Consider the following 106,196-nt stretch of genomic DNA (forward strand, 5'->3'; position numbering starts at 1 on the left):
CACTGACTATGAACATGACTGGTTCACATGCAGATTTCTACATCGCAGAGATCTAATTCTGACGTGAAATAACCCCAGCCATTTCACAATGCTGTCAGGTGCCTTTTCTACCTTGGAGCAGAGACCACTGAAGCTCTCCCATTCCACCCCACCCCATCCCACCCCATCCCACCCCATCCCACCCCATCCCACGGTTTATTCAGAGTCTGTGCCAGCAGACAGCAGCTGCAGCAGCCGCAGCCATCCCTGTTTTGCACGTTTCCTTGTCCCCGATCACACTGAGCCCCTCTAGCCGGGCAGACTGTTATTAGACAGCAGATTAATCAGGCTGATACCACTGCTATTTGATAATAACCCCAGCTTTTCTTCCTTGATGTCTTTTCCACCATCATTTCCATGGATGCCAAATGCACAGGCAATGGGGGAATTTGCAGCAGGTTTCCCAAATGCTCCTTGCTACCACCGGCGGGCTCTGCCTTGCCTGTCCCAGAGCTGCGTTACAGAATCACAGAATCACAGAACGCTTTGGGTTGGAAGGGACCTTTAAAGCCCATCCAGTCCAGACCCTGCAATGAGCAGGGACATCTTCAACCCGATCAGGTTGCTCAGAGCCCCGTCCAACCTGACCTTGAATGTTTCCAGGGATGGGGCGCCTACCACCTCTCTGGGCAACCTGTGCCGGTGTTTCACCTTATCATAAAAAAATGTCTTCCTTATATCTAGTCTGAATCAACCCACTTCTAGTTTAAAACCATTACCTCTTGTCCCATCCCGTGAAGCCTTTGCCACAGCCCAGCTGCCCCTTGCAGGGCCTGACACACACCAGCCAGAGCGATTTCCCAGGCTTCAGCAGCTGCTCTTAGTGTAGGAATATAAATAAATTTAGATCATCAAATTATTCCTTTTACAAGCAACAAAATGCAAATTCTGGTTGCATTTTCCCTTTTCCTTGTCCTACCAGCAGGATGAGAGCAGTTATTATAAAAATATGAAGAGTTTCAGACTTTCTTAGGGAGCTTACCTATAAATAAGTTTAATATTAGATGGGTCTGGCTGTTTTTTCTGCCTGCTTTGCCCTGTTACCCAGAGGACTGTAACCATATCTACCTGCTCCATTTTTCCCCAGCAGCAAAAAACAGTCTACAAATTGCACATGACCCATCTGAGCCCAGTCAGGGCAAATGAAAGCCCAGACCAAGGCCAGCAATACAAAAACCTCCATAATTGTGGCACAAGCATTGCCTTCCCTGTCGTGTTCAGTCTTGTCCCTGGGAGCGGTGACAAATCCCGTGTGAATCTGGGTCACACCGGGACAGTGAAAAATGAGCGGCACAGCCTGTGTTTGCTTCAGCTTTCAACCACAGCCAGCCCCTCTTCAGGTTGTGAAAAGTGGTTTTATTCTTCAGGAATGTACGTTATAAAAATTGCAAAGGAGATTAATGCAATTCATTGAGTTTTATGCTCACTTCCTACATAACAGTTGTTGAATTTTGTTTCTGTTTCTTTGAGGGCAGAAAAAAGTTACTTCCAAGAAGCATTTGCAAATAATTGTATTTACAGGATTATTTTTGCATTCATGGGCTCTCAGGGGAAACAGTGGGAAAGGCACCAGGACTGGGTACGTTGTGATCTGACTCACAGATAAAGGGCTCGATGGATCCGCTTTCCAGACTGCTGCTATTTTAGTTTGGCATTTGTTTATTTTTTTTCCTTTCATTTTGCACATTTCCTCTTCAACGCCTTCCTTCCTGGCATCGCCCATGCTTTTCATTTCAGCAGGAGAGATAAACCAAAGGCTCAACAGGTTAAAGAAAGATCCCGTTGCAAACACTGCCCAGTGCCGGGAGGTAGCTGCCTGTTATTAAAGTTTATTCTTTCTTTTTTCTGGCTCATCATTCCCACAGTGATGGAGCTCACTGCAGTGAAACCCAGAGCTGGGAAAACGTTTTTCCTACCTGGATAAGGAGCATAGTTAGTGCATTAGGAGATGGGGACAGATGGGTCTCAAGCAGTAGCTTTGGGAGGTGCTTTATTAACCCTCCTTGTCCAAGCAGCTGCCCTGGGGGTCTCTGCCATCCCCATCCCCTCCTGCCACCTCTCCATAACCACAAGGCTCAGCCTGCGATGGAGCAATTGCCAATGCTGTATTAAAACAGACAAATTCCATTTATGTCTCTTCAACTCAGGAGAAAGCACAACATCCCAGACCTGAAGGCTCAGTTCTTTTAAAACACGTCTTTTTGGGTGTTTTCAGCCTAAAACAGAGCTTCTGAGGATTTAGGCGTTCCTGCCTGCATCTATGCTAACTTTGCTTTTTCAAAGAAACACCATCTTAGCTTATCCTGCCCAGGATCACAGCAAATCCTATACCTCTTGAGAGCTTTAGTTACCAGCTTTCATGGAATTCTTATACAAATCCTGTCAGTAGATTAAAACCAGGTCTGAGCTGCTTATACCCCCCAGGCTGCGGGGCCAGAGCCCCTGGTCCCGCAGTGACAGAGCATCCTCATGCAGCCCGAGGTGGGGGATGGCGCTCCCCAAGCATCTGCCCCTCTCACAGCGCAAAGGAGGCCACTAGCTCTTGCCTTCACCTTCCCGAAATCATCGAAAGAAATGAGAGATGGGAGGTTTTCATCATCTCCTGGATTTGCTCAATGGCAGGAATAATTGCCATGACAACGTGATTTTCTGTGTGCTCTATTAAGCCAACCTTGGGGGTCACGGTCCCCATGAGGGCTTGGGTGTCCCCAAGGTCTTCTGTAACGTCTTCCAGCCCTTCTGGGGTCATCTCAGATACCATGGGGTGGGGGGTCCAAAGCAGCACACGATGTATATTCAGGCACCTGAATCCTTCCTCAAATGTCAGCCTCTTTCAGAAATTTCGCACTGCAAAAATCTGCCTTGCTTTCCCTCTGGCATTAGGCTTTTGCTTTATATTGTGTGTTGCAAGAACCGTGAGCAGGAATATACATACACATGTATAGAGGAAGAAAGAAACACTTTAAATGAAAGATCACGTTATTGATTAAAGATAATGGAAATGTAATTACCGTAGAATCCAACTGAGAGCATGCAAATGCAGAAATGGATTAAGCAGGAAGGGCTCAACAAGCAGCGCCACGTTTGCTTCCGTAATATCCTGTTTATAGAGATAAATGTAAACACAATACCCAGTTTTAAAAGAGCAACATTTAACCTCCCCCATGCCAAATTTGATTTAGGCTTCTCTTAATGTGCCAAATGTAATTAAAACTGCTAAACAGCTGTTAGAAGTGGCGAAAATATATCCTTTCCTACCTGCAGCCAGTCGAAGGGTATAATTGAAAGCAGGCAATTAATAAGACACCAGAGAGAAATCATTCATATTAACCTTTTCTCTGTGCACTGCTCTGACAACGGTAACGCTACAGGCTTTCCTTACCTTTCTCTGCTCTCAAGCCTTCTCCTTCTCACTGCCTCACTGCCTTTTTCCTTTACAAACATGAAGTTCAGACAGTGCAGTCGCAAGCATCTCTGTGGGTAAATGCATCTCCTGCAGCCCCATCTTAGTAGAGCCATCTACATCTAATAGGAAGAGCCTGAAATTGCATCCTCTTGCTATCCCACTGGCTAATCAGGTGTTAAAAGCCTGGATGATGACATTAAAGGGACCCAGACTGGAAGTTACTTTGGAAAAGATCAAAGTGAGATCAAAGATAAATTTTTACTCAATATAACATGAAAACAAAGAAGACTAATTTAAAACTGTATCAGACCCAAATGCTGCCAAACCTTGACAGGTTCAGTTTTGAATTCAGATCAGATAATGCAAACATTTGTGCTTTTGCTTAATTTTCGGAGCATTAGGCCTGAATTAAAACACAAGGAGGGGTAGATCTTAGATCTCATTGCTCGCCACCTGAGCAATCCGGCTGAGTTCAATCCCGCCTGCGTGGATGGGCTCTGCGGGGTCTGGGTCTCAGTGTTCAGGTCCATTTCTGACCCCCCCCCAAATTGCAGTCTCTGCACAAATCTCCTGGGAACTGAAAAGTGTTATTTGTCTTTTAAAAAGTTAACATTAGAGAGACAGAGTTAACACAAGTCATTCCTCTGGGCCAATAACACATATTTGGAAAATGGCCTTCATTTTACTAACTTGGGGTTTTTTAAGCACTATTCCTGCTGAAGATGCCAGATACCAGAAAACACATAGTGAAACCAGTAGCTGAGAGAGAAATGCTCTTGTCTTATTCTTACTCATTCACACCCTTAAATTCCTATTGATCCAATGTTCATCAGCTGCTTTTCTCCTAATTAATCCCCTTTGGTGGGTAATCCTTCCTCCCACTGTGCCTTCCCTATGCACGGGCTCTTCAGAGGTGCTCTGAATTCCAAGCTGCAGTTAGATTATGGTCTACAAAGAATAAAGAAACAAAGAATAACATATTTAGGGAATCCTGTAGCTGCAGGGAACAGAGGAGATTCCCCAAATCCCACGTGTTTTGTCCTCCTGGCTGTGCCAGCACCCTACCAGTTCTTGGTGGCACTTGCCGCGCTGCCATCGCACCTGATCCTGCAAAGGTTTCCCGTGTGTTTGCCTGTGGTGTTGTGAGCTGTGTTCTCAGCTGCTAATTTGGGTAATATCATCACTGTAATTAGAAGGGAAAAAAAGACACAGAAAGAAAAGAAATCCTCGGGTGTGCAGGGAAAATGATGAGGCTTGTTAGTGATTTCTCATTGCTTTCTTGATCTGATCAGTGGTTGCAGTAAATAAACACACACGTACATAAATTCGCATAGTCTAGCTTTTTCCAAAGCATAGTCTCCATGGACAGGATATAAAACCCATCATCATTTGATATTATAAGTGGCATAAAACTACTTGACATTTTTCATTGTGAATATCAAGATTGTTTTCTTGCCACTGCAAATCCCCGAGGATACATTATGCCTGGTTATCTCCGTTCAACACATTTCACAGGGGGGCTTGTTATAAGAGAGGCAAGATTGACAAAAATAAAAATTCACTTGAATGTAGAAGGCAAATCTATTTCTTGTTTGGCAGGCTCTGGCAACTGATACTGAAACAGCTCTTCATGCATATCAGATACACACACGGCACTTCAGCTGAGAAAATAGCTGCCTTCCAGTCTGGAGGAGAAACGGGCACTTTGCGTTACCCGTCTGATCATGGATCAGCAGAGCTAAAGTTGCACAAAAGTTGCTTAAGTGCATTTCAGTTTGGGGAACTCAGAGCTGCTTTTGTGAACTGGCTACGCAGTTTGTATCGAAGTAAATTGTTTTAAACATCATCCCTACGCGGGGTGTAAGGGGAGCAAGGTGGTGGCGTTCCTGCTGACTCAACCAGGCAAAGCCAATGTACATTTTTGCACCATTTCTGGACAGAGTTGCTGTCTTCCTCCATCAGGTGTGGGAACTGGGAGAGCTAAAACTCACCTTAGGACTTGAAATATTTGAAATTATCTTGCCCAGTTCTTCCTTCTGGTGGAGTCATGCCTTAAGCAGAAAAGGAAAATCTAATAAAAGCTGGGTAAGAGGAAATAGCTGGTGGGACAGGCTGAATGCTTCCAGGGCGGCTGGTGGGCTTTCATTTTTGTATTCTCCCTGGGGATTTCATCGGTCACCTCATCTCCTGAGCTGCTGGCCACGATGCCCAGTGCTGCGGGAGTGGGGGTGATGGTTGGGGTCCCCTCTCCCACAGCCCTGGGTAGCTCAAAGCCAGCTGAATGGCACAGGGGTGGCACTACAGACACTCGCCAGCGAGCCTCCGAATTTATGGAAAATGGGCAGCAGACCTGGCTGACTCCCCTGGGTCTGGTGGGCAGTAATCCCAACGCTTTGCACCGAGTGAATCACAGGAACAGAGCGTGCTTCATTAGAAGACCTCCTCATAAGTTATTAATTATTGTTTAGACTCAATACCAGACAGCAAAATTTAATCAGCCGGCATTGTGAAATAGCAGTGAGGGAAAACTCTAGCTAGCAGCAACAAATTACCAGAGACATCATGAAATTGTCCCTGTGGCATTAACTACTCATTTTGCCATATTCGTTAGCAGTCCTGCCCTGCCTGTTTTATTTCTGCTAAGGAGAGGCTGTAAGGATCGCTCTTCTCCATCATCCCCCCGTTGCAGCAGGACAGGCTCCTTGCTGACTCGCTGTGCCTCGGAGCAGGGCTTCATGGATGAGACCTTGTGGTTGGTGGCAGATGGGGGGAGAAGAGTAACCGAGACGCTTTGCTGAAGGATGTATGATCTGCATTGTGTTCACCTACAAAGCCAGCTCACCTGGTCCGTGAACGTTTAAAAAGAGAGTGACTTTCAAAGTGACCTGCCCCAAACCACCGTTACATGGACTGTAATGCAAGAAGAATATTCCCAGTCCTTCCTCCTTTTGATCATGCCAGTTCAAACTGGCAGCAGAACCTGACTGCCATGAAGATGTAGCTTTCCTCGCTTTCAGGTTTTTTTCTGTTTGTGTTTCAAGTCTGTTAACTTGTTCTCAAGGCTTCATTGACTTGAGAATAGCATTGTTGTATGAAGATCGTCATTCACAGTTCCTCAGTTTTTTTCCTTTTCCTCGCTGCTGCTGTCATGGGTGAATGAGAGAGTCCTTTAGAGTGAAATGGCCATTAATTATCATTGTTGCTGAGAGATGCTGAATTTCCCAGTCGTAACTTCATGTCTAATTTATTTTGTGAGAACAGCAGAAAGGACCACTGGGCTCCATCTCACTTGTGTTTCGAAGGTGACTTTTTAATTAAAGGCACCAAAAGAGGATTACCCCATCTGAGATGCCAGCTCTGAAGGGTGAGCACAGCAGATGTACAGGCAGGGGGATAAACAGAAGATCACCACTAAGCTGGCAGCAGAGAGCACCAAAGGGTCTGCAGGGAGGGAGCCACCCAACCTGCCTGGCAAGGGAAAGCTTTGCAGCCAGACATTGCCTGCTGCAACCCTTACCCGATCAAAACTAGAACAAATCATGGGATAACCTCAGCTTCTGGATCTCCCGTGGAGGTCATGGGGGTTGCAATTGCTTGGGAAAAGCTTATCCTTTCTGATGCGTTCAGCAAAACCGAAGCCCTGAGAACTGTGTTCGAACTTCCCGTGCTATTAATGCCAATGGCAGTCACCACTGGTGCTGCCGGGACTCACCTGAATCCCCACCAAGAAGGACAGGGAAAATGTTCTAGTAATTGCTGTTACTGGCTTGTGGCTATTCACAGCAGTCTCTGAGGCAACACGCGGTCTGAGAGCTTTGTGATCCTTTCTCTGAGTCCTCTTCTCGGTTAAAATTGGAGATATTCCTTTCTCATTTAGCTGATCTCCTGGGCAGACAGCAAAGCCATATACTTTTTAATACCTGTTGGCAGTCTTGATAACCGAAGTTCCAAGCCCCCCAGAAGTCTGTTATTTTCCGTTGTCTTTTTAAAATGGAGGGACACATTAATTACTCCCAGGACTCAGGAGAAGCTTCTTGCACAGAGGCTCAGGGCTGGCTCTCAATATCCATGTCAAACCACGTTGCATCTCTGTGATATAAGGAAAAGGAGGGTAGTAAATCCCTGACAGGCTAATGCATTAGCTTATTGCCTCTCCTACCCTCACTAACGCCATAATCTGATGGAATTAGGAGAGATGGTTCAAAAACCAGCAGAGTGGAATTTTTTCCTCCAAAGCCATAGGTACCCGTGAACGATACTGCAAATCTCCATCTTTGCTGAGGATCCTGTGTGAGAACTGATGCTGCCGTATCCCAGCAGATGTATAGGAGCAGAGCCATATGTTTTAACGGGTTATGGTTCCCGGGGGGGGTTACTGCAATCACTGTCCTATGGACAGCAGCCCTTGTTAGGAAAGAAAATACAGAGGCTGAGGGAAAGCATGTGTCTTGACAGGAGATGGTTTCACAGTTGTAAGAAGGGAGTGTTTAAGGTCCCTGTGACTGCCAGGAAGAGGTGCCAGGTTTTCTCAGCGGCTTGGCCCCTCTTCCTTTCTCCTATCAGCACTTGGAGGGGCTCCATCCCGCAGCTTCATCTGCTTGGCTTCCTTCAGCGAGAGCTCCGCTGCGTTAGCGCTCCTTCACAGGCAGCCTTCTGCTCTGCTCTCTGCTAATTAAGTAATACAGCTCCTCTGCCAGCCACCTGGTGCCTTTGTTAAAAGAGGAGTAAACCTCACACTGTTCTCATTTCATTTCTAAGGATAAAAATTGACAACTTTTCTCATGTGTAGAGTCATGAATATGTAGGAAATTCAGAGACTCCATCAGATGCCTGATCCTAACTTAAACCTTGAAGAAGTCACTTGTCCTGGGCCTTAACTGTTGTGCAGTCCATGCCCTCTCCCATGATCTTTACCATGTCCTTAAGTTCTCACTTGAGTTCTCACTAAATGAATTGAAATCACACCTGTTAATGCAAGCTGTGTAGGGCACCCTGTCCCAAATGGGGGAGAGATTTTGTGAATATTTCATCACACCCTGGATGAGGCCAAATGGAGGAATAATGAAAAGTCACAAAGTATATACTGTTTCAAGCATGAGGTGATGGAAAGCAGGCGTGAGAGGCTCTGCTGGTGGCTGGACTTGTGTTGCGGCAAGGGAGGGCTGCAGCTCTGGGTACCACGGGCCATCTGCGATGCAACGGTCCTGGGGGGAAAGAAGTGGTGGAGAACAGAGCTGAATCACCCCATCCATCAGGAGGCAGAGGCAGTTTATATGTACCACGAGTCTCGTGCATGCTCATGTTTGTATCCCACACATCTGGTGTTATCCATGGCTTGAAGCTATAGCTAGTTGGTTGAGAAAAAGACTGTGGATGGATCCTGATTTAGTTCACACCCTACAGACAGTGGTGTTGCTCCCTTGTCTTCATCTGAGTAAGAGAGATCTGAATGTGGCCAATGTGTTTTGCGTGCTGGAACGACAACATGCATATGCTTATGGAGACTGTCAAAGGACACATAGTGATGGAACTGGGAAATTATAAAGGAGAAACAATAGGTGATATCATGCCTACAGGGCCATGGGGCTCTTAAAGCACTACCCCAAGCCATGACAGTACCGATTGTGCTTTGTGATTCATTGGCTTTGGGGGAAAATGTTATGCTTAAAAACCTGCAGGATCTCTTGAACCACAAGGACTTTCATTAAAACATGAAGGAGTTCCAGTATTATCATAGCCTTCCTTCTTCTCCATTTCAGGAGCTTTTTCAGAGTCTAAGATGATATTTATAGGTTTAGTTGGAATTTGGAAACTAATGAATAAAGATGAAGAAACCAAAAGGAAATCAGTTATTAACTGCATTACATACACACACACACCCAGGCTAGCCCTTTCTGCAAGCCATGTGGAGAAAGAGAGTGCGTACAGATTAATTAGACTTGATCTTCTGGTTGCCAAAGAAATATAAATTTACCATGCCATAAATTCGCCACTCTTTCTTTTTTCTCTTCGTTTTTATTCTCATTTGCCTTTAACAGAGTTTTAAATACTGATTCCAATGTAATATGCTTCCTAAGTAGCATTAGTGCTGAGTCTAAACCAAACATTATCTGATTAAATCTTGACCCAAATGAGTTTGTCTACTTTCTGCTGTGGTAAATACATATTTACCATATGTTGCCTCATATGCTGCTTTTCTTTTTTACTGATACTTCGGTCCAAATGTTGTAGTAATCATATGTTGCTTTTAGTCATGAGTCAAACAAAGTTTCAAGTTTGTAACCACTTTTACAAGTCTGAAAATTAAACAGCATCAACATCCTGGTCAATCCTGATGTTGTCACATCTGCCCATCTCCAGAAATGGTGGACAAAGCCTCAGTGGACATACGTCTTTCCCTGTGCCGAGTCTGCCCGAGCACGCAGCACTGCACAGCTGCCCCAGGACCCCTTCTACGGTGCAATGTCATGCATGGGTTAAACTCACCTAATTCTCAAATAAAAAGCAGTCTATGGCTCCAAACAGCCCTTGCTGTCCTGCACCGGGTCTAGCTGATCCATTAGTTCTTTGCACAGGACGAGTGTTCAGGTGGACACCAGGTCCCTGAGCTGGGTGACGGCACTGCCACCACAGCCCAGGGGCAGCCAGCAGCGGGGAGCCAGAGTCACTTAAATCAGAGCACAAATGCACGTTTGCTTTCTTGGAGTTATCGTACACATCTGCCCCAGGCTGGGGACGGTGCCAGCTCCTGCCCTGGCTATCTCCCCCTGTGGTTTTATCTCCTTTCAGCCATGGGAAGGGCAGGAGAAAGCCGAGCAGCTCCTGGGGGTTGCAGCCCACAGGTCAGGAGACACCCATGGGCTCTCAATACCCTCCAGCTCGACAGCCGCAACATCACAAGCTGCCGTGCCTCCAGCCCCGCATCACGCTTGAATTCTCAAATGAATCAACACAGAAACATGTCAGATTGGAGCAAAGGCTTTGGTTAAACAGAAACAACCCGGCTGGTCCCGGGGTCCTCCAGCCTCCTGCAAGGAAAATGTGTCTCGTCTGCTGGGGAAGGCTGTGTTCTCCCACCGCTGCTTCATCACAGGTTATACCCCTGCACATCCCCATGAAGCTTCTCATCATCATGCAGCAAAATCAGCCTCTGCTTCAGAAACTGGCTGTTGTCCTCCTGCCCCTCTCTACGTGCAGGAGGCGATGCCCAGTAGCAAGGGGCAGCTGAGATGGCAGTGGAGAGCTGGGAAGGCCCAGCCAGATCCTGGAACAGAGCTGGAGAAGTCCCAGATGTGAAACTGCAGTAGCTTCATTTCCACCAGTGCCCAACCCCACAGTTCCCAGCCCTCTGGGCTGCTGTGCAGATGGGCTAAAGCATCCCAGAGGCTCCATCAGCCATGGGGAGCTGCAGAAGCAAGAAGATAACCCAGTGCCATTTTCCTGGGTGTTGGGTCTGGCTCTGGCTGTGCGTCGGGGCTGGACCAGGGCAGGAACAAGCACAGGGAGGTGTTTTGCAGGTATTCATCAAGCCAACCCCTTTGCTCGCTCAGCCATTCTCTCTGTTCTCCTCTTCAAGGCTGATGATAAAATCTTCATGTTAGCTTCAAATAAGTGTCAGTCGGCAGACACAGCAGCAAAGCAAGAGATTTTGTGAGCCTAGGGGTATTTTTATTCATTTACGAATGGCAAGCAGAGGGACACCATCTGTTATGCAGATACAGTTTTTTTCCCCTTCCTACCAATTGTTTCTGTGTTTGCAGCATGGACAGTCCCATGTGTCTGTCTTGCTGCTGTTCATCAATCCTATAAAAAAGCCCTAATAACATTAGAAGCATCTGAGCAGGGGCCCCCGCTGCATTATCTGCATCTTCCTGAGGTGTTAGCAGTAAGTTTCAGTGATCTGTGGGTCTGGACATGGCACGTTTCTTCCCAGCTTTGTGGTTACATGTCCGAGAGGAACAAAAGGTGAGTTTATTTCAATGGTGCAGAGATTATTGGGGAGCAACGAGAGTAAATCAACAGGCACAAACACACAGAGAAGTGGTGATGGTCATGTTTCCAGGTTAAAGAAAAATACTTTGGGTTTCCACTTCTGTTTTAATTTACACCAGATCTGTGCATCTGTGGCTGAGGCTGTATCTCCTCTTTTTAAATCTTGTTTGCTCCTCTCTGAAGATTTTCAGGCTTTTTTTTTTCCCCCAAAGCAAAGCCCCTGTCCCACAAGAAAATTCCTCACACAGACATGCCATTGCTCCAGCCATCAGCTCCTTCCTTGGTCAGATGCATCAGCCAGGTCAAATCCTTCCTGAGGTTCCCGGGGAACCTCTTTTTTCTTCAAATTTCCAGAGCAAATGTGAGAAGATTGTATGGATCCCGTTTCTAGTCTGCTGCTTAAAAATGCTTGCTTTTTAGGCTGGGCACAAGGCTTACTAAGATGCATATGTATACATAATATTCAAACTTGTTCATTGACTTCAATCAAATTTGGCAATGCCTACAAAACCTTTGAGTATCTAGAAAATCTAAATCTTTTTTAATGTGCTTAACTATTTGCATTGTTGAAGTGAAAGTGAACATAAATGCAAGTTTAATATTTATCCCCGTTTGTTCACGGATTTTATTTTTATGGACTTTATTCTGTGAGGGTAACATAAATGTAAGTTACTGGTGATAAATATTCACACTTAATTCCTCTCTCCCAACCCTCTTTATGCTCACACTAGTTGCTATTGCTGGAGCTCTTCCTTTTTTTCCCTTTTTCCTAGCAAATTGTAGTTATAGGTGAAGTATTTTCTAGTTCAAGCGAATTTCTAGAATTATTCAAGCATCTAATTTAAAATGAAGCGCATAATTATAGCAAAGTACTTCAGAAAATTTTAATCCCTATACCATGAAGCTGCCTTGGAGTTTCTGGGAATGGATGCAGATCACCTCACCGCAGGCTGAACTGGGACCTCAGAACAAAACCTGTGAGCGAACGTGCTTCAGCTTCAGCTCCGGGGTCGTCTCGTAGCAGACTCAGCGTTGCTTTTGGCTGCTACAAAGATGGTCCCATTACACACACCTCCGAAAGCATCTCAAGGGAGGGGGTTCCTGTCCGAATAGCAGAAGTTACTGTGTGTAATTTAAATGTTTAACATTTAACATCCTCTCACAGCATGCTCAGAATCCATTCTAAAGGTGGGGATTTATATCTTCTTTCTGCAGAAGAAAATCTACAGCGGACAGAAACAGGGAGGGAAAGTAAAGGCTACTGTTCCTCTCATGGACCCAAATTCACATGTGTTGGCCAAACCATATTATATATAGTATTTATATATATTATGCATACCATCCATAATTATATGCCTTATTGCACTGTTGGTGCTGAGCCTGATGCTGGTAACGGCGGCTCTGAGCAGTAACAGCAGGTTACCTGCAGGTTTATTGCAAACCGAGCTGCTAGTTCTCTCCTTGCTTTATTCTAAAGCAAGAGCGTTTCTTTGCATATGATCACACAAAATTTACTTCACTCATCTCTGCCAGGGTAGAAATTGCACTCCAGAATGGGGGTTGCTGTTGGAGCCACAAGAAAGCCGTCATAAAATCACTTAACACCATTTAAGCCATCTAGGACCAAACATCACTGCCTAGATGTCAGCAAACCCAAGGGCTGCAGGAACCGGACCATTTCAAGGGAGGTTGTTTGAGGTGTTTGCTCAAAGCCAAAACCAAGCGTGAGGATTTGCTGCTATTTTCTAGGTTGGCAAAAACCACATAAACACAAGCTGTAATAATTAACTCAAGATAGTAAGATACGTGTACATTGAGTTAGAGGAAGGGAATGGATTTTGGCCCTGCTATTTCTCCATTCATTTTGATTTAGGTGGTGGCATGGGAAGGTTGAAACATATTGGTGGTGATATCCAAATCCAGCTTGTTAGTTAGCTCCCAGAGTCAGCTGGGAGGTGGCAAAAATCAGAAACTCCTGATTTCTGGAGCAGGTCTGGGCAGTCAGGCAGGCAGCATGGGGCTCACTTGTGGAGCCCAGCCACTGATCCTGGATACAACAGAGACAAGCCGCTCAACGAGGCTGTCTCCATCCCCTCTCCATGAACTCCATGGCAATATCTGAACCTAATTTGCCTTGTAATGAGTTTCATGTAATGTCTTTCAAGAAGAACAGCAAAACTTGTGATTTCGCGAAGAGAAAATCAAAGATGCTTACAGCGGGTTCCTGTTAGTATCGGCACATTTTGGGGCTCTGTCTGCGTGATCAAATAAGATAGCGAGAACGATGATGATGATTATTGTTGTCATTAGCAGTTCCTCTCCAGCACAATCTAATGGTGATCAATAACAGTGTTTCTGGACAACTGTGCTCCTGGGGAGCCCGGGCCAGCCCATCCACTGGGATGGAAGGACAAGACGTTGGAGCAGGTCTGGATCTGCTCCTCCCTTCTCCTCCTGATGAGACACAATACGTGTGAAACACTGCACGTTGCTGTGCATTGATTTTGGCAGAGAGTGGAGGACAGGAGTGCTGTATTCACCAGACGCTGGAGGGAAGTTCTCATTTTGGGGGAATGTCCTGATTCAGCTGGAGCTGGCTAAGGCAAGCAGGGACACTTCTGCTCATGGGAATCTTCATCCTTCACAACCCAGAACTGCCACTTCAGATCACCCTGCATGTCCTGGACAGTGGATCTTCAGGAATTTAGGGGCACGTTTCTTTGTTTCCAGCTTTATCAGCTCCTTGGAGCCAGCAGGAATGTTCCCCATGGCTCTCTGATGTGGGAACGGGGAAGGCCCATCTGTGAGGATACCCTGGGTGCACCAAGGTCTGGAAGGGATATCTCCATCAGCAGCTGCTCTTTGCCATGGAGCTGAGCAGAGCAGCTCCCTACCAAGTAGGAGAGGAAGAAAAAGACTGTTTCTGTGAAATAAGTGGTCCCCGGAGGAGTTATAATAGTAGGCTATCACATGGTGAGGCTGGTGGGAAGGTGGGCAGAGGCTTCTCAGTGAAGAGTGATTCACTGGATAACTGTTTTACAGGAGAACTCACAGCACTACTCACAACTTCTCAGTTGCTAATGGCTTAGAAGAGTTAAATGAAGAGTGAGAATAGCTTCTTGCCGTCTGTTTCCTCCATGAGCATCGCACTTGTGAGGAAGCTGGCAATTAGGCAAATTAAGAATCTATAGAGAAATCTTCCTCCAACCTCTCTAGCTGACTTTCAGCACGAGAAGAAGAAACTCAACCCATCAGTAACTGAACATGAGACTATCGCATCTCTCCTGGATTACGAGCATCACTGTCTCCCAGATCCTCTGTGATTAAATTCAGAAGCCACAGAACAGGATTACGATTCATCCCTCAAGCAAAAGTGGCCACTTGGACTCCCCATCTTCAGCTCTTCTCCCTCTACCATTCTTCGAGGTTGGACAAAGCCAAGATAAAGCTGTGAGCTGCCATTGCAGAGGCTAAAGCAGAGTTATGTGCTAAACGTCTTGGCTCAGTTCTCATCATGGGCAGCAGGAGGGAAGGCACCAGCTGTGACAGGACCCCCGCAGTTGGGTTTTGTGGAGGGATGACTGGTTGGTGAGGGTGGGATTTGCACGCCTGCTGTCTCTATCTGCTGTCCAAAATCTGTTCTAAACCAGTTTTGCTTAAATATGCAAAAATTGTCTCTTAACATAATCCCCTTTAAATCTTGAAGTAAGCATGCATTTGATCAAAATGTTTCTTTTTACACTACTTAGAGCTCAGCTTGAGACATGTCATGCAGCTAAATCAATACCTACAAATGCCCTTTTATTCCAATAAAAGATGAACGGATAAAGCGGTCTCCTCATACTGCAACAAGCTGTGTATTTCATTTCTCATAAGTCTGCCCTTTTTCAAGCGTATTCTCAAATCTCTTCATATGGCAAACTGTCGATTTCTTATTCTATCTGGTATATTAGGCTCATAATAAAATGCGTTTGCACTCTTATCAAGGAAAGCAGACAGCCTAGCAGAGGGCAGGGGCATATTTCTAAGCTCCTTGGAGGGGCTTCTGGAAAGCGAAGATCTCCATTAAGGTATAGATACAAGCAAGTAGGAAGTACATAGCTTCCTAATGCATCCAAATATAAGTCCTCACAAAGATGCATTGAGGACTTGCTGCTTGCTCGGCTCATTTGCCAGTTGTTTCAGAGGCTCACAAAATGCTGTTAGCTTAAGTTATTTTCTCAGTGGTGATCCACCATTGAAACATCTCAGGTGCCTCTGTTTCTCCAGCAAGACACCCAAACGAGACACCCCTGGAGACAAGCTGTTTGGAGACAAGAAATTAAAAACTCCTAAAAATCTTTATAAGTAGCTCCTGACATTTATGGTCCAAACCCCACATTTTGTCATATGCCACATATTCTTATATGCCCCAAACACGGGAGAAGCATTTCCAAGCATTGGCCTTGCTTCACAAATTAAACTGTAGAGGTGAAAGAAAGTGCTGTTTGTGTACTTCTGCCCTTTAGAATTATAACTTGTGCAAACAAAATGGGGACAGATTCTGCCACTCTGACTTTAGCATGGATTTCAGATTTTAATTCTTGAATTTCATGTGTTCTGTTTCTCCTTGTTCCTCACTGGCAGAGGAAGATTTATCCTTGCACTGCGGTCAAGCTGGTTGTCTTGTCGGCATAGCTCCAGGAAAGGCAGCGACTGTAAGTGCCTCTCTGCACCATCGCCTTACACAACATCCGTGCCAAGCCGACCGGTGGCTGCAAAATTTGCTGAAGGATTGGCTGAAGAATCAGAGAAAATTCTGGAGAATCAAATCATTTAAAGAAATCTTTTTGTTAATTGAACTCTGTTCAGCTGTCTGCCAGTTCATCTCGCAGCTACTTTTGTGGCAGTTATCGTCATTATTACTTCTGTGTTTATCACGTAGTGAAATATGACTTTCTTTGATGAAATGATCATTACTGAGCAAGAAGGACTCCATCTCATCTTTCTAACCTATTTCGCATCCCTGTCATCAGTATGGCTTTGCTGCTGTTTAGCAATTTCTTGTATGAATGCACCCTTCTTCCCAAATCATTTTCTAGACTTTTTCCTCCAGCATTCAGCCCTGGATTCAAGGCTGGGTGGGCAGCTTTTTCTATTTTGTTGTAAAGTCATGTACTGCACGAAAAGAGAACTGATTTTGGTTTCAACATCCGTACATGGGCTTTGTGAGCAGAAGAGAAACAATGCAGCCTGTGCTCTTGCACAGATATATGAGCTGGGAATATGCCTTGCGTATACATCTGTTGGGTGTCTCGCTGTAACACCCACTCAAGATTTCCTCGGTTATAACCATACCGCTCTGCTCTGCTCCCCTTTAAAATCTCTCCCGGTATGTACGAGATCTCCATATTTCTATGTGTTTGGAGAAATATAAACACAGTAATTAATTACTGTTAACAGAGTACATTTTGGGATGAAATATGCTCATGAATTTCCCTTTTCCTCCTCCCCCAGTAAGCCTGTGCACTGCATTAAGCCTAATCCATCCCCGTGGCTTTTCAGTGCTGTTAGACTATGTGAGACGGCGGGTTGGATACGGCTCCTCATGAAGACTCTTTAAATGCTGCAAAGTCCGAGCTAGAAACAAGCGGTTATTTTAAATGTCCTTTGCACCAGCGAAGGACTCTTTATTTCAAGACAAGAGGTGGTCTTTAGAAAGTATTCTAGAAGAACTGGAGAAAAAGCTTGTACCATGTTTTCTTTGCACCATCTGCTACAGTCTTCCACAAGAGAAGCCTTCCCACGTCTCACAGCTACAGCAGCGTGCCCTGAGGGGCAAACGATCGATTCTAGCAAAGACACCATAGGATCACCCCTTTGTTTTGGCATCAGGTTTTGAAAAGGTATTTGCAGTTTAGACAGGACAACAAGCAGAGCGAGGAACTCTCTAGAAGCAAAAAGGAGCACATGCTGCAAGAGCAGACATTGTTTTCTGTCAGATGCAAAAATAAGTTCTTTTTTAACAATGAAACAGTTGGAAATATTTGTCCTTGGAGTCAGAACAGTTTGTTTGTGATTTATGAGAAAGTTTAGAAAGATAGCTATTGTCCAGGGATTTCCCCTTCTCGGTAAACATCTTTCCACTAAATCAACCAAAGATTTATTTCACACAAGCTGGGCTTTTTTTTATTTCAAATTTCTTCAGTACCTGCAGTTCCCCAAACAGCTCTGATCAGATTTACAAAAAATCTCAGGTACTGAATGCAACTACAAGCAAGCCCCCGTAACATGCTGAAAAGCACGGAATGAGCTCCCTCTCTAATGCAGGCAGAACTGAATTCCCCCTGACTGTTTTTTGCAGGTTGTTTTTTTTTTTCATCTTTTTTCTCTTTTCATCTCCTGCCTCCTTTGGATCTTTTCTTACAATTTAATTTAGAGCAGTCCCAGGGCTGCTCTACATTGCAGCCTGGGGCAGGGGGTGTTCTCTAAGCACGGGAGCCCTTTCCCTTGGGGTGGTTGCAACAACCACTGAGCCATAACAGAAGAAGGAAAAGAAAATCCCTCTCTGCCCACTCCAACAGGGTTAAAACTACTTTTGTCGTCTCCGAGCCAAGACGCTCTAACTGAGAAATCATCTGGGTAAGTCTGGCCAAGAGGAGGACAAAAATCAGCAAAGCTTGAGCTGTGAGATTGTGGTTCGGGGACGTTAGGCTGGGCCAGCGTGCATGGGACTGTGAGCCGTGCTAGGGTCCGCGAGACAACTCAGCAAGTGCCGTAGGAAAGAAATGTCCCAGGTGAGCCCACGGAGAAGCATTCCCAACAGTTCTCTGTCCCACAGGGGTGCGAATAAACCCTTCCTCTTAGGCTGGCATTCGCCATCGGAGCAGCAGGTCCTGCAGCAACGTTACCGAGGGAGCAGCAGGACAGAAATGGGACTTTTCTGTGCTGAGGTCAGGCTGTGCCCCGGCGGCTGCGCAATGCCCTCGCCTGTGACGGCAGGGATGGAGCTCAGGGACTAAATGTCTTCTGCAGCCTCTCATCCCTCCTCCTAGTAATAATCTGGAGGAACCTTCTCATCACTCGCAGAGGCTGCAGGCCAGTGTTAGCATCCTCTCCTCGCACAGCGAGAGGGATGCCAGCGTGGGCTCGGGAGGAGCCCAGGCTCGGGCAAATCCAGGGTGCTGGGAAAAATGGGAGGATATGGGCTCTTAAAGGGAAGAATAGCAGGAACGAGCCACATTGCAGAGTACAAATAATATGTATTTAGAGCAGGTCACAGCGTGCTTTGGAAGACACAAAGTGCCAAGTTTTTGAGTCTGCTGAAGCAGCGCAGAGTGACTTGAAGCCAGTGTAGGGTGTCCTGGGAAAACTTCCACTGGGAACCTCTCTGGGGCTGACCCTGCTGCCTCCTGCAGCCCCGGTCTCCCCGGCGTAAGGGAAAGGCCTTCCTGGGGGTAAGGGAGCAAGGCAGAGAGGAGCATCTGAACAAATGTCAGGTTGTTCCGTGACATACGGCCAAGGAGAAAGCCCTACCAGCCTATGGTATTTCCAGCCTTTAATAAAAAGGCTCACACTAGGAAAGAGCACAAAGCATGCCTGGCGCTTTGTGTGTTTCCTGAAATCCAAGGCATTTAATAAGGATTTGGGAGCATTTCAAACGTATGGGAAGGTCACTGGGAAAAAGTGGTAAAGAGTGTTTGGCTGCCAGGGATTTTTACTGTGCTGCTTTTTCATTTGCATTTTAAAAATACCAGGCATGCTGAAATTTCCAAAACAACAGGAATTATTTGGGGGTATGAGAAAATGAGGTTAATCTGTGCCTCCTGAGATTTCCTGGAAAATGTTGGTGCGGTGTATGGGGGGAAGGGATGGTGCTGAGCTGGGAGCTGGAGCTGGAGCTGGAGCTGGAGCTGGAGCTGGAGCGTTCCCCGGCAGCGAGGCCTCTGCTCCGAGCCGGCACCGCTGAGCGGAGCTGTTGGAAGCGCCACTGGCAAAGCCGCTGAGCCTGCGGAGAGCCAGGGCTGCAAAAGCAGATTAAATCCTTTAGAAATAGAGTAACTGCCTGTCTGCATGTGCACCGCGGGTGCCAGCACCATGCTTGGAGGCTCCCAGTGGCAGCAAGTGCAAACTCTGCCTTTGGACTCCTCTGTCCCTACTCTTTGTATTTGTTCCTGGAATAAAACAGGATTTCTGAAGGGAAACCCCATGTGCAGTGTGAGCATGAATGCCTATGTTTTGAAAACTTATATTGCTTATATGAAGATAAAAGTGCCTTTATTGCCATGAGGAATCTGATTTGGGTTTGTTGCAGTAACAACTCGGGGGATCCAAAACCTACTTTTATCGCTAAACTAAAGCAGTTGATATCTCCTCTGTGTGTCCAGTTAATGTATCAGTCTCTGTTTGTTTGAGACAAATATTTCAGGGTCTATCAGCCAGTACATGCGTTAACTGTAAAGTAGTTTTGCCAAAGTAAAGGACTGAATTTGAACATGCAGCACACAGAAGACAGGACCTGTAAAAGGTGTCCGGACACCTCATTTCCCAGCAGTCCCTTCCCAGAGATTGATCCTTCTTCAGGGTAATTCTCTTACCAATATCATCCTACACATCCTGCTGTGTTCTGATGTTTGGGTTGCCTTTTCTTTTTTGAACCTGCCCAGGGACACAAACGCTGGGGTGTGTGATCCGTGCGCTGCTCTGGGTACGGTCTGTCCGCTTTGCCAACCCACACACCAACGTGCTCAGGCTGCGGAGTCCCAGCAGGTTCCTCTGCTATGAAAATCAGAGGCAATAAATATCCCATGTATCCACTGTTTTGATTTAAAATACTCTCCTGAAATCAGTTCAGCCGAAGGCAGTAAATAATATGCAGCCGTTGGGAATCTTTTATTGCTCACCCAAACTAGCAATACTCTATTTTGCAGTATGTTGAGTGTAGGAAGGGATGCACTTCCATGCCTGTAAGTAATGATACGGTCAATATTGTCATCAACAAAGCTGATCTATATTCCTTTTTCTATCACCCCTTTCTCCCTCACTTCCTTGTTTTTCAAGCGCAGCATCCTTAAAAAAGCCCTGTACACCCCAGGATTTTACCTTCCAAACCCACTTTAGACACTCCTGACTTCTAGGGAGAGCCTGGCTGTAGCGAGTCCACGGGGAACTGATTTTAAAGGCTTCAATCAGCCCAGCGTTACCTGACTCGGGAACCTGCTCTAGCAGGTATTTGGGGTGGGTGCTCGGACCTCAATGGGAAAAAGGTTGATGCTGTCTCGTAGCACCTGCCTCTTGCAGAGGTTTCTCTCTGCTGCTTTCCGTGCCCTTCAGAAAAATCCTACCAGGCAAAATCAGATGGGAATAGGATTAATATGAAAAATTCCTCGCGGTCCCCAATTGCAACTGGAAAAAGCAAAGATGAAAAACACTTGGGTCAACATAAAAGGGAGTGAGGCAACTTGCAGGCCTCGCATCTTGGGCACTGTGGGACCCTCAGCTCAAAGTCCAGGCAGTTTTAATAGATGAGGACTTTGGGTGACATTTTCCTGCAAGATTTTAAGTAAATGCCTTGCTGTAACATTTGAGATCAGGCATCTCCTGGTTTCCATGATTCTTTCCCTTTTTAAGCCACAGACACACACATACAAAATATATTAAAACGAGCCCAGCTTAGCTAAAAGGTCGGCTAGTTCAGAAACAAACAGCGGGGATTTAGGTTGGAGGCTGCGGCGCACAAGAAGAGAGCAGTGCATCTCCGGCTCTGCTTTTGCTTGAAGGGGAATATGGATTAAAAACTTTCAGGGAGCAGAAGTGAAGGCAAGAAGAGGTACTTTTGTCATTCATTTCATTATCCCACACCAGGAAAGGGACTTCACACCTCCCCCAGGCCACGCGCTAGCAATGGGGAGAGTAAAGGGGTGCTGGATAGATGTGCTACCCGGCGAGGCAGGAATGGGGTCCATGTCTTCCTTTGGCAGGGGGTCAGCTCTGGACCAGCAGTAGGTGTCCAGCCCTGTAAAAGCGATGTGAGGCCAAAAGGTAGAACCTGCCTGGACAAAAAGCTTTCTAAAAAGAGAGGGGAGAGGCTGACTCCTTTCCTTATGGAGACAGACAAGACTTTCTTTTAGTTTCTCCTTTACAAGCAGTGACCGGCACTTCTGCGTGGGGAATGGCAAGCCTGCATCCCAGAAGACAAGCTCTTTGCTCAAACCCAGATCTATGAGAAAAAGAACAGGGCAGAGCTATCTACCCGTGCTAGTGAGAATGCTTCACGTGTGGCTGAGACAAGCTTGCCAAGGAATTAATGGAATTTATTAAATTGACTAGCTTATAGAAATATGCTGATGAGACCTTTAATGATGGGAGCACCCAGCCGGTTCTTTGGGCAGTCGGTACCCTCCTGATGCACTTTTACAAAAGGAAAGATTTGGCTGGTACAAACTGCACCAGCCTGTTAAAAGTGTTGATTATAAATCAACAGCCACATTGATTCAAGGTAGCTGATATTTCAGTGTGTAATTAGGATTATTTTTTAACTCTATCTTTTGATATTCCCTGCCAGTACTTGGCGTGGAGAGAAAGTGGAGGAGGCAGCACACGGAGCGCTCGGGACCAGCTGCTGGGATGGAGCAGGAGATGCAATGCTCTCCTTGTGAGCAGCCGTGCTTGTGCAGAAACATGAGGCAACAGAATCCAAACCAGAGCATTTCTAGAGACAGCTATTGATATAAACATGCACATCCACGCTGTAAAATTAGACCAGCAGGTGGGTATCTTGCTTGTGGGGATAGCAATTGCTTTCCACAAGGCCAAAATGAAGTTACAGGCCCAGGAAGGGACAATAACTCTTCATTATAGACAAAGATCCCAAAGGAACTCACTTGCTGCCTCTGTGGGAGAAGCGCTTTAGTCCAGGAGCATGGGTTTGTCCTTGGGCCACGGGGCCGTAAGCTCCCCCCAACTTGGGGGCTGAGGAATAGGGACACCGGGCACCCAGGAGAAGGCTTGCACCCCAGCTGCGGCTCTCCTTCAGACATCAGCACCAACCCACCACTTATTCCATGTTCCACTTTCCTTCCTTGGGATAAATATTCTTGATCCATCCCAAGAACCCGTCCAAGGACCAGGAACAATGGGTGAGACCAGCTGGGAACACCAACCCCGACAAATTCTTCTTGGCTAACAGAAATTTTATAACATAACTGAGTGGACAAACAGCTCACTGGAGTTTTACAGGGCAGCTGGCTGGCTCAGCGCCCGGGGCCTGAAAGGGTAACCCCACCACAGACCGCTCATCCCTGGGGGGCCCTTGCCTGTGGGGGATCCCCTTGTCACCTTCAGCATCACCGTGGCAGCCCCACAGCCCCCGTCCCTGCAACAGGGCAGCTCAGAGAGGACCCCACATCCCCACATCTCAGGGTACGGGGATAAAGGAAAAGTCACTGATGGGGACCAAAGCAAAGCAGCTCGCTGCTGTCGCTGCTGTGCCACGGTGCGGAGGGTGCCCCGGGCAGATCAGGGCAGACGCAGGTATTTTTAGTTTTTTTTTCCCCTCCTTTAAATGCCTTTCTCCTAGCAGCAGCAGCAGGTGGGTGGGTATCTGGGGACTAGCAGGACATATTGATGTCCAAGGGTGATGGAGCAGCCCCGGTGCCTCTCCTCTCCTCGGGATAGAGGGGGGGTGGCTGCGCTCGGACCCCCTAGCAGCCCCCAGCTTGCAGCCGTGCCTCCGGGTCTGACTTTGCAAGGGGTGGAGAAGGGGTGGGGTCCCGCTGGGGAGGGGCTCTGCAGCCCAGCCCGGGACGGGCTCCCTCCCTCCCTCCCTCCCCTCCCTGGGCCCCAGTTTGGGGACCGAAACTGGGGTTGCAAAACCCACCTCGGCGGCGGGGAGCGGGGCGGGGGGCCGAGCCGGGGGGCCGCCCCCCGGGGCCGGGGGAAGGCAGGGCCAGCGCCGGCAGAGCCGGCGGGGGTGCGCGGTCTCCGGCGGAGCGGCGGCTCCCGGCGCGGCTGCGGGAGGCGGGCGGGTGTGTGTGCGGTGTGTGTGCGGTGTGTGTGCGGTGTGTGTGCGGGTGTGTGTGCGGGTGTGTGCGGGTGTGCAGGGAGGCTCCTGCCAGGGCACATCTGGGCGCCGGGGAGCTGCAGGGAGGAGAGAGCCGGAGCCGCGGGCTGCTCCCAGCCGAGGCGGCTCCGGGGGGGTGGGGGTGTCTGACACACGCACACGCACACGCACACGCACGGCAGCCCGGGAGCGGCAGGCGCCTCCTCCCCGCCGCATTAAAACGAGCCAAGTTTCCCCGGCGGGGGCAGCGGCCCGTCGGGGCGCGGCGGCGGGTCCGAGCGCGGCGGCGGGCGGTGCTGCGGCCCCGGCGGGGCCGGCCCGGCCCCGGGGATGCACCTGAACGCCACGGCCCCGGCCGTGCCGGGCGGCCCCCTCCACCCCTACGCCAACGCCTCCAACCGCTCCGACCTGCTCCCCAAAGGGCCCGACGAGGAGGACCTGGACGTCAACACCGACATCTACTCCAAAGTGATGGTGACCGTCATCTACTTGGCTCTTTTCTTGGTGGGCACCGTGGGCAACTCCATCACGGCGTACACGCTGGTGCGCAAGAAGTCGCTGCAGAACCTGCAGAGCACCGTGCACTACCACCTGGCCAGCCTCGCCTTCTCCGACCTCCTCATCTTCCTCCTCTGCATGCCCATCGAGCTCTACAACTTCATCTGGGTCCATCACCCCTGGGCTTTCGGGGGGGCCGTTTGCAAGGGCTACTACTTCCTCCGGGACGCCTGCACCTACGCCACGGCGCTCAACATCGCCAGCCTCAGCGTGGAGCGCTACATGGCCATCTGCCACCCCTTCAAAGCCAAGAGCATCATGTCCCGCAGCCGCACCAAGAAGTTCATCAGCTGCATCTGGATCGCCTCCTTCCTCCTCGCCATCCCCATGATCTTCACCATGGGGGAGATCTACGGCAAGGACCAGAATCCCGACACCCTCATCTGCACCACCATCGTGGATGCCTCCACGCTGAAGACGGTGATCCAGGTGAGGCTCCCGGCGGCCGGGGCGTCCCGAGCAGCCGGGGCCGCGCAGCCGCCCCCCTCCCCGGGCTCGGATGGCCGAACTTTGCGGTGACGGGCAGGGCGGGAGGGGGAGGCTGGGAGGGGGGGGACCGGCTCGGGAAAGGGGTGTCCTGGGCAGCGCTGACGGGGCGGACCGGCCCGGGGTGCGGGCAGGCGGGATTTAGGGGGGATGGGGGGTCTCGGCTCCGCTTGCTGTGCCCCACCCCGCACCCCCTCCTGGGGGCTGAGACCCTGCCTCGGGGTAGATCCTGCACCGCGGTTAATCCGGCCCCGGGCCGGTGCAAGCCCCCCCGGAGCTCCGGCCCCGGGCCGGTGCAAGCCCCCCCGGAGCTCCTCTCCCGGCGCGGCCGCTGCCCGGAGCTCCCGCTGTCCCGGAGCGGGACCCCCATGTGCCGCAGCCCCCGGGGCAGCCGGGCCCCGGGGAGGCTCGGGTCCTCCCCAGATGTGGCAGTTCATCGCCAGAAAACCCCCAAATCTCCACCCTTTCTCTGCATTTTCTGCATCTCCTTTCCTTCTGCTGGAAAACAGCCAGCAAGATCAAGGGAGATAAAACCCTCTCTCCCCCTCTCCCAGTTTCTTGGGTTGATCCAGAGCCCATTTCCTCTGTGTAGTGACAGATCCTAATTTCAGAAAGTTTTGGGAACAAGGTGCAGCATAGGCATCCGAAAAGGAACCGCATCTTTAAAGCCAGAGGCTCGGGTGTTTTTGCTGTTTTGGGGAAATCCGTAGCTGGTTTAACTAGCAGACCCCTCCTGACTTCAGGCAGGCTTTGCTGGTCTCCACATACTGCTTAATCTAATATGCCCATGCGTGGAAAGGATTTCAGCATCAACGCTTGCTGCGCGCCAGTGCTCTGAGGGGTTGAGGCATTTGTTTACTGGAGCATCAGGCTTGAAAAATGTAAGAGACGTGGAAGGAGAGACAGAAAGAGCAAGACACCAGTCTCCGTGGTCCCTTTGCTGCCAGGCTCACATGTGGTAGCTTCTCAGTCTTTTATTTTGAACATGAATTTCAGGTGGGTTTAATCAGCGACCGACTAGAATTTAAAACTGCATGTGTACTAAAGTGTTTGAGATGTTCCCACAGTTAAAGGGAGGGAACTTAAATGGAAACAACTCAGAATCATTTCTCCCAGTAGAAGCAGGCGAGGGTACATGCGGTTAGATTTAAGCCCAGAGCCTGTAGGTGTTCAGACATGTCCACCCAGGTTTCCCCCTGGACTGCTCCAGTGAACGAAAATCCACCCTGCACAGAAGCACTGGATCCCCTCTGCAGTTTGTTGTGATACCAAACTTTCATCCTGAGATGGTGGGGGCTGTATTTCTCCTGTAGGTGCTCTGTAGATTTTGGCAGTGGCAGCCCAGTGTACTTAACCTAAATTCTCGGCTCTCTAAGGAAACGTGAGCCATCCGATTTGAGAACAATGTGGTTGAAATGCATTATTTCCAGTCATCCTTCTCTTAGGATTAAACTGATGCTCATTGTTACCATGATAGGGGTAAAAAGAGAGGATTATTTCTCAGCCATGTCTTTGGAGATTAGTTTAAACAATTCTCAACATATTTTACAGTCTTGCTATTATTCAGGCTATACCTTATCCTGTTACCCAAGTAAGAAGTAAGCAGACATGAATGCACAGTATGTGAAGTTCACCTGGGGGCTTTTCCTCATGTATTTTCTTTTAATTTCACTCATGAATTAATTTAAAAGTAAAAAGGAGGCAGCTGTTGGGGAGGACAAGAAAAAAACAAACCCCACCAAAATGGTCCTTCTCAGGGGATCTGGCCTCAAAAGTAGATGTGCTAAGATAGGAAGGTTGTTTAATGGCTTCGCTCCAGTCCTCCGAGCCCAGGGAAGCAGCACACGAGGCGATGCGGGGCCCTGGGCCGGGGAAGTGAATAAGCAAAGCAGCTGCAAGTCAGGTTTGAAGTGCATTAATGGAAACCATTGCACAGCGTGTGAGCGGGCATTCTCACGTCGTAAGCTGTGCAGAGGTTTAAAAAAAGACAAATAATGGAAGACCTGTGAAAGAAAGGGCAGTGGTAATGTGGAGAGTGACGCGCAAAGGGCTTGCCAGCCGGAAATCTGGAGCCCTGGTCTTTCGCAGTGGATTCAAGCTGCTTTAGAGCAGTTCTTCGCATCTCTTTGCGTTCATTTTCTGTCGTTAAATTAAGCAGAGCAGTGATGCACTTGCTCGAGCTGGCAAATCACTTGTAATAAATCACTCAACATATTTCACTCCTCTTCCTGTTTGGCAAACTGTCTAAAGCAAATCGGGATTTTTTTTTTGGAAGCCATTAGTTCTCCAAGAGGTTTTATTTGTTGACTGATTGAAAGGCAGTCCCAGAACAGAGCAATTGTAACCATTTATAGGCTAAGAGCCCAGTGTGAGCTATGGTTCTGCTTGGATCATTGCAGGAGAACATTCCCCCCTGGACTGGAACAAGCTTCCCGGGATGAATATTTGAGCGTATTAATTTAACATCTCTCTTTTTGCAAAAGTCCCTCACTATTTGCTTTGAATATTTAAGTTTGAATGACATTTCCGAGTGAAACTAGACTGTGTGTGAGCAGTCAGGATTCCTTATAACAAGAAAAAAAAAAAAAAGTGTTCAAACAACACTCGGCGTATTTGGTTTTTGCTCATATTACTTAACGTGTACCACTTGAGCTCCACAACAGCTGTCAGAAGTAACTGCTGGTATTCTTCTAGTAATGACAGATTGCTCAGGGCAGCCTGTCAGGATAAGCAGGAAGAGCAATAAGTGCGATGTTCTTCAGGGTGTCACCATGGGTCACCACGATCACTACGGCCGGGCCCTGCACGTCTCACCTCGTGCCATCGAGACCTAAGCGCTGTGTGGCGCGGATACTTAAGTCTTGAGAACAGTACTATTTCCCAGCTTTGTTTATCACTATCCTTGCAGCTGCTTAAATCAGCCGGTGAATCTGGTTTATTATATATTCTTCACTGCCAAGCTTGCCTGTTACTTCTGTCTGTTAGGGATATCTGGTTTGAATATTGGCATCAGCATGGGATCTGGTAGCAGGAATAAGTCCATTATAGCCACATTATTTAGGTCTAGTTAACACTTTAACTGGCAGACATCCTCTAAAACACGCTGCAGCCAATTTTAGGTTTTTTTCCACAGAAATTAAACACCTCTTAAAGCCATCCCGATACAAGTAAATTCATGTTTTCGTGCCACTTCAGCTGGAGGAGGTTTTAAAAGCTCCTCATTGTGGCAGCAACAGAGAGGAGAGCTCCGAGGCAGAATGAAATGGTTCCTCTGTTCACTTGCGGGTTGGTACCTGTGGGTTTGGCTACTTCACGGCCGTGCTGCTGGCTCTGGGGCCAGCTCCCCCGAAACAGGACCCGGCTGAGTGTCCCATCCATCAGGCGCTGCCCTGCATGCCGTTAGCACCGTACACTCTCAGCCCTGTCTTTCAAATAGGTCTTAATTTTAATGGCCAGGTGGCTGTGCAAATAATTTTTCCATTGTTGCTTCTTACTTTCTTACCTTTTTGCCTCTTTTCTGGAGTGGTCCTTAGTGGACCTGGGGAAAGAGGGGAAGTTGAAAGAAATACCTACAATCCTGGTGCACCATCAGTCCCCGCACGCAGCGTCAGGCAACTCCTCGACCTAAAATCTCAGGGTTTTAATTGAGCCTGGATCGGGCACACGTGCGAGGGGAGCCTGGGTGTGGGCAGCTCTCTTCCACCCTGCAACACGGGAGAGGGAGCAGTGTGTTGTCCCGCTGGCATGGCACGGTCTGTGCTTGGATGGCTCTGCTGCAAAATGTCCCCGAAGTTATGGCAAGCGCCTGGGTAGATAGTGTCTGACACATGCTAATGTTTTATTTGCACGGACAGCTGGTGTGAACCCATTTATTAAAACACATGGCAGCAGGCCCTGAGCCTCCATAAACTGTCACAGCTCCGTCAGCGCCAAGTTGCTCATTTGATAGGGCAACTTCTTGGGAAGCACACTGGGAGCTTCCCTGGACCTCCTCACGGGTTTGGGTGGACGGCTGCTCCAGCGCTGCTCTGTGTCAGCCCACCCTTGCTTGGCTGCAGCTCGCCTGTCCCTCCACATCCCTTGCTTATTATGTTTTATGAAGTCTGCTCATAGTTCAGATGATTTGTAGAGTAAATAACTCTGCACATGAAACAACCGCTTGCCCAAGGAGGTCCTCTGCTTTATTTCTTCCTACATTTCTTCTTGCGATGCCTTCGAAGGAATGTGCCAAAGAGCCTCAGGTCTGAAGAGGTCGGGAAGGAAGGACCAGGTGATGGAGCTGAGAGAGATAAGGTGCAGCCTGGCCTCTCAGCATCCATTACCATGCTCTCTACACACTCTTCCGAGGACATCTATTCAACTCCCGTTTGTGTGAGAGACCCACAAAGTTATTAATTCCATGCACGATGTTGCAATCACTCCCTTACGCTTTCCTCTGGTGAGGAGCACAGTGGTGTGATGGGCTTTCTGCTGCGACAGCACACGGTCAGTGCCATGGACGGCAGGGCTCTGCCCACTGGCAGCTCTGTGGTGCCGTGTAAATAAACATGACAAGCATCTCTCTGTAATACACGAAAATAGCAACCCATAAAACCAAATGGCTGAATTTTCTCCGCGTTTGCTGGCAAATCATATCCAGGATTAGTCAATGGCTTCAGTTCAGGAATCTTGCATTTATACTAATGTTGACTAGAGGAATTGAAGTTGGTTTCTTTTCCTTAGGTCACAGCCAAATTCCTACTATAGCTTTTAATAACAGTACTGTTTTAAATCACTCACTACAGCTCCATGCAGTGATAATCCCACCCATTGGGCCTGGCTGATGAAACTGTTTTGGCTACACACACACACAAAGGATCTCTGCCCACCAGAGGAGCCCATGCCTGGGTGCCGCTGACCCCTCCGCCGGCACAGCAAACCGGCACCTTTGTGGCCGGACTGTGTCCCACGAAAGGTGTCCCGTCGGGTCACGGTGCTGCCAGCCCCTCGGGTAGACAAGAAAATGAAGATGTTGGTGTTTAAATGTGTCTGGATCTGTCCCCACAGTGATGGAGAGAGACACCCGCCCAGTGGGGTGCCCGTCAGGGGTGGCAGGAGCATCCCTAAAGAAGAGTTGCCTTTTCTCCATGGACTGTGCAGCGAACCCAGGGCTTTAATTCAGCATATGCATGGTGACAGCCCAGTTTGCCTAATCCCAGCCCGTTTACACTGTGGTCCGTCTTGCAGCTAGATCTAAATTAAATAAGCTCTTGTGTTCATTGCTTTATATAACCACTTGGCCTGCTGTGTTTTGCCAGTTCTTACATAATTTCTTCTTTTTTTTCCCCCAATTGATTTTAATTCACTTGATTTCTTTTTCCCTCCCCCTTCCCGTGATGTCAGCTGGAGGGATAATAAAAGAATGAGGAAATGTGGCCGATCAATTTAGCTCTTAGGTTTTCCTCTTAACAGCAGTTTGTAAAGGCAGAAGAGATGAAGGTAATCTAGTGGTTCCTCTTCCCACAGAAAAAAAAAAAAAAAAAAAAAAAAAAAAAAAAACGGCAGCTGCCTTTAATCTTCTTCCAGATCGTTTAAAACAGCTATTTAATTGTCTTCTCCCTACTTCCCCCCTCCTTTCCCTTAAAGGCTTTTACTATCGTCTCTGTGCAGCATCTGCTTGAGACTCACAGATGGCACTTTCGCTTCCTGACGTTTAGAAACGCTTCTGTGTCCTGCCCGAGGCAGGCGTGACGGGCAGCAGCCCACCACGGCACGCACGCGGGGCAGGACGGGCCTGGGGCTTCGACGCTGTCGCCGTCGCGTTTTCCCTACTGTGAAATTACCCCTTGCTGAGGGGCACGGGAGAGCGGGTGAGCAAAGGTATCTGGAGAGGCTGGGGAGCGTGGTGGGGTCCAGAGCTGACAAGGTGGGAAAGTTTGAGTGTTGTGGCCATCTAGCCCTAAAGTAGATGTCATGAGATGCCAAACCCAACAGCCCCAGTGCTGACATCCCTCCTTTCCCTTGCATTAAGCAGATGAAGCTGAGTTATTGTATCCCCAGTCTGTCTGGTTGCTCGCCAGTATAAGCCACTTGTGCCATATGAAGCTGGAGATGCTTCATCTTCCAACGCCTGTCCTCCCTGTATCTCCATACCCTGCGTCCCTCTCACGGGGGTGTCAGCACCCTCAGTCTGGCATGGTAGAGAAAATCAGATTATAAATTAATTCCAAGCTTTCCTGGCCTTTTCCCTGCTTCTATGCACACATGAGCACCCTGCGGTTGCTTGTCTGGTCTGACTGTCTGAGACCAGTCCAGTCTTAGCTCCTGGCCTTCATCACCCTCTGCAAGAACACGTCCAAGCAGGGGACCTGGGCAAGCCAGTCTCCTGGTTTCATGAAGAGCTGCCCTTCCCCAGGTGACAAATTTTGCTGCCTTTATTATGGAATTTGACTTGATATTTTTAAATTCCCTTACAAAATGTCATCCTCGCTAGTCCCAAACCTCTGTGCAATGCAAGCCAAAAGCGCTTTGCATCAGAATTAATGCTGGTCTGGCATCAGGATGGTTGATGGCCCAGCAGCTCCCCTCCTGATGGTGGAGGGAGCATGGAGCTCCTCCAGCACGGCTGGGCATCGCTTCCACCTCGCGTCCTGGGGTGCAGATGGCACCAAGCGCAAGGGCTGCTCCTTGGCAGTGAATGAGGAGTGAGTGCTGCAGGGCTGCAGCCTGGAGGGTGGCAGGACGTGTCTTGGAGGACAGGGGACAGAAAAATCACACTTGCATGAGCCCTGCCGTGGACAGGGACCTGAGCAAGACATGGGCACGGGGCCACGTGCGGCTCCTCTGCCTGGCTGCGGGCACCAAGCACCCATGCCATCCCCTGCCCAGGCTGGGCTGAATAGCTCCATTCTGTAACTGTGTGAGAGCGTGATCACTTGGAAAGGTTTGGGTTTTTTTCCCCTTAAATGAAGCTCTTGGGGGAGTGGGCCAGCTAACTCATCATGCTCCAATAACATCAGCCCCCACGTTTTGCCTCCTGTGGATGCCATTTCTTCTATTCAATTTCAAAGCATCTTAGGTGTGGGATTAAAAAAAGAAAAAAGCTGATGATAAATCATTTGAGCTGATGAGTTATTCAGGAAACAAGTGCTTGGGGCTGGTTTAGAAAAGGTGATGGTAATGGAGTACTAACCCTGTCTGGGTAGCAGAAATTTCTGAGCTGCTGGTTCGTTCCCAGTATTTTCCTGCATTCAAAGTATCTGTTGTTAAGTTTTCCATGGATGGGAGGGAAATAGCGGTGAGACAATTTGATATCCCTATACCCAAGTGCCCTCCTGGTGCATCTGTGCATGGAAGCCCACCCTCCTCCTCCCTCCCTGGGGCACCAGAAACCTGTGGCTCCCCCGGCTCCTGCTGGGACAGGGGATGCTGCGGGACAGGGCATGCTGCGGGACAGGGCTGGACCTCGCCGGGGAGTGCTGCTCTCATCCTTGGCCTTCGGAGAAGGTCCGTCTGGCGGGCTGGAGGAGCCGGTCACCCACAGGTGGTTTGAGCATGTGAGATTTGCTTCTCGTCTCCTGTGGCTTTTTCACTTCAATAATTCTCGAGCAGAGAGTGTACTGCCGGGCGCGACTTCATGGGGGCTTTTTTTCTCCTAGGGAGAAAAAATAATAGAATGAACAAGGTCTTTTTAACTGAACTTTTTTTTAGAGAGATAAAGTTTAGTGAGGTTTCTCTGAAGGTTTTAAGTTCTCGGGGACTAGAGACAATTGTCAGTTGAAGATGGAAATCAGAGATGAGATTTTCCTAGTGGAAATGGAAAAAAAAAAGGAAAAAACATAAACTTTCACTAAGTCTTCAGTATCTGAAAGGGGGAAAAAAGCATCTCTTTTATGCAAAGTGCTCATGAAAACTCTAGGAGTACCTCTAAACTATAAAACCACACACAGAGCGAAAAGCTTATGCAGTATCAGTAAACCAGAGAGGCATCGGAGTGACAGCTAAGCCGGAGGACGTGCCCTGGTTTGGTGGCGTTGCTCGTGGCCATGTTGCCGGCTCCGGTGGAGCAGCCCCTCGCCATCCTCGCGGGCGGCCTCCCTGCCCGCCGGCTCCCCTGGATTTACAGCCGCCCTGTGGATATACACCTCCCAAATGCTGAACTCTGTGCAGTAAATCTCCCTTTATAACACCTTCCAGGTGTCTGTTTGCCCGGCGAATTCCTAAATATATAAAAGAGAAACAAGCAGCCTAGTCAGGACTGGGTATATAGCCTGATTTCAGCATTTTCCCTTCCCTTTAAAAATACCTTCTGGTACTTTCCTGCCAATTATTACTCCCTCTAGATAATAAAAAATAAACTTTGGGCCACTGCCGTTACAGCCAACTTACACTCTTGAAGCGAATGGTTTACCTTGTTTCAAGAGATTTGTTCCTGCTCCAGAGGAAACGAAGGAGTTGATTAGCAAACAGTCCCTTAGCACGCGGTATGCCCATCAGGAGACTCCTGGGGTCCTGGAAGCTGTCTGAGGACCTTCATTTCAGGGACTCAGGGTGGATCTAGTTTAATCTTTCCATGCCTTCCCACTTGCTGAATGACCCCAGGAGAGATCACACTTCAGCACAACACTTCGCTTGTGCCAGCAAGCCCTGCCTCCTGCCAACAGCAGGTTTTTTGAACTATCATATGGTAAAATATCCTAAGTTGTCCAGGTGCTGTTTCTTTGGGGCCCATGAAAACCTGCTGTCCCTTTGCCTGGAGTGCTTGCCTGACTTTTGGAGCCTGCAGGATGGTTTCCATTGCAAGAGAAAGGGCTAACACAAGGCTGTCTTCTCTGACAGACACTGGCTTACAGAGCCGATGCACGGACCTCTATTTTCTGAGCAGGCAGTGGGACTCCAGGAGAAAGTTGCAGTCTGTTTGCCCTGGTTTCTGCCATGCAGTGGATGTGCTGGTTGCCTTCTCTTCCTGAGCAGCTCAGCCCTGCCGATGGGTCCTCTCCTGCCCTTGCAGGCTCAGCCTGACGGATGCTCACCCGCTGCCTTGGTTCTGCTGCTCAAGGCTTTGCATGGTGTTTAGCAGCAGGAGGAGCAATCTCATCCCTTAACCATCTCATTTTCTTCCTCCTTTAACGCTGAAGAAGGGGGTCTACCAACTTATCAGCTTCACCCAGACCTGTGGAGCAAAGACCTGCTGCATGTCAGCTATCAACACTTTGATGCAGGATGGCATTTAGCTCAGCAGACCACTATTTTTGATCAGGACTCCAAGGAGCTAATTAATACAGTCTTTGCAATGCCACATCCTATTAATTGTAACATAATCAAGAGCAATGCAGGTCTGCAGTGCTGAACGGAATAAATGTGGTCTCTGTACTTAGTAGGACTGTCATATCACCTTGTTTCCTTGGAGAACTTGTTTAATAAGTCGTAAGTCTCTGAGAGGAGACTTTATTGCTCTCTACAACGGCCTGAAAGAAGGCTGTAGCGAGGTGGGGGTCGGTCTCTTCTCCCTAGCAACAAGCGATAGGATGAGAAGAAACGGCCTCAAGCTGCGCCAGGGGAAGTTTAGGTTGGATATTAGGAAAAACTTCTTCACTGAAAGGGTAGTCAGGCATTGGAACAGGCTGCCCAGGGAAGTGGTTGAGTCTCCATCCCTGAGGGTATTTAAAAGACGGGGAGATGTGGTGCTTGAGGACGTGGTTTAGTGGTGGACTTGGCAGTGATAGGTTAACGGTTGGACTTGATGATCTTAAGGGTCTTTTCCAACCTTAACGATTCTATGATTCTATGATTCTATGTTCAATAACAAATTAACCTGCTTTTCCCTGCTATTCTATGATTTTTTCAAAACCATCTTATAAAAATGCAACTCACACAGCTACTGGGAAAGTTTAGCTCATTGCTCGCATCACTCTATTGATTCCTCCTGCAAAGACCTTACATTTTATCCTCACAGGGACAATTTATACATTTTAATATACTTGTTTCATTCAAAAGAGAAACTCACAGGAATGAGTTTCCCTCCCCAGAGCCCTCGTTTCATTTTTTTATCATCACTGTCAGTCATGGGCTTGTGACATTGTCATACGTACTTGTTCTTTAACTCCAAGGATGTGAAGTGTGATAAAGCACTGTAGGAGAAAGGGGAAATACAGGTTCAGACTAATAAATAGATATTTGCTCTGCAAATACAATGATGGGGTGATGTGTATGCCCCAAACAGTTAATAGACTGCAGCCACTAACCCAAGGGACAAACTCTACCCCGAGCTTGGTCTCCTTCACACTGCTTTGGCAGCTCACAGGTGCTTCCCAGCCAGGTCAGGAGAGCTGCAGGATGGAAAATCCCTCAAAAGACCAAAAAGATATGCAGGAATTTGGTCAGAAGGTGTATCACAGTGCAGCAGCCCAGCAGAGCAGGGCACACGGCCAGCCTGGCCGTCCTGGTCCAGCCCGGAGACCAAGCCATGCCAGGAAAGAAATCCTGTAATACCTGAGGCTCCGAGAGGCAGAGAGGAGCTGTGGCAGAGAAGGACGCTGGGGAAAAGCAGCAATAAAGTAACCGATAAGTTCACTGCCCCTTTGGGATATACTTTTTTTTTTTCCCCTGAAAGTCTAATTGAATTTTCTTTGCTCCCATCCTCAGCAGTACAAGAGGTACAGGTACAGCCTCGTGCCTGCATGGTCGCTGTGAAGGAAATCCATAAGCAGAGAGTGGGGAGGGGGAGAGGAAAGCAAAGGAATGGGGGTTTGTGGTTTTGTAGGAGGTGGGTTACAAATAAGCTAGCAGGGTCTGAAAGCTGCTCAGGGGGTTAGAGATGGATTAGTGGGCTGGGCAGCACCAGGCAGTCAGGAGGGCACAGAAGTGTGGTGTGATGTTGCATTGATCGTGTACCTCCCTCCAAATATTTGTGGTCTAATTTGTGTCCTGGGGTAGAGGGATGTTTCAGGTCCATGCTGCCACGCTGTTCTCTGCCACGGATACCACAGCTATTCCCAGTGGCTATTACCAGGTTTGAAGCAAACCAGAATAACCCCAAACCCTTCTCTCCTGCACTCAGGTCTAGATAGTCTTTCCCACCTTGCCGTCCTCCAGCCCAGGGTCCAAATCAGGCAACATCCTCCCACACCACGGAGCAAGGGAGCCAGCACAACTCCCATTTCTTAATAGTTTACAAACTGCCTGACTCTGTAAAAATCACAATGCTGGCAGCTGTGCTGCTGCGGCAAGGTTTGCAGGGAGCACGACATTTCTCAGGGTGATGGGTAAGTTGGGACCAGAGCCCCAATTCCCACTGCCCAGATCTCCTCCTCAATTCAGGCCACTGACTGCTGAGGGGTCAGGTGGAAAGCAGGCGCAGTTTGTGTTGCACGAGCCGAGCCCCTGTGCCCGTGCCACCGGCCGTGCTCGTGCCCTCGCTGCTCCTCTGAGCTCAGCTGCAGGCAAGACGGACCAGGGAGAAGGAGGAGAGCTGGGTCCCAAAGCTCTTCCCAAAAGGGTCTGTGCCGCAGGAGTCACGGTCCTGCCGCTGGAACACCCTGTGTTTACTCCAGGGATTTTAATTGTCATCATCAAAAGCTTCAGCTCTTTCACTTTTACGCAGTTAAACCCATCTATCAGTTCCTATACTCTGAGGCCAGGAGCAGTTTTCTTTAGTTATTTGCCTGAAATACGTGATGAATTCATCTCGCTTTAGGACAAACTTTTTTTACCTTACTGCCAGAAGAGCAAGGCTGACTATGTTGCTATAATTAAGATGCTTATATATCAAATTAAAAACACTTGAGGTATTTTGGTGAACCTCAGCTCCAGCAAACCTATACTCTATTCTGCCCAAGCCAAAGTGTCCACAATACAGCCAGCACTACTAGAGTTTGGGCTGACACTACGAACCCCACTAAGGTTTATTTGCCCCCCAAAATGAGTTTCTCAGAGCACCGATGATGGAACTTGCCACTACCATTTCCTCCAGCAAGTCAGGCAGCCGACCAAATCTGTCCGGTCCCCTGTGAACAGCTCTCACGCCTGAGTCTGCAGTCAACAGTGGGACAGTGTTTGACTTAAATACGGCCTTTAATTTATTTATAACTCCATATCCAGCACTCAGTATCATATTTAATGCAAATAACATTCAAGTGAAATCCCCACTGAGAGGCACATTATGAAGATTAACAGCCTGGCTTTTCTATTACTCCGGTTTATACGGTGCTGATTTGTGCTTGGTGCTTTATAGGCAAATGTTAAGAATATTTGAATCAAGAAATCTACATCTAAGACTGCCATTTTGCAAAAATCAGTGCCTGAAAGCCTGCTTGTGGTTCCACGGCCAAAGGAAAGGGCTGGAGGCATAAAAACCGCTGGGAAATGCTGACATCCAGGTAGGCGAGAACCTCGGAAGGTAACCTTCGCTGGTCACACAATAGGCCATCTGTGAGGGTTTTATTTCTTTTAATTATATAGCCTACTTTCCTTTTAAACAAGCTGTCAGGAAAATTAATCTCACCAAGTTTAAGATGACACTGAACATATTCGCATGCCCAGCAATTATCTGGAGCTGTTTTATTCTTTTGTATCTTCATGTGATGAATTTGTCAGGTGTAATGCCATGGGCTCAGCACCTCATTATGGACTTTATTAATGGGTTTGTGTCTGATCTTCTGTCTGGGTCCTTCTCTGTCCCTCCCCTCCTCTGAGGAACTGAATGCCCTGCCCAAGTTCACTTTTCAGGGAGGAGAAATGTCACCAACGTCACATTGTGAAATGTGGCCAAACCCATTAGTTGCCAGGACAGGAATCAGGTTTGGTTTGCTTTTCACCATGGATCAGGCTCACACTCCAGCTCTGCAGAGAAGCTGCTGCAGGCTCCACCACACTGAATAATGCAAAGGGCCTTTTGCAGGACATTGGCTCTGCAACTTGTGTTGAGACTTGTTTTGGCATCTGCTCTGCAGGTTGCCATTGAGATGCAGTTCTGAGATGCGTAAAGGAACGACACAAACCTCAGGGCCTAACCTGCTCCTTGGCTATTGCTGCTAAACAGCCGTAGCTGTGTGTATTGGGACCCCGAGCCCCCGGATCCTGTACACTCAGTCTTGCACAAACAACATTAAAGGATGATTCATGGAGGTATTTAAAAGACGTGTAGACGTGGCACTCAGGGACATGGTGGACTTGGTAGTGTTAGGCTAACGGTTGGACTCAATGATCTTAAGTGTCTTTTCCAAGCTAAACGATTCTATGATTCTATGTGCCAAAGAGCTCACAGTCTAAATAATCACCGGAGTGATGCCACTCGTTCGCTGTGGTTTTGTACAGATTCTGGCTCTGTCACTGGCATACTTGTTGCTCACTAAGAGATTGCCTCTTATTGCAAAGGGGAAGGGAAACCTCTCCCCCCTTTTCTCTAAGAGGGAGTCATGCAGTGGTGAGACCTCCTAAGGGCAACTATTGCTCAAGGGCAGCGTTAGGGTATTGGAAAGGAATAACCAGCCCAGCTTTAACTGGAGACAAGTCAATGCAATGGCAGCATGTCCAGAAACTGCCTGATCTGCTGGTTGTTTTCCAAGAGCATCCTGGAGCCAAGCAAATATCATTTATTCTTTAGTGTCTAGTGAGAAAGGGGGTTTGTTTGAAGATAGAGCACTAGCAGCTACAATAGCCATTTTTCTGAGAGTCAGAGAAAATGGCAGAAGCCTATTAGACCTTCTAGCTCACTGCTAAACACACTCTGCTTGGAGCAGCAAGAAGATCAAAGAATTTCCAGCGAGCTCCATTATGGTTTTATTTTCCCTCAGTTCATCACCAAGCCAGAGTATGAGGGTCTCACTGACAACGTGTCTCAGGGCAGTGCTTCCAGTGAAAACAAAACCACAGTTATCCAGAGAAATGGACTTTTAAAAGGGGCCAGGGCAGAGAGGTGGTAATAACAGCAAAACACAAACAGGCAGCAGCTCCCAGCACCCAGCTGCCCAAGTTCAGCTCCCAACCACAAACCCACCCCATCTGCCTGCCCCCTCCCTGCTCCTCCCAAATCCCACCGAGTCCTATCGGTGCTTCCCATGGTCTTGCCCCATTTCACTGAAGTTTCAGCTTGGTGCAATCCCTTAGCAACCTGCTCTTTAAATTCACCCTCTCTAGAGTGGCTTCCCACTGTGTTAGGGGAAGGCTGGGGGCTAAAGGAGGTGCTGGAAGCAAGAGGAGTATTTGAGGTTACAAGCATTGGTAGGGCTTTAGGATAGAGTAGCTGAGCTGTATCAGAGGGAGCTATTCTGCTCCTTTATAAGAAGGCACAGGCATCTGGCTCACCACTGTTATTAATGCTAGGGGTCCGCTAGAAAAAAGAAGGAAGATGAAGCATGGCAGGAGCTATTTATTTCAAGAATGAGATGCCAAGCATATTACTGCTTGCCAGCTCTGTCTCTTCCAGCAAATGAGGTCTCCCACCCCTGTCACTCCCTGTGTAGCCCGAGTTCCTCTAAAAAGGGTTAGAGAGATGTGATCTGCAGGGAACGGCTGTATCACAGGGAGACGATGCAGAAGGTCTTCCACTTTTGTTAATGCTTCTCTTTTCCTTCTTCCCCCCCTTTTATCAATGGAGATGTTTCAGGAAAGACTACCACATATCAAGCGACAGGACAAGAAGAAAGGGCCTCAAGCTGCGCCAGGGCAGGTTTGGGTTGGGTATTAGGAAAAACTTCTTCCCCCAAAGGGCTGCCAGGCCCTGGCCCAGGCTGCCCAGGGCAGGGGCTGAGTCCCCATCCCTGGGGGGATTTAAAAGCCGGGGAGATGTGGTGCTGAGGGACATGGTTTAGCGGTGGGCTTGGCAGTGCTGGGTTAACGGTTAGACTTGATGATCTTAAAGGTCTTTTGCAACCTTAACGATCCTATGGTTCTATGATATATAGTGATATTACAGCCAGAAATAAAGCTGGCTTTTGTCTTCATTCCTTTGAAACAAGTGTGTTTCGGAAAGGGAAAATTGCAGGGCATACTCTAGAGGTTTTCTCATATCGTGTAGTGCTGTGCTAAATTCCATCCCTTAAATTTGCCCGGGCAAAAGTTGCTTTTAAGGGCCCTCAGGGGCTGCCCCCCTCATTGAGAGGTTATGTCTCCTTGCTCTTGCACAAAACAAGTTCAAATAACATTTCTGTTTTCTGCTCTGAAGGTTGCTGGTTTCTTCCCTGTGAAATAATGGAAAACTTTGTTAAACTCATCAATTATTTAGGAAAAAATGTAATTTACTCAGTTTCAATTAAAACAAAAAAACCTAAAGCAATAAAAAACCCACTGGCAGCCTGTAAAAAGTTGAAGCAAAGAGACAAGGGCAGAAACAGGGCAAGAAATGACAGTTTTATATACCTCCTGCTGGGTACTGATAGAAGAGGCCTTTGTGCCAGCAAAACAAAACTGGTTTTCTGTTAAAGCAACTATTGACTCAAACTCTACAACTGCAGCTGTAGCTTTGCACAGAAGCCGTACGCCAGCGAACAGACCGACTTCCTCGCATCTGCTCGCCCCCGCGCAGCCGGTGCCCCTGCCTCCGAGCTGAATTCAGCTCTTTTCAGAGGAGACAGGGGCCGCTTTCCCTTGGGGCTGTAAATCAGAGCCATGCCTTCAAACTCAGCAAAAAAAATACCCATTTCAGGTGATTTTTCAGGAGAAGGAGCTGGTTTGGGGGATTTGCATGACTTTTCCTATTTCGCAGTTTTACGGGGCTGGACCAGCGTGGCTGTGACGGGTGGCTTTTGCTGGAGCTGTGTCTGACAGGGTGCAATCCCTGATTTTCCATGCGGATTTGCACTAACGCCTTTCCTGAGCCATCCTCATGACAACGAAGAGCAGCTTGTTTTTAAGGCCATGCGTATCGATCCAGCTCTAGAGATTATTGTGACTTGTGGCCTGTGGGTACTGTTGATACAAAATTGAAGCGCAGCTGAAAATCTTCTGGGCATTAATTCCTTTTCAGCAATGGGCTGCTTTCCTCTCTGGGAGGCTGGTCCACACCCCAGTGCTTTACACTAAAGGAAAACCTTAATAGTTAGCAGATTTCCCTCTATTTCTGTCCTACAAATCTCACACAAGCACGTTTGCAAAACCTGCTTGTGCCGCATGGAGTCATTGCATCAACCGACTGGCTACTCCTCTTCAGACCCAGCATCCCCTTAGGAACGGTGCTGCTCTTCTGCCAAGAGCTAGCCCATGTCTGGGGCCTTTCAGGTCAGCGTCTCGGCAGCCCTGAAACCACTCAGGTGGAGAATGGGTCTTTCTGCCTGGCTGCTTTCACTTATAAACAGACACCGGTCCCAAACACAAGGTTTGTGTCGCAGCGGGGCAAAGCTGGTTTCCTTCCTCGGAGCTGGGTGAGCCCAATGCTTCCAGCATCAACCCTGTATCAGCTTGCCAAGGCTGCTTTTATTGTGCATGTGCGTTGCAACATATCTATTGGCATAAATCATGGACGCGTGGTGAATCGACAGGGAGATTCCTGGGAATCCCCCGGGAACGGGGTTGGCAATCAAAGACCTCTTCACCGGTGGTGAAGGGCTGTGCTCCGCATCCCAGGAGGCTGCTGGGGAGAAAATCCCCCACCCTGTCTGGCAATGAACCTGATGAAAATTACTACCAGCAAACATCAAGGAAGAAGGCATGAAAAATGACTTTCCGGGCTGGGACAGTGGTTGTTTTGACAGAGTTTTCATACTTTCGTTCAATACTCCATTGAAGCTTTGCTGGAGATAAGTGATCTCATAGAAAACAGGGCTTTTGTGTCCAGTCACAAAGAATGAATTGCAAAGACTGCTGAGGAAAGTGGAGTTATTATCCAAGGAGACAAGAAATTCAGCTAAAAATAAGCATGGCTTTTTCATTTGTAATTCTAGCTGCGACTTGTCAGAAATCTGGCTCCAGCCAAGCTTATTGGGCTGGAAATGGGGCAAAACAAAACATGCATTGGTCACCCCTAAGAAACCAGCTTGTTCCAAGACTTAATCACAAAACGCTTCCAGCTTCTCCTTCTGCTCACAACATACTATTCAACAAAAATGGGATGTTTTTTAGGAGCACAGGTTTAAGGCAGTAACGTAGATATGAAGCGAGGCTGCTGCCCTGCCAGCCTCTCCCAGGTGTTGGGTAAAGTTTTGTGTTTAAATTGTTTTAAAGTGAATGAGACAAGCTTGCCTGGAGCACCAGCATCAATCCCATAGCAAAAACGGACCAATTAAATAAACAGAGATTTTCCTGGTATTAGTGCTGTTTAAATAACTTTGAAATGCTTATTATTCAAAGTAAATGAATTACATAACCTTTTCCCCTATTTTTGGCTCAAGAAGGAGTCAGTGAATTTCCTTTTTCAGAGCAGAACATTTGTGCTTTTTACCATGATTCAGGGAACAGTTTTGTACTTTGAAACCGGTGCGCGGATGATTCACTGTGACACATTTTGTGTTGGCAACGGGCCTCGTCTCGAAAGCCTCGCTACGCCGTGTGGTCCGGGCTGTGCCTCTCCAAAATTTGGGCTTGCAGCTGCAGTGACCCTGGGGGAAGGAGCTACAAAGGGATTGATCCCTGGACCACACCAGAGTGCAAGTTAGCATCAGAGCTGACTAGGGCAGTCTTTCATTACCTTTTTTAGTTAGAGTACATCCTTATATTTGTGAAAAGTTTCATGGGTCACTTCACTTCCAGTTTTTCCTTTCTTTTTTCTTTTTTTCTTTTTTTTTTTTTTTTTTGCCAGCTTCATACATGCAGTAACTTCATTGCTTAGCCCCAGGCAGTGATGAAGGTGACCATCTCTGAGCCATGGGTACCCACTGCTGCTCTCGCTCTTCCTCCCCATTCCCTGGCCAGGGACATGAGCCCCATTGGCAATGTGACCGTGCTCTTCTTTTCATCACCACGGCTCCATGTCAGGCCGTGTGCCTGCACACCCAGCTTTGCGTCACGCTTTATATCCTGTAACACTTTGTGGGCATCATCTGGTTTGGAGCTGTGGGGCTTATTTTTTCTTCTTTTTTAATGTAAGACAGGTAACGTGGCAGGAAGGGTCGGAGAGTGGGCTGGCTCTGCTCCCCAGAGGGCTGTCCTTGCTGCACTGGAAGGAAAGTCGTTTCCCAGCCTAGTTGTCCCTGGTTTCTAACACTGTAAGCGAGAAGAGACACGGAGCGATGCAAAAAGTGTTGTGAAAACTGTGCTGTTTAACTCTCGTTTTACTGTGTTATCTATCAAAGTAATTACATGTGGCTCAGGAACCTCAGACTGCTGCAGTGATATCATTCTCCTGTAGCTTTTCTACTTCCATCTAATTAAAATGTTATTGTTTCATTCACGTTAGTTTGCATTTTAAATAAGGAGATAGGGACAGAGTGGCTGATGATTGGTAACTTATTCTCTGCGTGGGTAAGATAAGCATTAATCACCCTGTCATACTCATGCTTTCTCTTTCCTTATGCATCTCAGACATCAAATTGCAAATAAAGGGGAGGAAAAGCCTGGGTCTCGATGACACTTGATTTGTTTCCTCTGTTGGGTCTCAGGGAGGGACGCTGAGATGCCCTTGCTGGCTGCTGGGGTAGTCACTGGCTGCACATCAGCTGCATTTTGAGGAATGAGGGAACTTTCATCCCAAAATGAAGCTCTGCTTTGGAATTTAATGTGCTTCCATCTCCTGTTCCCTTTAAGTTGCATTACATGTTTGACCACTGCCATGCGCCTACCTCTTTGGTGTGTCAAGGCAGGGGAGGGAGAAGAGCGAGACTGGGTGTGTATGCAAACAACCCTATTAGAAACATAATCTGAAATAATCTTCTCCCTAAATAATGCAGTGTGGCTCAGCAGCCCCTGTCTCCCCTCGTATGCCAGGATTTGCTCCCGAAATGGCTGGCATGCAGCAGGCGCACATCCACACCACCCTTGGGAGGCTCAGCAGCCCCAGGCTCCATTGCCCTTCCCTGCTCCCTGGCCACAAAGCACATCAGCCACGGTGGAGATGATCGATGGAGATCTGGGCACGTTAAATGGGAGCAGAGGTGCAATACTCAACACGGCTGGGTTTTGAGGTAGGGAGCAGGAATCTGATCATTCCAAATCTCCCCTGCTCCAGGTGTTTCTGTAGCCCTGAAGCACGTGTGCTTTTGTAGGGTATTTTTAGCAAATTTAAGTTTACTGAAGGTCATGGAGAAGTAGAGCATCAGCATCTGGAAGAGCTGTCATTGCACTTCCAGTCTAGCAGGAGTAACACATTGACTTATTTATGAGAGCAGTCAGCTCCCTTCTCTCTGTGTGTAACAATCTGCTTTACCTCTCCCAGCTCAGAGAAATAATTTTATTGTCAACAAATCTGTGTCCTTAATAAAACCTTAAATCAAGTTAAGCAAGATTTGAGGGAAATGGAAATGTTCCCAGATATTATTACTTTTTTCATTCTTTCCAAAATATTCCACTCTTTCACTGTCTAAACCAACCAACAGCAATCACTGCTCTGGCCAAAAGGAGGGGGAAGAAATTATTTTTCAAATCATGAAGACTGCTGGAGAAACCCTTGGCCCCAGCAATTCCCAGTGGCTGTGTGAGCCTTTGGGTGTTAATGCCATGCTCACATTTCCTAGTTTTCTCCTGTTTTGGATGTAGCTCCATCTTCCACTTCAGGAGAGGGACTGGCAGGAGGGCAGCATCTCACCAACACTGGCAATTCCCAGTTAGCTTTCCTTCCATCTCTTCTGAGCTGCACCAACAGCCCTTCCTTGCAGGAACACAGGAGCCTGAGTGCACAGCAAACTTCAAGCAATTCATTAAGTCTTGCAAGACAACATCTAAATATTTTGTGCCCAGTAGGAGAAGCTTGATCTGTTAGCTGGAAAATTCCCGTGTCAAGAATGACTAATCTCAGCCCAGATGATACCTGGAAAATGAAGATATTTGATGCTTCCTGGAGAGAAAGATCCATCAAAATGGCAAGAGTAGCTCAACAAGCATGAAGAGGGAGAATGCAAGCCATGACAGCACTATCTGGCTTATTTATGTTATTGTGTTATGTCATTGTGTGTTGATGCTATTGGGAGACATCTGGGAGAGGACATGGGGAGAAGTGTCCCTGGCCAGGCTGCCCTGGGCACATTGCAGGCTCCCACCTGCATCCTCCAACCCTGCAGGACCTTCCCTGGAGCTGTGATTGTAGCAGCTCCAAATATTTTATTCTAGGCCTAAAACAGAGCTTGTGTGGCCAAGGATGAAAACTCAGAAGCAATAGGGAGGGGAGGCTGAAAAAGAAGCTAAAGAGAGAAGAAATTAGGGCTGCCCATGCTGTGCCTACCTGTCCCTGGGTAGGCATGCACTGCTGTTGCAGACTGCGGCCGCTGAGACTGGGTGATTCCTGCCTGGTGCTGAGCTCTACCCTGAGCAGATCCTAAGTCTGCCCAGACCTCAGCACGGCCTTGCATAGCCAGGGAATGAGGATTCTCTCAGGACCTTTTGGGGTCCCACCCGTCCTCTTAATTTTTACCTTTTCTTCTGGCCATCCTCGATGAGTTTTGGCCATCAGAAGTTTTTTTCCAAGACAAGACCAATATCTTTCCAATATCCTTCAGACCAATATCCTCACGTCTTCAGCAGCCAGAAGGATTGGTTGTTGCGTGACACAAATCAGAGATTCTGTGCCATGGCTGTGTGAGCCTTGCCTTCCCCCAAAGGGAGGAGAGCCTAATCTGTGCAGGACAGTCAGGTCATAAAATGATGATGAGCATCAGAGATGCTAATGACTAAGCATTCATAAGTTTTTTCTAATAACCTTAATAATTTCCTAAGAAGTCTTCCCTGAGCTGGGTGGCAAGTGGCTGTGACTGGAGAGGTACCAAGAAAGGAGGATTACAGCAAAGGGTTGGGTTGGTTCCTCTTCCCATCTCTAAGCATCAGAAGTGTGTTGAAATTTTAGGCACTGTGGCCCGGTCCCAGTCTTTTGCATGTGGCTGGTACAGTGTTTAGCATACTCAAGACCCACTGCAAGATGGATTATCAGCTTGGAAAAACTGGAATTGCTCTGCTGAGGTCAGTTCACGTTCCTGTGGTGCCACAGTTTATACCTGTTGGGGATCTGTTCAAAATGCTCCTTGCCCGTGGCAAGAGCTGCATTCCTGCTTCCAGTGCTTATGGGCTGGAGACACTATTTCTCCTTCATCCCCTCTTTCCACTGGAGACGTTCCTCCTGCACTTGGGAGAACAATGGGGTTTGGGGTTTCATAGTGAAATAACTCATTTTCAAAGGGAAAAAAAACGTGTTTGTGTCAAACCGAGAAGAAAGACTTAAGAAATTTATCAGGGATGAGATAAACAAAGCCATTAATTTGGGGTTGACCTACAGCACTTTGTTTGCAAAGAAAAGATCTAGTTTGAGTTGAGGTGAATCACCCTGCTTCATTTTTGGCTTATAACCCATCTTTTTCTTCTTTCTTTTTTAGCTTAGGACAATTCTGAAACAAAACAGAAGTTCAGCATGTTTTTTTTATTTAATATTTTGAAATTAAATGTGTTAGTGTTTCCAGAGAGAAGAGAAATGTTTATTTGAAAACACTGAAACAGTTCAACATTTCCCCCACTTTCTTTTGTCAATACTGTTTATTGAATTATAACATGAATCCTCAAGTAGCTTTTGATTTCCTTCCAAAAATTCATTTTTCATCAGATTCCCCATTCTCAGAAGAAGATTAGCTGTCTATAACTGCTGTATACTTAAGTAAGGGCAGAATCACGTACCTCTGGGCTTGTAACTCCTCATCCTTTTGCATCAGCCTTCACCTGGGTGACTTGTGTGAGTTGCTGGAGCTTGAACCAGGGATCTCCAGAAGCAAGAGCACAACGTGTTACCACTTGCTTTAGAGGCTTCGTTCTGTAGGAGGCGGCCTTTTGTAGCCAGGGTGGGTATAGCAGCTACTCACAGGTGACAACACAGGTATAACAAGCTTCAAGGGGCACAGGATTTGCTCTTTCACTTAATCATGGCAATTAGGACTGCTTCAATTATTAGAAACTCCTTACAGGACAAAGACATTTTCAGTTGTTTTTATAACTTAAATTCCTGCATCTACTCAGTAGCTGTACTTTTCATTACCTTAAGACAGTGTGTACTATATCCTTAAATGCACAAAGCTTTTAAATTCTCCTAACAGATCTTTCTGATTATATTTTTCGTACAGCTTTCACTATCTCACTGCACTGAGTCAAAGCATGTCTGATTTGGCTTTATCAACACTGAGCCAGGTTCCACTTCTTTTAAGCATTTTAATTAATGCATAATAAATAAGTAAACATAGACATAAATTGTCCCCTAAAAGTGAGGCGCAATCGTCTTAGCATTCTCTCTTGATTAATTTTGTTTAAAGTATCTGTCTTCCAGTGTGTCTCTTTTTTAGTCTGCTCATGTTCCTTCACTGCGAAAGATCAAATGTTTTTCCTTGTCTGTGCCAGGTAGATGCCAGGGAGATCCTGGAGGAAGAGTATTTAATAAGGTCTTTAATAGGCTCTAAATATAATAATCCAAATAGCACTCAAATGGTTGGTGCCTCTCCCTCTTTATGTTTGGTTCAGGCTCTTTATTTTTGTTCTCAGGTTGTGAGACTGACTGTATCATTAAAGATCAGACAAATCCCTTTTTTTCATCTATATGATCCCCACTTTACCCACAGCTGTGCAGCAGAGCAGAGCTTCTGAATGCCTTTTCAACAAGCCCCAGACAGGTCCTCACCTGTGAAACATTTTGACGCACTCAAATTAGGTTTGAACTCTACCTTTAGAATTAAAGCTGGTCCTGGCATCACATGCACACATTTATACAAAAAGCCATTCCTTCATGCAAAAGGAGAAAAGATCAGAGAAGGTGGTTTCAAAATTACCCTGAAAGAGCTATTGCAGAGCCAACAGCCTTGGCCACTTGTAGCAACGGGAGCTACAGAGCCCACGGGTCTGGGGTGGGTGAGGAGTGACCTACACTTCTCAGCTCCCTCGTAGGAGCTGTGAACCTGATAAAGTGGTCAAAGTTGGCATAACCCTGTCATTGTAGCTATGCTTTTCCAAATTAAGCAGTGCAGGAAATAGAAGGTGAAGTGAATAAGAGCTGTAAGTAATGGAGAAGAGAGGTAGTTTCAAAACCAGGCTGGGAACCCTGAGGGGGATTGCAGCGTGATTGGGGCTGGGGATGGAAAGTTGCTATATGAACAAATAAAAAGGACAATATCAAATAGAGTTGGATCTGATGAGAAAGAAATGAAGGTAACCAGGAGCAAACCCTGTAAGATTCAGACGGTCAAGGAAGACAATGAGAGAAGGCAGGAGAAATGCGCCTGGGTGTGGAGATGTCTGGATCTGGGTGACCCAGCCGCGGCGCCGTGTCTGTGTAAGCAAGGAGAAGCAGCACGTCTAAAACATCCCCAGAGGAAAACATTTGCAGCAGTGATAAAGTGATGCACAGCAAATCCTCTGGGCTGGCTGAGATCTGGCTCTGCTTTGGCGATTGTCCTCTTCTCTGTCACTCACATGTTGATTGTAAACAACAGTCCAGCAGGGAGTTGAGTCTTGAGAACGTTTAATTTCTACCTTAAACAAAATCAAGTGATGCCTTCCTGAGCTGGTAATTCAATACAAGCTAAATGGAGGGAATGACTCACATTGGTGGTTCCCATTCCCACCAGCTTTACCTGCAGTGCTTTACCTTTACCAGCTCCGTTTAACTGCATCAGACATGAAGGAAGCATTTACAGCCTTGCTTACACCGTTTTTTGAAGACACTTAAAAGATGACAGACAATCAAAAGGAAAATGTGCTCCCACTCTTCTTGCTTTGCCCACAATGCCACCCTTGCTGAGCCCCACTTGCCCGAGACTTTATGACCCATTGCTTCATGAGAGAGATCAACGTTCGGTGTAAAACAAGCACTCTCCTTCGTTCTTGCCCAGCCTGCTTTAATATCCCTCCTCCTCCTTCAGCACGCTCAGTGCCAGTGGAATAATTGTGGACATGGATGTTTTAATTTCCATAACTTGGTTTCAGAGTTAGCAACGTAAGGCAATTAGAAGAGTCACTTCTCTAAGGTACCGCAAATTCCTTTAAACAACCATGAACATCGCTAGCGGGCCAAATTGTCTCTCGTTGGTGAGATGGCATGCTTTTTTCCTGAAATCTAAATTTTGCTTTATTAATTTATAATATCCATGTACTCAGTCTGCCAGCCTGGCATTTCAGCTCCCCTGTGGATGTTTTTATTGCCTTTAGTCAAAGCAATATTACAGGGGAGTTGGATTGAGGTATGGAAAGTCAGACTTCCCAGGGTCACTTGAAGGCTTCATTTAAAAATAAACCGTGCTAGAAAACAGAGAAAGTAATTGTGAAAATGCTTGTGAAGAAGAAGTTTAGATCAGATCTAGTTATTTTCTGCCTCCATTTATTTACCTGAAAAACAGGAATAATAAAAACTTTCTTGGACCCAGAAGGGAATGGACAGTTTTGCTTAATGAATCACTTAATGTCTTTGTCCATAAAATGCTGAATAAATCCAATGTAATTCCACCAGTTCAGTGCTACGTATGCTATTCTCTCTCCATGTAAATTCATTGCAGTACCTGAATACTGAGCACTAATGAGAATTCTCTGCACTTAAAGGGCTGAAATTAAAATATCGCAATTACTGAAGTATCTTCCATTAGATGGAATTATTTATAAGAACTTGTCACTTAAAAGACTCTGGGTTTTTACTGAATCAGAAATCAAGAAGTTTCAGGCTGTTGTCATATTTTTTTTCTACCAGACTGACACAGGAGCATCTCTTCCTACATTGCAATGAGTTATTTGGGAGAACAGAGTCCAAGATTTCTCACGTGTCTTCTCTAACCACTGTGGTTCAAGTGGAGTATCTCAAAACAATTCAGAGCTGAAGAGCTTCATCTTTACCAGTTTTGATGCTCATCCTTCTCATGACTGGTCCTTCATGGAAAGTGAATCTGGAAGGACTTCAATTTGTTGTCCTGGCATTCAGTTTAGTCCTAGGTGTTGACCACAGGGAACATCACCCCACCAAATAATTACATTTTTCAGTATTTTTGGCAGAGACAGGTCTGAACTTGGAATCCCAGGTCTTTAATGCTCCTCCTCACATCTTCAAAAACGTAAATAATATTAGAAGTAATTCTGTCATCCATTGTGAGGCATGATTTTGTAGGCAGAGAAAATATCTTTTATTAAAATGATGAACTGAACTGAAAAACAAGCAAGCAAACAAAAGATCTTGGTGAGTTCCTGGGCAAGCAGGTACTTCTTTGATCTCAGGTAGGAGCAGACACCTCAGGTATATATCAGAAAATCAATCCGAATGTAACTTACCTGTTAACAGGTTAGCAAGTGTGCGTCAGTTTGGTCCCTGTGGTGCAAAGATGCTGACACATAACACCCATGGGTGCCTGGCAGCAGGAGAGGTACATGCAGTCCTTGGGGTGGGGGTGAGCCGGGGGGTATCCTAGTGTGCCGTAAAAGCAATGTGTGTCGTATTCCGTCTTGTGTTAGTTAAAGCATTGACAGTGGCTTGTCTCAGAAGTAGCTGCTTATGTTTAAAATAGATTCCTTGCTTTAAGGATAGGAGGGGTCACTGTGAATCTTGGGTTTTTAGTAGCCTTTTGCAAATAGGAGTGTTTTTTGAGAAGTGAATAGTAATACTGCTGGTTCTCTGTCCCTGCCTTATTGTTGAAGGGACAAAAAAGGCTGGAGAAATTAATTGCACTTGAAAAAATATAAATATAAAAAAATTGAAGAAGCCATCAGTCACTGAAATGAGGAGAACGTTTCATTAGAAAGCCAATTTGCCCTTTATTGAGACAGATGTGTGCAGGTACTTACTTGCCTGGCAGGATCTGTTGGCTTTCGGCTGTGAGGCTCTGAGCAGAGCCAGCCCTCTCCTCAACATATGGGCTGATCCTGTCCCTCTTCCCATCCCACATCAACTCATGTTCTCACAAAATCCTGGAGAAAAATGGAGTATCTTCAAAACATTTTGAGACAGAAATCGGCCGCCAGAGAGACCCACACCAGCAAGGGCAGGGGCTGGAGCATCTCACCTCTCCTGTGTCTCACCTGGGTTTCTGCCAGCGGCTGAACCTCTGCACAAGGAAGACGAATGGAGTTTGGCACATCACTCCCAGGGAGGCTGCCAGTACCCACGTGAAGCAACACGGCTTTCTCCTTGGTCACTGAAATGGTGCCAAAGAGATGGAATGAATGGGGTGGCTGGAGAAGAGCAGCAAGAGCTCACCTCGCCGTTACTGCTGGAGGGCACGGGGCTCCTTCCTTAGCCCAGAGCCTGCTAGGTTTAACTGGGATATTTAACGGTTAACGGTTGGACTCGATGATCTTAAGGGTCTTTTCCAACCTTGACGATTCTATGATTCTGTGATTCTATGATTTGTGGGTAATGCGCTTAGGCTGACACACTGTCACCCTGGGGACAAGCTCGGGGCCAGGCAAGGGTCACTACATACACGTGAGATCACAGGGTAAAAGCCAAGAAGCACCAAAAAGGCACTTTTTCACAAATCCCCGGGCATCTCTCTTCAGCAGGCATCTCGCCCTTGCCAAGCTGGGGTTTGTGTGCACAGGGATGGCATCCAGGGCAAGTCAAGCATCTTCTGTTTGTATAACTGCGAAAGCCTAAATGCTCTGCCTGCCTGAGACGAGAGACCAGACCCAGCGATGCCAGCAACGGCACACGGCAGCTGTTCGTGCTGGAGATCTGCTTTCGTGGTTTGCACTGACCTTTCCTCGTTTCAGGCAGTAACGGACATGACACATGCTAAAACAACAGCAGTGCTGTCCAGTAACTTCTACATAAAAGTAGCTTTTTGCAAATAGACCTAAGGAAAACGATTGAAGGATGATTTTGCCATCAAATTTTTGGTGTATGGGATGTTCAACAGCAGCATCAAACAGAAACGTAATGATGTGTTGGTTCAGTGTTGGGGTAGCAAAGTCAGATGTTCCCACTGATCCAAATAAAAGGTGCTTCATTTCTCTGTGCTTGTTCTGAAACTAGTTTTTAGTAATGAATTAAAAATTAAAAAAATTAAAGACTAAATACTCAATTCTTGGCTATGAATATTTATGACAATATTGGACTTGCAAATCTAAGGTAATTTAAATGTCAAAACTGGTGTAAAGTCTTTCCTTTGGAGGATAAGTCAGAGAAAATTAATCTTGATTACAAGTCATAACAGTGGGAAATTAGCATCTTAGGGCATCAGTGATAAACACTTCTGTACTATCCCCTTTTTAAGCCATGTATTTTACAAAGACGAGAATTAATTTTAATAAAAAAATAGCCCCTTAATTAACCAGTTAGGTAATTAACAGGGAAATCCTGGTTGCATTCATGACACTGTGATTATTTCATCTTGCTAAATCACCTCCTCTTCTGCAAGGACTCTGCCTCCATTACTGTTTGGAGAGGAATGGTTTCTACCTGAGATTGAGTCTTGTGTCTGGGAAGCCTGCCTTAAGGATAAAAGCAGTGATTTTTGCAGTGAAATTCTTATGCTTAAGAAGGAAATTATTTTAGTTAAGGCATAGCAAAAGCCAGTGTATGCAAGTGCCAGCAACATCAGCTGCAACGTCTCTGTGAGCAGAGGACGATGTTACCAGCAGCCTCTGCAGCCACGCTCAGATCCTTGAACAGGACCATGAGTTACTGGGTATCTGCAGAGATTGAGCTCCTGATTCTTGCATTGCATTACTGTGAAAATACTGTATTACTGTAAAAATCCTTGAACAGGACCATGAGTTACTGGGTATCTGCAGAGATTTAGCTCCTGATTCTTGCATTGCAGAAGCCAGGATGTTGGAAGCTGATTGCTGCTCCAGCTTCTAGGTCAAGGTTTTCAGCCATTCCTCCCCAGACCCTTACGGTTTTGAGAAAGGTAAATCTGAAAAACAACCCTACTGTTAACAGGCTGCAAATTGCTATACAGGAGGTTGAACTGCCATGGGGAAATAGTTAAGAGATTTTTCTAACCCTGCAATCAGAATCTTAATTTAAAGAATAGCAATTTATATCTTTGCAGGCAGCCATCGCTCCATACAGAATCCAAAGAGTTAATTAATGACTTGCCTCATCCATCAGACTTTTAGCCAATCTCAGATGCTTTGGGGTAAGGTCCAAAGAAATTTATAACAGAAGAGAAGCCAACTCACAGACAAAACATCTTCCTCATGCCAGTCATCTGATAGCTGGATTATGCCTTAAAGCAAAGTAGGTTACGTAAGGACTGTATTCAGTAATGACTCCTCAGCAGCTAGACCAGAAACAACTCTGACATTTGGCCTATTAGTCTCATTTGCAGTCTTATCCAATAGCATTTGGTCCCACATGTTCATTTTGCACTTTAAAAAAAAGAAAATCAATTTTGAGAAAGGGAAATGCAATCAGGACTTCTCTTTGCTATGGTTTGCAGTAGAGAGCCATCACCTTCTTGATATGCTTTGCCTTAGGATCATCTTCTGAAAGACCATGCGGATTTGGGGTTATGGTGGCCTTCCAGCTGTCCAGTTAGCCTTTGGACCTGTAGCTCATTGGGACCTGACCTGTTCAATGCAGTGGGTTTTAATTAGCCAACAGAGACATTGTCACCAGGGAAGGATGGCTCTCATATCCACTTCCCTCTCTATCCACGTTGGATTTAGGATCTGTCTCTCTGCTGTCGCCTTTCCTTGCTCATCATTTGAGGCAGCGTGTACTTCCATACTGTCCCTACTATATGTGTATTCACCTGCTGATTTACCTTCATGGTGTTGTGAGGTGGCAGGTCAGCACGCCGAAACCTGTAGATCCTCTGAGCTCCTTGGAGATGCCAGGTCACTCTGCAGCCCCTCCATTTGTCTCATCTCTCTGGCAAAATGGCTTTTCTCCAAAAATGTGCCTCCCCCCACCTCCTCAGGTTGACACCTGTAATTCTACAGTAAGAGCAGCAGAGTGCATAGTATTACTGTAAAAATATTAAATAGGCCCTTTTAAGTAGTCTGGAAGTCTGTGCATGAATAATCACCCCAGTTTCTCTTAGGGAGCTCATGGTTTCCTGTAGAACAATCTTTCGAGACCCAAGGTGATGTCTCCACAGCAGCCCTGAGCACCCATTGCAGCACAGGTAGACCCATCTCAGCCAGCTTTAATACCCCTACTTGTGGAAGGTGGTATTGGCTGTGGATGGAGATGTCCAGGATGACTGTGTCCACCTGGGAACATCTTGCAGCAGCTGCTCTTTTCCCTGAAAGCCCCACTCTTGCAGCGCCGAGCTAGCTGAGCCAATGCTTACCGCTGGTCTCTCAGTCCCTGCTGCGGCTCCAGTTCCTGGCTGGTCCAACCCTTGCATCCATCTTGCATGGAGAGCGACCTGTCTTAAAGCTTCAGGCATGGAAATTGCTCACTGAAATGTAAATGCACAATTGCACCCAGTTCTCATGCCTCCTTTGAAAAAAAATAGCTCCGAGCATCTCCAGCTATCATGCTTTCACTTTTGTCCCTTGCTGTATTTATCTGAGCCATTTGTATTTCATCCTTACAACACAGAAAAGAAAAAGAAAAAAAAAAGTGATACACGCATCGACTGAGAGTGAATGGGCTTTTGTTTCCCACCCTCTGGGCAGATTTCTTCCCTTTCTTCCTCCAGGTCTTCCCATCCTCAACTCTCCATCTCTGCCTTGCTGTACATATCCTTAGCAATGGATGGACTCAGCAAATGTACTGAGGAATATGCAGTGCTGTGGAGAAACCAACAGCCACACTCAGATCGCACAGGCTGGGCTGAGAAAGCACTTAAAAATGATGCAGATTATTAAAGGTCCTTCCCAGAACGAGAAGCTGTCCAGGATGGAGGCTTTCACATGCAGCCAAGATCTTTGCAGCTGAGGATGCTGGGGCCAGGAGGAGGACCAAGCAGCAGCCACCGTCCTGAGCAGGAGCTCTGGGAGGTGAAGGGGACACAGCTTCGTTCTGACCTCCCAGCTTTCCCCCAGGAGCGGTCCCTGGATTTCAGCATGGTGGCTACGACGTGCACAAATTTTCTGCTGGTCTATTTATTCAATAACAGCCACTGCAAGTACCCTGCAGGAAAAGGACCTTATTTCAGCTGCTCCCAAAGTCAGCAGGAATAGACCTGAGAAAACAGACTGTAATATAACAATATAATGATACGTCTGGCAATTAAACCTGCCCGACAAGGCAGAGGTACCAATGAACTCCCATTCATGCTGGGAGCACGGGAGGACCAAGTTGCTCCCAATTCACACTGTATTCCTATCTTTGTCCCGCTGGCATTCAGCTTACAAACTGGGGGAGGAAATGTAATTAATGGAGGACACGCAGCTAGTGTGTGATAAAAGAAGAAAGACAAATCTGAGTTTGTGTTACATTTATGCCTTGCCCACAGCAAGAGTGAAAAAAACAAAAGGATTTGGCCAGCGTAAAAGAGGTGCTCCGCGAAATACAGATGCGCTTTCCCTCTTCAAAAATAGAAAACTGCAGGGAAGTGACTGAAATTTTCTCAGGTTTAGTGAGATCATAAAGAATCTGAGACCTTCATGAATAGTCCCATGATGATAAATCAGTAAAACAAATCTATAAACAAAAATGTGCTTCTTGATTTGCCTTGGTCACACTGCTTAAGTGTGGCAGAGGGAGATAATTTTAGTCTTCCTCAAGGCACTACCTAGTCAACACTTTTTCTTGGTAGCTCATCCAATCATCCTGATTAATAGATGCATAGTTGGGTCTCTCAGAGCAGCAGGAGAGAGATTCAGGAGAGATGAGCGCACACTCAGCGCTACTTGACCTTGCCTGTTTTCGAGAGGTCAGCTCCATTTCCGAAGCAGGAGAACATCTTGAAGGAGAGATGGAGATCTCTCCAGCCCACTTCAAAGCCTGATGAGAAGAGGGACAGGTACTGCCTCCTGGGAAGGACTGCCATGGAAATAGGGGCTTCAAGAGGGTCTTACAGCATTACCTTACTCGAGAGAAAGCTAAAACCTCACACTGCTAAATGTCACCACTGTACCAAGGTTTTTATGTCGATCCGATGTTAGACTAGGACAGGTCCTGGTTGCTGCCCCTGGCTGGGGGACACTACTTTAGGCTGCAATTTATTTGTGTAAACTGGAAAAAAATAAAGACAAAAGATCTGCACTGCCACAGCTTAATAATGCAACTTGGGGAGGAACTGTAGCATTTTCTCTGTAAATTAAGGAATGTTCCAAACTTTAAACTTCAGCTTTAAAGTTCAGACCCCCAGAGAGATTGTTAGATTTTAATTGCTACCTTAATCAACATTTATTAGTGCTAACCAAAGCTCCTCATGGATTTAAAATTCAACCCATTTGTCAACTACTAATTATTTTAAGCAGACAAGCTGTTATTTTACCAGCTCTATTAACGTGACTTTTCAGCATATGTGAAATATTACAAATAGCTTCAGAAAATTTGATCCTGAAACATAATTCAACAGATAAGTCATTCTTTGCCATGATCTCACTTGTCTCTCAGACACCTATAGCACCTCTTACCCTCGTCTGCCTCCCCCTCACCTGACAGAACGTGCAAAACCAGAATCAGGTCCAAGGTGTTTTTCAGTAGGAGAATGATTTGTTCTTTCCATTTGGTTTTTTTACATTAACTCTCCTTTAAATCTTTCTGTAGTTTGTGTGCCTTATGCATCAGGCTGAAGGCTTTAGTTGCTGTCTTGGTTTATAGCAAAGTTTCCATCTCAAATCTTCAGTATCGTCCTGGGGGATGAAGCTGATTTATTAATTACCCTGCACTGTGCTCGCCTGTCATCCAGCTGCTGGTTGCATCCCCATTTTTCCCCCATGAAGAGCAAGTGAGGGGGTCACTGCTGCTTCGCACAGCCATGCTCTGGCCCCGCCGTGGGACCCCGCTGCCCAGCCCCAGCTTGGACGCCGGTGGCAGAGGGGAGCCCAGCGCCCCGCTCCTGCACGGCCGTGCTTGGCTGCGGAGTTGCCACGTGCCGAGGGTAAAACTGACGTTTGATAGTCACCACGTGAGCAGAGCAGACCCACATTTTTCTCTGTCATGATCCATCTACCATTGCCAAGAGAGTGTGGGAAGAAAGCAAGCAAGCGCCACTTGATTTAACTGTTTACTGCTCTTCACAGTTAGAAATCTTTTCTTATTGTACTCCCATGCTTATGCCTTTTGCTTTATTCTACTCCTAAATCACTAACTAGAAATCCCCACACTGGCCGGCTCCCTGTAAGTGACTTCATACCCACGTAGGCAAAAGCCATCCGTTTTGATTATCAGGACTGAAATGACTCAATATTACCAGAATGAGAAAAGTTGGGGGATAATTGACTGTCACCATGGTTTGATTCTTTTTTTTTTTGACGTGCTCTGTGAGAGAATATCCAAGCATAATGGTCTCATTCATTACAACAACTATCCCAAGCACAAATTGAAGAAGTTTGGAATAACAAGCAGATGTTAGAGAAGCAAGGATCCCAGTATCGGCTCGCAAAATCAGCTGCTGTGATTTATTGGCATGGTGATACACCCCTAAGACATACATGTAGTCTGCACTGTCATTAGGGCTTCAGTGGCTGCCACTCCTGCACGTGTCCCAGGCTGCAAAACCCACGCAGTGGGAGCAGGAGCATTGGATGTACTGAGCACTTGCAGTCGTGGTTAACAGCTTAGGAGAGAGGATGATTTTCTTGGTTTTGACAAGGACATCATTAGCTCCCCTCGACAGAGAGCATCAGCCCACACCGGGGGAAGCAACAAGCCACGGAGGCACTTTCTTGGGATGAATCTCCACCACGTGAGCCCCCACGGCTTGTGTAATGCGCGGTGGAAAAGAAGATAGGCAAGGGGATAGACAAATAACTGCAAAATCTGGACTAGGATTACTCAGACGTCAGGATGATTAGGCACTGTATGAACATTTATTAAATTATTTAGAGGGCTGACAAGCAGCAGAACTGGAGAAAACTAAATATATTGTGATAGGCGATGGGCAATATCCCATTGGCGAAAACAAGTAGAAACCAAAATACCAGCAGATAGTGAGAACTGAAATCCAACTGCACTGGTAAATTATTTAAAGCCATATTTCCAAACTGTCATTTGAAGCTGAAGCATTATTTCCCCTTCAGTAGAATACAGCTGCCGGGGAGGGTGAAGGGGAAATAGTAACAAACACCTGCATGTTCAAAGGGAAAATCAAGAATGCTATTCACTGGGTTTTTGTTCAACCAAAAATATTGCCCTAAATAGTGCTATGGATAAACTAGATCTTAGGAGCAAAGCTGAGGCCAGTAAACTGACAGTATACAAATTGACATTATTCTCGCTTCCAAGCAAAATTGGGTAAATTTAATTAATTTACCTTGTAGCTCAATGTGCCCAGTCTCAGGAAACTAAGAAGGAAGTTTTCCTGATGGAGGAAGGGGAGAAGAATTGAAGCTTTCAGGTTAATGTGACGTGATGGAGGCTCATCGCTGCTGCTCTGTCACTTCTTCCTTCCTCCCTCAGCAGGTACAGGGAGGCAGCAGCCATCCTGGGCCAAACCCCTTCCATTTTAGCTTCCATGTATCCCTCTTAAACCACTGGCAGGAGGCCCTAGATTAACTGAAGTGAGATGTACAAGTTCCCTAAACCCATCTACATCATCTTCATCAAGTGTAATCCTAGTGAGGGTTTGAGGTTTTTTTGTTTGTGGTTGGGGTTTTTTGCTAACTGTTCTACTCTTTCATTTTTCTAAATAAACATTCTTTTATCCTTCAGTTTTATCAAGTGATAAAGCTGGATATCCATGACGTACAACACAGCATTCTGCAACACAGAGTGGCAAACCTTAAAACCTTCCCATTTGCCCGTTATCCAGTCCATTATTTCCAGGATTTCCTGAATTTCACAGCTTTTCTCTCTTTTTGGGAGCTGGAATCGGAAGAACCATTCGGGTGTGAGACTGGTGTCCCAAAGATCAGGAGAGGAGGATGTTTTCTCTTATGAATAGTTATCACGAAGGTGGTTTTCTGGCATTTAGCAAGGTAATGAAGAGCTCTGAGGCTCCCAGGGAGTTTGATACTTAGATATTACCCTTGTGTACAATTAGGAATAATATGCTTTATATCAAACACTTATGTATGAATCATACCTTTTTGCCATTACTTACAATAAATCTGAAAATACTTTAGGCCACAGGATTGTAACTATGCATAGAAATGAGGTTAAATGATGTCTTCAGGTATCGAGTCAAGCTCAGGAATGCCACCATTCTTCACTGCTCTGACATCTTTGCCAGCCCATCATGAGCAAGAGACCCGTTTAAGTTGTTCTGCATCAGATGTTGTTTTTTATGAACAAACGATTTCTCCATGGAGGGAGATTTATGAAGGGGAAAGCTGGTGGAATGTTTTTGCCATAGAGATATGATGGATTTTTTGTCAGTATGCAATTTATTTCCATCTGTTCTGTATCTGATTAACTCCTGCAGAGTATGTGATTAACTTAACTTCTCAAGATCATTAACTGCTCTGCATTCCCATTATAGTTCATCAGTGTGGGACCACACACAGGCTTGAAAATGTTGCACATTGGTTACTCTTAATATCTTAATCCACACTGCCTGGTCATTCTCTCCTGATGGCCATGGATCTAAAGAGAGAAGGCATGTTACCTGGAAAACATCACTACTCTGGAGCAAACACAAAATGCTAATGAAAGCAGAGTTTAAGCAGATCCTCCTGATCGCAATGCTAGAGCTAAATTAAGCCCTTTGGAAGAGTTCATGTCTGGTGTAAGCCAGTTGGAGACAACATGGGAGGCATCCAGCCAGCACAGAGAGCGGGGAGGACCACTAGCCTGTGAGTGGCTCCTGTGCGTTGCCACGTTGCACTGAACAAGTCCTGTTTTGCAGTAGGTTGCAGGTACTTGCACCTTGTAGATCTCAAAGTACCGCACGGACTGCAAACAGTGCATGCTGTCACCGCAAGCCTTGTAGTAACATGCATTTTCTTCTGATATAAATATCTACCAATACAAAATCTGAAACATCTTAATAGAAGGAAGCAGCCAGAGCTCATGCACAAGTCTTTTGCATTGTCCTCTGAGTTGTCTTTTCAGGGGTTTTCCTTTCGTGAATAAGGCCAGTAAATGGATGTGTCAATAATGGAGACTCGCACGTCCCTGCCATGCAATTAATTGAGTACCAGTCTCATTGATGTTAACGGCTGCAGGGCAGTAGCATCACAGGGACAGGACCTAGTCCGGTCACTTGGAGCATCCATCAGATCCATCTGATAGTTTATCTTCAGACTCGTGTGCTCTCTTTCTTCACCTAAGCAACAGTACCTGCAGTCCCCTATTCCCAGACCCTATCCAAGAAGGAAACTGGGACTTCTGCAGAGGTCTAAAATACACGGGTTTGGCCAATTCAAGGTCCTGCAGCCGATGCCAGCTGAGGTCAGCAAAAACCGCTGAGTTATTTAATCAGAGGTGGATTGGGCAGGATGCGCCTGTGTTTGAGGCTTTTCTTTGGTTTGTGTTTTTTTCCCCTTGAATGACACACATGTGATGTCCTGCTCGTCTCCGTGTTTAGATCGGGCTCACACCCGCATCACTGCCCTGACTCCCAGAGGTTACGCTGCCTGTGACTGCCATCCGTCCCCACGCAGCTGTGTCCTAGCTTCAAAGTTTGCTCCTGTAATTCGTAGCTGATCACAACATTTTGGCATCAGATACCTGTGCCTGTGAGCAATGTTTCACGTCACCGTAACCTTTATTTGAAATGTCTGGGTTTGATATTTAACGCTTTTGAAAAGGCCTCGCTGGAGCAGAGCGAAGGTGCTTCTCAGTCTTTCTGGTCTACACTTACAGCTGCCGGAGATGAAGAGGGGGACTCTTTGGGATGGGATCAGAGCAATTCACACCATCACACTCTGTTACCTGATCAGATGTGTGGCATCCATACTCACCTATAGCTGGATAGAAGAGGTACAGGGCTTACGGTGTGATAAGGCTTTTGTAGTTATTTCTCAGAATGTTTTAAAGAGAAAATATTAGTTGGGTTTTGGTATCTTTTCTTTGGTTATTCATTAAGTTAATGATGGGATGTAATGTCCCATCACCTGGATCTCCATCAGATATTTACATACTGTTCCTGGTTACGAGGCAAGGGTAGGGTCATTTCACCCAGCTGATGAAGTCCCGAGGCAGCGTGTTTTGGGTCGCGCTGTCTGGTGGTGCAAGGGGACCCTGCAGGGACGCAGGATCCGACCATACCCGCCTGCAGCCGCCAAGTGAGGCTGCACAGGGCACCTAGCGCTACCCATCCACGTCACCGGGCAGCCTCCGTCCGAGGGTGACGGCTGTGTCACACCGCATCACGCTGTCAGGGCTGCTTGAGATAGCAGCCACCAGAAATACAACGTGACAGGCAAACCTGCCTGAGTTAAAACCGGCAATGTGTACAGATCGAGCTCCTGCTCCAGTGTGCTGCTAGAGCTCCAGATCTACACACAGGCTTCAGCACTTGGCCCTATTCCTATTTATCCAGGATTTGTGTTCCCACTCCAGGATGCACTTAACTGAGATAAGGACCGGTGCCCGTGTCCTGCAGTGCAGGTCCCCACTAGTGCTGGATACCCACTCGGGCATTTCAGATTCCTTAGTTTATTCTCTCACTTCCATGCTCTTTTAAGCTTCCCCCTTGAATCTGCAGATTTAATTTAGATATTTATTAAATGAATGACCAGAGAGAGGAAAGATTAGAAATATTTTCTACTAAAATCTAGTGCTAATACACTCTGAAATTAATAAAATTTCTCAAAAATTTCCGGAAGAGCTGAATTCTCTTCCTAGGCTGCAGTTGTTTGGATTCCACATTCCTTCCTGTGCCAGGTACTGGCTACAAAAGCAGTTGTTATTTTTTTCCATCACTCACAAACGCAGACCTCTTCTGCCCTGTTGTATCTAAGGAATGGCATTTAGCTGATAACCGCTAAATACTTGGCATGAAAATCTGGAAAGCTATGCAGAGATGGGGTTTAATTAGATGGTAATTTATTTACTGGGGGAAAAAAAAAACCCTTGGAATTTTCATCAGATACATCCTGTGAACATCAAACACTAGTGCCACTGCCAAATGCTGCTTTTGGCATGCCAAAGCCATGTGCCTTTCCCCGTCCTGCTTTGTCTTCCACAGGTTGCCGTATCCAGGAATGTGGCACTGTGCTTATTAAAGGCTGAAATTATCCCTTGGGTGGTTAAAACAAAGCTAATTCCAGCCACTGAGTGAGATAACCAGTAATTTTGTAAAGTACATTTAGTCAAATAAGATTTTTTGGCAGCCGAATGTTGATGTAGCAGAATGTGCTTTTCTGATTGACATATGCTAACAATACTGCCTCCACAGTCATGGGGAGGATAATTTACTTTTCATTTCCATTGGAAATGAGGTGAACCAGAATGTGGTAGATTGTTAAATCCCAGCTACGTGGTTTAATTGATTTGCTCAAAACCACGAATCAAACGATACCCTGCATCCTCCGTCCTCTCCATCATCACTTCCAGGAAACCAGCAAAGATAAATCTCCTCCTGAGATACTTTTCAGCTCCTTTTGGGTTTCTCAACCATTTCCCCAGGCATGCCCTCAAGGGGTGGCTGGACCGGGGGAGAGTCTCTGCAATGAGAAATCCTCCCCAGCAGAAAATGGAAAGGCTGTCAGCTGTTTTATAGCATTTCCCAGCCGGCAGGCAGGTGCGCCGCGGGGAAATGAAGTATGAGAGAAGCTTAGTCAGTCCAGGTGAAGTTTTACCGGCTCACCATCGTCCACATTTCTTCTCTATGTTTTACTTGTCCTTCTCACATCCCTGAAGAGGAAGGGGTAAAAATTGCTCTGAGCATCCCCGCTCACTGCTGGAAGGGGCCATGTGTCCAGAGACGTGGCACTGACAGAGGCCAAGAATTTGGCTCTGCTGTCGCCTCATTTATCAGGCAACGAGAGAACATCTCTGGTCTCTGCCACAAAATTGCTGTCATAACCCAGAGCTAAAATTGTCCCTAAATCTCAGCTGCCCTCTATGTCCATTCTGAGGGTCTTGCTCCTGCTGGCAGAGGATCCTGGCGGCTGCTTCGTGGGATGCACGGGTGTCATGCACCATGCCGTGCTGCTGCTGCGACCGGCATTTCACGCTTCATTTGCTTTGTGGGACTTCATTTACTTAGTTAGAAAAAAGGCCAGCTTGTGGGAAAACACAAGATGCAAGTTCAAAAGTCTTTTACGATCTCAGTAAAGGAACATTTTCTCATCAAAACTCTTTCAATGAAAATATTATGAATAGTTCTGGTTCTTGGCTTTTTTTATTATAAAGACTTTCAGTGGAGGTGTTTAACTTGCTACTGTATCTCCAGGAAGAGCCTTTAGCCTAATTTTTTACTTTTAGCCACTTGGGTGCTCCAAGACCTTGTAAAGCATCTACAAACACTCATGAACAGTTCTGTACTGCCCCAAAGCCATGCGCTGACGGACCATGGGAACAGTCAGCTCTAGGTGGCTCAGGCGACTGAGTTCTGCTGGGAGCGAAGGTGACCTGTAAATGCCTGTAACATTTCCCCTCCTCCCCTTCAGGTACATATAAGACAAAAGTCTAGGCTTGTAGGACAGATGGCAAAACCATCTTCTTCCAAAGTGGCTTCTGAGTCCGTGTTCCTCCAGAAGTCATCTTAGAGCACAAAAGAAAAAACTTCTGACTTACAGGACTTGTTGAAGCCCTTTGGGGAGTCCCTACGTGAAGTTCTGTGCTCATCTTCTCCATCACCGTTGCGAGTGAGCTGATGTCTGCTTTTAGTGGTAACCCAGGGAAACCACAGCAGCAAAATAATTTGAGGGACGACTTGGCAAAAGTAAATCACATCAGCATGAAGCTCAGCAGAGCCAGGGGAGCGGTTTTCCATACAAAAGATTTAGGAAAAGTCACAAACCTGAGAACTAGCTTCTGCTTTTTTGTCACTTGATTTTTCTGGTCCCTTCCCCCACGTCTCTCCCACACTCCTGTTTGGAAGGAAAAAGAAAGCTCACATCATGCTGAATTTTCTAGTCTCACGCAAAGTCTGATTTTTGTTGAGCTGACTGAGAGAGGCTGATAGCTGCATTTTTCCCTTCCAGAAGTGTGACTTAATTTCCATAAATTTCCATTTGCCTTCTCATGAGCTTGTGAAGCCCCATCCCCAGATTTTCTCTGTCTTCTGTGTCCTGCAACACCCTGCATAATTTTAATGCTTCATATTTCAGCTGGAATTAAAATCACCTTTGGCAATAAAGGGCTAAGAGAAAGCTGGGATGAAAAGCATGTCATCGTTAGAGAGCCAGGGAGCCTCGGTGCCTGGGCAGGGCAGGATCCCCATGGCCACCAAATGGGGCTGGGAAGGTCAGCGTCACCGCCCTGGGGGACCGTGCAGGCGTTGTACCTCTGAGGACTGCCTGAGTCAGAGCGGGTGTCTGTGCTATGTCTTTGCATCCCTCAAGTGATCAGATGCCTCAGGCATGCCTTCACGGGGACAGGGTCTAGGCAGAGATTTCTGCTGGGAGCTCACCCTCAGACGGCATCCACGTCGTCACCGTCCTGCACAGCGCAGCCAGAGAAGAGTGATTCGGGTCTCTGAGTGTTACTGCTCAGGCAGCGCTGGAAGGGAAGGTTGTTGTTCTGTACGAGACAAAACATGATTCGGTCCTGAGGACTAATCCCATCCCACAGATGCTGCCAGCCTGGTGTTTGAATGGTTTTTAGGACTGCACTGATTACAGGAGTAACAGCAGCATGGAAGTGGGTTAGTGTTTCATTCTCTCCTGCCAGTGGCAAACATTGTAGTATTGGATTTTCTTTTTTTTTTTCATGAAGATTTAGCACACAGTCACAGGGTTTGTGGTGTTGGTTGTTTTTACTCTGGAGAGCAGCCAGTGCTAAGCCTTTCCATGCATGGCTTTGTGCTTCTGCACTGTGCTCACGCTGCACATCACTGCCCGCCACGGTGCCGAGCAGAAACCTCGGATCTGGTGGGTTTACACTGATGCAAACACATCAGTTTTAATGGAGAGGAGAATCAGGCTGAACCACACTTGGTGATAGCAGAGATATGGTCAGACCACTCCGCTTGTGCATCCAAACAACCCTGAATACAGAATTAGTTTAGATCCAGTATCACATAAGCTGTCCTTTCCATGGTGAGCCAAACATAAAGCCTGAGTCTTTCAGGTCAAAAATGAACCTGGACACTGTCTAAATCCTCCTTCCCGGGGCCAGAGCAATCTGTAAAGGTATGTAAGAACCCAAAGGCTCCCATAGGTGTTCACTGACAGCCGTAGCCACTTTAGTCCCACTGATGTTAGGAGTTTCAGTGCTGTAAAAAATGCCATTAAACACCTATACAAGTCTTCCTCCTGAAGACCTTTGAATGTGTAGTCCTGGGATCCCAGACTAGCTCCTCTTGAAGCAGGTGGGAAGCTTTCCACTGGCTTTGAAAAGGTGTTTGAGGCATCAGCTCCAGCAGCGTGCAAAGTCACCTGGCCATGAAGTGCTACTGCACTGACGTGCACGGTGCTCTGGGGTCCGGACTTGCACAACCCAGCAAGCAGCTCGCCAGCAAAACACTGAATACAGAGGGTTTGCAGGAGGGGGATTAGCTTTTCTAGCCTTTAGTATCCTTGAGAGTTTGTGTTTGTAAATAATTCTTTCCACAAATTAAAACCTTCTGCCTCTGGGGAAAATATTGATTTTTTTTTCTTTTTAACTGTGTGAGAGTTTTGGTACAAATCAAGACATGGAAAAAATCTTTAAATATAGCCCTTTACAGAAAGCATACAATTTTCACACTTTTACCATAACAATTCTAGACAATTTCCCAAGCTCTTTAAAGACTTCACAATACAATTACAGAAGGAATCAAGTCTTTAAAGAAAGCTCAGAAAAGACTTCTTGAGTTCTGCGTGATTATATTAGGTGCTAGGGCAAAAATGTTTGAATGAAAGCCAATAATCTCTGAAGCTGAGGTGACAGAGTGAAGCATTTCCAGAGTTAAGCGCTTCCTTTCGCTGATGTGCAAACATTGCTCAGCAGTAAGAAAGAAGGGCATTCAGCAACTAAAGCCATAGAAATAAGAGTGGGGAACTACAGGGCTCATTTCTTAGTCTGACCCGGTAAGTCTGAGCAAGTCATTTCACCCCTGTGTGCACCAACGCAGCCCAGCTGCATCCTGAAGGTTAAATAAATGGAGCAGGTTCTTTACAAGCAGAAATTACTCTCTCAGTGAAACTGTGTCATTTTGTACCAGCTGAGAACTTGGTCCCTACTGCTTAATGATCTTTCTTTGCATCTTGAGGCGACTCCAAAAGAAAACTCTTCTTTATATGCAGGAGGCTGAGAGATGTGTTATCTTTTAGAAGCTTAGAAAACTGCTATATATTTAACAAAAGAGGCCATTAACAGCTTGTAATGGTGGGGTACATCTAGGAATTTCCTCAGTCCGCAGAGGAGTGCTATTATTATTGCCAGCATAAATGAGAGAGGATGTTCTCACCATGTGGGTTGCGAGAGACGAAACCCAGCTGGTACTTTTGCTAAACACGTTGAGCTCTGGAGCACAAAGCTGCATAGAGATTTGATCCATCTAAAGAAAACTTTGGCAACAACAACGCTGCCTGTCTTCACTGAAAGAGGAGTTGCATCTTTCTCAAGTTTGTGAACAAAGAAACTTAAGTGCTTCTGATTGCCAGTGCACCTGCTCCCCATATGCTTATGTGCTTCTTATTTCTTTCTTTTATGGGTCCCCTGTAGCATCCTGGGGGTGTGGTTGGATTCTTTCTCCATCTTTCCGTTCATCCCTGGCATTTCTGAATCCCTGTGGAGCAAAGAGACCGCACATCTGCACTAGCCACCGGGTGTACAGCAAATGCTTGTACACTGAGGTGATGGGGCTGCGTGGGCGGGTGGGCGGAGAGGGGATGTCTTGATCCGAGCAGACGGAGCACCCGTGTGTAGATGAGGCTTTCCTGGCTTTGCAGTCTGCAGAGGGACGTGGGTTGGCTTGGGGTGCAGGGATGCTTCTGTATTTTAGAGCACTGAGGTGCAAGATATGTGGCTACCTGGGGAAGAAGTTAGCCAGCCTTGTAACCCTACCAGAGAGCAAAGTTCCCTATTGGTTTTAGTAGTTTTATCTTTTTGTCATTTTATCACTTTTAATAAAATTGCTTCCACAGTGATTTGGAGCACGCAGTTCAGTTCTTGTTAATATTTTGAAATTTTAAAACTTGAAGGGGCTTTTGATTTGTCCCACACTCATCTCAGTGATGTGATGAGCCTCCCCCTGAGCCGTACGGCGGAGAGGACGAGCCCCGCGGGCACCCAGCCCCTCCGTGCTGCAGGGAGGGTCAGCACGGCAGCTCACCATCCATCCCACCGCGGCAGCCTTGCCACGAACATGCAGGCAAATCCTACACATGCCACTGTTTCCCTGGGCTGCCGTTTGCTAAGCTCAGCTCCAGCCGGGTTTCTAGACAGCGCAGAAGGCCCTCACAAAGCCTTCCTGCTTTTATTTGGCACAAACAGTGACTTCCACTTGATTCAATCACTGCTTAATTTGATCCTCCATTTAATTTTATCAAAACTGTAGTAATCAAATAATTTGTACTAAAAACATTACAACTTCCACTTGTTTATTCCGATCAATTTTAATCCTTTAAGGCACAAGGTTTATTGGCTAATTTGATTATAAGATAACAAAATGCTGTCATTAAATCTACAAGGAAAGGACAGAACACAAAAAAGAAAGTTAAAAAGATCCCAAGGAGTGCTCGTAATAAAGAAAAAATACAGTAACATACTGTTATTTAGAAGTCATGCTACGCACAATGAAAGCTAAGAAGCATCCTGCTGTTCACGAGATGAAAAGATCAATGGCGTGTTTCAGTCAAGACATTTCTGGCAATGAACTGCACGGAAAGGGGAAGACAGCATAACTGGATGTGAATGAATTTGCCTTTTTTGAGTGTTGACCCACGTGAATGAATGTATGTCAGCGGTGTTTGAGTTTTCCTTCTGTGCAATAAGCCTTCAAAAGCCAAAGCCAGCAGAGTAAGAGGAGGGAAAAGATTTCCACTGCAGGCTGTTTCTCTATTGCTGTGAGAAATAAAACACAATCTCCTGCTCCACTGGTCCTTCCCATTCCTTGACTGTGCCGTATCTCTCCCCTGCAGGTCAACACTTTCATCTCCTTCGTGTTCCCCATGGTCATCATTTCTGTGCTCAACACCATCATCGCCAACCAGCTCATGGTCATGTTCAAGCAGGCTGCCCAGGAAAACCAGGTCTGCACCATCGGCGGGCAGCAGACGATGCTCAGCATGTCCATGGAGCCCAGCCGCGTGCAAGCCTTGAAGCACGGCGTGAGGGTCCTACGTAAGTATTGACATATTTTGGCATGGAACTGGCTAGAGGTGTCTTAAGTAAATACGATTTGAAGAGTAATAGGTTGAAACTGGTAAACACTTTCACCCAAAAACATATTTTAAATGAAAATTAGCTCTTCTGGGAAACCCAAATTGCCCCCAAATGCTTTGACATTTGTCAAAATTGTCCAATTCTTGTCTCAAAGCTCCAAACTTTGGAAAACAAATTTGTTTGTTTGTTCTCTTGGCCTCTTTCCTTCTTCATCTATTTCTTGCTGAGTCACCAAGAGTTTTCTAGGGAATTTTACCGTCTATTTTCCACTATTTTCTTTTTCTCCCAGAGTCACTTTTCTGAGTCCTAATATTCCCTTAAAGGACAAACAAAAAAATCATGTCAAGAAAGGAAGCTAAAGAGATATTTGAGTATTATTTAATTAATTGTGCTCAATGGGGAGAAGCTGATAAATGAACATTTCAAATTTAAGGAAAAAAACATATTTCATGTTCTGTGAAATAGAAACAACTGGATAACATCAGGTTTGCCTGTTTCTTTTTCTGTTTCTGGCCAGCTCGAGCCTGAACACCTCCCTTTCGGCTGGTGCTGGTTTTAGCTCTGATTGATTGTGACCACGGGGACTGATCTAGTTTTAAAACCAAACTTGTTTCGTGGGATTGGGTTTGAGCAGCTCAGCTGGAGTGGACACATAGCACAGGGTATGCAGCCCCACTGGCATTGCCCGTGGTAAATTAGATGTGCAAATTCCTCCCAGCTGTTACAAGGAGAGACTTTGGAAACCCGGTGCTGGTGGTTTCCTTCCCCTGCTCCCAAGGTAAAAGCAGGAGCTGCTCTGAAGGTGTTCCCTGCTTCATTAGAGGTGTGTGGAAAATCAGTTTTCCCCTGAAGATACACATGTAGGAGAAAAGAGTTTCTTGCAATCAATCACAGCTTTAATTCAGATTTCAATTTTCCTCTCTCTGTTAGAAAAAAAAAAATAAAATGGCCAAATGACTCAGATGATTAAAAAAAAATACTTTTGATCAATTCAGACTCTTCCTAATGTTTCTCCTCTTCAAAACTCTGATAATAGCAACACTGATTTGATAGCAAAACATTTCTCATGTAATCCCATACACCTGGTGTTTTATAATATCCCAGAAATAACTCCACTGCACACTTGAAAACCTGAAGTGAGACAGTGGCCGGGGCGATCGCTGTGTTGTCTACGGTGAGCGAATTCCCCTATTCCTGTCCTGCACATAACGTGTCCTCAAGTCAAGTGTTCAGCTCTGGGGTAAGGTGACTCCAATTTATTGCCTTTCCCGGGGGCCAAACGCCTCATTATAAACTCAGCAGAGTTCCCCAGGGACACGTGTGCACCCTTCTGTGAGTTGCACTTTACCTTCTCCCACCAGATATTGCACCCAATGTTTTCCAGATTCTGACCCAGCTAATTACGAAGTATTTTAAAAAAAAGACATTTTTTGCCCCACGCCAAATTAGCATGTAGCAGAAATTTTCAGAAAAATGCTCCTTCTTATATGATTTTAACTAAATTTTGCAGCCCTTTGGGAGCTGGCTATCTAAACATATTTCAGCCAAATTCCCAAGCCCTGTTCTGGAAGATACCCTCATCCATATTTCACATGCAGTAGAGGGTTCACGTTTGCACACGCAACGTCTCAGACAACGTTGATAGCTCTGAGCACCAGTGGCCGTTTATGAACTGCTCGGGTGGGTATTCATAACTTCATGGAGAAACTCGACAGAACTTTGATCTCCATGGATGAAGACGGAAAGAGATTCTTTTTTTTTCATTATTATTCCAAACAACCACATTTAGGGTAATCACAAGTAATCCTTTTCTTTTGCCTTTGCTTGTTGATATGTATTGCTAAAGAACAGACCTGCTCACACACGGAGACTCCCTGAAAAAGCAAAACTAGCCCAGCATTTTCATGATTCGGTCAACAGCAACTTAAGCCTTGCATATATCGCTTTATTCCTTTTCTTTTTCTGCAAAGCTTTGGTTCAGACAAAGCTTAAATAAAAGATCCTGCACCCACAATTGAGCTGTACTGCAAAATACTGGATGGCTTAATTAAATAAGCTGAGGAAAAGACCAAAGAATCTGGTAGCTTAAACTGACAGATGATAAAGCAAAAGCTCTTCAAAAATAGCACCCCCAAAAAATCTAATAAAGTATGCCAGTAGCTGGTTATAAACTGTGAGAGTCCTCGTGCACATTAGATGGTGAGAGTTTGTTAGCAGAAAGCTTTTTGACCAGTGCTTTTCATGGCAAAGCTCTTGGTAACCGAAGTGCTTTGGCCAAGGCCACATTTTCAACAAGGAAAGACGTCCCTAGAGAAGGCACCAAGAACCCCCGTGAGCTTTCTCCAGCTGTTTTTCACGAGGGATGCATCCCACGGAGCACGCTATGCCCATGCCATAGGCAAGCCGCTGTGTGCACCCAGGCTTCGAACACCGTGCTGGGAAATGCCTACTGAGAAAAAGGAGAGAAAAACCCAGAAGACATTAAATTCCCTGTAATTATCTTGTCGGGCTGCGGTTATTTATTGTCTCTGCACCCCGGTTAACCATCGTCCACCCAGGGATAAGAAGTGAGCCTTGCTTCGGCGCTGAGCCTGCAAGGACAGGGCCATGCAAATCCTTCGGTTCCCCGCTATCTTTTTCTGTTTCTTTACGCTTCTGCCTACTACCATTAAGTGAGAAGCTGCCTTTTCTCACTTGCAGTACGACATCTCACACCTCTCTCTCTCTCCTTTTAGTATTGTATACTCTTTTAACGTCAAGAGGCGAGAGCTCTGTATGAATAATAACAGAGACACCTAAATTTACACCTGCCGTTCCCTGGGCATTGCTCGGTGGTGGTGGAAGAGCATCCTTCACCAACAGGTCCACGTTTCCTCCAAGGCCCTGAAAACCAGCCTTTCTTTCTCTGAATAATAAGCTTAATTTTCTTCTTCTTCTTCTCCAGGCAAATTTTTGCTTTTGTTATGTACTGCAAAAGCTGAGAAAAGTTAGCAAAAGCGAGGGCTTCAGTCTGGAGCCTGAAATGGTATAAAAGTGGGTCAGACGTGGCACCGTGGGGCCCCGTGGGCAGCGATGCACAGCTATTACGTGCACCTCCGCAGTGGCACCCCGGCAGCAGGACTGAGCTCCCTTCCCTGCTGGGAAGGCAATGAGTGAGCGGCCGCTTGCTCCTTTTCTGGACTGAGGAAGATCCAGCAAATAACAAATCCACCGTCAGCTTTGTCTGTGATTCACCACATCACGCAGAAAGGCTTTTTTTATCTAGCAAGCGTGAGTGAAATCCTGCTTCATTTCATTTTTCAGGTGCACTTGATTACTGGAGGTGCTTGATTCACATTTACTTTTGTCACCTGTTCCTCAGAACTTTTTTTTTTTTTTAAATAAGCCAGGCCTCTGAGCTGTCTGAAAAGTAGCAAAAAATAAACAAGGACGCACATGATTTATCCTGGGATCCGTAGAAGCCAACACCATGTACACAGTTTAGGCTAGTTTATGGAAGAGGATGGGAAAAGAAAAATAACGCTTGTCCAGACTAATAAAACTGTTGGCACAAAATCAGAGCTTCATGGGTGTCAAAGTATTTTCCATTTCCAAAACTTCGGCCCAAAGTACAGAGAGCTTGATTTTGTTTTAAGAGTGAAATGTTTCAGAACTTGCAAAACTGGTGCTCAGAAAAGAAATTTTTGCAGTTCCTGGTGCGCAGAGCTGTTGGATGAGATCAGAGCAGGAACCACCTTTCCTCCTTCCTCCTGATCCACTGAGATTGTGTATTTATTTACATTGCAATAGGAGCTAAATGTGGTCAGGCTAACAGCTTCATTCAAAACATCCACAACATCATTTTCTTCCTCTTTGGTAGCATTTATGTATTTTCTTGGCTCTGTCTGACTTTGGTCATGTACAAAATAATTAGGGAGATCAGGATGAAGGAACGTGTCAGCCCTGCTGCCTGGGAGCCAGTTCGTTAATTCATTAAGCATGTGGTTTCTGATTGTAATTCTCCTTCTGCTGTCAGCGTTCACCAGGTGTGAGGATCCCAATTCAGAGAGCTCGAGGCGCTGGCAGCTTCCCAGATCTTCTGTGAGGATAACAGGGCAATGTCTGCACCAGTGCTACCGCTAAAAATACCTCCCGCCAAGAGATTTCATCGCCTCCTTCATCCATCCAATATTCCTTCCATTTCTTCAATTATAAACCACCTCCGTTTTTTTTATTATTCCTTGGCTATATTGTAATGCTGGGAAGCTGAGTCTCTTGGGCGCTGTGTGATGCTTCACGGAAGGGTGAATATTCTCTGATTGCATAGCCTGATACGCCAATCATTTGATAACATCCTAAATAAATCTTAAACACACACATGCATACACGCACCCTTCAGAATAAGCAGCCTTCAGCAGGTAAAACCTCACGTACACTGCCCAGACCATTGCATACTGTATCCAGCCATAGAGAGGCAATATAAATCTTCCCCATCTCAGTCTCACATTTCCAAACAGCAGCTCAAAAATGAGGGCATATTTGAGTTTGGCCCAGGTGGAAAGCACTGTTTGGCCAAAATGTCTTCTCGAAAGGGGACAGTTTTGTGACAGGGACCAATTATCCCCATCAGTACGCCAGCCTGCAGCCCGTTCTCCTCCGAGCAGCCCTCAACACCTCCCCGATCGCCTGTCAGATGGTTCCCGCTGCGGATGGAAGGAAGGAGTTATTGAACGGCCCAGCTGAGCTCTGATAACAATGTTGAGACAAACTGATGGAGATCAAGGGGAGGCTTTGCATGTCCCTGGGTGGACGTTGGCTAAGCCTATTAAAATGTGATCAGTTCCAGGTAGCCTTTGCTCCGTTACAGAAGCTGCTTAGTGAAAGCAATTATAAAGCACTTAGAGAGGTTTAAGCAATTAAAAGAATATCCTTCAGTCTCCCACAGCTGGCTGGGTGATGCCTCAGTAAGACGTTTCTTAGGAGATGAAGTCAAACCATATTTTTATTGCATGTCTAAGAATTTTTAAATTATGATTTTGGGGTCTCTGCATTTGTTCAAGTAATACTAGACAAAGGGCAAGTATTAATGAAATATCCATGTGGCCTGCATTTCATTAATTTGTGCATTAATAATTCCCCTTCTGAACAAATGTTTTGAAGAGTTCATTCATTTCTCCTCACCGATATCCCAAGTCTGAGCTATCCGTTTCAGGAGGAGAATATTGCTATGAGACTTAGTGTAACCATTCCACAAACAGGAATAACAAATAGCAAATACTTTGCAGCCTCAATACACAGAAGAGCACCAGTCTGAAAATCCGCTCCTTAAACAGTTGTATTTCATAATTCCTATATTCTAAGGAAATCAGATTAGTCCATGAATCATTTCTTTTGAAAAGGACCTAAATTCATGGCAGTTTGTATCCCTAATAAAAAGCCTGAGCAACTCCAAGTGGAGTTCAGCAAAACCCCTGTGACATTAAGCATGAGTGGAAGCTGAGTTTAACAGCTGAAGTGTCACACAGAAATTCAAGAGGATAAATTAGCTATATAACAGTTGTATATATTTCCCAGAGATGTTTGTAGGCGTAGATTTACTTTACAGCCTGCCAAGTGACATAAAGAGAGCAGTATCGGAGCAATCTATAAACACCTTCTGAGGGGCAGAAAGGGACCACGGCTGCTCCTCTCGGGACAGGGAGCCTTTTTTCCCCTCTCCCGAGACGCGTCCCTTCGCTGGCACTGCCGCTCAGGCTGGCGAGGCATTTCTACTGGGATTCAGGCTCTCGTGGCTGCGTCTCTGAAGACAACCCTAGGGCTGGTCAAGCCCAGCAAGCAGATTTTCCAGGTGTTAAACCCTGTCCATATCGGTGTTTAAAAAGCTAACTGATGTGTTTTTAAACATAAAGTCTGGCCAGGGCCTTAGTTGCTGCAGAAGCCTGCAGTAAATACAGCCCCAGGGTCCCCCTGGAGAGAAGAAACCGTTCTGGGAGGAACAAAGGACACGTGAAACTCAAAACTGGAGGGGAAAGAAGAAAGGGGCTGCAGAGGATGCCCGTTCGGGTTATACCTGATCGTACCAAATAGAAAGAGCCTTGAACCTGGCGTGGAGAAGACAGGAGCCCTTATCTGTACTTCAAAGGGGAAATTTTCTTTCTTCTTCCTTCTCCTCCAAACACCCAGACATCCCCAGGGGGAATGGCATGAATGAAGTTTAAATGGAATCAAGCAACTTCTTCTTTAATTTCAAAAAAAACCAATTACCTTAGAAGGAAACTGGGGAAGAGACCCGAGTGTGCACTGGGTCAGCAGTGCTGCTTCTTGGAGCCTGTTCTTGGGCTAGCTTTAGGGCTTTTCCAACCTAAACGATTCTATGATTCTATGATTCATGTTCTGCCTTGCTCCTTATGGATAAAACTGGTGCCAGTGGACGATTTGATCACCAGCAGGAGCAGGGGCAGGAATTCACATCCATTTACAAATCTGTCAGCTGAAGCCATTGAAAATCAGGACTGGAGAATATAGTCTGAGTAAAATACGTTGGTTTTGCATGCCAAAAAGTTTTTCTATTCACTCTGCTGTCTTGCCACCATTAACAAAGAAGTATTTAGGGGAGCATGGCTCCTTTCAAGCAAGATAGCATCTACTCCATAATCCAAAAAGACACAAAAAGAGACAATCCTCCCCGAGTAGGAAAAAAAGAAGGAAAATTATACAGAAAGATAAACAGCAGATCTCTGGCTGCTGGGAATGGAAATTAAGGAGTCAAATCTAATGTTTACACTGCTCAGTAACATGTGCAGGAGCACAGGGGATTGTATCCAGCAAATGCTGTGTGTTTTCAGTGGTGCCTAAAGGAGCTGAGGGCTCCCCAGGCCCATTGCTATTCCCAGTTTCTCCTTCTTTGCTCTCCTGAGTACTACTGGAGCGTACTGGTGGTCCCCAATCTCTGTTGGTTGTTACTGACTTTTATGGAAATCCTTTCTTCTGCAGCCTTGTGACCCAAATACCAGGATAAGCAGTTTTAATTTTACTAGGCTCATACCCACCCTTGCAGCTGCCATAATCCCTAGTTTGGAGCCCACTGGTATAAATATTGCCTACGACCTGTCAGGTAGTGCATCATGTTAATATAAACAGCGTCTCGAGGTTTAGCTAGGCAGTGCCAGCTACATCTACACTTGGCCCAGCTTTTACCATCTCTCATATCAAACGGCACGGTGACACTTGCTCCCCTTTGTGAGAGATTCTCTTGTAATGGCATCGACTAAATAAGTATATAAAACCCAGGAGCTTTGAATACACAAGGACTCTTTCTCCAGAAATCAGCATTAATGCAAATCCCTGACATCAGCCCCATAACACTGTCATATACGTTATTCTGTACCAGCTGGAGCTTGCATTCCTTGGGCAGCGTTGGAAACACACGGCCGCTGATGAGCTGAAATGCAGAAATGGCTGGGAGGTGTTGTTCAGATGGGTCAGTACATACCCAAACAGCTCCTGCCTTTGCTCAAAAATTAAACACGCTGTTGCCCAGCTGTATGCGTTTCAGCTCTCCTTGAAATGCAGAGAAAAAGAAATAAATTGGCCAAAATAATCTGAACAAAACTATCAAGGAAGGATGGATCTGAGCGTCTCTGGAGGCCTTAGCATCAGTGGAGGTGGTTAAAAGAGGAAGCAGCATCTCTTTTCTCCCTCTCCTGGAGAGAAAGGAGGACAGGACGGAGGGAGAGGGATGCCCTCGCCGAGGGCCACGCCAGAGCCGCAGCCGTGTGACTCAGCACGACCTCAGAGGGGATGGAAGAGCTAAAGCGAGGAGGAAAACACCATGCAAGTGCTTTGCACTGCGGCAGATCCCTGGGGTCCCGCGTGAGCTGGCAGTGGCAGCACGTTACGCACCGCTGTCCCAGTGCTCTGAGTCACGCCAAGCCTCGGATGGCCACAGAAGAGGGACGGGGGGCTGGAAATCCCTCCCGAGCATGGCTCCCACGCTCAGCCGAGCTGGCCGCCAAGCACCCGCCAGGGACTTTTTACACGTGATGTATTGCTCCGTGCTCACGCTAACCCAACGTGAGCTTTTCAAGACGTTGGCCCTGGAGAAGGGCTGTCTCCCAGCCTCAGCCACAGGATACACACAAGGTAAAATATAATACTCAGTGCGATCTAATATAATTTAACTTCTAGGATTGCTTCCACATCTAGTTTAGTCTGAAAATCAAGACTGGCACAGTTTAAATCTTCTTTTGCACAATGAAAAAGATGTCACTCCAAATTTATGTTTCCCTCTGCAGGACTTCCTGCGCGATAAACAAACAAGGGCTCGTCTCTCCGCTGCTTTGCCTTGCTCTCTCCCCTTCTTCCTTGGCATGTGGTTCAAACAGACAGAGAATAGAGCCATTATAAGACAAAATAGAAAGCCACAGGATGCAATAATTCAGGTTTTAATACACTTTTAAACTGGGAGATTGATTTAGAAGGGAAAGGAAGATGCAGCTCGGTGGAAGGATCATTCCCCAGCGTCCCCGGCTCGCCAGGGTTGGCTTGCTTGGGTCTCCTCTCTGCTCCCCCGCCCTGGGCTTGCAGGTTTGGCACCTCATTTGCTCAAATGTGGGAAATATCAGAATTTCATGGAGCAGCCCTGCTCTTATTAAAACCACATTGAATTAATTAGAAGTGAGGGATGGTTCTGGTTTATTTTTAGTCAAAAAAATAGAGGCAGGAAAACTCCAGTCTCGCTTATACCATTCCGGATAGTCACCCCCACCACACGCTGAGTCGAATCCTTCCTCAAGCAGTGCTCAGCTCCACCAGGCTGACCTGCTCCATCTTACCCCACCAAAGAAACCCCTGTGTGAAGCCTCAAGATGATGGAGAACAGGAGCCAGTAACAATAATAAAAAATCATTTTGGCAGCCACTTTGCCCATCATTTGTTTTACAGCTCATCTGTTTTGATAAGCATGTGCCCGGGGAGGCACAAGACAGCAGCAAAAGGCACCAGGTATCAGGCAGAAAAGGGCACTTTCACGCTGTGTTGGATGAAAGTTAACACGTTGCCGCGTTTCAAATTCATCCCAGGGGAGGGGACCCAACAGGGCAGGATTGCCACCCGAAATCTGCTTAATCCCTTGTATGATAAAATTGAAACATACGGATTAAGGGTGACAAATACAGGTCAGGGTCTCCTAATCTGCGTGGCAGAGGCTGGCGGCACAGAACCGCACAGCGTGCTGCCCAGCTGGGATTTCAAAATCAGACCATAAGTGTCTCCAATGCACTTAGCTATGCGTTTAATAGAGTTTTAATTGCAGAGTGATTGCATGTGATATTACAGAATTACCACAGATTACTTAGAATTGACTATTCATTTGCTGAGGTTAAGCAGATATTTCTCTCAATATGTATTTTTGCTACTATAGATCCCTGCCTCCATATTATTTGGCACAGCATTGTCTGAGCAACAGAAGCAGAGATCCTTTACCAGGAGAAAACCACTTTCATTTAACGCGTTGGTAAATTTAACAGGCAGGTGTTTGAGACTCTTAAGATTGGCTGTAGAAAGAAGCCAGATCCTGCCGTTCTTAAAGAGCTGCACGCAGGGGTAAGCAGCTGGGAAGTGCCTGTGCATGCAAGTTTCTGCAAAAATTATGATGTGCACAAATGAACTTGTGTTGGGAGCCATTTGGGAAGCTGCTTTCACAGCCTGAAAATCCAGCTAATCCTGTACAGGCACTGGGAAAGCAGATGGACTGGGGCTGTGATGTTGGCTCGTTCCCGTTGGCCCGAGGCTGATGGATGGAGGGGGAGAGGCTGGGGAGTATCGCTTCTCCTGTGGCCCCTGGGAGGGGTCTCCTGGGGAGTCATGGGGGGTCTGCTCCGTGCAGGGTCTGTCTGACAGAGAAATTAATTTCTGGAGGTGGGCAAAAGCAGGTGCCCAGAAATGTGAAAGAGCAAGGCAGGCACCCAGCGCTCCCTCCGAGCTGCCTGGCGGACCTCCCCGCTTCTCCTGTGCCACGTGTCACTTCTGGGCTGTCCCCAGCAAAGTCCCAGCACAGCTCCTCAGGGCAGGATCAGACGTAGGTCAAATTCCTTCACCTGATGGCGTCGGAAGAGCTGCAGGCCATCTAGTGATGATTTACATCTGCGATCACAATGACCATATAGCAGCGAAAAACATTCAGATTGAAATAATGAATTCACTTGGACAAGAGAATAAAAACAGACCGTCTAGCCTTCTTTCCAAAACACGTCCTTTCAGCTGCCTAAAACTTTATTGAAGAAATGGCTTTTGAAGCATTCCTGGAAGATGCTCTCATACATCATGCAGGCTGATGCTAAAAGAATATAACCATATCTCCATTGTTAGTTATGTGTTTAAAAAAAGAGATAGCACGTGAAGTTGAAGTAAGGCTGTGAGTACGGAGCTGGACACCAGGAATTATTTAATTTCTGTACAAATTAGGCAGTGACTCTGCTAGTGATGACACCCACAAAAATAGGGCACAGACTATTCCCTTCCCACTGTGTTACTGAAGCCTCCCCTGTGCCTCTTGGCTGAGTAACAGTGATGGGGAGATGCAACCACAGCCCGACTTGCTCCTCCTGGACCGTGTTTTTCAAGGGGAACACATCTTCTGCATATCTCCTCTACGAGCTATGGCATAGTCCCTGTGGGATGACGGTGTCTGAGTTTGGGACATATCCACATAAATATTTTCAATCCCAAGGCAGAAGGAGAAGCAGCCTTTGCCTCCGCATGCCAAATCCGCATTGCACTGGTGGTGCGTCGCTCCGTAAGAGAGCTTTGCTGCTTCCTAGGGCTTTACAGGTCACATAAAGGACAAGAGTGATGTGGCCCTTATTCTCTGCGGAGCAAATCTGGGATAAAAAATTAACATAATTATTTTATTTAGCCTGGATTTTCTTCTTGTCCTTTATTGTGTTATGTTTTAACTGAGATTTCTTTATTTCCTGCTAGGATTCTGCCAGAATCCTGTCATTTCATACAGAGGTTGAAATGCATATTACAAAAGGAAACAAATCTTTCCCTTGATTGCCTGATACATCTACTCTTTAATCTAGATTGACAAACACACTCTACCAACAGCACTTCTAAACCTTCAGAGTTGTTGCATTTTATTTTCCATTGTTTGATGTCCCTGGGCAGGAATTTGGAAAGGAAAAAACCATATTGTCTTTCTCTGCTTACCCTTTAATTAATCATTTTTATTATGGCAATGACCAGACCCAAACATCTTGTAATCACTGTCTCAGGTATTGGACAAACGTAGAACAAACGAACGAGCCCTGCCACCAGAAAGCAGCTCCTGAGGCTGTTTAATGATCCCCAGCACCGTGGGGACTGCGGCCAGTGGCTCCGCATAATAAACTAATGGGATTACAGTGTCCCTGGCTCCCTGTCTACCTGGATGAAAAACATACACTAACTGTCTCTGCGAGTACTTTGGACAAAATACCCAGTGCCACAAGGGCATGAAACACAAGGACAGATGCAAATACAGTTTCATTTAAGCCAGTGTCTGAAGTAGGCATCAGCAGTCCATTATTTGTTTTGTACCTTCTTTTGTTCATAATGTCACTGCCGCCGTGCTTATTGCTGTTTTCTGTTATTTCTGTTACGCTTGTTTTTACAGACATTTGCAGGCTGGTTGTCCCTCAGGGTTATTAATTCTTTGCACAATGGCAACAGAAGAACAAAGTGGGGCTTTAAGAAAACAGTTTACAGCAATAAACACCACACAGACAGCTCCCTTTTTCACCCTGACGAAGAATTGCTCATGAAAAGTAATGGGCTTTTTTTCATACCTTGCAGGTGCTGTGGTGATTGCCTTCGTGGTCTGCTGGCTCCCTTATCACATACGGCGTCTCATGTTTTGCTATGTCCCCTCCAGTCACTGGACAGAGTGAGTCTCGACTCGGGGGACGAGCTCCCCCCATGCCAGGACGGGGTGCGGGGACAGGCTGGAGCTGGGGCTGCCGGGGCACCAGCGGGCTTGGGGATGGAGGTGGGGATCTGGGAGCAAAGGCGTTCACCATGCAAGGGGTTAAAGCCTCAACCTCCTAATTGTTTTGTTTTTTTCTTTTGGATTTCTTACCGTGATTGCCAGCCAAATTAAGAGTCGTAGTTTTATCATCAAAATCCCCCAGGTGTGGGTGAAGGAAGCATCAGCTTGAACCGAAATGCACCATCAGCCCCTCCTGCTTCTGTGGCTGCGGCCACAGACTTGGCCTCGCTAGCAGCGGTGATGGATATTCACCTCTGACAGTCCTTGATGCAATGACATTTGGACAGGGGGGGTTTATACATCCGAAGTGGATTGCTGTCTCCATGGCGGAGATATCGATCACCGGCCCTAAGACAGAGCAGCTCCTGTCAACACACAATTTAGCTCGACGATGCCACATTTCCTTAGTGATAGGAGAGATTACACAGGTGGGGAAATAACTGTGCTGCGTACTGAGTCTGGGGCAGGTTAGTTACTGGGTTTTGCAGGCAGTGGATCAAAATTAAATACTAGTAGTTGCCACTGATTAGAAAACGTCCAAATTCTCAGAGAATTTAGGGATAATTGCACGCCTACGCTGAATGCACGTGCGCTGTTCACAGATGTGCAAGGGTACACAAGCAGCTCCGTGCAGCCTTTCTGCTGCGTCAGGCCGGGTTCCTCAGCAAAGCAGCCACGGAACTGAGTATTCATTTTAAATACGCAATTAATCATTAATGCTGTCTGGGGATATACACCGAGGCAGCCTGAGACGCCATGAGATGCGCTCAGTGAAAAATGTGTCTTTTCTCCCATGGTGTTATGTCCCTCTTCTCTCTGGGACCGGGTATGTTTCCTGCAATGAACAGGAAAAGAAAAGAAAATCTACAATACCAAAAAGCAGAGCAACTATTGAGACATTAAAATTTCATAAACTCCAAGCACAAAAAATAGTAATTTACAATATAGCAGTCTACTGAATGGAATCGTACATCCATCCGTAGTAAAAACCAAAACCTATCTTCAATCACGAAAACAGAGCTCTAGGCACACACTGGGACAAACTGTTGTTTCTTATTTGCTTTCCTATATGAAAAGCACTTAAAGAAGCAATCAATTATGTAACGACTGCATTTGCTTTGAGCAAGAGGAGTAGAGAAGTCTGTCTGCAGTTAGTGTGAATTTATGCATTGTGGTTGCATTCACATATTTTTTTTTCTTCTTTTAAAAGCCATGAGCCATTTTAGGAAAACGTTGAATTTACCGGCATATTATGAATGGTGAGCTATCAGTATGGTAGCTAATCAAGAGCTTGCAGCAGCTTGATGTGTTCGTTTATAAATGCATGTGCCTACCCCTGAAGAAGAGAAATTTTTGCTATATTAACTCTTCACAACTACATAGAGAAACTCTGCTTGTAAGAGCTGGACGGGCCATGCAGGACTTGGCAGTGCTGAGGGGGTGTGGAGGGATTGGTGATGTACTCCAGCACATGTCTATTTATCTTTTGTTAGACAGTGCTCAGACTAACAAAAAGGTCTGCAGTTTCCACTGAGATAAATGATCCTGGGGAACATCTTCCTGAAAATGAGACCCATGGTTTTATAAACGCTTTACCAGCTCAGAGCTGTGGATCTCAGTTGTCCCAAGGAAAGATATTTCCAAAAGAAAAAAAAAAAATAACTAGGCATTTTCAACCAATTCTAGTTGAAAGCATGTGATGGTCAGGATATGTTTTAAACTCATGCTGCCATCAGCTTGCCCCTAGAATAGAGAATGCTATCCCAGATTACAGACAAATCCCAACCCAGGGACCCATCGAATGAGCTGATGCAGCTCTCACTGCGGGGCGGGGGGAAAAAAGAGCTGCATCTGTTACTGGATCTTGGCTCCTCTGTAGGCTCTGTAGACCAGAACTGCAGCCAGAAAAGTCAAGCTAATGTATATGCATGACACAGAAACAAATTTCCATCTGGCTTCTCAGTTTCCAGAATACTGTTTTTGAAGACAAAATGAACGCACGAGGTAAATATCACATCCGGACCCAGGGCATAAATAAGTTTCTAACAGCTAGCGATTGGCATTTGACCTATGTTTGGCCAGTCCCAGCTGAAAACGTAGATGTTTTCCTGGTGCCTCATGCACCATTGGTAAGCTCATGTCCCCAACCGAGAAAGGTTAGCTCATGTTTTTCTCATCCTTGTGACTTTGAATTATTGCAGGTGTCCACACTCTATTTAGATCTTTATCTTTCATCTGTCCTTGCAGTTTCCTTTTCAACTTCTACCACTACTTCTACATGCTGACAAACGTCCTCTTCTACGTCAGTTCGGCAATCAACCCCATCCTCTACAACCTGGTGTCTGCAAACTTCCGACAGATCTTCCTCTCTACACTCACACTCCTGTGCCTGCCATGGAGGAAGAAGAAGAAACGACTGGCCTTCACCAGGAAATCCAACAGCATCTCCAGCAACCACACGTTTTCCAGCCAGGTCACAAGAGAAACTACATACTGAAGCCAAAGGAGGAAGGGAAATGCATTTCATCATGGAGTCAAAACTTGAGAGAGGCCTCTGTGACTTTCCTGCATGGTCTCCAAATTCACGTAACACAAGTGTGTTTAGCAAAGTCATTTTTGTTGGAAAAATAGGCTTTGTGCTGCCAGTAACTTTGAGGTTATTTTAAAGCATTGGCCTTGCCTCTTGTGAGTAATGTCTACACGTTTTGTAACTTCAGTCTGGCATAAATCCAGGTGTGGTGTTAACTGGGAAGCCAAAATATGTTAAACTTAGGCAAAACCATACTGCATTTCATCCTTTTCTCAGTGCAGAGATGCCATGTTCACATCCAAGGGTTTGAGATCACGTCTCTTGGTGGCACCGAGCAGAGAGTCTGATGAGGAGAAAGCAGTTTTGAACAGAAAGGGATGTTTCTGGAGAATGGACATGCTCATCTATGGGATGTTCAATGAACAAGGAGTGAAAACTCAGGGAGCCAGGTGGTTATTTTAGAAATATATCTAAATTATGATTAATATGACCTAGGTGCTCAAGAGAGCCGCTCTGGCTCCTTGAAATTAAATAAAAACAGATGATGCCTTACCTAGATTGGGGTGGGTGTGGCCTGGGGAAATGGGGGTCATCTTTTCCTTTAGGGCATATATAGTGCCTGGCACCCTCTCTCACTGGTATTGGTACTGCAACACCAATAAATAACAAAGTCTCCAGCAAAGTCAAGAATGCAGAAACTGTGCCCAGCTGGAGTGCTGAAAATGAACAGAAATGGAAAATCTTACTGTTGCCATACAGCCAAATCCTATTTTTTACCAGGGAGAACAGTTAGCTGGCCTGCATTAAGAGGTGAGAAAACTCCAAGCTCATGAGGGCTCCAGGCTGCTGAGATAAGAGCAACCTGCCCCAATTCTGTGGGACCTTCAGATTTTTCCCATTCTTATTCCAGTTTTACTTGTTTCCTCACCATTTTCACAAGGCTGATATCTCATAGGTTATATCAGTTGTAGGCAACAGGGTCTCTACATTTCTTTTATTTCTTTTTGCTACCAGACCTGTCGGCACACTGATCTGCACACACAAATCTTCAGATAGCGCAAATGAAGAACACAAGAAGGTCTAAACTGGGGACTCTTAGCTCTAAAACAACCTTCTTTTAACAAGCCAGAGGAACAGAAACAAGACTTGAAAATTCTCTTTGAAATTTCTCAGCTGGCCAGGATAGGTAGCGTGAGCTTTTCTCCCATATGGTTCCACCTCTAACAGCCCACTATGTGATGCAGCAAATTGCTCCAGAGCCTTTAGCACCAGAAATCCCAGGCCTCTGGGACAAGCTAAAGGGCTTTCCCTGCTGTCACATCACCAGATGGTGACCTGCATGAACCTGGAACCAACAGATCAGCCTGTGCAAACTCTGCTGTGATTTTGCTGGTGGTAACCTTGCGTCCCCTTTCACACCACACTTCATTAGCAGAGCAGGGCTTGCCTCTTTATGATGACAAACTAGAATCATAGAATCATTTAGGTTGGAAAGGACCTTTAAGATCATCAAGTCCAACCGTTAACCTAACACTTCCAAGTCCACCACAAGAGTCACTTGGCTCAATTCAGCTTTCTGGGCTTTGCCCATACCCTGTCACTCTTCAACTAACAAGGACCCTTGGTATGTAAGAGAAGTCTCAATGCTGGAGATGTGGATCTGGCCCCAGTGAACTGTCACACAATGATGGAGACCAGTTACTGATCCACTGGGTACCGGTGACTTCTGGTACAGAGGTATCTCATGAGTTAGGCCCTATTGGGCTCAGGGCATAGAGAAAACACCTGTGGGGCATTTGCTGTGAGTTGTGAGTGATGGCTATCTACTTCCAAGGCATTTATAACCTGGCACTTGTACAGAGCTAGCTACCGTGGTAAACCTGGCCACCATCAGCCAATGACCTCCAACCACACCTACCAGGGATGGGAGATTATTTTAATCCCTAGTACAGAACCGCTCCAAAAGAAAGGGCTCAAAATAGAAATCAGTGGGGCTTTAGTTTTTTTCTGCTTCAGCCAAACTGCAAGCTCTGTCCTGTCATGCCTTCTTTTAATTTCTTGCCCTGGTTGTACCAGAGGACAGAGATTATATTTGACAAAGCACTTTCATTGCTCATGCTCAGCTGACTCCTCTTTGGCAAGAAAAACAGGTAATGGCACACACACACAAAAAAAAAAAAAGGCAAAAAGGAGACTGGTCTCTTTGGAAGGAAATCTGTGAGGAACCAGCAAATGTTATCTGTGTGTGTTAGAAATGGCTTGGGCAGGTTGGAAGAAGCTCTAGAAGAACCGTACATACTGCTTTGTGGGAAAGTCCAGGGACGATGAGCAGAGGAAGAGGAGTCTTAATGTCACCCACTTAACATTGGCCTTCCAGGCAAGACACTTTAAATGTTTCTGGAGAGGACCCAAATTTTTTAACTTCACTTCTAAATAGAGTCAACAGCTGGGAGGTGGTTTCTGAAACCTCCCACGGAAGCTGTAACTGCGTTGCTTTGACTTTCATTAGGATTTAACATCCTGCGTGTCTCAGTTGCTTTTGAAATGTTAAACATTATTAATATACTTGTTCAACACCAACCTGCTGAAATGTGCTTATCTTAGAAAACAGTGTACAAAAATTGTTGTTTCACATAAGATGCTTGGCTTAGATTTTCATTACTGAGATACACTGGCAGCTTACAGAATATTTGATCACAGCTCAGAGAAACTGGCAGGTTTATTTTTGGTTTGACATGAAAATGGGAACAAGCTGGAGTAAAAATGAACTTATGATAAACTCTTTCCACAATGTTTGTTGGGCCACTCAAGGCCTGAAGAGCTGACTGTTTGGGGGGATTTATGCAAGCGGTTTGCTGGCTTCTACAGCTCTGTTCCTGCCGTTTAATATGGGAGCAGACCTGAGTCTCTGGCCTTAAGCTGAGATTGCAGCTCAAAGCTACCTCTTCCACTGGCCAAATCTGACTACCTTGAGCTGAGAAGTGTAAGTTACAGCTGATTTCATCCTCTCTCCCCTCCTCACCTCATTTTTCTATATTTGACCGAGAGATTTAGCTCTCTTGAGCTCAAAGAAGCGAGGATAACTCACTGCAAGACCCCCATGGTTTTCTAAAGGAAAGCATGATACCGTGGAGAAGAAAAAGGTACAAACTGCCCAATATATACCAGAAAAATCGTTCTTTCCATGCCTTTTAAGAACGGTTGAACTACTAACCCAACAAGGTTTAGCTTTAAACCTAATCGAGTAGAAGTGGCTTTTGCCATTAGACAAAATGCATACTCCCATCCTTTGAAATCCTGTCTTGTCTGAACTCTCTACAGGGGCGGAGAGGTGAGCGTTGGTGCGGCACGCTGTTAATCTATGCAAATTTCCTATAAGTGTTTTGAACTGTTTGTTTTGACTAAAAAAAAATCTGTTGAGCCCACAGATGTGAAGTGCTGCCAGATGGATTCTGAGAAATTCCCATCTGAAGAGAGTCTATCAAGTGACCTCTTCAAATATTATTTTGAAGTTTCATTTCTATTCACAGTGTTCTTGTCAGGGCCATCCATTTGGCAGCCTGTGAAATCAGAATTCCAAAGTCATTACGCTATTCAGAAATCTCCCCCAGACAGGAGTTTCTCACCAAAGGCCCAGTACCCATCAGTGTTTGAATGCTCTTCTGAGCTTGTCTTTTTTGTAAAGTGCATGAGACCTCGCTTCAGCAACTGCGCCCATAAAGGAGAAAACTAAATGGAAAAGTCGGTGAGGAGGGTTAGCAGGACACGTGCTGTAAGCATGATGATAGGGACTTTTGCATTTATAGCATCGGATGTTTAGTGAAATAAAAACCAAGGTGCGCTGTTGCTGCAGACAGCTCATATCGCGGGTTTGAACCCATCAGCTGTGCGGCTGCTGTCGCTGCCTGCCCTCGGGGAGGGACACGCGTCCACACGGCGTGAGAGCGCTGGAGCTTTCCTGTGCAACGCCTTGAGCGTCGGTCTGGTATCTTCCTGGTTGTGTTGTTTGGTAGCTGTTTAAACAAAGCTGTATCTGCTAGAGCTCTGTCTGGTTCTTAACATTACAGCTCAACAAGTTCTTCTGTTCTCAGTCTGGATTCGTTTAGTACGAAACCAGAAATTGCTAATCCAAAAATTCATGATGCTGTGTCCTGGCTTTGTGATCAAGAGTCCTTCCCCAGCTGTGCCACCTGATAGTCCTGCACATATTGTATTTATGGCAAATATTTTTTGAAGTGCACCTTTTTTTTTCTGAAATACAACATGTTGATGTGCTTTATTTTCTGTGGCCTGTTGCACAATGGGAAAAAAAATGAATGTTAAAAGTGTGTCAGTGTCTCCTTTGTAATATTTTCTGTGACAAAGGGAAGGAAGAGGGTGTGAAAGCCTTTTGTGTAGCAATGGGAAACACTCTTTCAATGTAACATGCTGTTATTGATAGTGTATTTACTGATCAAACTGTAATGAAATGGTTATTTCCTGATATAGCCTTTGTACTGTATAGTATTTTATTTTATTTTATTTTGTCATTTATTGATCCTAAGAAATAAATATCCAAATTTAAGGCTTGGGCGAGTTATGCTTGAAATGGCAGCTGTGCCTTTATCCTCCAGCCTGCTTACCAGCGTAGGCTATTTGGCTGTGGTCTAAACTGGTGAAATCCCATCGACCGTGAACTGACCTTGGCACCTCCTCTGCAGAAGGGCCCCCGCGTGCTCCTCTCCCACAGCCTGCAAGCACTGGTGCCTCGGCACAACGCAGCAGCCAAACGCCAGCTGCTCTTTGTGTCTGCAAGTTGGCAAGTAAATGGGGGGAAAGTCTGGCTAGGTCTGAGGGAGACTCCCATCAGTGAAGTTTGCCCTGAGAAATCCCTCCTGAGACCTGGCAAAACCAAAGAGGGTCCATGCCGTTACAGTCCTGCCGTGCTGTTAGGAGCAGCAATGGAGAGCATGCAGCTCCCTTTGGTTGAACCCCAGGGCTCTGAGCGTGTGGCACGCACAAGCCTGAAGTATGGGAGTGGAGATCTTCTGGGCTTCAAGAAAGACCCGTGCTGCACGGAGGGCAGCCGCTGTGTTGAGATCCTGTGGCACTACAGGAGTCTGGCTGGTTTCTGAACTCCTGCCTTGCTTGTCTTGCCTGCTTGCTTTCCCCTGTTGTAGGGCAGACGTTGAAGACGTTGTACCTTGGCCATTATTTCTGCAGCAGCTCTGCCCAAAAACCTGAGCAGATCGGGGCTTTATTGCACGAGCAGCTGTAGGTACGCAGCGAAGGAGACAGCCTTCACCCCAAAGAATTTGTTGCTGAAAAAGAAGGCAGGTTGACTGTGCCTTAGCCGTGAGATTTCCCTTCCTACCTTCCCCTCCTTTGCATGACCCACTTCCTCCCTGGCAGCCATTTTTCTAACACAGATGCAATTTTGTGGGAACAGAATACTTGGGTATCATCACCCACTCTATTAAAGTGTCCTTACACTTAATGAGCAAAAATCAGTTACCTCCATTCTCCCTGCAGCTCCGGGGTAACGTGCTGTTGTGAAATAGCTCAGCTGAGCACCAGGAAAATCCACAAAATCTTCATCGTTTTTAGCCATTCAACCCTATTGTTTTGATCTCTGGTAGAGGGAAAGGTTGCTTGGAACGCAGAAACAAAATAAAATTTAAATATTTGGAATCATTCATGCCTGGGAAATTCATCTCCTAAAACCTAGCTGAAATGCACCGCCTCTCCAGAAGCATTTTGGTGCTGCTCCCAGATGAGAAGAGCAGGAGCCTCGATTGTCCCTACACCATCAATTATTAAAGAATCAAATAATTTATTTTATGGATCCTTTTATTTGGCGTTCAGCCCTGCTCTGTTAAAAGGTGTATTTGCAGTCCACTGCCCAAGGAGCTGCAGTTAGTGTCTTCAGCAGTGAAAATCCACAACACACGGCAACGTCCTTGTTTTCTGGCTGCGGGAGATTCTTGTGCAGGGCACAACGCTCCCAGTGGAGCCTCCATTGCTTATGCAGAAATCCAGACCACATTCAAGCTGGAGTGAAAAATGTTGCCCTCTTCTCTAGCTCAGGGCTGACTCCTTGAAAAAGCAAAACTCCTGGGAACCAGAGCTCCTCGCTTCAGCCGTGCAAACCTCCCACCCAATGTCACGCAATCGGGCATCACATCACGCCTCACCAATGCGAAGGAAAACAAAAGGCTGTGGAGACTCAATGAATTTCTTTTTTCCTTTATAAAGGCACCAGGATTGTGCCTCAAGCAATGAGGAATGCTTTCAATTTGGCCTGTATTTCTCATTTCAATTATAGAAGTAATTCCCATAGTTCACAAGAGGAGAATTTCAGGCGCCTTTTGAAACAAATGTTACTTTTTAGTAAATGGCTTCATAAAACTTAATAAACATCCATCCAGAAGTTAATTTATTTAAAATGTCTTTAAATCCTCCTCTGCCTTATTGAATTTGTTGGAACTGTAGATCAGGTTGGAGTATATTCATGAGGGCATTTCAGCAATAAGGCAGCGCACCCCGGTTATTATTGCAGGTCTCTTGCGGGCTGCGAAGCACGAAGCAGAGCGTGAAGCGACTTTGGGCACTCAAGTGCCAAACCCCTCCAGAAGTACAGGAGCACAGACACGTCCCCGAGTGACATGGGGTGGCCGAACCGAAGTGCTGGGATTGTTTCCCCAGGGAAAACCCACGCGGGGCGAGCGCACAGCAGCCAGCCCAGCCTCCGCCAGCTGCCAGCCCAGCCCCGGGCTCACTCAGCCAAATGCCAGGGGAAGGGACGGTGATGGAAAGGTTAGGACAGGTCAGCTGAGCCCACCAGTGACCGTAGCTACTAAGGCGAGAGAAAAGACAATTGTTTCGTTCTTGAAGACAGACTTACTGAAAGCAAATTAAGTGGGAGGATTCAAAAACACTTAAATGAAACTTAAACATGTCAGAGATGGCCAGAGTATCATCATAGGTGTGGATACAACAGCCACACACCTACCTGTGCATACACTCGCTACAAATTTTTGGTCTTTCCAGTGGGGACCTCTTTCTCTTGCTTGAAAGTACTGGAGGGCTCGGCTGGTTTGTATCACCAGTGATGTGACATTTAATTACGCTTGGCCGTTTCTCTATGAAATCCTGAAGAAATGGGAAGGAATATCCTTCACCCTTTTAATGCAAAAATGTAAAAGCATCTTGTAAAACAGGAACAGGCCACTCCGCTTTCACACTGCTGCTGCTCCACTGTGCGCTGCTGAGGTGTCTCAGCTTCGTTGTAAGCTGAAGTCACATAAAGGAACAATTATGAACATATAGCTTAGAGTATCTAGTTCAAGATCTGCAAAGGTACAGAAAGAATAAAGAACTCCTCTCTTGTGACTAGCATTAGTATCTTGGATGGACCATGTCATCCTACCTCATCTTGATGAAATGCAGCATGAAGATGAAAGGACAGCCACACTGTATTTTGCCATTGCATTAGCTTCAGTCGCATTAAGGGCTGAAGCAGTTAGCCCGGGATTTCTCTGTTCCTTTATTCTGCTTCTCCTTTCTCCCGTCTTTGGAAGCTGCTCAGTAGAAAGGGTATGTCCAACGCTTCTGCAGTGCAGCTTTCAGCCTCAGGCACCACTAAAACACATCATAATTAATCAGGGTGTCTGATTGCTCTGTATCTCATCACTACTCCTTAACTATGTCATCTCCAATGAAAATATTCACATACCATTTTTTCTTTATAAATGGCTCAGGGCTGAGCAGGTATCAACACTAGGTCATGCAGGTCTGTGGTTCATCTCCCTGCCAGAGACAAAAATGCAAGGGAGAGAATCCCAGGGCCAGAGCTACAAGGGAGGTTTGTAAAACTCATGTTTTTCCAGAAATGTGTGAAGGCAAAGCTCCTGCATGGCCAAGCTGGTGTTAATGTAGTAGGTACTCTGAATAACTGGAGTGTGGGTTGCACAACCTGATGCTCGCTCCTCTGAAATCACATTTGTCGTGGAATAGCCACCCTGGGCTCAGCTGGAGAGCGAACACTGGGCCACTTCTGCCATCCTCTACCTACATGCTGTACACAGGCACTTGTGGACTCACGAGCACCTCGACATTTCATGAACATAATCGAGATGCAATAGCCATCGCTATTGAGATTTAATAGTGCTAGCGCACTGCTAACAACCCAGCACGCTCCATACCTTCGTCGCTGCAAGGGTGCGCTTGTTTTATGATATGGTTTTCAGGCACAGAGAACGTAAGGGATTCACTCAAGTTCTCTAATGAAATCTTCTTGTAGACCAGAGATTTGAACCCCAGTGTTTCCAGTACAAGTCAACTCTGATTCATCTTTCCCTTCATTCAGCTTAAGCAGGTAGTCCATGAGCTATTTTAAGCCTCCATTCCAAGGCATATATTAGCAAAACATGCCAGCGTTCAACCACTTAAAAGCAACTTCTCGCTGGTTGTCAGCAACAGCAACAACCTTGGCATAGCACTTGGCAGCTTTCAGAGTGTTCTTGACGGTGCTGTTATCCTTGGTGTCTGCTTCCGTATAGAAAACATACAGATTGCAGGAGGTGAAGCATTGTGTTCTGCATTTAAAAAATACCCAAACAGGAACAAACTCCATTAAATGGGAATGACCTTAGCGGTACCATGGAGAACTATAACGAAATCTGTGACACCTGACATTTTTAGTATTCGAGTTCTTCTGTCCACTTAAAAAGCAGCTACAACTGTCAACAGCATTTTTAGTACAGCTCCCACACAGAGTATGCATTCTTACAAAGTTCCACATTACTGCAATAAATCATTTTCATCTTCCTTCACACTGGCAACTGGGATACAATTAACTTCTCTTCACCATCCTCACAAGCATGAAATTAGATTTTTCGTGACCATCCCAGAAAAACACCTCACGCAGCCAATGGTGTTTCCTGACTCAGAACTTGAGACTTACCCCTCTCCTTCCCCTGGCCGTGACCTGGATTAGGACAAGCGAAATGTACGGGGATTGTAAAACTGGTCACCAATGACACCACAGCAAGGCAGCCAGATTGCTGAATTTTCTTGCCCAGAGAAGTGAGCATCCTTCCTGGGGAGGGGCTGATCTACCAAGACATGAAAACACAAGCCTATAGGCTTTTAAAATGAAAAAAAATTCAAATTTGTGGAGCATTTGTGAGCCCAGATGAAGGCCCACATGCACAACTGATATAAATCAGTTTGCATCTGCAAAGAAACCCAGATTGCATTTTTAAATGACCCAGTCTAGCTTTGTTTGTTTCTCATTTCTGAAGCTTTTCTTAAAAATATCATTTAGCAGGGGAAAAATGAAGCAGTTCATTATGGTCGCAGCTCCACAGCCAATCTTAAATGCCAGAGGCGCTGATCAGATTAAAACAGAAATCACAGTTTGTAGCTTGTGTCTGGAAGGAACAAAGACTCCGGTCCTGATTTTGATTGAATACAGGACGATATCTCTTGCTTATTGTATATATTACAACGGCAAGGAGAGGGAGTGTTTATCACAGCATGCCTCAGTGGGTTTTAATATACTGTTTATCACATGGAGCTCACCAGCATTCCCCACCCAGCCTTGCAGATTTCACTTTGTGTCTTAATAAGTTTTCATGGACTTTGGGCGACAGAGAAAGATGCACGTTCCCATGCTGCCACTCTCACTCCATTTATACGCTATTAAAACCAGCTCCTCGTCGAAGAGTAACGTCCTTAGAGCTAACCGGTAGAAATCCCCTTGCTCTAGGGTGATATGATCTCTGTGGGATCAACCATGTTGCTATAATCTGATTCCTGGGGAAGAAGGGCTCTCTTCTGCTGAGAAAACATTTCATCAGCAAGCTTGAGAAAGGAGTAAGTGGAAGGGGCAGCTTTATACCTGTGGTGAAGAGGAAAGCCAAAGTTATCCATAGATGAACGCTAAAACAGAAATCATGGAGGGCTGTCTCTGCTCCGCTCATCAGTCTGGAGGCAAATGCAAAATTAATGAATCTCTGTACAGGGAGATAGAGGCAGAAAAGGTTTCTGCAGGGGGAAGATCTCGCTTTGTTTGGCCGCCCGTTGAAATGCATGCCAACCCAAAAGCTACTGACTTTTTAATGCTCAGCTTTGAGGAAGACTGTATCAGCTTAAGATGTAGGACAAAAGGTACAAAGGATTCCAAATGTCTTCAGAAAGCGTGGGAGAAGCAAGTACACAATGATAATTCTATTTGCTTTCTCTGTTTCTATATACATCATGTCATCAAAAGGATTTGCAGACTTTTTCCAGAGAGAAGACAGTTGTGTTAGCAACATCAGCATGTAACAAAAAAACACCAGAAAAAGGAAAAAAAGAAAACATTCTGCTTCTGTCTGATTTTCGCATCTTCACAAATCAGTCAAAAGCTTTTCTCTTCAACCAAAATCTCACTTCCACTTGTTTACGACAATTCATCCCCCTCTGCTATTCATTTTCCTTGCAGAGTGCCTCCAGGGCTCGGGGTCTGCCTGTTTTTTATATCCATCTCTCCAGGAGGCACCGTAGGGTTTGGAGATTGGTTGCTTGATCCACACGAAAATGCTGTTTTATGTAAGAAGGGGCTGTGAGTCACAGCAGGACTTTGATGAACCCAATAGACTTCCTTAGCGGTTGGCACCAGAGTACCAGAGAATTAGGAGCTATAGGACTGAAATGAAATACTGAATCAGATGATAGGATGGGAAAGATGTTTTGTTGGGGTGACAGTTGATAAAGCTGAGGATATTGCATATTGATTTGAAATTGAGCCTACTTCTTGGGAGGCACAAAGTGGAGTTTCTCAGGAAGCTGTTTAATTGCGCACCGAGAGAGAAATACAGAATAGGACCACGATCAAAATGAACTAGAGGGGAAAGAGGGCTGGTCAGACAATGCCCCCGATGCCGTGGGATGAAGGAAGGGCATGGGTACAACCCCGTTAACCTGCTCGGTAAAGCATCCCCTCCCCAAGCATCAGAGTAAAGCAGAGAAGCCAAGAGTTAAGTTTGCTCACGTCTCCCAGCAAATGCCTGTTCCCACAACTGCTGTCTCTTTTTGGCCAGAGTTCTGTATTTTTTAACTGTTCTCAACTGTCTCTTAGAGCAATTATTCCAAAGTGCAACTGAGGACATTTTCCCTTCTGCTCAGATGAAATTCACTTCTATTCAGTTTGGTAGTAGCTCCTTCAACCACTTAGAAGCATCTCCTATCTTTAGTTTCTAATCTGTACATACCCAACTGCAGGGAGAGCTGCTAAGCCACTTGGAAAGTCAGTGGGAGAAGGGAACAGAAGGGGAGAAAAAGGATCTGAGCTGATGCTGCAGAGGCTGAGGAATGGGACACTCACCTGGCTTACAGGAGAAAGAGGGAAGGGGGATAGCAAGGAAGGAGTTAAACATTCAAATTTGGGAAGGTTTGCAGGATTATCTGCTGCCAAATACAGCTCCAGAGCATGTCAAGCTGCATCTTTACCAGTAACCCCCTTCCCATATCCATCTTTTCAATCGAAGATATTTTCACAGTCATCCCTATTCTCCAAATGTTAAATTTGGGAAAAAATGGTCAGCCCCAGACCCTTAAAATGAGTGTGCGTTTGGTCCAATTTATTTCATCCCCACTGCAAATATTCACATCTTTCCAACCAGCTCGTTTTATTTAGGATTAACAAGTAGAAGTTTCACTTGAGCAGCTGTGGTTACACCCCATGAATGTTTAAATTGAGGATAATTTGTGTTTCTGTTCATATCAAAGTATCTGCTCTATAAAATGGCTTGAGTCCATTCTACATTTTTACTGTTTGTGAGCAGAAATATTTCTGGCTTATTGGCATTGTGGACAGATTTATTCCTAGCTTTGTTTTCTTTAATAAGACTGTAACTTTAACAAGATTTAACCACTGAGACTTACAGTATACAGATTTCAGATAAATTTGTTCACTGGTCAAGGCACAAAAGAGAAAATATTTCAATTAAACTGAATGTTAGCTTCTATATACTATTCTACCAGCAATAATGAATTGCAATCTAAAATACAATTCAAATCTAACCATAAATATTCAGAGCTAAAAGTCCCTATTTTCCCTTAAACTGTTCTGTGCTGCTAGAAAATGGAACGTTTCAAAAGTCAAACACTGAGACCTCATCATAACCAGATGTGCCCAGAAAAACTGTGATGCAGAAAAGTGGATTTCATCTCAAATAAATCATGAACTGTGGTGGGAGCAATGCTATGTACGGAGAGTTAATGCATGAAATTTGCATAGATACATAGAAAGCAGATCCGAGACAGGCAAAACTGAGATTGCGGAATCAGGATTAGGTGAAGACACCGAGATATCGCAGCCCCATCACAGGGATCACGAGCAGCCACTTGTGGATCTCACTTTTGCAGCTCGTCTGAAGGATCGCGCTCCTGCAAGCAGAGATCGGTTTCATTTTAAGCATTATTTTGAAAGAGGAGCTCACTTTTCAAGTGAAAAGTTTGCCTTCTCTAACATCTCCAACAGCCTCTAATCCTGGTTTCCCATCCAAGAGCCGACTCTGGCAAACCCCACTTAGTTTCAGAAGTGTCACAACCTCCTCCTCAAAATAATAGTAATAGAGAACGTAAGAGTCATAGAAAGCAGGAGAAGACGCATCAGAGATTTCTGATATGCAGAAGAGAAGCTGAACGTTAACGTTCACACACCGGTATGTGAGCAGTCCAGATGTACTCTGCCAAAAGAGTTTCTGCACTGTCAATAAACTTACATCTCCTCAAGGGCCAACTGTGCAAACATTACATTTACCACCAGCTTCTTTGCAGAAAAGGGGGACTAAGCTGCAAACAGCCAGGTTTTCAGCCAGCGTACCCAAGGCGGAACCAGACCTCACCACTGGAAACCATGAGCTGGTACTGCCTGTGTTGAACGTTGAGCTTGGCCAAGGGCAGCACAAGCTCACACCCCCTGCGGCATCCCTGGGCCATCCCTGCTCACTCCCTTAATGCCGTCTGACGGTGGGGAAGTGTGATGCCAAGTAGGAGTGCCAACCCTGTCTGTGTGGAGCCCGAGGGATGGAAAATAACTAGAAGAGGCTCAATCTACCTCTGTATCTCCGTCCCATCAAACTTCAAGAGGTGATCTAGGATCCTGGTGCAGGAACCTTATATTTTCTCCGCTCTGCTCCCATCCCGTTGGCTGGCAGCTCAGCATCCCTTTTAAACCACACCAGGAGTTTGCAGTTTGACATCCCCAGGAAGCAGGCAGCTGGGGACCGAGACATCTTGAACCAGTGCTCCCATCCTTAGACGCAGAGACAGAGGCACATTAGGCTATTTGCGAAGAGCGTTTGTGCGCACGACTGCATGGGGAGGGGGAAAGGAAGAAAGGGTGTCTTATAAACCCCACGACAAATGGGAAAACAAAGGTAATTCAATTGCTCTGCACAATGATGTTACCAAAAAGGATGAAGAACTTAAGTAGATAATTGTTTATCCTTTGTTTTCATTGTTGATTCACAACTAATACAATTATTTGTGCAGGTGATGTCTCCGTTCTGATTCACGTGGGGGAACAGTACTTCTTGTGCCTTACGAACTGTTAATTCAACATGACAGGTTTGACCTGAGAACACTAATAATGTTGTCATCTCAGTTGTCTGTTGGCACAAAGCTGGACTGATACATTCTGTCTCCCTAGTTTAGGCATTTTGTGGAAGCAGAGATCTCTCGGGTGACAACTGTGTACAAGGGGAATTTCCTTCCTTTTCCCCTTTTTTTTTTTTTTTTGTTTTTTTTTACAAAATCACTTTCCCCATAACTTAAAGTTGTGGTAATCTTTCACTTTGGTTTCACCACCTAAGTCTCCCCTGTATTATAGCTCCAGTAACGGAACAGATATGAGTGGGGAAGTCATCTGCAGGGTGGACTTCGGAGTGCAGCCACAATGTGGCTGTGGCTGGGCTGTTCACTCCTCCGCCTCCATCTTCTACTGTCAGCAGAAGAGAATCGTTTCCTTTCTCTCCTAATTACCCCTGACACTCAACTGGCAAAATCCTCACTCACATGTGTTTTCCACTTGCCCCTTCCCATGAGAAGAAGCAGAGCTGGTGCCAGGGACCCTCCTGTTTGAGCTGTCCCAGTTGAAGCTTCCAAATCCTCCCACGCAGCCCCTGCCAGGTGGTCCCCTTGTGCATAAGTTGCAGTCCAACCACAGCCACCTGTGCTCCATGCTTTTGTGGTCCAGAAAGTACAAGAAGAACTTCCCAGGAACCTGAGCAAGCCTCCAAGCCTGCATGACCTTGAAGATATGATCCCTCCGGGAGAGGGAGGCTCAGCTCTTCCTTTCCTGTGTCCTCCTGTGATTTGATTTGATTGGATTTGACCCTGCCATGAAAAGTTTCCCACTTCTCTGGTATGTCCTTCCACCAGAGAGATCTGCAGTGAAAAGAGATGACTGTTAACACAGCTGCTGCATGATGCAGTGTTGAACTCACTCAGATTCACATGGTGTCATCTTCAGCCTCCTCCAGAAATGCAGCGTTGCTGTAGGGGCCACGTTCAAACACTTGGAGCTCTCAAGATGGGTCTCTGAGGGAAGGCTGGAGGTTACAAAAGCTGGGTGTTACCAGTTGCTTCAGAAAACAACTCCTTTGCCTTATTCATCTCTACGGATCCATCTCAGTATCTTCTTTTTCCTCTTGTGCTGAATAGCTCCGTTTGGCACTAGGAGCCTTTATTTAAATGCATATTCCTTTAAATGAAGGAAAACAGGGAAGAGAGAATCCTCTTTACTTTCAGACCTCTGTCTTGAAACCTTTGCTTGGTAATTCTCCTCACCAACAGAGATGAGCATACACTTGCTTCTGGAGTACCGAGGAAAGGAGAAAAGCTCTGTGTGCTGCAGCTGCTGCCTCCTGATCTTCACTGCTGGGAACAGCTTCAGTTATTACATCAGATTTCCCATTTCCCCTTGCTGCCCCTAGCTGAGGTCATTATCGTGTCATTGGATGAAATGGATAAAAAGCAAAAAATATATATGCACGCAGTGGGTATTCATTATTGTGGTAAGCACCTTGGCTGGTTCTCTTTTCTAGCTGATGACTATCCCTCACAGACCAATATCGTGGTACCTGGGACTTTCGAAGATGGACAGATCATCCCGATCATCTCACCCTAGCTGTGCAGACTTGCAAAGCTGTTGTGAAAGCACCAGCGCACCTCGGGAGCTACCTGCGCCTAAAGGCTAGGGCACGGATCACAACAGATTCTCAACAGCATCCAAAGGAAATGATTCCCAAACACAGATCAGACACAAAATATCCGCTAAGAACCAGAGCCGTGGGATGCCTCTTCTCACAAACTCCTCCACTCCTGCTGACAGCGGATGCTGAAATAAACTTGCTCAGATGTCACATTGGAGCCTGGAGACAGGCCAGCGGGAAGGGAGGAGGTGTGGGGGTGGATGAGGGGGAAGGATTTTTTTCTCTTTGCAAACATCCAGTTTCACCACTGACAAGTCTGACAGGTGGAAACCAATTAAAAAAAATCCTGCTCACAGGTGCCCAACTTCTTTGGAGAAGTTCCTCAGTTCTCCCCACTCCTTTGTAGCAACTGTTGGGTGCTGACGCAGGGCAAGTGAGCTAAAGCAGCCTTGCCTCCCTGGAGTCACAGCCCTCTTGCTTAAACAGGGACTGTGCTGAGGTCTTTGCCAGCTAACGGGGTAACGTGGCCCCAGTCCCTCTGCCTGCACGCTTTGTGGGACCATGCATCAAGCACTCCGCTGCCCACGCTGTTTGCAACAATGCTGCAGAAAGGCTGATTGCAGTCTTTTGCTCCTATTTTCCCATGAGATGCTAACAAAGTGTCTCAGAAAGACAGAAGCTGTTTCAGTTTGATGCTTAGCAAAGCAAGGACAAGGACTAGCCTATTAAGATGGGTCATTTGGCTTCAAAATTTCATTTTCTATCACATATTAAAAAGGATCTAAGTGAAAATATCTATGTCAGAAAGGCAGGTCCTGCCAATTCATCATCAGACAGGCTTGACACAAAAGCAGAAGATAGGTTCTTCTCCTCCCAGGATCAAGTTTGAATTTAAACACACATATTCCTGGGAATCTGCATCAAGATCCTAAACAGCTCATAACAGAAAGAGCAAGATGGGCAAACAATGTTATTATTCAGCTACTTTTACAAAATCCCCATGCAAAATAAATGTGTGTTAAATTACTGCTGCAGCATCCATGAATCACAGGCACCTTAACGTTTTAAAATTCCCTGATGAGCTTTGCTCTGCAAGATACTCAGCAAGTTTCCCCCTGCACCCTGAAGTCAGTAAGGGTGGGGAGCTGCCAACGCTTTGTTGGCAAAAAAAACCCCAAAACATGAGATCTGAACCCTGCAGACCCAGGTAGAAGCAGTCTGGGTTTAATTTTCCACTTACAAATCAGACACCAAGAGTATCAGCTCCTCTTCAGCCCCACAGCTTTGGGAAACGTATCACCACGGGCTCTCTGGTTATGCTGTGTTTTGAAGCTGCTCCCAAGACAGGAGCTGAAATGCAACAACCGTTCACCCATTTCCCAGGGAGTCTTCTCACCAACAGGGTAAAGCTTGATAACAAACAGCTGGGTAACATCAGCAAACATGGTCAACTGGCCACAGTGGTGTCAAAGGCCTTGGTTTCTCAGTACTTAAAATGATGGACTCAAATCCTTTGATGTCAGGAGAAATCAAGTCACTGTCCTAATTTAACAGTCCCCTAATCCCAGCTTACTCATTACTCACCAATGTCTCTTAGTCTACACTCATGAATTTTCATCCTGTTCCCTTCCTCATAGGGCTTTCAGAAAGCCAAACTGATTTTATTGAATGTGACAGGAGATAACAGTGCCTTATAATAATTGTTGGGGTTTTTTTTTTCCATCATGAAAACTACATAACACAGCAACCTCAAGCTCGCTGACGAGCAAAGGGATGCCTTCCTAAGTCACAGGCTATAATGTAAGCAGCTAGAGCTCTACTTACCCTCATTATATCCCACATAAAGAGGATGACCCAGGAGGTTAGCACTGACATCAAAAGGATCTTATGATTCAATTAGTCCCCTTTTGGACAGCAAAGGAGAAATTAGGATAGAAATAGAAACGCACCAGAGTGCATCTCCCTTCTGAAGGACACCCTGCTAAGATGGGGAATGAACAAAATGGCTTGCCCTACCTTGTTATTCTAATTTATTCCTGGAGGTGGGTGGTTAACTGTTGGATAATGCCAACAAAGGAGTCTTCTCCCGTGGCCAAGAAAAAGTCTGCCATCATTTGTGAGACTCAAAGTTGCTGAAAAGTTATCCAAAGCCAAAGGGAAGACTTCTGCCTACAACATCTGCCTCTCTGCGATGGGCATCACTCACCATGTATCAAAAGGACAGGAGACATAGCAGGTTGGAACATGGAAGGCGTGAGAGCAGAGGAACCAGGTCCACGTGTGCTTGAGTTGCGTGTCCAGTTGCATGTGTTCGTCAGGCACTTGGCTGCACAGAGGCTCCCAGGAGTGTCCGCAATTCATGCTACAAGCACAGAAAAGAATGGCTGCACATTTTGCTGGAAGAAAATCAGGCAGTTTGGTGAAGATTAGAGCCAGAGCAGGAAGAAATACAACTCCTGAGTTCTGCTTTTTGCACAAAACCACTGGTGCGGAGATATCAGTATCCTAAAAGAATGCTCACATACTTCATTTCTTCCTTTCAGCCCCATCGTTCTCCAGTGACTCTCAGTTTGCTCCACTCGTAATGTTTTTCCTCCAACAATAATGAAATTTATGCTATTTTCATTACCCTCAATTTGCTGCACATTCTAAATAGCAGTCTCGGAAACTGGTACAGGGAGGGTACTGCTGTCATTTGAAAGCAAGAAATGATTAAGGGGCCTACTCAGATCTACTCCTTGGCTTAGCACAGCCAAAATGTGACAACGGAAGGATTACATTTGGAAAAGGGAACACAGAAATCACTCTTAGGGCCTATGGCACTGAGCTCCAAAAAGCCCACCAGCCACTTCCACACATGCGCACACTGGAACATGGCCCAGGCTGTATAGGCATACAGGCATGCGTTTTGTGTGATCGTAGTACGGGTTACATGCATACTTCAAAAAATACACACGGATTGTTGCAAATGCATGTGGTAGATTGGCTTTCTGACTTGCCCACACCAGAGCTTCGGTCTCTTTGTGCTGCCCACTTCACCATTCTTTGCTTGAGATGGTGGAATTTCCCCTTGATCTCAGAAAGGACCGGTGAGCTATGATGTTTCCTCCTCACGACAGCTCTCTGCATCAGCTTGACAACAATAAGCCAGAGCAAAAGAGATGTAAAAAGTTCCTGAAAGCGCAGCTGATTCTAGGTGCACTCACTCAGCAAAACTTTCCGTGAAGCTGCATGTGAAGGACATCGTGTGAAATTAATTGCACTGCATTTAATTAGCTCTCTGTCTCTTTTTCAGGTCTGCTACATGCATTTCCTTTCTTCCTGTTCAATTATTCTACATTACTCTCTTTCAACTCCGTTTTTCATTTAGCACTGTAGCTAATTCTGTAGCTGGTTGTTTGCTTAGGAAAGTGGAACTGAGGCAATTTGTACAGGAAAAAAAATCCCTTCCGTGCTACAATAGGTATTTCTAGTGGCAGTCACCAGATACGGACTCTTTCTGCCTCCCCCTGTAGACCCCAAGCAGCTAAAATCATCCCTGGCTGCACTATACGAAGCAGCGTCACAGCCTAGCTTAGATCTATGTAAATCCTACCTCCTGGCAGCATTTTAAAATCAGGAGGAGCCAATGTCAGCGGCCTTCTATCAAACTAAAAGAAGTACATCTGTCCACCTTTGGATAGAGAATATGTCTGATTAATTTTCAGCTAAATACCACACCCAGTGCAGCTGTGTTATTCCGACTGTTTGGGCATTGTATCCCTGTTTGGATTAGCAGAAGTTCATATTTCTGTTCTGGAATGATTATTATTCTCAGTACTCATTTTCGGCTGTACTGTCGCATCTTTCACCAGACAGAAAGATACCTTGGCATAAGCAGAAGCACAAATAGAAGAAGCGATAGCATTAACACAAATATATTACATCCACAAACTGATGCAGAAACTATTGGCAGCCAAAGGATCAGAGGTGGAATAATCCAATGAGCATTCGCTGATCAAGGGGCTTGGATGAGCAAGCTCCAGGAAGGTGGCTGCTGAGATGATCTGTGCTATGCAGTCAAGGACAATAATACATTAACTTCTCCCATCATGGGCAAATACTGGCTAGCAAGCATATCCCCATGTCGATTATTATATCCCTAGAAGCAGCCCAACCTGCAGCCATCACTGTTGGATGACCGTGACATTGAAGATAGACAGTAATACACTGTCTAATGAACTGATGGCAAGCAAAGCTGTGCAGCTTTGTTTTGCAGCCACAGTGAAACGGAGGTCTGCTCCCCTCCCAGCTCTCACTCTTTGAAAAATTAACTTTGATGGGACCTTGCCTATTTCTCCCTTCTCTCAGTTTTGCTAGAATTTCTTTGAGACATGGATACTGCCATAACAACCGGCTGAAGCGACCCTCAGTGAGCTCAGGTGTAAAGCCAGGCTTCCAAAGTTAGAATTTATGCAGAAGGGGAACAGGTATTTTGAGTTACTTTTGCCAGAATCTTAACTTTGATGTGCACAAATACACAAGCGTATTTCTTGGTGAAGAAGAGAAGTGAGTCAAGGTAGCAGTACATGAAATTGCAGTAATGCTCTCTTTTCTTTGACAATAAGAATTAAAGCTTCAGGGCAAATGTCTGTTCTTCACCTGATTTTATTATGTGGCCTGGATTTAATTGTGAGCATCCTTTATCAGCTCTGTTCCTTCTCTTCATCAGACTCCAGGTGCACCCATAAAAACACCCATCAGTCTTCCCCTGCTATTTCAGCTGTCCCTGAAATACTGAAGCAGCGGATTTCAGGGCAGCATCAGTGGCTCCTGGGATGCCAGACGGCAGCTTAAGTGAAGCTGGACAAAAACGTCCAGCCAGTTAAAAAGCTGCCACATTATAGCCACATTAAATAAGTTGATGTGGCTGGAAGAAGCATGTCCTAGCATCAGGGTGTAATAGAGTGAGGATTTAAAAACACGAGGAAAAGATCTGTTGCTGAAAAATCAGCCTGGGGAAATTATCACCTATTTTGTTTGCCCAGTTTTGCCTGCAGATCTTCTTTTTCTTTACTTATTTATCACTCAGCTTCATTATGTATTTCCTTAGTCATGCTGCCTATACACTGTCCGATTGTTTTGGGTTTTTTCTCTCTCTGTGCCCTTACAACCCGGTTTCTGAAGTTCCCATCACAGCCTGGAAGCAAATGATACTGACAACGTGATCTTGTAACGCAAAATTTCATAATGAGGTCCTTCTCCTGCACCATTTCAAGCATATTAATTCAGAGGTGGAAGCCTCAAAATAGATACTACTGCCACAAGCTCGAACTGAAAACCGAGGTCAAATACATGAGGGGTCTTATGAGTTCTGGTGTTAGTAAGCATAACCTAAACCTCGAATCCAGAATGTAAGGAGAGCATTTTGTAATACATAAATACTCTTGGTCGGTGACACTGAATGTGCTACGAACATTACTGTAAGAGACCAGCTTGTAATTTTGGGTCAAAGCCAACTGAATTCAAAGGATGATTTCCTATCATCTCTGATAGGCTTTGGGATCAGGCCCAATTTGCCTTAAATCAGGCAGCTGGCACTTAAATAAACTAAAAGGTTTCTTAGCTTGTGGGCTTCCAGTCAGGCTAGCAGCAATATGTTGCGCAAAGAGAAAGCTCACATGTAATATTCCTTCCTGGCTATAGCTCTGTCCCGAGATGACAAATGGTTTTCAAATAGACTCGCATGATATAATTCCATTATGGATGCTCTGTGCATGTTTCATGATGGATCTTTCTACTTCTTTAAACTCCTTCAGGAAGCATATTTTCTACTGAGTGTATTGATTTATATATATCAAAAGCCATATGTTTAAAAGAAAAGGACAAAATAAGTTCACTTTTTTTTTTTTTTTTTTTAAGGAAAGAGAAGCAGGAAATAACAGAAAAGGACATAATGTGTAGTATGTTAGAGAAATTACCTGGTGAAGGAAGAGATAAAACCTGTTCCAAAGCAAGCTCAGGTAGGTGGGAACAGATAGCTCCAGCATGACATTAGCCCTTGTTTTAATTACAGAAGTGTCCTGTCAGAGATTTGTTTGTTCAATTGAAATCTGGTTTCTGCTCAACCCTTGGAAAACTGACCAAGCGTTTGCATGACCTGGCTGGCACAGATGACGTGTTCATCTTGGCCATGCAAGAGAAGGTTGTCAACGTGCTGCACTATACGTGGCCTTGGCTGACTCAATAAACAGAGACTCCTACATGTTGAGAGGATCTTGACAAGGCCCTCCTGACACTGCTCTGCCAGCTTCAGGGGTTGGTTATTTCAGTTCTTCTACACATTGGACATTCAAACAGTTCCTCAACTGTTGCTCTTTTATCAGGAACAAAATGGCAGAGCTTTGGTACAGGAGGGATCAAGCCCTCTACTGCCAAGAGGCTCTCATCTCAGTTTGTGTATCCCTAATCTGCACTTACCATTTTTCATGGTGGGATGCTCACGTATAGAAACAAATGTATGCATAAACCCCCTGGCACTCAATATCTGGAGGATCTGGTTTTGGCCAAGAACATTGTGCAAGAAATTCCATGTGTTAAATTCTCTGGATCCTTGTTAGAAAAGGCAGTCCCTAATATTTACTGTTTCATGTATATCCGTGGCTTTCACAGCCTCTTCATTCTCAATGACCCAAATAGTTTCTGTCATGTCTTGTTGATAATCTGACTGTGATAAAACCTCTCTTACTGTTATTAATCTCTCATGCAGAACCATGTGAGCAGAGCCCTCAGACTTACCAAAGCCTGTTTCAAGAGCCTTTGAAAGCAATTCTTCCACTGCATCCATCCCATAGACCAGGCTTCAAATATGAGAGCAAAATGTCAAGTTCATGTTAATATGCATGGGGACTCACTGCAAATTATATATACCAATGTTAGGTTGTGATTACCAACTATTATTACATCAAAGGCACCTGTAACTACTTCAGCTTTAATTATATTGATTAAACAACACAGGCGCAAAGCAAAAGGAGTTAATTGGTTGCTGAGCACAGTGAAAGGCTCTTCCTTCATCTCAGGAAGATCCCGAGATGTAATTATAAAGATGCAGGTCGGCCCACAGTGCCCAAATTGTGTTAGGGCAATGGGCTGCCCTTTGCAATTTCTATCATCTATCAGGCTCGTCTCCCCGTGTTCTTGCCTCTCCCAGATTTGCAGTGACATCCACAGCAGGAGCTGCTGAACCCTTGAGCTTTCTGCCATTCACTGGCTCATTCTGACATGAATTGGATGCACTGGGCAACCCTGGGGGAGGGTGGAGGGCAGGGAAGCAATTACCAATCGACCCGCGACAAGGATGAAACCATTTAATCTCAAGCAGCTGTGGGGAGGCAGTGGGAAGGAGTGCTGTCTTGAATGAGGCTCCTTCTTATTGCTCTCTTTTGGAAGGAGGACTAGAGGGCAAGGGTGAATTGGGATGTTTCTGGGTTTTTTGTTGTTTTTCTGTTTCTTCAGTCTCCCTTTTCAACAATGACAGGGTGTATGGCATACAGCAAGGGCAGAGATGTGTGAAGTGATATAAATGGGGAAAGAGGTCAAGCCAAAGCATTCTTTGGAAGAAATGAAATCTCTCTGAGTTGTATCTTTTCTCAGCATCTTTCTTTCTTGAATCTTTTGGCTAAATGACCAGGTCTGCTGTCACTGTTTCTCCTTCCCCACTCCTGGAGAGGGTGGTTTTTCTATTAATGGGCTGTTTTCTGGGGTTTGTGTTGGCTCTGTTCAGTGTAAAACTAGTGTCTGCCCCGGAGGTAGAAGCACCACTGGTGCCTGTGGGAAGTGGAGACATGAAACGCGTACGAGCCATGGAAATATGATGTCTCTGTCCAGGCGCACCCAGTTAATAAGAAAAGCTGCAAAAATGTTGATGCTGGTAGAAGCTATTCCTCACAAGTATTATTTAGTTTACTATAGCACCTAGAGACAACAGCAAAGCCAGAGTGCCTCTGGGTTTGATGCTAACTTGGACAGTCCCTTGCCTGCGTTTGGTTTCATTGCCTCTGAGATCTAGAGGTCCAGGAGCATCAGATCAAAAGCTTCCTTTTGGGCTCATCACTATGACAGGTGGGTGAGTTTTCTCCTTCCGCGGTCTGAAGATAAGTCAATTTTTTTTTCTCAAGTGTCAGCATAACTTTTATTGAGTCTTCACAATAAAGATTCTATTGTTTAGTCAGTGTTATTGTTTCTAGAAAAGGGATGATTGTCAGCGGTGCTGTGCACTGGCATTTTCTCTGGATTTGAATTGAATGAAAAGTCTAAATTAACAGTCTGCTACAAAAATGAAGAGATGGCAGCAGCTGTCATAAATCTGTCTCTCTGTGGAAAGAGAAGTGGAGTTTGCTGCTGATTTGCAGATGGCAAACCTGGGTCTCAGACCAGCGTGCAGTATGCCAAATGGAGTTACGCTGAGGCCCAGTGA

General features: G+C 46.0%; 1 protein-coding gene across 1 annotated transcript; it reads left to right on the forward strand.

The window, feature by feature from the left end:
- Positions 1-23,807: 23,807 nt before the first annotated feature.
- Positions 23,808-82,523, forward strand: NTSR1 (neurotensin receptor 1; the record flags this gene model as incomplete). Its single annotated transcript, XM_082325573.1, has 4 exons — positions 23,808-24,464; positions 67,776-67,977; positions 79,834-79,924; positions 82,274-82,523. The coding sequence occupies 4 exons, from the start codon at positions 23,808-23,810 to the stop codon at positions 82,521-82,523; spliced, it is 1,200 nt and encodes a 399-aa protein (XP_082181699.1).
- Positions 82,524-106,196: the final 23,673 nt, after the last annotated feature.

The sequence above is a fragment of the Platalea leucorodia genome, assembly GCF_965183815.1.
Source record: "Platalea leucorodia genome assembly, chromosome: 13".
NCBI lineage: Eukaryota > Metazoa > Chordata > Aves > Pelecaniformes > Threskiornithidae > Platalea > Platalea leucorodia.